Consider the following 144,179-nt stretch of genomic DNA (forward strand, 5'->3'; position numbering starts at 1 on the left):
GACTTGAATACCAACTCCACAGAGAAATCAGTTACTTCAGACAGTCCTTGAGACTTGGGGGTGAGGGGGAGGGGAGCTGCTTTCGTATTACATGCAAGTATTATGCTTCTGTAGTCTAAGAGTAGTGCTTTTGTTTTGTTTTGTTTTGTTTTCATTTGATGAGTTTGAGAAAAAGACTTGACTATGTTATAGGGTATGAGGTATACAGTAAGCTATGAAAATACGTTTGAGAGCACGAGTGGCTCTGCTTTTGGATAGACTGACTTTTGACATTTTAAAATAAGCCGCTTTTGCAATGTTAAGTGTTTCTGAATGTCAGCCTTATTTCTCAGATGGGGCATGCAGGATCTTTATCCTCTGTTTAGAATCTTCATCCTCTATTTAGAATCTTTGAACTGAAGATACATTTTTGTAAGTGTTGATTTCCTAACCTCTGTGGGCTTTCATCGTTGTGGTTGTATCAGGTTGTACTCTGAGAAGTAAATTCTAACTTCTGCCCAATGACCTAGGACAGCAGATCTCAGTCTAATGTCTTTTTACGTGGATATCTAAAATCTGTGAAAATAGTTATTCATCATCATTCTCAACTTTTGCTCCACTGTAAGAATGATGATTCTAGTATTGCCATACCTAAGGAGCTGTTAGAAATATCACGGGTTGTTTAAGCACCTTAAATGGCAAATGTGATGCACTGTTCTTGGAATTCATAAATCTCAGGTCTGTGCTTTTTGCCATCTTGTGGACTCAGAGAGGGCCTTTGCCCATGCTGTTCCTTCTGCTGATAACGCTGTGTGTGTGGCCTTGCTCATCTCTCCCTTCTTCCCTTCTCTGGAGGTTGCCTAAAATCCTGACCTGCATTTAGGCCTGCATCCAAACAGGAACAACTACTGGGATATTGAAACGTGTGCTACGGAGCAGTGCCTTTGTTGTAGCTCACTCTGCCTATGCTGCGAGGCCACCCTGACCTGCGAGCTGGGCTGTCGGCAGAGCCAGCGCCCAGAGCAGCCACTACCATCCCGAGTGTAGCAGTGCCCAGAAAATCAAAGTCAGCTTGTTATCTCGGGAGATCGTAGGTTCAGGACTCAGTGGTTATTATATGTGTGTAGGAAATGTTTCCTAATTATTTTCGGGTGAAGTTGAGGGTGGACGAAGGTTCGCCATGCTGTAAGCGTGGAACTCAACGTGAAGGTTAAGTGTGTATGGGAAGAGTGAAGTTGGGGCAGTTCCCTCTTCGTGGCCTGTATGCCAAGCTCCAGTGATACACCTGGTATAAGAAAAGGTGTATAAGGGGTATTTGAAGATACACCTTCAAATTGTGATTCTTGTGTATGATGTAAATAGAAAGCAAAACGTTACTTTCTCTCATCTAAATGGACTTTATTTACTGTTTTTATTAACTGCACCTACTCCTTCCTGGGCAGCAGCGGGCAGTTTTTGTTCTGAAATGCCTGCCCAGCAATTCCGAGCAGACAGGAGAGGCAAAAGGTTCCTCACCTGCACCTCACCACCTCACAGCACTGTTCCCTGACATTCTGGGAAATCATGTATATTATTCTTAAGCTTTATTCAGCCTTGTATATTATTCTTAAGCTTTTCTTTCTGACTGTGGTTTTTATTTTGTGAGGTAAATCAAACAAGTGGAAGGTGTGGGTAGTGTCAGTAAGGCACGATGTTTATGGCACAGTCTGGGTCCTGTCCTTTGTGCCGTGCGGCTCCAGGAACTGCACCAAAGGGTTGATTTTGTTGATTTTATGCTTCACAGAGTTTATCTTGAAAGGTTCATAATGCTGTTATACAAACCCGTGCCTCCTCTTCTCCTCCCCATTACTGTATGAGATCAGCTCAAAAGAACCTGCCATGCCTATAGTGTGTTCTAACTCTTTTAAAATCGTGTTAGTATTTTTAAAATGTGATTATTTCCTATTGTTTTAATGAACCTTGTGGAGAGGTGTATATATACATTCTTGTCTACATACGAGTAGCACATTCGAGCCTTCATTAATCAAAATGACACTTTCTCCACCCTCAATTGTTTTCACATTTGCACATGAAGTGTGTTCCCAAACTCGGTTCTGCCCGATTGATCTTTTCATTGTTCAATTTTCAGCCCTAGGTGTCTAAAGCTAGCTGGAAAGATACAAAAGTCGACTTCTAATGTGATTTCTTTAATCTCCTGTTGTAGAATTAGTATTCCAAACTATGTAGAAAGACTTTCCAAGTTTGCTTTCTGCATTGAGCTTGGCACAGACACGAAGGACTGCATCCCATCTTACGCTGAAAAACTTACTGCTAACTGCCAAAAAAAGTGTTAGGAGACACTACTGCACTGAGAAAGTGTTTGAGAAGTAAGTCTGTAAAAAATCTGAGGAGAAGAAACCAAAACATTCGTCAAGGCACAGGCTTGCCCCCCTTACAAACATAGCCCGTTCTCGGGCTTCTCTCCCACGTGATAGCCACGGAGTAGCTGTTAGCTGCTGCTCAAATCCAGGAGAAGCGTGGGATTTAAATTCAGTAACTTGACCACTAGGAAAGAAGAGCGAAGACGACATGTTCCAAGATTTCCAGTCATGTGCATGTAAACCAGAGCAAGACTGCCTGAGGGTATGTGCAGCCGCAGAAAGCCCTTCTTAGGCTTAAGGAACTTCAGAACACGCGGAAAAGTCCCGTTCATCCTCTCTTTTCTGTTTAACGTACCGGATGTGTCCCTGGAGGTCTTTAAAAGACGTTTAGAGGTAGAGCTCAGTGATATGGTTTAGTGGAGGACTGGTTAGTGTTAGGTCAGAGGTTGGACTCGATGATCTTGAGGTCTCTTCCAACCTAGATGATTCTGTCTTATCCCACAGGCTCAGGGACAGGTGTGAATGCCAGGCCAGGAGGGGGAACTTGAGTTTGGTCCTGTTCCCTCAGTCGGGTCGGCAGCTGTGTGTGTGAGCCCCAGAGGCATCTCCGTGTCCCCCGGGGAGGGGCACTGCCATTTTCTGACGCTTCTCCTGCCTGTGTGGCTTGTGTGAAGCACCTGCTCATTTTACCCACAGCCTGCACCGAGGGTATCTTGACTGAAGGCTCACAGAATCTGCAGCTCCAATGACTGAGAGCATCTCCTCAGCATTTTTTATGGGGTAGGCATGGGCGTTTCTCCTGCTCAGTTTCTTGAACTTGTTGAAGTCTGAAGACTTCAGTAAATGAAAAATAGTGTAGAAGTATCACTGTGAAAGGTGAGGTAAAATATTCTTGCCCTCTCCATCCCTAGAAGTATAGTGCGTAGACAGAGCACTAGAACTCGAGGGAAAAATACTACGGGGAAAAAAACTAAGTTTTTCACCTCTGTAAGCTTTTACTGCCTCATCCTACGCGAGGCAGCTGTTTTATGCCACCTTTACGGAGCGCTGTAAGGTCTCTGTGAGGTCCATCTGCGCTGCTTCCCTCCCCGGGATTGATCTCGGTTTGGGGCAGGAGGAGAGGCAGCGGCTGCGAGGAGAGCGCCGGGAACGGGCAGCGTCCGTGTGAGGTGAGGGAAGGGAAGGGAAGGGAAAGGAAGGGAAGAGGCGTCGCCTCCCCCGGCGGCTCCCCCGGCCCTTTGGAGTCGCGGCCCGGCGCCGCCATGAGCCCGGCGGCGTCGCCTGTGGCGGGGGGGGGGAGCCCGGCGCGCCCCGGCTGCGCCGCCTCAGGCAGCCGCCGGCCGGGCGGGCGGCGCTCGGGGGCCGGTAGCGGGCGGCCGCCGCCTCCCCGGGCACCGCGCACCGGGCGGGGCTCCCGGGCGGCCCGGCCCGGCCCCGCCGAGCAGCGCCGAACCCCGGCTCCCAGCCCCGGGGCGCCTCCGTGCCGGGGCCGCGGCTCCGGCAGCGCCCGGCCCGGCTGTCCCCGCTCCCCCTCCCCGCCTCCCGGCGGCGCTTCCCCTTTCAGCGCTGCGCCCCGGCGGAGCGGTGCCGGGCTCGCCCTGCCCTGCCCTGCCCTGCCCGGCCGTGCCCCCGCGGTGCCTGGCGGTAAGTTCGGGGCCTCCCGGGGCGGGGATCCGCGGGGATCGGGGCTGCTCCCGGCCGGGCTGCCGGGCGGGGAGGCGCCCTTCCGAAGTGTTCGCCCAGCGCAGCGTTTAGAGAAGGAGATCGCTTCCCCGAGCCGTGGCGGGGATTGCTGCTGGGTGTCGGCAGGGCTCGCTCGGGGCTGTGTGGGCAGCGCAGCGCTCGGACCGATCCCAGACGCGGAGCAGAGCCAGGAGCCAGCCCCGGGTCCGGCCGTGAGGCTGGAGCTGCAACAAAGCCCGGCGCTGCCCGGCGCGCCCCCGCCTCACTCCTGCGAAGTCCCCTCGGAGCCCCGGGGAGGCTGCGGGGCCGCTCCGTGCTGCCGCCGGGTCCCTGCCCCGCTCTGTGCCCGGGGCTCGCGGCTCGCAGCGCTGCGGGACAAAGCGCCCTGCGGCCAGCGGCACCATCCCCTCCGTGCCGGAGCCGGGGCTGGGGTTGTCACGGCGCTCCGCTCGCCTGCGGTGACAGAAGCCGTCTCCTCCTCGGAGAGCCCTTGTCCCCCAGGGAGAAACCAGCCCCGGAGAGGGGCTCTTGGCGCTTGCGGCTGAGCCCTGCCTGGCTGGCGGAGCTGCTCCGAGGGATGCTGCGTTGTTAGTGTTGGCTCTGTAAGTAAAACAGCCCGTCAGGGCCGCGGGTATCTCACTGCTATTACATTGTTCGGGGCTGCTGACAGAATAACGCCAGATGCCGTGCGTTCTCGTAACAACAAGTGGGAAGTTTTATAACTGGCATTGGGAAGAGAAGCGTGGGTTTCTTGCTAGCTAACGTGCCTCGGTGTCCCGCTGCCGGCTGGGGATGACCTTGAGCGACCATCCTGTGCCTCGGTGTCTGCCGGGGCTCTGCCACATCACGAGAGGACACAACTTCACCACTCTGGGTCCTGCCGGGGCCCTGCTGTGGCTCTGCGAGCATGGGGTGGCACCACGGGGCTGGAGAGCCCTGGGCTCACAGCGATCCCACCTCTGGCCCCAGCGTGCTCACTGCGCTTCTGTTTGACTTTGCAAGTGCCATCTAAGCCAGCTTAGAAACGCCGGGCTTTATATTCAACAGGCTTTGAATATGTAAAGCCTTGGGGCTTTGGTATAATCAAGCGATGCTGCCTTTTTGCAAGTAGCCCTTCAGAGTTGTGAGGGTTTTGCCCGTTTGGTTGTGGTGTTTTTTTGTTGTTGCATAGAGGCATCAAAAGGCAACCAAACAAGAAAACTGCAAAGTACTGTTGAAATATCTTGCTTCTTAAAAGAAACGGAGCTGGTGATTTTTGGTTTGGCCAAATTACAGTCACCTTTACGACTCGTGCTTTGTGCAGCACAGGAATTTCTGAGCGATGGGCCGTCTCTCCTGTGACTCCCCATGCAGCAGCTCATTAACTTGTCAGGCTTCGTTGTTGCTGTGTAAACTTCTGTAATGGATTTTCCATGTACCAAGAAAAATCGAGCAAGCTATTTTTGTCTCGTTTTCCTTTACAATCACCATTTGCCCCTTGTTTGTGGATAGGTCACTGTCCTCTTTCTGGGGGGAGGGAAAATACTTTTCCCAGTGGAACTCAGTGCTGTGCTCCAGAGCCATGTGCGATGGTTACTTTGTGTGTGGGGGGTGGTTGCTGTTTTCATTCAGATGTTCAGAGACTTTTCCTCTGGGGAGCCTTTTTGCTTATGCGTTTCAGGCATAATGGCAGCAATTGAAGAGGAAAGCAGAATGTGGTTTTCTAAGACGTTGTTTATTAAAACTACTTGATTAAAGTGATGAGCAGCAGTGTGTTACATACCCAGCTGTCCTACCCTTGTAATTCTTCCTGGCCAAGAACAGAGTGGAAAGAAGCTGGAGGGATGCCTCTACTGGGCTAAAGGTCTGTAAGTCAGGTTGCGTTGTGGCTGCTCACTACAGCTCACTGGCATCCTTTACTCGCAGCTTTTTGTGCTGTGGCAACATGTCTTCAGTGCAAATTTGAGGCTTTCAGAGTGCTTCTGGGCGCTGTACATCCCAGCTTGAATGATGGTAATGTATAGCAGTGTTGCTAGTCACTTCCATTTCTTCCCTCAGCCAGCGAGGATAAACGCGCTCTTAATAGAATATACATGTAAAGGAAATCTAGATGGGTTTTCTTTTTAGCGGGTTCACCAGGATGGAGGTTTGATGTAAATGTTGCTGGACTTCGTAAGGCTTGGCTGAAGGCCAGAGGTGGTGGGGAGGAGCGCTGGCTGGCATCGCAGCGGTGGGCAGGGCTGGCCTTGTGGCTCAAGCTGTGAAGGGCTCCGTGCTGGAGGAGCTCTGTTCAGATTGCTGTGGCTAATTTTGTTTATTCTCACTGGGCTGTGGTGTAATGCAGTGCACAACTCGGGGCTAATGGAAATGTAGGCCACGCGTGTTGTCCTGGGGTCTTAAAGTATTTGTTAAGCTGGTATAGATCCGTTTTCTGTGATGAAAGCGATGCTTAAGGCTGCCCATTGAATAGCTAACCACATTTTTTTTTTAAGTCAAAACTCAATGTAAAGTTGCTCTGTGTAGCTAAATATTTGCTGATAATTCTGTAAATTACTGTTGTTGGACTTGCTGTTTGAAAATAAACATGTGCTGTGGACTGAAACTTGCCAGACCAGATAGCTACCTCACCCACGTGTATTTTTCATGGGATTGTGTACATGCTGGTGAACCTGCATTGCTCCCTGCAACACGCACATCCTTCAGGGATGGCTTTTCCGAAATGCAGTTTAGGTTACTGACAACTCTGGCTAATGTACAGTATGCTATAGGATAAGGTGTTAATGTATCATGCACTTCGTGGAAGAGTTGTTCATGCCTTTAAGCTTTTTTACTTCACTCAGCTTATGTTTTTGTGGGAGTTGTTTGTTTGGAATGTTTTGCTTATCTGCTTTGCAAAGTTGCCTGTGGTTCACTGCTGTAGTTGGTAGACCAGGTCCTGCAGACACACTAGGGTGCACTCGCCTACGTTCTGCATGAATCCAGAGTTTCGTAATAACTAGCAATCGACTGGTGTCATTTACTGTGAGAAAGCTTTTCCAATTACACTGCTCAAGGTACTGCTGAAAGCAGACAGCTGTGTGCATGCCCTGCACGCTCTCCACCGTACCTGGAGTTGAAATGGTAGGTGCTCTTTGAAGTCTGTTTTGAGCTGATGTCCAGCATGATGCCAGGAAATGCCTTTGTTTTGCTTTAGCTATTTGTACTGCTTCATAGCCCACAGTCCTTTAGATTGCATGGTGATAAAATTGCTTTTCTTTTTTTTTTTTTTTTTTAAATTGAAAGCTGACAGATAATCAGTAGTTTCTACAAGCTACCAAGGAAATATCCTTGCCCTTAGGAGTCTTTATTTTAAAGCAAAGTTTAAAGAAAACAGGGATGTCCCAGCAGCTGGAAAACTCCATTAGACAGAGCAAGAAGAAATGCATTTGATGTGGCAGCACTGTGTAACACAGCACGTGACTTCGGGCTAAGAGCTGCTGTTGGAATTTGATTGGCAATATTTGCTTTAAAGCTAATGGCTATACTTTAGCTACCTCTGCCCTACTAAAGACTGGGCCTGCCCATCGACAGGGTTGGGAAGAGGTCAGTTCTTTCCTTCCTTTGGCTGCTTTTGGACCAAAGATGGAGAATTGACAGATTTGTGTTTGTATATATTTGTATATGCGCATAGATATCTATTTATATATATGTGTAATATATATGGGTGTATGTGCCTTTTTTTTTAATTATTATTTTTTAAGGGATGTCATCTTTGCCTCAGAGGTGAGCGCAGTGCACCCTGCCTGTTCTCTTCCTTAGTAAGAGGTTGGGTGCCCAGCCTAAGCATGGGTGCTCAGCTTTGACCCAAATCTGCTCACAATGAAGTCACTTGAATTTGAACTAGTGCTGAGCAACATCTTGTGCAGCTGTATTTCCTTCTCTCTGCTTATTTTGCATATCTTTGGGTCGGACACCGCAGGCAAATCCTGCTCGCTATTGGCAGCAGCTGACGGGTATGACTGTCGCACTACAAAGCGAGGGTGACTTCGCAGCTTTATCTTTGAGGATTTGTCAGCGGCTGAAGTGACAAGTTAGCTCTGGTGTACAGCACAGAACGTGGCAGTGTATGAAATTCATCTCGGAGCTGACTGCAAGTAATTCTTTCAGAGCCATGCAGCAGGTTCTGAAGGTGTTTGCTTTCTTGTGCGTTTCCAAAAGCTAGTTCCAGCTAGCTAACGCCAACTTTCCTGTCTATCACCAAAGTCTTGAATGCACTTGTGTGCTCTCAGGCTGGGTAATCCCTTTCCATGTTAACAATTCCCAGTGAAGATCTCCCCAAAGGGATTTTGGGAGATTCCCCACCTTTATGGTAGGTCCATGTCCTGGGATGTAACCAGGGTCCGGACTGCTCTCGCTCTGTCTTCCGAAACTTCTTTGCAGGGTACCTGCTGAGCTTTCTCAGCAGCTAGGTGCACCAGAAAGCCTGAAACTTTTCTGTCTTATGTCTGTGAAAAAGGGTTGTCATGAGGACATTTGACTTGGACTTTGCTATTGCCATTTCCTTGGCTTTCAGTATGACTGGTTTCTGGCGCTGCTGACATCTGGGTAATATTAATTGCAATAGTCTCGCTTCTAATTCAGAGTGTGCTGATCAGTCACTAAATATTTATATAGTCCTTGTTTTTGAAGTTGCAAGATGAAAAGGGTGTGTTTTCTATCATCTTTCCTATTCAAAAGCAAATAACACATTGAAGCTGCTGATTATTTAAAATGATCAAAATATCAAAAAAAAAGAATTTCCTTTGTACTTGGGTCCGTGCTGACATAACTGTTTCCAGTAGTCTAAAAAATCTCGCGTGTAGCTCATTGATGACTTGTGTAGACTGAGATTCAGGGTTGTAAGCGCAGTGATCATCTGCCGAAGATGTGAGAATGCGCTCAGGAAGGATTTGTTACAACATGTGTCGTATCTTCTCCGTTGAGGTTTAGATATAACAAGATATATTAAACAAGCACCAGCATGAGACCTGGAATACATACTGGTTATTCCTAAGTTTCTTAACATTCATATTAACAGTATTTGAAGCAAAGCGTGTGGGTGGGGAGAAGGAAGGGGAGAGGAGCTGCCTGTGCAACCAGTCTCTGAGCAGCTTTGTGGTGAAGTGTGGCAGGAGGGCAGGGAGAGGAACCATCGACAGCACACGTGCTTGGATGGGCGCCTGGAGAAAAGGCGAGGAGCTCACCTTCAGTAGGTACTGAGCCCAACTATTCATCAGTATGTAAAGATGAAATGGGGAATGAGAAAAGGTCTCAGGGGCAAGGCACACGTGAAATTATCAGTTGCTGTGGGATATTTGTGCGATGCCTGAGCTCCTTCCCGTGAGGCTCAGCAGTGGCGTGGCAGCGTGCCTTCCTTGCCTGCTGGAGCGCTGGGAAGAGAGGAGGTGCCTGAGATTGCTGCCTGGAGTTCATGTCTAGGAGTAGAGTGGTCTTTGATTTTACAGTATTTATTTTTTTTTCCAGCAGGCCATCTACACCATTGATAATTGGCTTTTGTGCCCTTAGACTCTGTAACAAGAATTAACAGTTACTTGCTCGTACTCACCTCCTTCTAGCAAAGTTGAATGAAAGTGCAAGAGAAGAAGAAATCCATACATGCCAGGACATCACAGTTTGACCGCTGGAAGAAAACACCAAAGGGAAATTCAAGCTGAAATGTATTGACACTCCAGGGACGTGAGACTGACTGATCTGGCTCTTACTTCTGTACTCCATTCGCGTTCTGCTAATTGAGGAGGCTGGAGCAGGAAGTCCTAATGAAGGCAACCCATTCCCTTTGCTCCGTTTATTTTTAATTTTATTTTTTCTCATGGTGAAATAGCTTGGAACTCAGTGGACCTATGCCCAAGGTGGGTAAGAAATGTTACTTAGTAGTGAGTGCAGACTGATGTGTAATTATTCGGGAGAAGAAGAGAGACTATTTCTCTTTCCCTGCAGCTAGAAATTGTTGAGATTGATTGACTGTTGGTGTAGCATCCTACAGTGTGCTCTTCCAGTGCGTGGAGGTCTGTCTACTCCTGCTTCTGCAAATGAAGATAGTGAATTAATGCAGAAGTGTGTGTGTGTGTGTGTATATATATATATATGCACATATATATTAATGTTGGGTGTTAGAAAGGGTGGGTGGGAAGTCTGCTGCCTAAGTCTGGCATGTAAATGTAGATGTCTGAATTAGTGATGCAGGAGCCATAGTAGTGAGCGTAGCAAGTAGCTCAGTTTGCCAGGAGCACTGATGGCAGTATAGACAACCTGGGTACTTCCTGTGCAGGCATCCAAACCGTGCAGAGCAGGCTTCTGTTTACACCCATTATGAAAAATGTGGGAGGGATGCTTCCTCTGGATATCCTTACACCAAGCCATGACTGACATCTAATACTACTTTCTTCACAGAGTTCCCACGTAAGTGGCCCTCACAGGGGATGTTCTGCTTGTTCTTTTTTTAAGCTGAATATTTGTATGTGGTGGTTTTTGCTTCCACAGCTGTTTTCTATTTTGTTTCAAAATGCTGCATTAAGAGATAAAGCAGTTTGGCAGGACCTAAACCCCTTTGCATTCCCTCTTGTCCTCAGATATTAGAGCGTTTGGGAGTGCCGGGGTTTAGATTCTGAGTGATGCCCAGTTCAGCTGTAAAGTCCAATTGCATTCAATCTATTAATTTACCACGCTCATGGCTGCACAGTAGAGCAATGCACCTTTAGTCTAGTAGCTTAACGACTGGTGTAGTTTGTCAAATCAACAGAGTACAGGTTCTTTTGGGTTGTCGATGATAAATATACTTTCTGCAAAGCACGTGCAAATACCACGAATATGACTAACACAACCAGCTCCATGTAAGTTAACTCATGAAACAGCTCTATAGAGACAGGTTTCCTGGGGAAGCACTCAGTATAACTGGGGGTTTGGATCTCACCCAAGAGGCATCCCTGTGGGGAAAGCGAGGTTCAGCCCTTCGGCTGATCCCAGAAGTCAGCCGTGTCCTTCTGACTTGTCTGCAGTGCTATCTTCCCTATCATTTTTTCTCTCTTGAGCTGTTTTTATGCTGTTTTCTTACTGCTAGCTGAAGCTTGAGTGACTGTAGTCATATGTATCTTCGTTATTCTTGGTGTAAAATCTTGGTTTTGCTTTAAAGGTTTGGGCTCAGAGAAATGCAGAGCGAATGCTCAGCAAGGGTTGGTCGCATATTGGAGGTGGGTAGCCTTTGGGACGGAGGTTTGTTTGGCATCATAATGAGATTATCATGAGCAAAGTTCACCCAGAGGTCATCTTTTGTTTATCAGTTTGGCTCAGGGCTGGCCAAGCTGCCTATCAGTCCCATAGTACCATAAGGTTCCCCATCCCTCTGGAGATCTCACAGCCTCGCCGTGGGGTCTTTGCTCCACTCCACCCTCCGTGCTACTTCTCTGAGCACACCAAGCTCCCCTGGTGCTGCCAGCACCTAAGGTTGCAGGTTATGTTGCCAAGGGGACTATCATGGAGCACATTCCTTACATATCTGCTGCATCTCACCCTGGAAGTTTCCTCAGCCTTGAACCTTCTCTTCAGATGTGGACATATCGTTAGTCTCAGTAAGTCACCTCCAGCAATTATTCCCCACCAACGTGGTAAGAAACGTGGTGTGCCAGAATCAAAGCTGAGCCTGATGGTCTATTGCAGAAACATAATTGTAAGGGAAAATTCAAGCAGTCGCTGTATGACAGAAAAGATGTGTGGGTTGATGAGCTTAGTAGAACGCAGTTCTTGCACTTAGGTCTCTTATAGTGCAAGAAGATATTTTTTATTGTATGTAATAATTAGCTTTTGAAATGAAGGGGATTATCTTTCAGTTTAATCACTCTGCCTTAATAGCAGGGGAGAAAAATTACTGTTTTGTAAGACTTTCAGCTCTGTTCTCAGTGTTTTCTAAAATGACATTTTAATTGAATTTGATATTTATGGTACTGATAATTGTTGTTCTTGTGGCTTCCTACCTGTTCTTCACCATATACTAAGCAGCTGTATTTTTAAAGATTGTGTTCTGCTCATCCTCCCAAACAAATATTATTTCTTTTTGTGCGTGTGAGGAAATTATTACTTTCATTTTTAATGTCTAGCTCTAACATTCAGCTACACTTCTCTCGTTAACACAAAGCATTATATAGTTGCTTCATATCCAGTACATGAATAGCTTGTACATAAATAACACAAGTAGGTTTAAATTTCATGTCTGTACTTAGCAAAACTAATGGATGGTAATCAGCCTAATGGCTGATGATAGATTGTGCTGTGCCAGCAGGGGAGCTTGCGCCCAGGAAGAGTAACACAAGATCAGGAATGGCTAGAGAATAGTTGGTGAATTTGGTGCTTTTTTAATTCCTTCAATTAACCTGATTAAGCGGCTTAGCTTAAATGAGCAGAACGTGGGGGTTGGAAGTTCTCCCATGTAGTATTTTCCCCCTGCTTTAGGAATTAATTCCTTTAATATTTTGTCTGTAGAAAGTAGGCAGCCCTGGTTGCTTTTGTGGCTTGCACAGGCATGAGATACCCTATGCTTAGTATGAGAGGCACACACAGGCTTATTTTCCTCTGCAATTGGATCTAGGCAGAAGTCATAAATCATAGTGATTTCTGCACAGTGCAGTTGAATGGAGACTGACTACCCTATTTTATTAATATTGAAAGTTCACTCCGCTTACATCACTATTAATTCTTCCTCAGAAAGGAATATGCTGTTTTTTTCCTTTGCCTTTTGCTCAGCTTCAGAGATGTGTTTTGCAAATGCCATCCTCTGGTACCTGAGGCTGGTTTGTTAGGGTATCTGTGGCAGAGCCTCTCCAGAGCGTTGACTGAGCAGATTTTGGACATGGGCTCCTTTGTTCAAGAACGTTTTGTGCTGTGCTCCAGCTATAGCATTGAAGCTGTGTGTTCTCATTGCTCTTGGATGTCTGTGTTGGCTGCAGCTGTGGCAGACTTCAGCAGATATTTTTCCTCCTACACTTGCCAGCCCGTTGCCTGCCTGCTCTTTTGTTCTTCCGACCCCTGTTTCAGGGCAGCGGTTCCCAAGTGAGGGAATTCCAGCAACCATTTTGGGACAATACCTAAGATTTCCAGTTGCGCCACCAGTGTACTTTCCAGGTAACCTGGTGCGTCCTCTTTCCTCCCCAGTCTTTATTTTCTTAGTGTCAGGTAGGGAATTGGGTTGGGGCTGTTAGATGGTAGCACAGGGTTCCACCTCCCTCTGCTTTTCCTGAGGATGTCTTTTCCCTTTCTAGTAAGAGTGGTGGCTATGTCAGAATATGTTGTAGTATCTTCTCAGAGCACAGAGAAGCAGCCTCAGATGGAACCAATTTGTGTATCCTACAGACCCTGAAGATACCAGGGAACCTACCTGTTAGAAACTACTGCAGCATCACTTGGACTAGGACTGACCTGTGGCATCGTGGCAGTCTGGAGCTCAGTGTGGCTAATCTCTCCTCTTTTCAGCTGCTGGCCTAATAAATTGTTGATTTCCTAATTATAGGTCTTTCCATCTACTGCTGGCTTGTTCTCTCAGCAGGAATATGCCCTCAGTTACACTAATATGTGGCCACAGATTATTTTGAACAGTTTTCTGAACGAATTCAAGTATTTTTGCAGTATTAAATGTTGTGATTTCTTACACAGGGTATCATTAAACCCAAGTAGTAGCTTTGGAAATTGGGATCTGTGTTTATATCATGTTTTTCTGAAAAGAATTTCAGAGAAGATATTGACACTATTGTAGCCTTTCTACTCCTCTGTATTATATTGTGCTAACCGAAAGCCTTGACATCGAGTATTGCTAATTACTAGTGAGTCTATATATTTACATCGAACCAGGTCAGGTATCCGATGCCTAAGGAAAGGTTGAGGAGTAAGTGTGGTTCTGTGATCTCTCTTTTCAGTCATGCCAGGTGGGCTGCACTACCTGTAAAAGCCTGTGATGTGGAGTTAGAGGTAAACATCTTAAAATAACACTAAAAAATAGGAAAGATGTCTGGTGGTCTTCATATGCATCAGTGTCTTCCCCTTTCTCTTTGTTGATTATGAGGAGAACATTAAATGAGTCAGTGTGTTGGTTCTGGAGCTGTATGAGATGAATTCCTCTTCTTTCCCTTCTAATTGTGGAGAAGATTGACTTTTTTGTTCATTCAAAAATGGACCTTTACATGCCTTTATTTTATCCCAGTGATGACCTCACCCACATCAGAGAATCCACATTTTGTCAGGGGAATCCCACCTATGGGTCAGGTTAGTACTTACAGCTGGCTTTATCATTTGGAAACAAGTGCTCTTTTAGGAGCTGAAGTGTGCCAGTGCCAGTGGAGAAAAATAGAAGCAGCTTCGTCTGGTCATTGACTGAGATGATGAAGTGTGTGAAGGGAGCTCAAGAAGGCTCCTACAGAGATGTGGGCACAGGGGGCAAAGCTGTAGTTACTAAGAAGGAAAATTCCCAACAGTAACACACAGAGCAGGTCTTTCCCTCTGTTACACCACTGGGATGAGTTTGGTGTAGAATCTTGTCTGAGTGGCTAGTGAAAGCTGGTTGTTTTTTATAAACCCTCTTGTGTAGTTGTAATTATTTTGGGGATAATTCAACTTTTTGTGACTAGTTGAGTACTAATACAAGAGCAGATTAAAGTCCATCAGGAAGGCTGTGTGAGTAAGCAAGCCATTTGGGACTTCCCAGAGCCCTCAGGAGAAGGATGGAAAGGAGAGGGGGACTGTGGAAAGACAAGGATTGTCATGGCAGGGCCCTCTGCCATAAATCTGTGACAGAGATGATATGCAGTGGAATCGAAAATACCCGGTTTTTATTCCCTCTGTTGGCATAGGGAAAGATACCTGTTCATGAGAGAAATTCCTTAGGTAATTAGAAGTATTTGTAAACTCCTGGATTTTAACACTGCATTTAACTTTCATACTGGATAAATCATCTTTGTTGTGAACTGTAACAGTTTGAGAGGTAATGATAAATACAAAAATTCCCAACCACGTTTGATCCCGTGATTCTAGCAGCAGTTTCAGTGCCTGCTCGATGTTTTGGGGCAAGGTATATAACAATTTGTCCTTTGAAAGAGTGCTTGAAACCTAAACTCCTCAGATTTCTAGTACCTAAAAAGATAACCCATTTTTCTTAGCGTGTTGGCCAAGGGCTAGCTTTCCTTTACTGTGAAGTAATTTGTACTGTTTGTACGGTATCCGACACAGCTTTACATTCAGCAGCAGGGTGGTTTTAAAGTGACTTCCAAGTCTGTAGGAGTAGTAAACCACGGTTTGCTTGATAAAAGCAAATTTCAGTTTCGCTGGCATGAATACCTGGGCTGCATGTCAAATGATGCTGGAATAACGTTCATGGTAACAAACTCGGTTCCCTCCTATCTGTGCTGTTCTTGAACGTGATGAAATAAACTGAGTCCAGCTCTGATAAAGTTGAAAGACTAAATTTCTCGGTATTTGTTTGGGAATGTAGGCTGCATTGAGTGTGTTATGGTTCTATAGTTTATTTATTGATTGATTTATTTTTCTGAAGGTAGCCTCATATTTTTAAAGATATTTCTAAATGTCGCTATTATTCTTTGCTATGCTTGAAATCAAGGTGTCTGCATATCGTATTGCAGTCTAGGGTTTCACTGATTTTTCCAAAATTTAAAACTAAAAGTGTGGTGTGGGGTGTTCTGTTTAATTAATTAATTAATATATTGCACCTGTTGCTAGAGTTCAGCTTGTATTTACTGTGCTTTCTCCTTGTATATAGTGCTGCTGAACCAAATTTAGACTGAATGTATTCTCTCCAGAGCAAAACAGAGCCCTGCCTGAATTATTGGAGGACTGGTGTCCAGCAAGTTTCGATGATTGCTTGAAGATTCTCTACAATCATATCAAATGTGTGTTTTCATGCAAAGTTACTGGGGCATCCTCATTTTTGTATAACTTTGGCAAGACTTTTGGAATACGATGCTAATTCTTTTACTTCACTGACAGTACACCTAGACACTGAGTACTGATACCTTTTTATTCCTATTAGAAATTGGATCATTGTAGAGCTTTCTTCCAAATTATTTGCATTTTTTTTCTTTCTTTCCTTCCTTTTCCCCCAGTACATTCAAGTATGAAATATAATCAGCAGTAAAATGGTGCTCAAAAGAAAATTCTCTGCAGAAGGCTACTATGCAGCAGGAACTTAGGTATGAAGGTATTTTGAGAAACGCAGACCTTGCATTTGAGCTTATGGACCAGAGTCTGGTTGGGACTCCTGTAGGTATGCACAAAGCTTATCAAAGCTGATTTATTTCCATCCGTACCTTTATTAGGAAGTCTCGTTTTTAAGTACTTCCCTGTGGTTAGAAATACCTGGAATTGTTGGCACTTGTAGCATGACATTCTTTTAGGATGTGTACTGTTAGGTCAGTAATAAAGCAGTGTAAATGCTACTCAAAGGGACAACTTCTTTCACCATGTCTGTTACTAGCTGGAGGCCCTCTCTGATTTTAACACTGGAAACAGTCTGAGTAATGTGGATGTTTTCTCCTCTGAAAAGCATTACTTGTTTGCAAAGGCAGTGTTTCTTCTTCATCTGGCTCTAGTGAAATGAAAGATCCATAAAGAAAATAACACCCTACTAGCCTCTACAACTGTAAGAGGAGTCTGGCTCCACACACAGGTATTCCCATGTGTCTTCAGGAGTAGCCGGATTCTTGTCTTGGGGGCATCACTGGCACTGCATCTTTAACTCTTTAAATCCTCGTGGCCTTTCCCAGTTTCCCCTGCATTACTAAATGCTCCATTTCCTTAATTAATAGCAAACACAAACAAAGTATTAACCTGTAAAATAGGGAAGCTTTTATGTGTATAAGGCAAATCAGTTTTGTTGCTCAGAGCTCAGGCAGTTTGTTTCTATGTTATTACTTTCTTCTTCATTTCCATTTGTCTGTGCAATTGTTCTTTACTGACAGATGGGCTTTAGCAGAGGCGTGTTTAAAACAAATGAAGTTCACTGCTGTAGCTCAAAGAAATGTGTTGGGATTTTTTGTTTGTTTCTTTGAGAAAATATTTGTTTACGGACTAGGAAGTTGTTTTGTCTCTTTGTTAGAGCTCAAAAGCTCTGTGTAACTGCATTTGTAACCTAACTGGGGAAATACCAAATCAGCATAAATCAGTTCATGTTCTGAACTTCTGATGGTGCTTCCTTAAGATGTGTGAAGTCTGTTTACTTCACTTCTGTTCTTTAAAAGAAGCCACTCTAGAGACTGCAGGACTAATGAAGTGTTGCTTCCTGCTCCCTTCAGGTCTTGTGGCAGACTAGGCTTCAGGTCTGTAGGATGCTTTGCCTGCAATTACAGCTTTTTAGTAAACTCGTTTTCTTCTGTGTTCCTTATAAGATGTGGGCTTGCAGTCCAACCAGATCTTCCACGTGGTTGCTTCCAAGATGAATGTCCTCTCCCCAGCTGGCACGCAGTCATCTCAGAGCCCGCTACTGTTCGTCAGGTCTGGCTGAGGGGAACTGCTGGCTGAAAGAGTTAAGGGGGAAGGGTTAGGAGGGATGCAGATGGTGCAATTGTGTAAGCCTATTTTCCTATTAAACAAAAGAATACGCTTTTGTTTGGGACCAAACTCGTTCTGTGCGCTCATCCCCTCCGTGTCTGTGCGCGCACAATGGCTGCTGCCTTGCAGCCGCAGCCTGGGCCTGACAGTGTTGTGGCTTCCCGAGGCCTCACTCCCCACAGCCCATCCGGCACCGCTGCGGGGGGCAATATCCACGGCTCTCGCCTGTTGTGCTTGGCCAGAGACACAATATGTTTTTGTCACCGGAGTTTGGCAGCTCTGTTGGAAGCATTAAAGCCATCCAGGTCAGGCCAGGAGCAGCCGCTGACGGGCCGCTTCAGCTGGAGCCTCGGCCACGTTTGCCTCTGGGCCACCAGCATCTGACAGGTGTTGTTCGTGTGCTGCTGCTGCAGCTCCTACCAGGATTAAGCAGCAAAAGGCTGCAAAACAAAACAAGCAGACAAAAGTAGTCTGGTCGTTCCAGGAGAATTGCAACTTTTAAGCCATCAGTGAATTTCTTTTAATGAGAGGCACAGAGACTAAGAACTTGGCTTGTCCAGTAACTACAAAACATATGTATAGGCGTTGTGAGGCTGGAGAAATCTCTTTTAGAGTGCTAAGTCTACAGCAGCATTGGGATTAAAAGAGAAGAGCTGCTGTTAGTGGGTATTCTTCCTTAGTCCCATCTTTATCGTGGTGCTGCCCCTCAAAAACCAGCTGTAGGCCTCAGCTTCATCCCAATTTACAGAGACTCACCAGGCTCGGGAAACATTGACACACACACTGACTGACTGGCCCTTGAGCTGAGGGGCTGGGTTTTCACTGGAGCACGTTGTTGTGCTTCCTGCAATTGCAATAAAGTTCTGGTGAAAAGTTGTATTGAGCTAGGGGAGCTCTCGTTTGGCTGACTGTCACATTCTGCCATCCTTGGACCTCCCCTCAGTCTGCGTGGGGAGCAGTTTTGGCTCACCCCCTGTGATCTGTAGCCAGCTACACAACTGGGATGATGCTTTCCAGTGGCCTTCTTCTCATCTCTGACTTCCTAACTTTTCTTCCATTTTGAAGGCCAACTGATTGTACTGCACCTTACAGCGGCAGAAATGCAGGGAATTGGAATGTATTCGGCCACATCCATGGTCATATTTTTTTCTGTTTTGAAACCAGAGCTCATAGGGGCATTGATCCCGTACAAAGCTGTAGAGGTAACATGTAAAATAAATTGCCAAAAATGTGTTAGGATGGTTAAAAGTAGCAATGACTGGAAAGAAATTGAGATATTAAAACTTAATTATTCTTTGGGCTTTAAATCTCTTGTGTTCTGACACTTAATGGTATTACTTATTTACTTGGTGAAGCACAGCTGAGTAGAAATGTAAAGTGGCAAATGATCCTGTATAATGCAAAATGGAGCAGAAAACATAATTCTCAATTTGGTGTTAAGCCTTATTCATGTGTTAATTTGCTTTTTTAATATAAGCCTGACACTTGAACGTTCAGAATGACTACTTCAGCCATTCAGGAGGGAGAGGAAGGTATTTACCATAATGGAAGGGTGGCTGCTGGATGAAAGATGCACGATTTCTTGTCAGGAGGGTGAGGGAGCTGAAAGCTTATGACTTGAATTTAGACGTAAAGTTCAGCTGTGCCCCTTGGGGCAGCTTGAAGTTACTGTGGAAATTCACTCTACTGTTTTGGGCTGCTGCTTAAATAAATGGTTCTGAATTTCAGATTTTTTTTTCCTCCCCCTTTTGCTATGCCAGAGCAAGTGTTTACGTGACTGTCTGATATGCCAGATCAGAGGGCTCATACACCTGAAAATAACCCAGCAATATGAAATAGTAGATTTTACCCACTTAAGCTTTCTGAGGCCGATCTATCTCAAGGGGCATTAGAATGCAGGTGGCTGCAAGACAAAAGGGAAGGAACAAATGGGTAGAGGTGGTGGAAAAGTGGCAGTTTGAACACAAGTGAGCTTATGGTAATCACGGAATCACATGTATTCCTGTTAAATACCCTGAAACAAAAGTATGTTTTCTTTCAGTAATTTTCCAGTGGAATGTTGCAGCTCTAAGTAGGACTTGCATAGCAAAAATAATAATAAAAAATTGCATTGTGTTACTGTATTTGTTTTACAAATTACATTGCTATATTCTGAGAAGTCATTATGCAAAAAACATTTACAGAATAGAACTGTTTTTGTCATCTTTAATGTTTCTTTGGAAAATTAATCTTTGTGTCTAAGACCAGCTTTCAGTACCAGAGAGGCGTGTTCCAGAAACCTGCAGAGATATGGAAGGCTTACAAACAAACCATAACTTCAAAACAGCTCGGCTCCAAAGTACAGTAGATGGAAGTATTTAAAAATATACATTCCACTGTATTCAGAGCTACTCAAGATTCCTTCTGAATTCTTCATGATCTTACTAAACTGCTTCTAACTCTGGCGGTACAGATGGTGTGGTATTTCAGATTATTCTAATTCCAAGCAGCTAAATGCACAGTCTATTTTAACAACAAGCTTATCTTGAGTTTTGAAACAATTACATTTTTGTAACATTACAAAACAAGTCACCCTTTATGGATGAATGTCCTTGGGATTTCCATGATCTGCATTCCTTTTAGGAATTGAAGTTATGACTTACTGCTGCAGTGTTCATCCCACACGTGAAATGCTTGGTAAGTGCGCATGCAGCGCAAAGTTTTATCCGTAGCACACGATTGTATAGGGTATCCAAGCATTTCTGGCTGGCTGCATTCTTGCTGTGTATTCCATTTGACAGAGAAAGCCAACATTGTTCAAGATACACAATAAATCAACATTGTTGGATACCGGGACCTATAGTTGAAACCAAGCTGGCCAATCTTTTTAGGGTGCCAGGAATGTGTTTAGTTCATTGTCGCCCTCAGAACAGTGTTGTCGTGATTTCGTGGCTGTTTGTGCGCTGCAAACATAGGCCCTAGACATTGGGCCTTGTGCCTTTACATTTTCTGTGTGGAGTTGAAAGTCCTTGTTCATAAACGTGTGAAATGCTTTTCACTGACTTGTCCAGCACAACATGGCCTGCATTTCTCTTCTTCCTATCCCTCCAGAAGAGAGGGCAGGACTAGGGTTCGATTCAGAGTGCTCGAACATTTCGGGTGTCTGTTCTGTTCAGGCATCTGGAGAATGAACAATTTTCCTGCCCATTGAGAAGAGGCTTCTGTGGCAACTCCTCCTTGCTGTTCAGGAGTCCTGGCTGGTAGCAAAGCCCATGCCAGCTGGGAAGGTGGCAGCAAGGCCTGGGTGCGTGAGAGGATAAAAAAAACATGACCAGAGTCGATAGCATAAAGCATCAGAACTGTCTGTTTGGATTGCTCATAGACAGAGGGGTCACCTTCTTGGCTTTTTTGGACGGATGATTACAGTATCATTTGTAGGGAATCACCTAGCTTCTTTTCACTTTTTGGTGGTGTCACCTTAGTAGTATTAGCACAAGCCTTAGCATGTTGTTCCTGTAGGTTTGAATTGTTTCTCTGGTATCATTTCTCATCTGTATTTTTCAAGTTTTCTGCGTGTCTGGTTCCTAGTAATCCACAGGGAGACATAACCATGGATGCTGAAAGCTGACTTTGCAGAAAGCATGTTTCTTTTATCAGCAGTTATGTTCTACCGATGCCAACATACTGAATTGCTAAAAATGCACTGTATTTAATTACAATGAAGTGATATCCCAGCAAGCCTTTCTCTGGTAAGTATAATTTGTGTTTTTATTGTGAATAATTTCCCTAAATATTTTGGCAGTCTGCATGAGAACACAGCTAAGCGACGTTGATGCACTTTTCCTGTTTGGAGTTGGCTTGTTCTTGTACAGTACGCTTAATGTAATCATCATACCCTGACAGAGCGTGGCATGAATGTGAAACTGTGAGACAGAAATCATTTAGGTCACACAAATTAGCAGTCTTCTCAGCCAGGGCTTCCCAGTTGCTAAAGGACTGCACTAGTGCCGTTTGTTTTCTCTTTCCATGAAAATAATACTTTTTTTCCACAATATCTTTTGTCACATGGATGACTGATGAAATTTAGTGAAATTTAGTCTCTAAACAGATATGCTGACAGGTTGTGTATATTATGCCAAACTGAAATATTTTCTTTTTTCCTAAGTGCTGTGGTGGTTTGAAAATGCTAGAGGAGTGAAGCTCTGGGAAAGCAGTGTTTTCAAAATCAAAATTGACATTTAATTTGCATTCAGCGCAAAACTATGCAATGAAAATGCATCTTCCTCTACTTTGAGAATACTTATGTCTGTGTATGTTGTTCCTGATACTGATTTTTAACTGCAAGAAGATGCAGGCAAGGACCTAAGTTTCTCTCAGTAAGGTAGTATGAGTGGCAGGAGTTGAATGATGGTGCTGTGCTTCAGCAAGATTTTGTCAGTTTGTGGGATGGTGAGAAGGCTTTATTTATTTTTTTTTTTTGACCAAGCATTTCTGTACATGTGTTGAGTACACCTTAATCTGAAAGGAATAATCTTCCATCCTACTGGTTCACCCACAATTTATACTAATCCTGTGTTGTCTAGCCATTCAGTCCTGCAGAGAAAAAGCCAATTTTGTGCTACCTCTGCCAGAAAAATTGTTAGTAAATCCTCTTCCCCTTTTGAGCTTTGTGCTTGGTTTCCCTAACAAGCTCTGGTGAGCAATAATTGTGTATCTCTGTGGGGAGATGCTGACGGCAGCAGTGAGTAGGGCATTTCCAGGGCTTCTGCACTGGAGGTGTGGAAGGGAAGTAGGGAGGGGATGTTTGTTGCTGGAGGGAGCAGCCAGGCATCCTCCCCGCACTGGAGCACAGAAGACTTCACTCCTCTGACGGCAGCTTCTGACAGGGATGAAGGACAAGGGGATGCTTCTGCTGCCGTTCTTGCTTCAGAGCTGGTCTCTGCCATCTGTTTGGTGTTAAACAGGCAGGATGCAGACAAGGAAAGGGATTAGACGGTCTTGGCTTTGAGACAGGATGGTCCTGCAAGCAACCAAAGGGCCCGTTGTGAGCTGCCAGGAGGACTGTCTGCACGAGTCGCTCCCTGTGGGGCTCAGGTTAATGGTGCATGGGTTGTGAGCAGAAGGCATGCACTGCAAGCCCTCGCTGCCACCTCATAGAAAGAAGTTTTCCCATCAGCTCCCACTAAACACCAGTGATCAGAGCTGTCAGGGAACAGCTACAATGGGGTTACACCTGTGCTGCTGTAATGGTACGAAAGATTAAGTGTTGGCTTTGTTTTTGCGTGTTCTTGCCCTGCGATAGCTGAAGGACACAGCTGTGGTGGTAGTTGGCCTTCTGGCAGAAGCTGCGAGCAGCTACCAGGCATGCACAGCTAGAGTGGGACAGTGTCATATGTTACAGTGGGCGGGAGAAGGTTTTTGATGAAAGGCAGCTTTTGAGCGCTAAGAAGCTGTCTTAGCTTTAAGGCATCAGAAATGGTAAGATTTTACATTATTGTTCAATCCTGTGTCCGTACAAAGCTATTGGGCAAAATGTTGCAGGATGTAATTAAATTGTTTGGTAGTGTCTGTATACAAACAGGCATTCATCTCTCTGGACTAACATTGTAAGATACGGTTTCAAACCAAAATAATTACTGAGCACATCCCAGAGCAAAGACACAATTGTGCTTGTATCAAGGTGCTTATAATGATGCATTTTACTCTTCTGAATTACTGATCTAGTTATTAGCAACCTATTTCTGTTACAGCTTGGGGCATATTAGCAGCAGTGTTTGTCTGTGGCTTGCCAAGTCACTTCCTTTGGTGTTTATTAATCTCTTGGTAGTTTGCCAGGTAAATCTCAGTGCCAAGATCAGTTTCTTATGTGATCAGGAAGTGAAACATGAGGATGCTCTCAGGACTTCCCCGGCCATCTCCCCTCAGCACGCTAACAGGAATGTGGTGATTGTCTTGTGCTTCAGAGATGAAATTTTCAGAGGCACATAGAGCTCAATCTCGTACAGGAATCACTGGGGTTCCCTTTGAACATCTGACATTTTTCCTCTTCATATTCTTCCTTCAAGCTCAAATAATCAAACATATTTTTTACAAGGAACTACCCAGTTACTGATCATTGTCCTCCTAGGAAAATCTGATTATCTGATGGTATTTACTCCCTGTCACTTCCCTGTGTGTTTATTAGTGTCAGTATTTCGTTGCCCCCTGAATAATTAGCGTGGAATAAAGTATTGACCTTGCTTCAGTGGGCCACATTTGCCATCATACCCTGTGAAATGACCTATGAGCGCTTCTGCAGTAGCACAGTGTGAATGTCAGGTTAAATGTAGTTACTGTTTGGACTTTCAGATTCCTTTTACTTGGTTTGGAAAGAAGGAAGGGGTCTTCCAAGCTAATTTCAGGTGGGGTAATTTTCAAGTTGTGGCTCTGTTTCAGTGAGAAGAAGCTCCTGGGAGACATCTGGAATCCTCCTGCAAGCAAGATATGAGGGGTTTGGGTGCTTATGTTTCATTTTGGTTTCAAATTGTTGAAATAGTTTTTTTGATTACTATGTTAATTTGCTAAGTTCCTGTGTCTTTCAGGTGAGCGAATGAGTATGGCTGTAACACCAGCTTCACGTCTTCTGTGTCCAGTTTTAGTGGGCAGGGGGGAAGAGGCTGTATTTCAGCATGCTTTTCTCAGCGCCACAGCTTAGTTCTTAAGTAAACTTGATGTATGCCTACAAGTTAACACAATTTTACAGGAATGTTTACAGTTTTTGCAAGTTACATTGAAAGACTGTTATTTGTATGCCAGCCATGTATGAGAAGGTGCTTGTAGATATTTGTCAACCTTGAAGACTGTACCTTGGAATTTTTCAGTAAGATAATTTAGGTTTTTAATACATGAAGGAAACACTTTCTTTAGTATTAGCCATAGTAAATAATTAAGAGGCTTTGTTCAATTCTAAAACATGGCAGCATGGATGGTAAATTTTACAGGTGTTCTTTTCATAGGCATGTATTTTGTTTTCCTTCCACTGTGAGTACATGTTTCTTGCTCGTATTCTTTCAGCAATGATCTTCGCAGTGAGACAGTAAATCTGGGGTAGAATTTCTTAAAAGAAAACAAACAAAGCTCTGGACCTGTGGCTTACCAAGTACAGTCTTGCAGAACATTTTTTTGCAAGACACTCATACCCCTGCCTGGTTTTGGTGCTTCATGAAAAGCAGCTGTCACTGAGATTGTTCATGCTTTTGCGAATTTGGTGGGTTTTGCTGCTTCTTAAAACACTTCATCGCTCTGGCAGTGAAAAGCATCAGGGGGGCTGCTCAGCCATAGGTGGGCATCCCAGGGCTAGGCACTTCGAAGGCCTGGCTGCAAAGGGTTGTACACAGCTTCAGAAACATCTTTCCTAGGTGCTTTTGACAACTTCCAGCAGAATTACCATGTTGTCTGTGGAAGCACAGAAATTACACATTGCAAAATTATCTGTTCCCGCTAACGTGTCTTATTGTCTTCCAGTCCTTCTGATCAGCCTAACGCTGCAATATAGAAAATGTGGGTTAGCTTGCTCTCCAGTACTATGAGCAATCTGTGCTCTGGCAGCAGCTGCCCATTAGAAATGTCTGCCAGAGAACTGAAATTGCCCTTCTTCATTTGTCCTTCCATGTCTCCTATTCTCTCATTTCCCCTCTTTTTTATCTCTATTATTAAAAAGAAATATATATTTTAAATTACTTAAGGGCAGCGTACACTAAAATAAATGTTTTAGATGTTGCTGTTTTTGCCATTTGCTGTTGGCTGCGTTTCTTCCGCTGGCGGTGTGGACGCTGAAGCCCCGTGTTGCAAGGGTCTAGGGGAGAGAGCTGCTGGGAACGGAGGGAGACGGATCCTGAGAGAGTGAAACAAAAGGTGGCAGTGAAAGTGAAGCTACAGCTGAACGTACAGTTTATTGCTGTTGCTGGGGAATACTGTACGCCTGTTTCAAGACTGCTGCAAACCTGGCCAGACAAAATGGGTGGAAGGGCAGAAGGTGGGGAATGTCTGTATCCGATTATGAATTGGAGGAAATGACTGTCTGTGCTCTGCGCGCTGGTGGGCTCGGAGCACGCCGCCGGCAGGCTGCTTAGCGTTGTAGGGTACCGAACAAAAAGCGGTGAATCGTCAGCTTTTGTGTTTAAAATAACTACCAGGCTTACAAGAAGTTGTTCCTTAAAAATATGTTGTGGGTTTTCTGTTGGCTTTCTTAAACTAACTGGAAACTTTCTGCTTTTTTTCAGGAACGTTTTTTCTCTGAAAACATTGCTGCTAAAAAGCTCCAAACAGGAGAAGTAAATCCAGTCAGCTTGTCAGGTCACTGGCTCAGTGTAAAAGCGCTTTCATGAGGTAACGTTGGGCCAAAGTCAACTTTTCTTTCTCCTTTGTAAATCTGCAGCCAAGCAATGGGCCAGAAAATCTCAGGGAGCATAAAGTCTGTGGATGTGAGGGAGCCCCCTTATAGACCTGTTAAACGAGAGCTGAGAGGCCCGGATTTTTGCAAGCCCGCCCGGCTGGACATGTTGTTGGATATGCCCCCTGCCAAGCTGGAGGTCCAGTACAAACACGCTTGGAACAATGAAGATCGCTCTTTAAATATATTTGTAAAGGAGGACGATAAACTGACTTTTCACAGACACCCAGTGGCCCAAAGCACAGATTGCATCCGGGGCAAAGTCGGCTACACGAGAGGCCTCCACGTCTGGCAGATCCACTGGCCCACGAGGCAGCGGGGCACTCACGCTGTGGTGGGCGTCTCCACGGCCGAAGCTCCGCTGCACTCGGTGGGGTACACGTCGTTGGTCGGTAGCAATAGTGAATCGTGGGGCTGGGATTTGGGACGCAACAAACTCTATCACAACTGTAAAAACCAGCCTGGGGTCACGTATCCAGTCTTTTTGGAACCAGACGAGTCTTTTGTACTTCCAGACTCCTTACTGGTGGTGTTGGATATGGACGAAGGGACGCTCAGCTTCATGGTAGATGGACAGTATCTTGGAGTGGCCTTCAGAGGACTAAAAGGGAAAAAACTTTACCCCATAGTCAGTGCAGTGTGGGGGCACTGTGAAATTACAATGAGATACATCAACGGACTTGACCGTAAGTGTTAACGCGTTTCTTCATTGCGTTGTCTCTCAACTCTTCTCATGTAGGATTTATTTTCTTTATCTTTTCATTGTGAACCGAGTGTACTGGAGGAGGACTCTCCACCGTGAGTAAATTGCAACCTGTAGTTACTGCACACAGCTAACAACAGTATGGATTGTATCAAAATATTTTCTGTTGTGAGAATTTTCTGTTTCAGCCAGCAGAGTGGCAGGAAATCTGTGTGCAAAGAAAGTGAACAGACTGAGGGGAAAAAAAAAATCTTGAGAAATTTCCAGGGTATATTTAACAGTAAAACTCTCGTTTACTTGAGGATGTGTTTTAAATCTATGGTTTTCAAATAGGATTTGTGAATCCTATAAAACTTTATGGTGGTATTGGGAACTCTTGCATGGTGTGTGCAAACAGGCTTGAATTCAGACCAGTGGGCTTGCTTGTCTGCAGGACCCTCAGAAGCAGTGGTGGATCCTCAAGAATCTGGGAACTCAGGTCAGATACTGTTTTCAGCAGTTTTTCTGAAATTGAGCCCTTCTCCTTGGTTCATTTCAGAAGGTGATATTCTTCAGAAACACGGTTCATTGGATAAGCTTTAGCTATTTTTGATATAAGGGGACAAATCAAATGCCTTTGGTAGTAAGGAGCAGCATGTTGCTGCTGTGTCTCTAAAGTAGCCCACCAGAAGATGCTCTGCGGAACTGGGTTTTGTGCAGCTCTTCTCAGTGTTTGGGAAGGAGCGTGCTCTGCCAGAGCCACTTCTGCAGCACAGCGCATGTTGGGCTGTGCCCAGCTGCCCACACACAGCTTCTCTGCTGCTGGGCACTGCGGGCGGCACGGCTGAACAAGGTAGAAGGGAGTGGGACCTTGTTAATGCTGGGTTATCTGATCCACAGGAGGAACTGGGAATGGAAATACAGAGATTTGGCAAAAGCACATGGCTGGACTGAACTTTCTTTGGTTTTTGGACTTTATGAATGGAACTTGTTTGTATAAAAAGGGACTAATAGCAAGCGTGCAACACCTCTGCCTTTCAGTTAGTGATATTTAAAGGAATTTACAATTCCTTTCAATTACGTTGGGATGGTCTATTTTTTTCCCCATCAAATTAATTCTCTGCTCATTAGCCTCGCGTCTGACATACAAAGTAGAAACATAATTAAAGAACTTGACCCTGTTAAAGATTGCTTTTTCATAAGCATCTGTAATAGGCACTGGGGGGAAGAATCTTTATCCACAGAAGCCCCGCAGGTTATTACAGTCAAATGCTAAATAGCTTCTTGAGTGCTTTCATACAAGGGAGTATCAGAGGATCGTAAGTATTTTGCAATCACTCAGACGTTGCAGAGTTGTGTGCTGACTGCTTGCTACAGACTTTTTTTTGGAGGCTGGTGGGGGAGGGATGCTTTTGCAAACTGAGTATTTGTGTGCGAAAGCAGTTTTCATAATGCTGGGAATATCTGCCAAGCTAAGCAACGTACTGCTCGGCTCGCTCCACCACGTCCTCAAAGGGAGGCGTTCTGCCTTCCTGCTGTACCCTCTGCAGGGCTGCTCCAGGGAGCCCCAGAAAGATGAAAAGAAGGGACGAGGATGTGAATGAGTTTGGTAGGAATTATAAAATAAAAGGGGCTAAGTGGGGAAGCATAGCTGTGGTCTGTGAGACGGCTGAGAGAAAAATTCCCATCCGGTCTCTTGTGGGATAGTTTTGCTGGAAAAGGCAGGATGGCTTCCTTAGATGATCCCAGAGGAAGGCAGAACAGTCGTGCTCAGGCATGAACCCATGGCTAGGAGTAAACGTGTAAACTAAGCTTTTATGTCGGCCTGAATGCTGACCTGATCATGTGAAGAGGAAGTGTAAAGGCACTTTGCCGTGAGGCACTTTGACATCCTGGAGTCACGTCATTTGTTATCACATGGTCACTGATCCCTTGCTGTCCTGCAACAAAAACAGCATTCAGGAAAGCAGAGTAGCTTGTCTCGCTGGTGCCCTGAAACAAACACCTTCTCTTCTCCGCCAAAAGCCTTTCTATCCAGCCCAGCATATGTGTGCTTAGAGGTTGTTGGTGGTGCTGCTTGCCCGCTTTTTAACCTTATGGATCCTCAATTTGTCCTGCAAGTATTTCATGCTGCTGATTGCTGCTTTTGGTAGATCTGGCAGTCGCAAGTGAGCTGTTCCTGAAATTGTGCTGTCCGACAGTGACCGTAGCTGGCTGTTTAATGACTGACTGACACTGCTCAGGGCGCACATGGCAGCGTGCGGTGGCTCTGTGTGGTGTCTCACAGAGCACATGGACACCGCGGCTGCAGGGATTTTGAGCGTTTTCAGTGCTTACTAATTAAACAGAAGACCTCTCAATACTTAAAGGCCTCAGGGTTAATTCTTAAAGGTTTTACATGGTTGTAAACTTTGCATTTCACCTTGTTTTCAGAAAGCAATTCAGTGAAAATGTAAGAGATGCTCTGTTTATATGTATTTTAGACTACAGAAGTCCAGAATACAGAATTTTGTCTCATACCTATTGTGTAATTTTGAAGATCTTGATGTAGCATGTTCTGATGGCTGACTGGTAAATAGAAAACATACCTGAGATGCTGCTGCTTCTTGATCAGAGTTTTTCAAAATATTTTATCTAAAGTAAAATATTTCTAATGACTCTAAATCGCTTTTTTTTTTCCTTTTTTAAAAAAATTATTATTTATTTATTTTAGAAGCATAGCTGTAAGAAGTCCTTCATAGCATACCGTAGTGGTTATCGTAGGGTCTCTAGAGAGCTGGTGAGGAATTCTGCTTTTCTTTCTGAACAGTTTGCATGTGTTGGGCATAAGAAATTGTTCAGGAGGTGAGCGATATTACTTCTCCTTCAATAAACATGAAGTGAAAAGAGGTGTACCCAAATCTTATTCAGGATCTTCAGTTTTCAATTTGACCTTTATCCTGCTTTTCTGACAAATTTTGGAGGCAGCCTCCCTTTTTTTGTTGGCTGGCAAGAAGCGTTGGTACCTTCTGAGTGGTGTATGTCACAGGTGGAACAATATTTTTGTATCTGTATGCAACCACTTCTGTGGTAACTTAAATGGGTATCAGATAATATTTTTATTTATTTTGACTGTCAGTACTGCTCCTGTGTGGTAAAACTGCTACTTTCATAAAGAGCATGCCTAACTAAAGAACTGAACATCATTTTTTTTTGTTTATTTGTTTGTTCTAATGAGTGGACAAGTAGAAGTCTTTTATAGCCTGAATGTCTGTAATGTACCTGTTTCTGTGCAGAAACACACTTCCTAAGGAGTCTTACGGGTCTGTGGGGAATCGTCCGAGCCTAAAATAGATTCAGGAGTGGCTTAGTGTTGCAATGAACTCCTTTCTTCAGGCAGTTTTGGGGTGTAGAAGGGAGTGTTGGTTTTGTTTTTAAGATGTTGTGAGCCTGGAGCTGCAGTAAGGAGGCTGCCCCAGGGTAGTCGTCGGTGTTGGCAGCGGCCTTGAGGTGGCCCTGGGACAGAGATGGCTGTGATGCACGGGTAGGGAACAGTGAACAGCAGATTGAGAATGGGTTAGGGGGTGGTGGAAAACTAACAGAGCTGCTGTTTGAGTGGCAGGGGTGGTTGGGCGGCTGTAAAACGCAGAAGGGAAAGCAGAGAAGAGGAGAGGGTTAAGTGCTACGGAGCTAAGTGGTAATTTTTGTGTGTTTGGGGATTGTCTCCTTGATAGTTCCAGCAGTGAAGAATGAGGTCCTGCTGTTTTTTGTTTTTTTTTTTTTAAATCTTCTCAAGGCTGAGGTTCAAGCCAAGAGTTGCACTTGATATGAAACAATAGTATTTGAAAGTCCATCTGAATTACTGATGGGTTTGAACAATATGTGTCATTTAAAAAAGCAGCTTTAAAAGTTCTTATTTAAAGCCTCCCACAAGCTTCAGAAGCTACTTTGAGCATCACATGGAGGCAAGCAGTGACCTTCACGAGACAGTCTTTCACTCCTGTTTGGGAGACCCGGCACTGCAAATGTGTGTCAGGGTTTGGGAGGAAAGGGAGCAGGGCAGGATGGAGAGCTCTCGGTATAACCATGTTCAGTTCTTCCGTGATCTTTTATCCTCTTTTAGCAAATGCTATCAGTATTTATCGTGCTGGTGTTTTCTCAGTATCAATTTTATATCAGATTTCTGACTCATTGCTTATTGCTATAATAAAAAAAGAAGCACAAATGCACAGCAAAGGCAGTCTATGTTGTTTTTCAGATGCTTTTTTCATCAGGGTATGTGTGTGGTTAAAAACCAGCTAGGCTATTTATGTCTGTTGTCTGATGAGGAATCCTGAAGACTATTTATAGCCTGGAACCCAGAAATAGAGAAACGCTTTGTGCACTGCAGATCATGGCCGATACGCTGATACTTGTGTGTTTAATCAGTGGTGGGAGGACAACTGAACAGTGCTGTGCTGGGAAACCTGCTCATTGAGGAAATGAATTGAGCACAGTGGTTTGTTCTGATCCTTAAAACTACCCAACAGAGCAGTGTTTGAGTTCCAGCAGCACATGTTACAGGGCTGGCCCTGCCCTGTTCTGTGCTGGTGCGGAGGAACATGCAGAACGCAGCCTGTCTGCGCTGACAGTGCAGGAGCCACACACACGGAATTGAATTATGCGACTAATAGGTACAAAATTGAGAACTGAATGTCTTCCTAGGTAGAGCGGATGCAGAGAGGCTGCAGGAAGGTTTTCCAGCCATAGCTGCGCAATGCAGAACTGGTGGGAACAAAACTGTGTGATCCCTGGGGCTGAGAGCTGGCAGGGTGGGTGGGGGAGCAGCTCTGTGTGCCCACGGCAGCACAGCGTGCCCGTGGATGCCGTGGAGAAACAGCTGTGGATGTGCATCAGTGCTGGCCTTCTGGCCACATCTCAAAAGACTTCCTGGTGTCACTTCCAGATTTCTTCCTCCTGCAGAGCGCGCTTCCCCTGGCTGCATGGTGCAGGCTGCTGCGGCTGCTGCTTTGGAGGGTGCTCGCTGCTTGGGATATGCCGTGGGATGTGTCCGAATTAGAGGCAGTTTCTCCACGTGATCCAGACAATTTTAAAGAAAGCTTCAGCATGTTTAAATGAGCTTCAAAAGTCTTGAAATTGCACATGGAAGGAAAGAATCCTGACATGTTTATTACAACATATTGAGTAAACTATAAGAGCTGAAGATCTGCATCCCACCCCCCTCCCCCCCCAGTTTGTATATTTCTAATTATAAATCCTTAAACTATTTCTTGTGATTTGGCAAGATTTGGGGCTAATATGCCCAGCCAGCTGTCTGGTCGTAGTGTCTGATGTTCAGCAGAGCCAGGCTTTTGCTCCTAGAATTCTGCCTTTTGAAGTTCCAGAAAGAATAACTCATGTTTAGATTGAAAAGAGACTGTAAGACTTTATAATAGAAACAACAGTATCCTAATAACTTATTTCTTCTCTTCTGTTCAGAATTTAGCCGTCTTGTCTTAAACTGATGTTTTCATAGATCCAAGAATTACATTTATGAGACATTTGGGATACTGGCTGCTTTTTATGCCTAAATCTCTTGCTTCTAAAATTAGGAGTTTTTATTTCAAAACAGTAACTTTGGCTTTCCCTTATATAATAGTATAATTGTTTTGAAGTATGTTACAGCAGACAGCTAATTTTCCTTTGTGTGGTATTTACGGTTCGTTGTGCTGTTTCGGCATGGAAGAATGCTTCTGAAGCTTGATGGCCCACTGCAGCTCTTGTGCTAGACCTCATGTAGCTCTTACACAATCCTGAAAACAAGCCTGATTATCTGGAGTTCAGAGAGATGGAAACATTTACAGCTCAGAAGAGAAGACAACTTGCCTATGAGTGTAATGCCAAGTTACAGAAAACATCAGCGTGTACAAGTGCAGGCGTTGTTAACCTACACGTCCTTGTAGTGATCGGTGCCTGACAAAATGCCAAGGCTTTCTCTAAGCTGTTACTCTCCATTAGCCTGCAGCCTACTGCGTTGCTTTTTAAAAAATATCTCTACCTATTTACATCCCCAGATGAAGCAGAAGTATTATTAAAAGTACGTGCTTCAAACACCTACATCAAAGAGGTGACTTTCTGGCTGCATTTAGTGTCGGTGCGGCCCCCCCCTTGAATATCGTGGGCAGTTCTGGGCTCCACGACATAAAAAGGATGTTGCTGTTGCTGGTGAAGTTGCAGAGGTTTTGGGGCATGGGATTTGTTCAAACCTTGTGCTCCTAGCCTCACAGAAGACCATGACTTAACCCTTGAGTTTTTTCCAGACCTTGGCTTGTGTGTTTCCATTGTGCTTTGTGAAACAGCGGACTATGCATCTCAGCTGAAATAACAATTTTGGAGCTCTGGGCTCTTCTTTCCTATTATTTTAACTCACACTGGTTTGTCTGTAACGGATGACAAATGGCAATTATAAATATGGACTCTTCGCCACAGAGGCCCTTTTATTACAAAGGAATCTAAGTCAGAACTGCAGAATTAACTATCAGGAGAAATATATAGTTTCTCATCAGATGTGCTGGGTTTTCCCCCAGATGGTTTTCAATTAAAAATTTTAAATGAATATGTTCTTTTGTTTAGATAAACCTGTTTGTTTTATATGTTATTTAAATAATTTATTACTCTGGAGGTTGCGGTGGAAATAATGCACTCTGAAGATGCAGTATTGCTAGATCTTAGGGAGAATTTTCCCTGCAGATATGCAATCAGAGGATGAAGTGGTAGTAATTAAGCAGCTAATGCTGTGAAGAAGGAATCTTTAGTTTTCAAGATAATTTAACAGGAAAAAGCATTTTCAGTTCCTGCTTTAGGAATCAGGAGCCTCATTGTTGGGGCTTTTTGTTTTCCTTGGCATACCTACCCCTTTCCCGGGGTTAAGCATGTTTCTTGTCCTCTAATCCTAATTTGTTGATGTTTTCTAATTGACTCTTAGCCTTTTCTCAGCAGCTTGAAACCACTGCATTGTCACTCGAATATGCCACTCTGTTAATTGGCTTTCTGCCCCGGTCGCCTCCTGCCCCGTCCATCTCTCTCTGAGCTCTTCCGGTGTTTTTTGGTCCTCCAGCTTCTTTTGTCCTTTCCCCAGATAAATTTGTTTCTTCTGTTGTTATTGTGCTCCTATTAAGAATTAATTCTTACCTAACTTTGCTGTTGTTCATAACTTCAGGCAGGCTGCTTTATTAATAACTGTGGGCCATCAGGTGCAGCATCACTCTTCCAAAGGATGGAAATGCCAGATCTAAGTGCCTGACTTCAGTTGTGATGGTGAATGGTCTGTGAAATGGTCTGTTGGGGTGAATGTTGAATATTTATATATATTTTTTTACTTGTATAAATTAATTGTAATTATGCAGAAAATCCCTAGATTACCTGAAGTTGGTAGTAAATAATTGATCAATGCATGTAGATGCAAAGACTGTCTCACGCTCCTATTCTTGTAAGATTAGCTGTGTCGTGTTTTATGCAGCTTTGGCCTAGTAAGACCTACAGTGATAGAGACTCCCCAGACAATCTAAGGCACTTATTAGCTTTACAAGTAACAGGGTTTTCTGCTTTGAGGTCTAGTCCAGTCTATTTATTTAGCAGGGAATGCAGTTGTCATTGACCTGAAACATGTGAAGGTGTTGGCATAATTTTAAGTTCAGTAGCTCCCTGACTGCCTGTGCTGTTTCTTCCCATTGTCGCTCATAAATGTAGCATGGCAACTGTCAAATCTTCAAGTTTCAAGGAAAAAAGGAAAATTGTGCTGTATTCACATTTCTGCTGATTTCCCTGTGTATCTGGTTTTTAAGGAATAAGAACCTTGAAGAACAGCAACTGCATCTCTGTTCTCAAAACTGAAGTGAATGTTGTAATCTAAAGATACACTTTGAATATGGTATTTATGACTCTAAAATAGCAATTAAAATTTCAAAGCCTTGCTTAATCCTTTTCTGAATTTGCTGGAGCTGCGATGCTGGAATTGTTCAGCAATGTGAACTGATTCTCACAGGTTTGTATGAGAAGTCGAAAGGATGTTTATTTTCAGATTTGCTCTATCTGTATTGCTGTCAGGCACAGTACAGCATAAATCCAAGCTTCAGTACAAATAATTATGCTGGGCAGTAGATTATCCTTTGATATATTTATTTTGTTGCCAGAAATGTGTGTGCTTTATCAATGGTGACTATGATTTCATATGAATTTCCTCATGAACTATATTTCTCCTTAAAATATTACTTTGTGTACATCTACAGCCTAGGGAGTTTCTTCCCCTCTCTCCTCACAAGCTCCATGTGCAGATGGCTTTATTTTTCTTCTCCTAAAGGCAGTGTAGATGAGGAGAGGCAGACAGCAACCTGATTTCCATCCGGGGTGGTGTTTCACTCTGTGAATGGTGGTAAGGTCTGCTGCAAGTCATCGTTTTGTGTTCCATTTCTCCCAGTACTTTGGCCTTGGGTCTCTTCTCCCCAGTGCTCCGGGGCTGCAAGCAGAGGTGCATCTTGTGGTTTCCAGGGGACAGGGACCTGGCAAAGCCCTGGCAGAGCACGGGCCCTGTGTTCGGGTTCAGTTCGCTGTTGTCTTTTGAAGAAAGATGAAAAGCCCTGCTAGTGGTGACAGGACTGGATCAAAGCTCCCCCTTGCCTTGTTTGATTCGTGTATATGCAGAGAATGTAAATACCTTAGCCTTTCACTTTCAACTGTTTTGGGCCGGGACTGGTTAATCAGATCTGTCTTCAGGCCTGTTACCAAAACAGTGTTCAATTTATTTGAAAAACCTCCAATACAGAAAGTTTGAAATAAGACATTTCAGTCATCAGCACTGAAATTCTGGGTTAAAGCAGGGGAGATGCAACTTCAGAAACTACTGACACAACTGCACTTTACCTACAGAACTGTGAGGGCTCTTTCAGCTTAAACATTATTTTTAAATGTTAGTTGGTGGTGAAATAGAGAAGATAAAATGCTGATGCTCGTTCCAGGATTTTATATGATATTCTGAGTATTGGCCAGTATTCTGGAGGGCTGGTTTTGAGTTACAAATCTTCAGCGTTGGTGCCGCTGGTTCTCTGTTGCAATGGGAGCATTATTCACTAGGAGCATTGGATAAAATGTTTTTGGTAATTCTCATTCGGAGTGGACTTAATAACGAAGCAATTAAGTGAGGCGGGTGTGCAGTGTTACTTTATATCAGCTAGTCAAAGCTATACCTATATTTTCATGCAGACATGCCTAAAAAAACCCCACAAATTCCATAAATTTGTCAAACTCCTGTGATGAATAATGTAAGAATATTTCCATGCCTTATGTGAATATCACTTTCTAGAAGTAATGAATTTCCAGACCTGGCATATCTTCAGGGTGTCTCTTTTCTTAAAGAGGAGATTATTTATTAGCTCTGTGTCTGCCAATTTCTTTGCCTCACTGGATGATTTTCTTCATAGTTTTATGTTTGTTTTCTGAACAACACAAGTTGGTTTGATGTCCAAGGCTACAGATGCATTTCCAGTGTCAGCTTCCTGGAAACAGTTGTGCACGTCCTACCAGTGAATGAAAATATAACTGTGTCTCTAAGCAGCAACCTAGGAATGCTGTATGTATGACAACCTTATCTGTTGAGGGAAGTTAGTTTGCACACAGATTTTAATTTGACATTTTTTGTCCGTATCCCAACAGGCACAGCTCCCATTAAGCACCTAATACAGCAGATTTTACCGAAGACTCTAATAAGACACTAATCCTATTCAGAAGGACTTGACTTGAGTAGTCCTGCAGCCTGGGCATTGATATTATCTAAATGCTCTGTAACCAGTGTTACAGAGCAATTTCTCACTTGTTTGGCTGTATCATTGACTGGCAAACCAAATGATCTTGTTCTACAGAAACAATTTGTATGAAACCAAAATGTATTTCAAGCACAGAAATAGGTAACATTAAAAAAAGGATAATTTTTCTTTGAGGTTCACAGTTATCTTTTCTCAGAACAGGCAATTTTACAGAAGAGCACAGTGCATCTCCTATCCGTATGGATGTTTGTCTGCATGTGTAGTGTGGGCATGAAATTTAAAGAGGATAGTTTCTCGTTTGCAATAAAAAACAACTGTAAATACTTAAAAATCATTACTGGGTATGTCACTGATTTTTCTTTAAAGCCTTCATACAGCATCTTGAAGATAAATTTTTTCCCTTCCTCTGGTTTCAGCAAACTTGACAGCTAAAGTGTATTTAACTAAGACAAGGTGATTAGTTTCTTTCAGATCCCGGTGCTTTTCCTTCTTTCTTGTAGTTATTGCATTTTACTTCTTTTGGCTTTCCCTTAAGCAGAGAGCACGTAACTGCTCTCAAAAAATACATCCCTCTGTCCACTAAAACAAAACAAAGCATAGAGTTATATTAATACCCAGTTCACGCTTCTAAAATCGGAGGGCTTCATGTCCCTGAATTCCAAACCATGCCTATTATGTGAAATATGCTACTTGAAGAGGCTTTTTAAAAGACCTTTCCCTATAGAGGTTTAAATAATTTGAAAGGCTTGGAAATGAAGGATTATTTAAAACAATTATTTTTTTAATAAATACATTTTAGATTTAAAGCTAGTGCAAATTACCGAGGAAATAATGCATTTTCATCGACCAAAGAACTTCTTTCTCAGTCTGCTGCCTCTGGTGAGATGCCTCATCCAGTCGTGGGCACCACAGCCCTGCCTGGTATTCAAACAAACACAGCCCACGGCGTGCCTGGAGAGCAGAGCGCCTCCCTTCAGCTGCTCCTTCAGCCTCGTTTTGTAAACTTGTATATTCCTTGCAGTATTAACTGTCATAGTGCTGAAGCTGCACTTAAAAATGTATAAAAACTTGACACTGATGATACCAAAGACTCCCAGTTTTTCTGAAAGAGCACCACTATTGTTGGCAAGTGCCTTGGGTTAGGCTGGTTGGAACATGTGTTTTGGCTTCTGAAGAAATGGCGATTAATTCCTTGCTTCATCCTGATTTTCTCTGCACTGCAAGGTCTCCTGATCACATATGGACTCGCTGTATGTTTGTTATTTTAACTAAAGTAATTGCTTTAATGTGCTTTGTATGGTTGTAGCCTTGACTGCATTTCTGCTTGATGTGTGCTTGCCATATGTGTAAACAATTTGCTGATTTTAGTGGTATGACCTCTTGGCCTCTGCCTGTATAAACAAATGAAGGCCAAAGTTCAGAGAGATCAGAGGGGGAACTTTAAACATCCTGCAAAACCTGCAGTCCATTAAGTGTACATTAGTATTTGGTTACAGCCGTTCTTTTGTGCTTCCAAGTAATTTGTTCATAGCGCATTTGGGAAAGCAAGATAGCTTCGTCTGATGCATGGGTACTTCTGGGAACGTCTCCCCCTGCTTTGCTTAAAGGAGCTTCGTTGCCCGAGTGCTGTTCAGCAATAGTATTTCTGTTATATTCGGAAATGCTGTTTTGAGTGCAGGGAGCAGTATTTCTGTGGCTCCAGGAGCTGCGGAGTCTGTCCTCAGGCTGAGGATAAGAGGGCTGAAGCCCAAGCCTGGGACTCGCACGTGATTAGAGGCCTCACATAAATTTGCATTTCCATGTACATTTGGTTCTGGCCCTTTGTTTAATTCTGTCTTATTCTAATGATTCTATACCTCTGAAGCCATGGACAGTCAACAATTAATAAAGCAGAAAAACCAGGGAGGTTAGCTTAGGTGGAGCGCTTGGCACTGCTGGTCTGCTGAGCTTTGTGTTGGTCTTCATCAAGTTGTTTCAGGTGGCAGCCCATCTTCAGGGCTGGTGAAGGCATTTCTAACTTGGTCTGCTCTCTTCAGACACCCAGCATGTAGCTCTGATGGCCTGGCATTTGTTGAACATGGTTGTGAGTATTAGAAGTAGTTGTGCAAAGGGCAAAAATAATCCAAAGCATTAACTATTCGTGAAATTTAGCTGTTCTGACACTCACATTTTTGCCTGATGATGTTGTAATACACTTTGATTGCCTTTACTAGGAGGTTGCTTTGGATTATTCTTTTAAGAGACAGTAAAGAAGACTGCATTGCTGTGTCAGCATCAAAAGTCTTAAACTTCCCAGCTTGGGAAACTCTCAGATCCTGCTAGCAAATTGAAAATATTTTGCTAATGAGTCACAAAGTTCTTTCAGTTTCTTAATTTCCATTCGGTTTCTCTATCCTGGAGTTCCAAAGGTGGTTTTGGTTGATTTTCTTTCCTGTGCCTAACTTTACACTGTAGGTTTGTAGAATAAATAATGCTGTATGAATAAGTAGAACGGAAAGAGGGCTTTCAAAATCTAGTTTTTTTGTTTTTGTTTTTGTTTTTTCTGAAGGTACTTTTGGGTACTTCTGTAGCCTCTGGACAGCAGTGCTACCAGCTTAGTTAGAGATGTAAGTACAGATACTCCCTTTGATGTGGGACTTTACCATCTTTAGATTCCTTGAAAGATGTCAGCTTTGTCAAGTGATGCAACTTCATTGGTGTTACATTAAGAAACCAGCTTTCAGTGGCTTTTCCTGAGTCAGAAGTAATGCTAACATGCTTTGCTTTTCATTTAGAGGTTTGGATGTTAAAGCTGGGGAGACAGGCAGTTGGAAGAGGGCCTGTAGTGTGCAAAGAGTGAACAATAACACAAGACACAGATGAGCCACGTGCTTCAAAGAAATGTGTGTCAAGGTAGAGAAAGTGACAAGTGCCAGCAAGATCTAGGAAGAGATACTTGAATGAGGAAACGTGAAGCAGGCACTGGTGCTTTAAAGAAAGAGAGAAGATGGAAAAGTACGGCGTGGATAAAAAGAGCAAAGATGGCAAGATTTTGATGGAAGAAGTCAAAATGCAGCCTTGATGCAGCCAAACAGCACCCGGAAAAGAAAGTCAGACTAGGGCTATGCAGGTTCTGAACAGCCCTGCTTTACTTCACTTTCTTCGTCAGTTTTTCTGTCAGGAGCTCATATTGCAACCCCAGCTTTATGGGAGGGAGTGGAAATTCACCTGGGTTCTCCTGGTGTTAGCACAGGCTTGCTGGGCTTTCCTGACCACCGAGAGCTGCTTGGTTTTGTGAGTGGAACTAAGCCTGTAAAAGTCAAAGGACTGGACAAATGTTTGCCGTGGTTTTCAGTACACACTTCTCAGGAATCTCTGCGATGCTGTTGGCATGTAGCTGGGTCTTTTGTCATTCATGTCTTTACAACTCCATTTTTCAGTTAGAGTAGGAATGAATGAACTATTAATATCTCTGGATCTGAGAGGATGAATTAACCCTGCAGATTTTTCTGACTTGAAATATTCTTATTTTATGACAAGCTTTTATTTCTAAAGTTCTTTTTTATTAATTTTCTGAAGACTTACTAAAATTTAAAACCTGTTTTTTTCTGTGTTACACATTTTCTGTCCTCAAAAAGAATTTTATGAGTTTCCGTGTTCACCACGTTCACCAGTAAGAAGTTTAAGAGTTTTTATAATTTCATTGACAGAGAGGAATGCAGAAGCTAAACTGTCCGTGACACAAACATTTCCAAAATCCGGCATGTAACTTGATGTACTTCAAACACAGGAGATAAGATGCCTCTTACCATCATCCAGGGCAGCACTTCTGAAATGAAACCCTTCTGAATTGTGATACGAACAATGCCTGCACATATGTGCAAACAGTTCCCTCAGAACACAATTTTTTTCTAAGTCACTTTTGCAAAGGAACGTTCAGGTTTCCTCTGGCCCATTTTTTCCCCAACAGCTTTACATGCTTAATATGGGTAAATATATGTGCTGTAATCGTAAAATGTTAACCAAAACAAGTTTGCTTTTAAAGCAGACTGGCGATGAAACACATGCAAACATTTGGCTTTGTACCAAGTAGGGCTGTGCCCTGTCGGAGTTTCTCTGGTTGGGAAGCAGCAGCAGTTGAGCCTTTCCTTCTCATCCATTTACTGCTTCTCTGGTGTTCGGCCACACAGTGCGGTATGGAGATGCGAGATCTGAGAACTCACCTGGTTGTGAGGGTATGTTGGAGATGGTGCTCACATGAGCAGTTAGTGCCTGAATGAAAGCTCACAGCTAAAAGGAGTTGTAGGAGAAATGTCTAGAGACTGCCTGTTTCCAAAACAGCCTAAAAAAGCGTGTCTGTTTTTGTTGGGGGGAAGGTTTTCTGCCTAGAGAGACCTCCCCTGCAACGTTTTGCTGCTGTCGCCAGAGCTTTGTTACTGATGAGTACACAGGTGCATCTGTGGGCCATCATTCTGCATACAGGGCTGGTTTCTGAGCAGGAGAACCCCAGCACTCATGGAGGAGGAGTTTTCAGCAACCCGCCTGAACGTGCTGACCATCGAATCCCAGAGCTGCTGGCAGCTTCTCATCAGAGGGGTGGCTGCAACCACTGCTGGTTTCTGTTCCCCAGATTGCCCTGTTGACAGAAACCTACTTCAAACGTCAACATCAGAAAGGAGTGCTTGAGTTATGAAACATGAAGGGACATAAAATCTAAATGTCACTTTTAACATAGTTTACTAAATGACTTGTTCCCCATAATTCTGAATTACTGCAGGTTTTGTTTAACAGAAATTCATACTAAGTGTACCAGTTCTAATTTATAAGTTGTCTTAATAAACTACTATATTAAGCATGTTACATTACGTAGGGAAAAGTTTTGCTTTTCCAGGTAGTAAGTAACAAAATACTGTCTCTGGTAAAGGGGGCAGTTTTCTTTCATACAATCTGAAGAGAACAGGTATTTGCTGGTCTGCCCTATTGTATGTTTAGTCGCCCTTATAAACAGAATAAGCTATAGATTCAATCCCCACTATTTTTTAATGTCTGGATACATTCTCTCTTCAGTACCCAACTGCCTTTTCGGTATTGAATTTTTGCAAAAGAGATCAGGCTTTTAAATTGGAGCTTTTGGGTAACTCTACATGGTTAATATTTGAAGAAATATAAGGACGTGGGTATTTGAGGCGAGCTGATCTGCACATACAGCAGGTGAAAATGGCAATCAAAGGTTCTCTTTGGGAAGAGACAATACAGCCGATGATGAAGAAAACCATATACATTTCTATAACCAATACGAGAACACACATTAAGTGGATAAAAACTTTTTTTGCAAGCTTTTAGGATTAGGATTTCAAGCCAAAGAAGCAGATGGTACGTGCATTTCCCAATGCTAATCTGACAGTAATGTCCTGATCCTCTGTGGAGCTAGCTCAGTAGTGCTGCATGCTTGTCTGATGTCCACAGGCTGCTGGTAAAGGCTATCTCCCTGTGCAAAAGGGCTATCTCCCTGTGCAAAGGCTTCTCTGTTGTTCTGGCTTGTGCTGCACTAGCAGCCCCGCTAGCAAGCAGGTATGGCTAGTGCTGTCTCCCAGGTTTGTCTGTAGTGAGCATTATAGAGTACAGGGCTTGCGGGAGGAAGGGAGAGAGAGGGCTGTGTTGTCTGTTACTGAGTGGGGGGTTATGAGTCGATATCTGTGCTTTCATTTTTATTTTTATTTTTCTCCTTCGTGTGTGGATGGTACTATCTCTGTTCCTACCGATTTGAAAAATGGTCTCTGTTCAGCTGATTCAGCCAATTGTTTTGCAGAAGCACTGCTGAAAAATAGGCTTTGTGTGTATGTGAAAGAGAGACAGACTTTGAAGAATTTGGGGTAAGCCAAATGAGTCACAAAAACGCAGATATTTTTTGAATGCATTTAATTTTGAATTCATTCTGGGGATGGATAAGCTTTGTAATTTCTGTTTCTTACGAAAAGAGTTTTTTCTTTTTCTGTCAAGAAGTCATTACTTGTGTTTAGTGTTGAAAATCACAATAAAACCAATTTCGTTGTTAAGCACTCACTTAACTGTGCAGATGAAGAAGAAGCCAAAGAGGGAAGGATTTTCAGCCCAAAGGTGGGGGAGGCACTGACTGAATGCCCTGCTGGACCTTCCTCCTGCCAGCACTGAGAGGTGGCTGTTTGGCTTCCCTCTCGCTGTCAAAGTTGGTCTCAGTCACAGGATTTCTTAAGGGCTCTTTGACTTTGTTTGGCAGAGCCTGCATAGCTTGCTTTTCTTCTGCTTTGCTCAGAGTGCAATAAATCAGCAAGGAAATGGAGCATTTTTATATAAGGCCTGATGTTTGCTGTTACACAATATTTTCAAAGAATGAGATGTTCTGGGTTAAGCAGGATCAGGTCTGTGATTTTTCTAGATCTTTACCTGTTATTTTTTTTTTTTTTTTTGTTAGGTATTGACTTCCACATTTGGCTACATTATAATTTTACAAATAAACCTCTGCAAACAAAACCAAAGTGTCCATACCCCGTATGGGCCATCCATGACGAATGACTATATATGTATAAAATTAATTTTTACCCATTTTAGGGCTTATCATGAAATTCTCATAAAACACGTTCAACTCTTTGAGAAAGTAAGCAACTGCTTCATGAGGCACACAGCTGTGTGGTGCAGGCAGCAGGCTCTAAAGAGGTTACTATCTTTTTTGTTAGGTAATTGTAGTAGGGAATTCAGGGCCCTCTAGGGCACTTCTGCTATCCGTCTCCTGTTGTTTCCTGCCTCACAGGAAAAGAGACAAACAGTAAATGATTTCTGGTTTTAATTAGCTTGACAAAGATGCGTGCCCTGAAGTGCACTGGAAGGTGCACTCGTTAAGTGTGGTGTCCCTGCAGGCATTTCCTGGGTGTCCCTTACAGCTGCTTGTACCCAGAGATTTGCTGCTCAGCGGGCTGTGAGGGCATGCATGCCTCTTTTTTGACTCAGCCTTGCACTAAAATGACATCTCGGGGGTGGTCGGTGCTGCCTGCTGGGGGCTGTTGCTCTGTTTTTGCGCCGGGGCAGCCCTGCCAAAGCCCCCGGTGTGCTGCTGCAGGGGCTGGGGTCCCCTCGCTGCGCCCCTCGCTGCTCCGAGGCCACCAGCCCGAGCCCCCGACCTTGGTGCAGCTACAGGAAAGCAGCGAGAGTGTGGCCCAGAGCTCTAATCCGCTTTGCAGGGAGACAGCAGCTGGTTGGCCCTGAAAGCGGTGTTACATCGACCTTCTTCTGGCTCTTTGGAGACCAGGGGGTTATTTTTATGGCGTATTTACTGCTAAAATTTGTATTCAAATGATAGTTTTGAGCAAAAATAACTGACGGCCTGTTATTTAGGCTGGTCACACAGAGGGCCTTCTCAGCCGCTGCGCATTTGGGAGCCCATAAAACTGGAACTTCATCGTGGAGTGGTGACTGCAGCACTTCTGCTGGGAGCTCTGTGCTTGGAGCACAGACATTTCCATGTTACTAACATTACGTTGAGGCCTCAGACCTACTTCTGCAATGCTTTTCAATTTATCCAGATGTTCCAGTTGAGAAAATAAGTATATTTTCAATTATCTAGTTAGCATTGTGAACAACAGATTCCATTACAGAGGACAGTTTATGTAGTTTTTGTCTCTCATTGAATCAGGCAGGAGATTTAGTGTTCAGATTAAGGTTAAATTAAAAATTTAAGGATTTGTGTTTCTGTTATTAGAAACTGTAATAAAGACTAGAATTATTAGGCAAGAGAATATATATGATGATAATTGCAGTAGTTTCATGGAGGAGAGTTAATGTGATGCTTTTCAGAGCTCTCTGAAGGTGGCGATGTGTGTGGGAATGGTGGCAGCCCTCTAAGGTTTGAACATCCAGATAATTCAGAGAACCTTATGAAAGGTTGCCTTCCAAAAGACTTGTACACCATTAAAGTTGGGGAACTTGATTCTTTAGAAAATTGTTAAAAAGACAGGAAACAAAAGATAGAAGCAAATGGTTGGACTTTAAGATGGAAGATTATTAGTAGGATCTCTGCTGTGATCATTCTGCTCACTACCTTAATAATGAACTATAAAAGAATGTGAAGTAATAATTTATATAAAAATTTTCAAGGTAAACTGATCTAAATTTGACTCCAAGAAGAGTTGTAAGAGTCCTGCAGCATAGTCCTGCAGCATTTATTAGGATAATAAAGTTATAGGTGAAATTAAGTCAGTGATGTTATGTGCCCAGCAATGCGTAGTGAAGGAAATCAACGTGTTTGTACATCGTATGTACAAGAGCTCATGAGCATAATGAACCACTGCCACCTGGGAAGAGATCCTGGGGGCACTGCACGTAATATTATGGAAATACCAGTAATGGGGAGTGATCCAAAGGGTGAACATGTTATCGTGAACTGGAACAAACCAGGAAGCTTGGTTATATTATTCTGGCCAGCTTATATCTTGAGTATTACCTGCTCTTGTGGCTCTTCCCTGTCCTTCTCTTCCCCTTCAACGCAACTGTCAAAATATTTAAATAAATTGTAAGCTAAATAAATACTAAAAACTTAATAGGCTGGATAAGAAGGAAAGAATGGCTTCTGCACAGGGAAAGAATAAATAAAAACCTGTAAAAGCATCTGTGTTGGGTCTGATCAAAGGTCTACGCATGCTCAATGTAAAGTAATTGCAATTAACAGTTGGCTAAGGGACAGTGTGAGAACTGGTGAGCATATGGGATATTGCAGCCCATAACCTCTAACCACGCTGATTTCAGTGACTTACTTAGCCACATATATATTTGTTTAGTAACTCTCGATAGTAAATTTCCTAAACTCCCCAGTCTCTTTTAGTAGAGCTGTGTAAGGTTTTTGCATCCAGAGCACGTTGTGGCAGTTTACAAACGTGTTATGTGACAAACCACCTCCTTTGGTTTGTCTTGGCTACACTCTTTAGTCTCTAAAAGAAATTCTTGCAGGGAATATAAAAAAAAAATAATAATAATAAAAATCTATGCATTCATAAATGGTATAGGAAGAAAAGACTGTGGAAGATCTTTTGTCGAAATCTGAAAACCGAGGTGTTCAAATGCAATATCAGGTGCCTTATTTAAAAAGTAAATTTAATACATTGAAAAAGTCTGTCATATAAACCACTGCAATAAGATTACGTGAAAACAAAAGGTATAAATGGGTTTAAAAGGGGATTACTGGGGAGCCATTAGTGTTGGATGAGCATGTCTGTCCAGTTGCATCTTTAACAACAGGAAACCTTTACATTGCTGATGGTCAGAAAATGGAAAACAACATAATTTTAAGTGAACTGTAATAAAATTATCTGCTAATAAAAAGTTGAAATTTCATATGGTGCTTTCTTACACCACTTTAAAATAAATATGTGATTTAGCTACATTTACTAAAATTAAAATGCTGGAACGTAACGGAGGGAAGTTGTGGCTCAACACGTAATGATCTCTGATAGCAGCAAGCTCATATTTAGTACTGTACTTGTATTTACTAAAATGTCAAGTAATTTTAAAGAGCACTGAAGCTCTTCTGTGAGTTACAGAAGGGATTACAGGATTGGTTTGTCTGGTCATATAAGGTGAATTCCATTCCTATTTTGCCTCTATGAATAAGATTAAAGCAAAGTATGGGAATACTAATGTTAGAATTATTTGATATTTTGTTACTCACATGTGTTTCCCATTACCAACTAAATGCTTAAAATAGTTCCAGGAGACTAAAAACACATTTTTGTCAGTTTATAAAATACTTTCAGCAACTTGAAATGGAAATAGCTTAAAAATGGATTATTGTAGTTAAGCCTAAAAACTGCCCTCGTTAAAGATTAGACCATGACAAAGTTCCTGCTGTTGCTCGATAGTGGAGTTAATTCCACCTTTTTCTTGAGCTGAATATGGGTATCTATTCAAATGCAGATAACCTTTAAACCTAAAAGTAAGCTGCGTGTGTTGTTTGCAGGTATCCTTAGAGCCAGTTAATGCTTCATTCAGAACTGTTCATCACAAATACAAATGTACTGTAAATACAAAACCTCCTTTTTGAGGAAAAACAGCAACTATTTTGCATTCTGTACCTCTACAGAAAGCAGATAGAGCCCAGGCTGAGAAGGAAATGTACCATTTAGAATGAAGTACCGTACTAGAGCTGACCTAAAATCCAGCTGTTACTCAAACTGACCGCCAGTGCATCAGAAAATACTTCCTCCTGACAGATTTTCTATCTGATTAAAGACAACTTTATGAAAGGTATGTTATCAGGTTAGCACTGATCAAGTAACTATTTGGTGCACTATCAAAAATAGAAGTTACATTCTCAAAATGGGTAAAAAGTGAGTTTGCTGATACGTGCTCTTGAAATGGTTTCCTTTGTACGTGGGTTTGTCCAAGCTCCCAGCAAACTTGCCCTTGTATTTATGTTGCCATGTATTTATATCCTATACTTTTGGTAAATGATAGTAGCCCGCTCTGTCATATTTCTTCATATATTTGGAGAACAGTGCTCTGTAATACGTCCTTTTAACACTACGCAGTATGTGACAAAAGCTGCCCCTGACCTTGTGTTGTGCACTATGAATGTGAGCACCAGTGCAAGTTTGGTGTTAGTGGGCTGGCTGTGGAATACAATTGCTGCAAGCAGGCAGGAAGGGATCAGGATACCTTTTTGGCAGTCAGTGAGGTTGATGCAAATCTGTTGCAAATATTCACTTCCCCCAGAACATCGATAAAAAATACATCACCAAGATAGTGGCCCAGATAAGCTGCCAATGAACAACACTGCTGCTTTATAAAGAGGTGGATTATAAGAAGAAAAAGGCATGCATTTTCTACTTTGTTTTCTTTCTAACCCTGAGGAGTTTATTGGAAAAGATAGTTATTAGACAAAAAAAATATTAGTTACAGATACATTGAATCATTGAACAACCTTGGAGTAGTTCAATTGCAGATTGACTCATCTGCCAGCAAACTTAATCTATTTGACGTGCATTGATCCAGTCCGTGGAAGAAGGTCACGTTCTCATTATTCCCTGACTTGGAGTGCAACATCACAGACTGCCCGGCTTTGGCAAGGTCTTACGTCAGGTAACCCAAGTTGTCTGCTAGCCCAGAATGCCACCACCACCACCTCCTGCCTTGTTTCTTCCATGGTGTATCCTTCAGTAGTACCAGGTGGCCAACAAGCTGATGTTTTCTGCAAACCTCATGGGGCTATTTAGTGTAGGGCAATTGCACAGGAGTGGAGGGAAGGTCAGCAGTTGACCTATTTATAGAAAAAAAAGAAAAAAAAAAAAAAGACATTAAGGCATTTAATTTTCCTCTAAAATCGATTTCTTTTAGTGACACATGAAAGTTGTGTGCATTTTTAATGTTTAATTTTCTGTGAGAGAATAAGTGAACCAGGGCTGTTTTGTCATTGGTATGTAGCGGTAAGTTCTGAAACAAATCAAATTGGCTCTTAAATTCATTGCGTGGAAAAAACTGCTGTAGCTTCTGTGCAATGCTTTAAAACCATACTGGAAGGTTGCTATTTTATTTTATTTTATTTTATTTTATTTTATTTTATTTTATTTTATTTTATTTTATTTTATTTTATTTTATTTTATTTTATTTTATTTTATTTTTTAAATACAGTATTCTGTTCACTTTCAGCTCTAGCACTTTTTCTGCTTCCAAGATGCAGATGCAGTGGGCAGCCCTCTTAATTGCTGTAAATCAGTGTGAGGCCTCTGAATCGAGTGTACTAAGCCAGCCTTTATGCTAGGTGAGAATTTGGCCAGCTGTCTGTCTGACTGGTTTTTCTGTTAGCTCACGTTCGTGTAGTGTTGCACAGGCTAGGGCATAAAGATAAATTCTGCTTGGTATCTGTTTCACCCTTGTGGCTTTTCCACTCCTTTAGTTAAGCTCATAAATCTTAGCTTTCACTATTAAGATCTATTTTGGAGCTAACTGTGTTCTTCTAAAGGGAATTACCTGAACTCAGTAGTTCTTTATTTTATTATCTTTGTCTCATAAATGCTCTTTTCTTTCAAGTGTTATTTAAAATACAGGACAGAACTTGACAATGCTGTTTGCACAGTCCTCCCGCTACGCTCCGAGCCCCTGCTTTATTAAGAGAAATCAACGTCTTCAAACTTTGCAGCTTAACAGCACCGTGGTGATGTTCCAGCTTTGAAATGTTTAATGTTCTTTTCTGACATCAAGGTCCCAGTAAGGTGCTAAAAAAACTGAGGAAGGGAATTTGTAACCTGTTGTGCATAGCAAAGGACTTGGATACGGAAAATGTTTTCCTTTTGGATGTTAATGTTTTGCATTTATTGTCTGTCTTTTTAGAAATCATGTCATTAGTAGTCTGGGTTGATTAGCCAAGGATTGATGAGGGTTGAATCTGACCAAGACAGTCACCTGCAGCCAGCCCAGGTCACCTTAGCACAGCAGAGGTGCGGTATGATGATATTGCTCTTTTTTCCTATTTGCCCCCATTCAGCCCTCATTTGTGCGATGTGTACTTTGGGGTCACTTTTGGTATTCCAGCCATTCTAGTTTATGGTTTTTAGACTTCACGAGAGCATGTGAAACCTCACAGGATAGTTCTTATCTAGAAAGCTCTTGTCCTAAAGTCTGTAGGTGGTGTAATGTGGAATATTTTACTGAACTTGTTGTGAATCCTGGGCTGAAAAGAGAAGAGGGTAGCTTGATAGGATAAGCAGTATTGTGTATAGGATGGTTTGGAGGATAGGCTTATTAAATTTGATTTTATTAAGGAGAGATTATTTGATCTTTAGGTTGGGATTGACTTGTATTCAAATAAACATCAGCACATTTTTAAATGTTTTGTAAGAAAGATGGAAAAGGGCCGTGAGAGTTTGTTGTGTAGGAATTCATTTTATCAGATGTGTACATTTGTGTACTTTTAATTTCTGAAGCGTTTGTTTGTTGCATAAGCTCTTAGTGCAAAGTTTTATTTGCTGTTAAGTTTTATTACAAAAATCTTTTTACTAGAGTACAACTGTATTAGGAACATACCCTCTATTATTTCACTTCCTCCTTGACATTGCTTTATTACAAAGGAACGTTTTGTGGGGAAAATGGTTCCGTCTGTCTTGCTTCAGGGAGCTGCGATTACTGCGGAGTTAAATGGCCATGTGCTGCTCTAAGGCTTCTAAGGCAAGGGGAAAAAGGTTGGCGCTTTTTTAAGCTGGAGAGCTTGTGTTGGGATGAGGCCAAACCAAACACCAGTACCTCTTTGGTTTATGATTTGCATCTTTTCAGCTGCTGGGTTCCTTGGTTGCAGTGATAGTTGGGCGTCTTGCTGCTCAGGGTCCGCCTGCAAGCAGAACTGCTCCCGTTATTGTGTACAGCAACGACGTGGGGCACATCTGGGGAGAGAAAAAATTTCTGGTCTTTGACTTCTTAAAGAGAAATTTTACTGTGTATTCCTGGAGATGAGTGATTATCGTTTTCCATAAGAGGAAATTTTGTAAATACGTGGGTGTGCTGTCACATTTTCCCAGTACAGTTTAAATGTATGCTTTCAATATAAGATTTTACAACTGTGCTTGAATTCAGTATACCAATGCAATTGGTATACCGAAAGCCTCCTTTGAAACTTACTGAAACTTAGAGAAATGAGTATTTTTCTTAAAACCACTTTTTTATATTTGTTTGCTTGATTTTGTTTAGAAATGTTTAGAAACATTTTTAATCAGAAAATTCCACATCAACTCCTGAATCAGGCTTTCCTGTGTGTGTGTACATCTACCTGTCTGCATTGATTTAAATGAATAAACCAGGAAATTCTGAAGCTTGGAAGAGCGACCTTCTGTCTTGCCTGTCGGAGAGGAGGCTGCATGGTTCACTGCTCCTCGCTCCCTCAGCTAGGAACTGCACCACGGCTGGGAGCTGGTATTCAGGAGAAAGCTGACGATAAAGAGCTCTTTCAGTTAGCATGCACGGGCCCCAGAAGGATCCCCTGGTTAGAAGGAAAATATGAACTGGAGGTAAGTTGCAAGTTTTAATAGTGAGGGTAATTTATAATCCTTTGGAAGGCTTCACCAGGAGACATAAATTCCCTTAGCTGCAGGGCTTTTTTTCATTTGGGTTCAGCTGCTGTAATACAGATGTATTCCATTTATTGGATCTGATGGTGGGATTGCAGGGTGACATGGTATGGCTGTCACTCGGCAGGGTTACTGCTGGCTGGTTTTGATCCTGCTGGCTGAACGTGAGAAGCTGAGATTCATTCAGTCTTAACCAAAACGCTGGTTTAGTTTTGTGCCCCTACAATCAGGGGTGCTCTGCTCCTGGTTTTCCAAAAGCACCGCTGAGTGCCTTTGGAAATGCCACCCGTAGTCCCGTGTCTGGTTCTGTAGCTGGGGCAGCAGAGGGCATCACTGGTTGCCACTGGGAGCAGGCTTGTGGCTTTGACAGGCACCGTGCTCCCTCTCAGGGAAGGAAGAGGCTGGCTTTCCCTCTGCCCTCGGGAGCAGCGAGGCATCCTCTAGTCTTTCCCTTCACGTAAGATCTGGAAGCTGAATGTTTTCAGGAACCTGGATGACACAGTAACCTTTAGTACTACATGGCCAACTGGATAACGCACAGATGTGACAGTTTCTTGGTCTGCATAGCCTCCGAGGCCCTTGAATAATGCATGGCTGGCTGGCTGGCAGCAGCTTAACAGACTCCTTGTCAAGACGAGGGGCTGGCTGCTCTGAGCGGGCTCCTCTCCGAGAGAGGCACCGCAGGGTTCTTTTCTTTTGGCCATTACATATCCTGTACTTACCAACATTTCTTTCAGACGGCAGCTAATGGGATTATGGATATTTTATGTCATCTCCACATCAATAATGCAGTATGGGCCACATGAGCAATTGATTCTTTTTGTTTGGGGAGGGAAGTGGAAAGGTATCTTAACTCTAGGCAGTAAGAGATTGCTTTTAGGAACTCTAGCTTTGATGTGAGTTCGAGTCGTGACCTTAAGTTGCACCTGGAAGCAAGGAGGCTAATAGCAAAATTTTGTAACTGCTTTGGGTTACTCCTAAATGATAGCCATGCAATGAAATCAGTATTCCCTGGAGCAAAGGCAAGTTGTGCTATGGCGGCAGGTTACTGCATAGGAGCATAGTGGTTGTATTGCTGAGCTCAGTATCAGAATTTTATTGTGTTCAAAACCACAATTTTTGTGTTTGCTTTTTCCTTTGTTGTTGTTTTTTCTCCACGGGGTAGCTTGTGATAAATGTTGATTCTTGCTTGTGCTATTTCTGTGCGTGTTCCCCTTCAGTCAGAGAAAATCAGCACTTTTGTTTGCTGGTGCCAAGTTTGCTGTGTCCTCAGAGAGGATCAGTGGAGTTGTCCCAGCTGCCTTCTGGAGGGAGGAGTCATGTTCTGCCTGCCTGTGCACTGCAGGTGGCAAGGTAATACCCTGAGTTAGCAGGAGTGATCCAGGTCAGGAGCATCTTAAAGAGCGGCTGGTGGTTCCCCAGCGCTGCAGAAAGCTCTGGGAACATTTGCATGTTGCAGATAAGCAAGAAGAACCTGCTTGGTTTTGTTTACCCTGGGTGATAAATGTTGAAATAACATTATTGACACGTTTATTTCTGTAATTGGATTTTTAAAAAAAACACTATAAATGTATATTCAAGTATTTGTAGCAAACTTGTGTTTGGGGAGATGATGTATCAAGAACTGTTTTTTTTTTTTTTTTTAAATGTAATTACAATTTTATTTATTTTTTTTTATGAGAAAAGGATCTTTAAATGAAGCTTTTGCTCATCTGTGCGGTACTGGAGGCTTTACGTTTGACATGCAGTATTCCTCTGTAGCAAAATCTTCAAAAGTGTTATTACAGTTTTTGCTAATCCATAGTTTTAACAGAGAGTGCTTTGCGTGTTGATATTCCTAACATAAATTGCATAGTCATCTTTATATAAAGGATAATGATTTATAGGCATGGTCTTCCCCTAAAATTGCTAAAGGGAAGCCTTTGGGCACTTGGTCTCTTCAATTTACGCAATATTAAAAGAAACACACCTTCATTTTCTTAAATCTCTTTTCTTAAGACTCGAGATTAAACCTTTTTTTTTTTTTTCCTTGACACTTCAGTTCCTTACACTCTGAAGGAAAATAATGTTTGTGAAAGCTTCTTTTATTTTATGCTTCCAGGCTGACTCTGGCAATTTTTATTGTTCAGATCTGTACCAATCAGGCTGTAAGGTTCCCACAGCTGATGAGAGATGAGTGTGGCTGTGCCCAGCAGAACACAAGGCCAAGGGATAATTAGTTGGAAAAAAAAATCAAGCATGTTGTTCCTACCCAGCAGGTCATTGTGGAGCATATAAAAAAGGAAAAGACAGCTAATTTTGTGTAAACTCCTGTTTTGTTGATGCAAGAGATGTTCCAGGTAGCGTTTCCTGATTAAATACCTTGCTTCTCTCTTTGTTGTATAAGGCAAGGTGATGAAGTTAGGAGAGAATTCTTTTACATGTTGTTTTCTAGTGGTTTCTGAGTAATTCCTTGAACTGTCAATTGAGGAACTAAGAAATGAGGAAAACCATTCTGGTGCTGAAAAAAACACACGTATATTATTCATTTCAAGAGAGGTTTTTTTGGTAGGCTAAATCTTTTGTCTTGATGGAATAGCTTAGCAGCTCTATTTTGACTTCAGACAAAGGCTTAAACCATAAGCAAGCGAACTTTATGACTGAAGAACAATGTGATCAATACTCATGCAGCGGATGCCTTTTATAGAGCACACAATACTGTATTTTCTTTTATTCCATCCGATAGATTCTAGTTCCATATTGGGCTTCAAACCACTCTGGTGCTTCCTCGTATTGCTCAAGAAGAATCATACAGAAACAGCTTCGGTGTTTACCCAGAAACTATTCATCCAGTTGTTACAGGCACTGGTACAGTACAGAAAGCAAACTTCAGTGTCCTTGTGTTCAGTTTGGCTAAGGCAAGTCTGGGTAAGTGAGAAAAGCTGAGAGTGGCGATGCCATGGTTGTGTGTTGAGCACCAGTCCTAGTTTAGTAAATCATTTCTATTTAGCAAATTTCCAAATGTGTGCCTAAGTTCCTTTGAAGTCAATGGCATGTAGGCAATAAATGTACTTGAGGGCCAGGCACCAGAAAGTCTCAATCTATACAAAAGAGAGCAATTTCCCAGTGGCAGAAATTGGTTATGTGCACATCTTACCAAGGCAGCTGATTCATTAGTACCGACTAAGCTTATGAAAGATTTACTCTTCTGTTAGTACATAGTACATTAAAATAATCAGCTGTGATTATAGAACAGCTCATTTGGTTTAAAAAACAAATAAACAAACAAAAGAAATCCCCCACAGACTCTTTTCAGTCTTTCATCAAATAGTATTTTGCTCATGTTGACAGAAATGAAAGGCAGGCGTGCTATGAATACACTTACTCTTTTAAATTTGTCATTGATAATAAAAGCTCACATCCTTCCCCACTGACACGAAGAGCACTGCAGACTAGCTGAGTTAGCAGTTTGGCTCTGTCACTCTGTCTGTGCTACCAGCCCATCAGTTTTTCACTTCATTCAGCTGGCAAATCTGCAGCATCCAGATAGCTGACGTAAAAAGTCTGGTTTTGATAGTACTTTTGTTCCTACTGACACTTCATCCTGCTATGATATGTATATGTTTCTGATCATTGATTTTCAATTTCTTGTACTCTGTTTAACTTGGCTGACAAGGAGAAGTGTGCTTGTTACGTTGGGTTATTTGCCTTTGCAAGCACACTGTGGTATTATTACATTTACTTAAATACGTGTTTATTGATGGGCTTGCGTACACTGAAATCTTAAATGATCTGGGATTTTTTTTTTATCATCACATACACTGGTAGGGACTTATGTCCCGATGTATTTTAAACGCTGAGCACAGTCCTTGTAGGCTCACCTCTCCTTGTGAGTGGTTTTCTGCTGCAGAAGGGAGCAGGCGCAGGCTGGATGGCTACCCTGCTCCCTCGGACTGTCACCATGGCTCTGTGCTGCTTTTAGTGATTTCAGCTGAAGGGGAAAAAAGGATGAGTCATCCATCAGCTTATTCTAAGACAGTGTAGACAGTTGTAAATATATCCTGTCTGGAGATTTGGTTCCAGTAATCAGCACAAAATAACCATTGACATCACAAAGCGTAACTTGCAGCCCTTCTTGCTGAAAAAAAAACCTTGGGGGGAGAGAAAGGGATTAATGTTGCTGAAAGAGCAAAGCAAAACGTTTGTTGTTTACAATGTGCATTTTTTTGTGGTGGTGTTCATTGCCTTCCGCATCAGTGGAAACAATTAACTCGCAGACTATTGCTCTGGGGCTAATATCTTCCAGTTTAATACAGCTTACTTAAAAATAATAATTTAAAAATCCTAAAACAGCACAAAATCTGAACAGAGTACAGACTCTCAGAGTACAGGCGCTTCTGTGCCTGGGGATAAACTTGTGGCATGGGAAACGAGTTTCTCACAACACATTTCATTGCTGTAGACAACTTGAGGTGAAATCTTGCATTTAGCTTGCAGACAAATTCGAGAAGAATGTGGCTGCAATGGATGCGTATTTAATTTTCCTGAGTACGGCCTTTGTATTTCTGTTGATAAATGCTTACAAATTACATGTCTCCATTTAAACTTTGAAATAAATGGAAGTGTGTGAAGTGAAACAGTTTGCCCTGCATATCTTGCGTTTGTTTATTTGTGCTGAAATCTTCAAAGGCGTTAAAGCAGTAAAGTTGCCTCCAAAAGCAGACCAGGAAACGTTACCAAAAGTAAGGAATAGCCTGAAGGTTTGATGTTGTTTTCTGCATGGTTGCACAACAGCCAACAAATGCATGTGGAAGGGTGAATGAGGAAGAGATGATAACACTGTCAGTATACCCATGGCCAGCTGTAGTTTTCCTTCAGAATAGGATTTTAGCACTTTGGGTGTTGACTAAAGCTCTTTTTTCTTTCTAAACCTGTTAGTATGGTTGGCCTCACTCCATAATAACCCTGTCCAAAACAGCAGTTAACAATGATATATTTTCTTTTATCCAATATTTTGAATTTCGTAATCTGTTTAATATGTTCACAGTGTAAATTAGAGATGTTGAATTTGAAAAAGGCTAATTTGTAATGCCTCATGCAAATCAACTCTTTAGCAAAAAGCCCCGGGGAGCACATGTATACTTTGTTTGCACGTCTTTATCAAATGAACCCGTAGGTTGGAAGCTTTCATGGTGCAGAACAGAAGAGGCAGGTTGCCTCTCTGCCTGGCATATGGAAATGAGATTTAAGAAATAATTCAAACAGTGATGTCTAGATTTGCTGCTTTGAAATGGAAATTGGTTGCAAAACAAAGATGTTGCTTTTACATGGGTCTGTGATAGTCTTGCTAGTGCTGCTGCAGGAGGCAGGGATGAAATGTGAGGCATTAAAATAACAAATCCGCCAGCCCCTTGTTTTTTCCTTTCAGCCTACTTGTACCTAGTCCATGCTCAAAGCGTAGTTAAGTCTGTCAAAAACTTCTCAAATAAACATGAAGTCTGCGACTCTGCTAAACAAATGTTTAAAACGTTCACAACAAACGCAGGCACAGCAGGACCCACGCAGGCAGGTCCGGAGGTGGGTAGCTTAAAACCCTGCCTGATGTGTGGCTCACAAGGCTGCCATGCCTTTAAAAGCCCCTGAATGTGGTGAAAAGAGACAAATGGTTGGGGACTCTGGCTCAGGCCCCGCGTGCTGAACACGAGTCAAGGCAGGCAGGAAACTGAGGATCCTGGAGTGGGGTTTGGAGATGATGAATGCCACGGGAATAGTGGGTGTCTGTGTGGGAGCATATGTGAGTTACCTGGTGCTGCTGCACATACGGGTATGTGCTCCCATGTTCACTTCTAAATTTTTTGAACCTAGTGTTGTAAAAGGTAATTTTAGGTATTGTAGTGGTGTGGTGGGATGTGTGACACAGCCCTGTGTGAAGCGGGAGCAGCTCTGGAGTGCCCCTGAGGGAAGTGCTGGTGCTGGGGATGCACGAGGGGTGACTGCAGCCAGCAGGACGAGTTACACGAGTAGTGCCATTAATAAAGAGCAGCAGGACTCGAACCTGCCAGAACATCAGTCCTCTGGCATACAGAAAGTGCAGATAATGAAAAGTTTCCTGCTTGGACTCGTAACAGTATTTTTCAGGCATTAAAATAGCGAGAGGAGGGTGCTGGCTGTGTGTGGTCTCAGGAAATAGAGTCGCAAGTTTAATCTTGAAAGATGTGGGTTAATTGCTGAATCATCCTCTCAAGGATCCCTTGCACTTGAATGTAGCTGAAAAGAAATGAATGTACTCTTTGGTGCAGTATGCCATAAGCACGGTATCTTTCTCTAATAGCTGAGAATTTAACATGAATTTTGCTATTTGCCCCTTACAATTTATTTAGAAGTTTATAAAGAAGCAGCACTGACCAGTTGGTTGTTGGAATTAGCGTGTGAGAAATGAATGCCGTTTCCCAGAGGGGATTCTTGCCTGGCACGTTGAAGTTTATTCTCTCTGCAGCTACCTATTTTTTTTCTGTCGACCTGAAAGGCTGCCAGCGTCTCTGCTGATTCAGAACAAGCTGACAGTGTTCTCACTCGCTGCTGCAGAGATAGCTGTGTCTTTGGTAACTGTCCTGAATGAATTAATGCAATGTTTATGGGTTGGAGTCAGTGAAGCCAGTGTAGAATAATTTTGGGAGAGCCATAGTCGCTTTTCATGTAAAAGGAGACAAATGAAATGCCCGACCCCCGCCCGAAACAGCCAAGCAAGACTTCAGTGAATCTGTAGGCAACAGAAAGTGTATTTCATGTGCTTGTAATTAGGAAATTTCAGTGGGGCACGTGGCAAATGTTACTGCTGGGAAAGGTCATAACTGGATGGCAATCAAGAGCTCAGTGGTGTGTGTGTTTCCAGTAACCCGTGCATCAGCCGGAGCTGCGGGCACCGTGTTACCGTGGCCTGTGCGTTTCGCTTGGCTGCTGACAGCCAGTAGTCCTGTATCAATACCCACTTCTATTCTGGAAACAGCTTTAATGTGCATGAGAATATGCAACAAGTTATTTCAAACAATTATATGAAATTTGAGATATTCCATTATTCTTTTTCTGGACTGAGATGAGTGATTTACACTGCTGTGGTCTACTTGTTTTAAAAACCCACGTATGAGTTACAGTCAGAAGCACAGCAAAACATGTGTGGTTTTGTTTCCTGGTGGTTTAGTTCGGGAGGTAATCCTGCTCTCCTGGATGTCAGCAGGATGCAGAGCAATTGCCATAGATATGTTTCAAAGCTGCTTTCGTTAATTACTCCACCAGCTCTGGGCCTGGCATTTCTTCTTCCTTGGGAACACATTGCCCTTTTGCTTAACATTTGCAACCCCTGGATCTGTTAGGTTCAGCTGATGTGTTGTAGGTCGCCTTGTAGGAGTACCAGGGGCCAGGGATATCCTCTAGCTCCCCGGGGTGTTGCTGTAGCTGTGGATAGCCATCATCCTTCCGAAATCCCAGGAAATGCATTGAGAAACTTGGAATCGTATCACCTGCAAATGTGCAAATTTATCTTTTTTCAATTTATATCAATCCCTTAGAGTTAATGTAAATCTCATATATGGATTTACAAGATATTTCTTGAAACATGTTTCTTTCTGCTTTTTTTTTTCTTCTTTATTAAAAACCAGGCTAGCACTGCAACACTTTTATTGATACCTGTTTGCATTTAATTGTTGTGGGCTTTGAAATTTATGACTAGACAGTCTGTTTTAAACTGGTTGGTATTTAATTTGTGCTATCAGTGTGCAGTCATGTATACAACACAGCTGGTATGTATTTATGTTGGATTTGGATCTTCCAGTGTTGCGAAATGATGTTTGCTTCAGCAGCAGAGCTGTGCCCTACAAAGTGAGTTTGCACAGTCACATGCTACGGAGTGATAGACTTCCTGCAAAATTTGCATCTTGCTTTTTTCTATTCAAATGTATCACACCAGATTTATCAATGTAGTCTGATAGCAATTCAGGATGCCTTTGTGGCAAGTTTGGAGAAACAAGCAAAGGCAGCAACATGCAACAGGTGAAGACGCGGGTGCAGTCTGTGCAGACAAGACTGGTTTGTGGGCAGCGATGTGTTTTGTAACTAGCTCCACCCAGAGTAGTTGCAATCTCAGGTGGTGGACGCCCACTGCTGCATGACTGCTTTTTTTGTCTTAAAGTCCTGGGAATAAGAGAGTGAGCAGCAGGAATCCAATCCAGGTCGCACTTGTATCTGTGGACGAACAGTCCTCAGCAAGATGGGCTCAGAGAATAAATCTGTGGCGTTTTTTTCCGAGTTAGCACCTGTTCCTGTTCCTGGAAGCGATAAGCCTGGAGCAGCTGCTGCTTAGGACCAGCAGCGTCAGCTCTCTGGGCCCTGCTGCTAGTGCCGCGTGTTTCAGACCCGGTGCGTGGACTCGCTGATCTGCTTCCCGTGATAAACACAAGTGGCACTTGCGCTGCGTGGACTGACAAATGGCAGGGTACAGAAGGCTCCTTGGGGCAGCTCAGCAGAAGTTCCTGGGCCCCCTTCAAGAGGCAACATCGGCTGTCAGCAAGTGGCACCTGCCCTCGGCCCCCGCGGGGTTTTCCTGGTCTGGGCTCTGCCTGCTTCTGCCTTTCCCTTCCGACCTCTCGAGAGGACCACAGATATGTGTTTTGGAGTGAATAAATGTATAGATTTCTTTCTTGAATTTGATTATTAAAACATCACAGAATAGAAAATGGCCAGCATGCAAAAGGCTGCCAGTTTGGCTGGGTTTCTCAGGAGTCAGAACTTTGCCACCTGCAGGAAGCTATACTTACAGGATGCTACCTTTAAAGCCACAGATGACATAAGGGGGGGGTCTGTGTTTTGCTTTTGGTTTTGTTGTGAATGGTGCTTTCTGTGTGTTTTTTTTTTTTTTTGAGGGGAGGGTATTTTTTAAAAAATCTGGATATCCCTATAATATATGACAAATCACATACTTTATCTACATTTATCAGAGTGTTTCTTGGAAGTTGGGAGGGAGAAAAGAGGAGAACAAGCATGGACTGTTACATGATGATGAGCTGTAGCACACAACCGTCTCTTCAGATGAACAAGCATCTACCCTTGCCTCTTTTTTTTTTTTTTTTTTCCTGTTTAAAATACAAAAGGCAATTCTTTAAATTCTTTTTGTTTCTGGCTTTTGGGGGGAGGGGAGGATGGATGACACTAAGATATTGTTTGTGAAGCTCAAGCGAGTGTGGAAAATCCCCTGGCAGGTGCTTGTATTGGACTGCTGGGCAGTGCCTGCAGAGCGCTTAGCTGCGGGGCCAGGCACTGAGCATTGCCAGCCCCAATGAGCTGATAAATCCTGGTAGCCCAGTGGAAGGTGGGTCAGCTTTCCGAGTTTGTGAAGACAATGAATATGTTTATGGCATAAAATGTAATTACAGTATTTTCAGGGATTTAATACCAGTTGTATGAGTTTTCTTATTACGCCTCATTTATTTGTTGGGTTTTATTTGGAAGCTGTCAAAAGAAATCTTGCTAGGTTGTGCAGCATGGCAAATTGGTTTTTCGGAGCACAATTTAAAATTGATGCATGTCTAAATTCCCTGCATTGCTTTGAAAATGGGATTATCTGCAATCTGTTCAGTGGTTTGGTTACCAAGTGTCAGGCACCTTAAATAAAAATGCATAAATGCTGTTTAGGTAGATAAGGAATACGCAGCCGCAACAGAAGTAAACACACTTCACCCGTGATGTCAACTGTCCTTTTCTCCTGGTTATGTTTCTTGCAACGAGCTTGACGTGCAGATGTTGTAGGGCTCGGAGGAGGATTGCGTGTTGGCGACGTTGGCCATCGAGGCGCTTTGCGTGCAGCAGAGCTGCCAGCTCGCTGGTGCTGAATCACCAGTTCCTGTACCTGGAGGGGAGCTGGGACATTTTTTGGAATTGCTGAAAAAAACAATGCAGGGTAAAGTGCCAGAAGCTCTCGGGTACTGTTGTTGCTGAAGCAGCCGAGTGCAGGTCTCTTTCTTTCTCAGCTTCCCTTGGTGTGTCTGCAGGGCAGTCGGTGCTCGGGGCACTGGCTGGGGCTCTGTGGGGTCGGGCTCTCCGGATGCTTTGCGCACCAAGTGCTGGGGTTGTTGGTCATTACAGAAGCCAAAGGGGGAAAAATTCTTATTCTTCCCTTGTTGCCTTGACTGTTACAATGTGTGTCTTGTTAAGATGGAGCATGGCATGTGTGTTGATAATGGTATATACAATACTTCTCTTTTTAGCAGTACAAGTGGTTTTCTGCCATTATTTAGCAAAAGCTAATATTTATAACCAGACTTCGGGAATGAATGTTGTGATTATTCCACGCTGAACTATTTTCTTCCACACTGTAACTTCACTGAAGCCAGCTCAGATGACTCCTGTTTTTGTAAAACATGAGCCAAAATGTATCCCCGAAGATGTGTTGTGTCCTAACAGAGCAAAGTGCTCTACAATTTGTAATCATCTCTACCATTAATAATACTTCTTGAAGACTGTTTTCTGTGGGGGTTCTTTCATCCAACATCAGTGATTACTCTGAAGCATAAGCAGGATGTATACTGTTGAAATAAATACATCATTTCTTCAGTCTAAATTGGATGGAAATCCTTGCGTGGAAGTTGGGTGAACCTCAGTGTTTCTGTAATTAGGGATGTAACATATTTGTCAGTTTTTCAGGATGAAGCATACATCACAGTGGCATCAGTCCTAAACAGTGATTGAAACAACAAACTTTGGAATGTGCGTAGATGAGTAATTATAGGCAATGCTCAGATTACATCAGGAAAAAATAAGATTCATAGTTCAGAAAGTGGAGTACTTCTGGTCAGAACCAATAGGAAAGACTCTGTTGTTTCAGTGTGTGGAAAAAGATCTAGCATCACCTTCATCTTGAGACTTCCAAAAGAAATGGTTGTCTGTGAAAACCCTTTTGAAGAGTTGGCAATGCTGTGGGAGGAAGGAGAAACCTAATGTCCATTCTTATGTTATCAACATGTATATATATTTTTTAAAAGGAATAAGGGGACATTTCCAGTGTCTGGGTTGCTGTTGAAATTTTATTCAAGATTTCTAAATGCTCATGGAGGTGATACATAGACAAATGTACGAGACTTTCAAAAAACACCTTTGAACAGAAATTCAGTCTCATGGAAGTGATCTGTGCATCTCACCCTGTGAGACATGCCCAGCACACCCTGCCTTCAGTGTGGCCTTGACAGAGAGGACTTTTCTTGTTGGAAAGGTTAAGGGGGTGGGTGTACCTCCCCAGCCTGAGAAGCAATGGAAAGATGAGGCCACTTTTCATACAGCTGTTTTGTGGGTATCCTGGGTCTATGTTTGCAGAGGATGAGCCTTTTTCAGTGTCTGCTGTCAGGAAATTCAGGGGAGTTCTGCTGACTTCAGTAGCAGCAGATGGAGCCCCGCCGTGTTCCTAACAGCTGTGGCACCCATTGCTGCCTCGCTTCTCAGTCTGGCGGCATCTGGTGAGCATCTGCATGCGTTGGGTTGGAGCCACAACAATGAGGCTTTTGTTGCAGTGAGTATTTTGGAAGAGGAGGATGCTGTGTGAAAGTTAGTTTTGGGTAATAGGTCATTACTGTTAGCATGCTTCCCATCATCCTTTGGTTGGTGCTGTTGATGCAGCGGTACGTTGCCTGGTGAGGAAAATGTGAGCAATTTTTTCAAAATGGAAATTAAAAGGTTTCCCGGAGCTGTTTGTGTTATTGAGTTCTCCTCTCTGAATTGGAGAAATACAGGTGATGCAGTGAAACTCTTTCTGCCTTTGATCTCTGGTAGCTTATGATTCAAATAATGGTTTTTGCTTTCAGTTAGCTAACTTCGTCTGCTCCTGCAGCCAGGTTTGGAGATATTTGCTGATTAAATTATTTAGTAGTAATAGGTCTGAAGCACTCACATGAATTTACAAGAATAATAAGTCAAATGCTATTCCAGCTGGGAAATAATATGTGGAACTGATGATTTATAGTAACATGAGCTATTACAGCTTTCACAGAACTGGAGGAGGGGAGGTAGTCTGGAAATACAAAGTCTCCATGCCAGGGTTATTGCTTGTTGTTGTTAATGTTTATATACTGGCGGTATTACCAGGTCCCGTAACTGTGCTGTGCAGTCAGATTCATTCCTTCTGCTTAGCCAGAAGAGTGGAGCATCTGTAGGTATCAGAAGGCAAGACACAAAAGAAATCCATTAGAAGCCTGCATGTGTTTGCTGCCAGCTGGTTGTTGATTGCAGACAGGACCCAAAACTGTGACCTGTGATGGTACCTGCTTTTTTGTTCTGTTAGGTGGGCAATTTATTTATTTATTTATTTCACCCAGATCTTACAGTGGAAGGCACGTACACTGTAAGGCATGCAAATAAACCATGAGGGCGATCAGGGAACATCTGCACCAGCAGGTCATGCTGCTGTCCCCTGTCCTCCGTCAGTGGTTCTGTGCCCACCTGATCCCCTAGTCCAGTGCTCAGTTACAGATGTTTTTGCATGCCTGTCAAAACTTACTCAACATGAATTCAGCTGCTAAGCAGTCAGTACAATTTCTCCATCTAAATGTGATTAACAAAGTTGGAAAAGACAAAGAAATAGTGTTTTTATGATGAAGGTTGAGCAAATTCTACCAGAAGTTGAGAAGGTATGGTGAGTGATAACACTTCATAATGCATTTATTCACAATTTCCTGAATGTTAACAGATGTTTTTGTTTTGTTTTGCTTTTAAAAAAGGGAGTGACTGGGCAGGCAGTGTGAGGACTATTTTGCTTGATCTTGGGGTTGCTCCCTGCCATCACATGAGACCCTTGGGAGGAAAGGATTGATGATTCCTTCCTAGAAAGCAGCTCTGTGTGCTTGGCCAAGGGGGATTTTTGGAAGGATTTTTCTAGGGAGAGACAAGGCCAGAAGCGAGCCTGAGCGCAGCAGGACTTGAACGGCTGTCGGGAGGAGCAGGAAGCTGACACACGGCCAAGGGTCTGCGTCCCTGAAGGGGTGGAAGAAAGTTTCTCCATGGATGTGCCGGGCTTAATTCGTCCTGACCCAGAGAATGGCTGGGTTGATGATCTCAAAGCAAGCCAGAAGAAAAGGACCTGCACTGCCAGGCCTTGGCAGGAGGGAAAGAAGCTTCTTTACAGGCCTTTTAACTTCAGTTCTGGGGAGTGCCTCACCCTCATAGTAAAGAATTTCTTCCTTTTACCTACTCTAAATCTACCCTCTTTTTAGTTTAAAGCCATTACCCCTCGTCTTATTACTACTCTCCCTGACACAGAGTCCCTCCCCAGCTCTCCTGCAGCCCCCTTTAGGCACTGGCAGGCCTTGGTGTCATTTTACCTATGAGCTGAATTCCTTTATTTATTATCATTTTGTTCCAGTTTGTTGTGATGAAACAAGGCGTTGAGATTTTCTGTGGTATTTTGGGGGTGCTTGCTTTAGGGAAAAGGTTCGGGAAGATTTTTCCCAGCATACTTGCGGAGTTGCACAGCCTCTTCTGGGGATGACAGCCCCTATTTGAATAACTGACCAAGGGTTTTGCCCACTTAGTTTTGCAATTAATGTTTCTAACAAAGCAAGTATTTCTGGGTTCTGTCTGAAAAATGCCTGGATGAAATTCTAATACTGTTAAGCTCCATGGGAGTTAACTTGGGACCACGAATTGTCCCCTTGTTTGGTCATTCATTTGTTTTTATAAAACTTTTTTCTTTTTCACACGCTGACTATTTTATTGTGTTCTCATGCTACCCAGGATTTTGGGTAGTGCAAATGCTTCTTTTTTTTTTTTTTTTTTTTTTTTTTCTTTTTCCCTGTGATAAATTGAAGAACATTCCAGTATTTCTTTTTTTTCTAAATAGTAGTGTAAGATAAACTTTCTACATGAGCTAGTCCTTTATATTGCCACTCTGTTTAAAATCCACTCCTTTAATACTGCAGTGGTTTGGAGTAGAACAGGTGTCCAAGAGAAGAAAATAAAATCAGATTTCAGCAGGAAAATATGAGAGCCACTAAGTTTTACCCCGAGGTAAAGATGACAGCAGCGGTTGATTTTACCTTCTTCTTTGTCTCCATTATCTACTCTCAAGGACCGTGCTAACACATTATTTATCATGTGATAGCAGTGTCACTTGTTGCAGCAAGGTTGATGGAGCATGCTTACCAGCTGGAGGGTTGCTGGGAGGAATCCCACACTGCCCCTTTCCAAGCAATTGACACTGTACTTCCAGAAAAAATAAATATATATATATAATAAAAAAGGTTTTAAAAGTATTTCGCAATAAGCAACAAACAAAATTTAGGAATGACTAGTGTTCACACTTCTGTTTTTATGACAATAGTGATTTTTTTGGGGAAAGCTGCTAATGAGGAACCAGTTACTGTTTTCAGTCCTCCAAAACTAGATAATTTTTCAAAGTTTCAAAATATTTGGGTATTAGGTATTACTCAGATAATATTCTTTCCTAACTGATCCTTAGTCTCCAAGTATTAAGGAATTTTTTAAAAGCTAGAATCCAATAGGGAAAATAATGGTTTTGTAAGTACCACCCACATCAGCAGCCTTTTGTTTCTTATTTAAACTCAGTTGGTTTCATACATTGAGTAATACATGAGAGATAAAGGATTTACTCCAGATTATGTGAGATCTGCAGAACAGGCGTTGTGTATGTAACAAATCGGTTGGCTTAGCTGGGCTATGGTTGACTATTGCAGAAGAAATTGCAAGTGTGGTGTTTGACTGAGGTCACACTCACTAATGAATTTGAAAGCTCAAAGTAGAGGTTTGTCATCGGATTTAGCATTTGTGTCCTCCAGAGAGGAGGGCAGGGATTTGTGAAGGCAAAGTAGGCTGCACAGGGAAATGGGAAGGAGATCTGAAAGGTCTGTGGCGGTGCCGTGGTGAGGCAGTAATTCATCCGTCTGGCCGTCAGCAACGAGAGGATTTGGGGGGAAAACTCTTGGCTGAAATGATGTATAGCAGCTGTTAAGTGCAGCTTTTCTGAACGTGTACAGAATAATAGAAACATTTTACTTGAGAACTAACTCTTTGCTTTTATATCTTGGTTAAACTTCTGCTCCAGCAGCTCTGTGTGGATCCACTAAGGGCATCAGTGGCGTCCTCTGGCCGGCCGCCGTGCTGTGCAGGCCCTTCACTACCTGCAGCACTGTCAGTTCAGTAAGGGAAAGGCCAGATAGATTGCTTGTGAACGGTGAAACTGCAAATCTCACTGGTTTTGCCATGAGGTTCTGGAGGCTAAAACCATGACCCAGCCTGGGATGCAGCACACTGGGGTGGCTGTGGGCTGCCTTATGCCTTGTTGGCTTGTAAGCGCAGTGTGGGGTGGCTGGTGGGACTGGAGCTGCTGGTACAGGCAGTGCCCTGGCAGCCTTCACAGGAAGGAGGACGGAGATGTTGCATGTAGAAAAACAAACAGGCAGAGGCTTGGGCAGTCTCAGGGAGGCTTAGGTATTTTCCTCATCTGGCTGAAAGGAATCGTGCTCATGGTTTGGAGTTTTTAAGGAACGAGAGAAATCAGTCAGAATGTAGTTGCAGAGTACAATAAATACTACTGTTGACTAACAAACCAAGCAAGGGCTGAGAGCAGTTTTTCCCCTGCAACTATGTTGTGTAAATCTCAGAAAGCAGGGAGGTTCCTTTTGTGGTGGACTGTTGTAGGGGCAAGAAATACCCCGGGCTGTAGGATCACGCCTAGTGGAGGGCAGGAGGGGACAGCAGTGCCAGCATGCAGGAGGTGCTGGGAGGGAGAATCGCATCCTTGGCAATGCTCTTTCCATTGCAGAATACAGATCAGTGCTGTATCCTGTTTTTCTGTCAGGTACCCACCATGGGGACAGACCAGCAGCTGTTTGGGTACAGAAGGGCATGGCTGAACTGGGGAGGAAGGGTGAGCTTGTGCCCTGCCTAAGGCTGTATAGACAGGGGTATTCAGAAAGTGGAGGAGGGGCATGCATAACCAAAGCAGAAAATGGGCACAGAAGGAAAGAATCAATAGTTCATTAGATTGGTAGAGTGGAAGAAGGAGAAAAAGGATCAATAGTTCATCAGATCTGGAGACTCAGCTTGTGAGATGTGGTGGTTTAACACACAAGCATTTTACTGGAGTCATTGTTCATGTTCCGTATTTCAACTAGTGCACATCATGTAACAGCTGATATCAGTATAAGGAATATAGGAATAAAAGTATAGTATAAAAGAATAAAGGAAAAGTAGAAATTGAGGGTAGAAAGCTTGCAAATCCTATTTTAGGGGAAGGCTACCTAGCCCTTAAAGAGATCCTGTGGACAAACATGAAATAATTCAGAGAGGTTCTCCTTCCCTCCCTCACCACTGGTGTCTTCCCCATGAATAGCATTGCTCAAAATTGTGAAGTTTTCAATTAGGATTTTAGTGAATGTGAGTTTTGTCTGCAAGATTTGGCTTTGTGGTTTTAATAGTTTACAACCCAGGTGAAAAGTAAATACTGTATTATAACAGACAGATTTCAGACCTGGGTGTGAAAGTTTCTGCAAAATGAGCTCACTTATTTAACACGTGTGGGCTAGAAGTAGTGCAGTCATGCAGTTTCCGTGATTACGCTGTAGAGAAATAATAGCTATTAGAAATAAATACACCATAAAGGTGTATTTTTAGAAAGAAGGTTGCAAACATGCAATATTAGTTTGGCCTAGCACTTCTTGGTAGACTTAAATAGTTTAATTGAAAGGGTCTACTTTTAATACAAAGTAGCTATTTTCTATGTTCTTATTAATTCAAAAGATCGTGTATTAGCCAACATTAAATGGTAAAGGTTTCATTAGGGTCCATGAAAGCATGCAGTACAGTATCTATAGCCATCTGATAGGAACACAAGAATTCTTTCTTCCATTCAGGAATATCAGTTGGCTTAAGTATTTCCCGGTGTTCCCCTGGGCGTGGGGGAGAGCAGCCCAGTGCTGTGTGTTAGCAGCAACAGGAGCTCCCACGGTGTCTGCAAGCCACCCCTTTGCCTACGTGGGGCTCTGTGAGAAATGCAGCAGTTAACCTGCCAGTTGCTTTCAGATAAAATAGTGCAGCCTTCTTAATGGCTACAGATGGGGAGAGCTTCAGATGGGGAGTTCCCTGTAGCACTGAAAGCTGATGAGCGTGCTCCTGTCCTCCGTGCATGAATAATGCATGACCTTGCCAGCTTCAGCAAGATACCAGTTAATTCTTCTGACCTGCAAGGGTTTTTTTTTTCCTTCTAATTATTACTTATCTGCCGTCCTGTTTGAAGGGAAAGAGTTAACCACAAGTCTACAAATGCCTGTGAATATAGGAGACAATTACATTGTATAGGTAAAGCTGGTGAATGTAGTAGACAATTACATTATATAGGTAAAGCAGATCCACTTTTGAAATTCTTCTGCAGATTTGTCTTCCTAGACTTAATAGTCTCTTTTGTGCCATGGGCATTGTTGGTGTACTAATATTCCTAATATTCGGATAATTTTGTCTTTAGAGCTACTGTGTGCCCCTCACACCCCCTGTATTCCCTGTCTTAGGAAGAGAGTTGCTATTTAGAGTGGTTTTTCTTTTTGTGTCTTTCCATGCCCCTTCTGAGGCTAAAGAAAAAAATAATAATTGCATGTTGTATGTTTGATATCATTCCTGAGTGGGTCCAAAGCTAGTGTTGAAACACTGATGTACCCTTCCTTGGATGGCAAAGGAACAGAGGCTTGCATTTCTGTCTTTGTTTTTCCTGATTGAATATCCTTTTGAATGTTTTAATTAAAGCTTAAATCTGTTCTTCTCCACTTTATCCTGCACAGCTGTGGAGAGATTTTTGGCATGCTGTTAATTTTAGCAAGATATTCGCTTGACTTTGAGTAGGTAAGGCAAAATTTGAGAATGGCTGCGATTGACAGTGCACCTGCTTAAACAGACTGCTCTTTATAATCTGTAATTCAAATGTTTGTTTTAAAAGAAAATACTTTGCTTGGCAGGCTATATGAAGTGTGTGATGATAGCTGAGTAAGCCTAAGCCTATCTAGAAAGCAGGAGGTAGAACCGGGTCGTGACACCTTGTGCTTTTTCTCAAGGTGCTATATTCAACAATTTTTCAGCTAGTTAACTTGATTTGCTGACCCCCATAAAGAATAACTGAACCCTAACACAATGATTTTTGATTCATCATGACAAGCTGTCGCTGGACTGGAGAATCGGGAACATTAAAATTCTTTTGTAGTATCTAGTGACATTTACGTACAGTCTTAAAATAGTTGAGAATAGGTGAGATATATTGCTATGATAACATGCTAACAGCTCAGTGCTGGATCTTAGTTTTTATTCATTATATACTATATTGCAGCCATTTATCATTATTACTATTATTGGCAGGCACGAGATGAAGGGCTGGCTTCTCGTCTGGTGTGGAACAGTGTAACTTTGGCTTGATCATGCTGTTGCAACAAAAGCTTAGGCAATAAAACTAAGAATTTCACGCCATGTAGTCAGACTCTCTCTCTTGCATCTAGTCTGTCTGAATAGTTCTCAGGCTAATAAATTGTTCTACTTGCATTGCTGCTGCCATCCCTTCTGCTGCCACGTTTGCACGTTTGTTACATCCAGGATCAAATCACTCTCTTCCACTGTTTGCTCTCAAGTCGAGAGGTATTTATAGACATTGCTCATGCAGAAAGACCACGTAACATCAGGAGCACACGCTGGTTTTTAGTAAGAGCACCGGATGGGATGAATAGACATTAGGGATGCTGTACTAACAAACTGTCCCATGTATTAGATTCTAAATGTGATATTGCAGGTTGGCCATAATTCAGTCACTTTCTAATATTCATCACTATTATGCTAAAAGCATGTAAATAGCAATAAATTACGGCATCAACTAATTTAATAGTTCATAGGTGGTCATTCCTTGGAAATTCCACTTTAGTAAGGCAATGTCGTAGGTGAAATCAGAAAGGGGTGCCATTTACGTTATTTTGTACTGCAGGAAGAACATCGGAGACAGACGTTTGGTGGTGGCAGAAGCAATAATTTAGGCTGACAAAATTATGTGTTGTTTGTTGTGCCTATGGTAATCAACATTTTTTCAAGGAAAGTAGTGTTGTTAGAAAAGATTAGAAATCCACAGGTGCTGCATGCTATATGCTGTATATCTGGTTTAAATTTTTTATAGTTCTACCAATTGTTTAAAATTATTGTGCATAAATTACTTACATTTCTTGTTCTTCTCCCTGACAATGTTCCAATGAATTTTGTAAAGACTAATTACTGTGGTCCCGGCTAGAGATGCTTTTTTACATCAGTGTTCATTCACAACTTGCTAGATGCCTGCAGCTACAAATCAGTCATTTGAGCAACCCTGGGAAGTGTTTTGTCATTTATTTTTCACATTATACATCCCATCTGGTAATAGAAGAAGCTAATAGTTACAAGCACATTATCAACTTGAAATCAAGCCATTTCTGAACCACTGTAATTACCAGTTCCTTCAGCCACTACAGTTGACTCTGAGCATGCACACGTGTGTTGCTCTGTGCCTACACAAGACAGGGGCTTTTTCGTCTTCGTTCTTTGCTGCATAAAAGACTTCCAGACGGAGAAAAAGTCTAATAGTGGCCTTCCTACATCTGGGTAGCGCAGTGCCATTTTCTCATCCTGCCAGCTGCAGTCTGTAGATGCAGTCTCGTGTGCACTGCTGATGGTGCTGCTTGGTGGGATGGCAGCGTCAGTTTGCAGTCCCAGAGAGCAGGCAAAAATGGTTTAAGCATCCAGTTATTTAAATGGCCTTTGAGCAGAAGCCAACAAACAGCATACTGCAGAAATGCAGAGCAACTCTTTTCTGTAGGTGGGATAAAGCTTAGGCGGCTCATTCAGTTAATAATATGGCTCAAGCAGTCAAATTTCTATACTCTGATTTGGGAGGTTATTCCATAGCTCGTTTCTGATACTCATCCTAAACTACTTTTATTTCTGAAGTTGTATGGCTTTCTAAGCAGTTGCTCTTTACACGGTTACTGCCTTTGATTATTACCTGGCCCATCCTCTCCCCGCTACTGCTTTCATTCTAACAAGTCCTGTAGTGTGAGTTCTTCTAATCTGTTCTTCCAAGCTAAATTCAGTCAATCTTAAATCAGGCTTAAATGTTGAATTAGTGCATCAGAATGTTAGAAACATTAGAATTGCACTAATGCAGTCTGCTCAGTTACTATATAGTCTAATTGAATGATTCTGTAATAGGAAAATTGATTAAGTATTTAAATCGCATCAGATCTGAGAAATTGAAGTGTGCTTTTCATTAACTTTTGCTACAAGCTGGAAGGAGCTGAAGGTGTGATTGAGCATTTGCCTTTGACACGTGCCCCTTAATTCGCTGCTGAAAGACACTTGCTGGGTCCATCCCCTTGCCGCGTTCTGCTGCCCATTTTCAGAATAAGCCATCTGTTGTGTTCTGAGTGTATTTCACAGTCAGTTTTGTTCAAGTGTGCTGAAAGCTGCTGAAGGAAGAGCTTTTTTTCAGGCTCGTAAGTATGACTAAATGGAATGACTGACGTCCAGGTCTCCTTGAGACCGAGGAGTTCAGTCATGGAACCAGGCTGGGCGCATCCTAGCCGGAGCTCCGATACCATTCCTGCCAAGAAGAGCCACTGTGATTCTTTCCAACTTGTCATGATAAACTAAACCGAGAAGAGAGTATTCATCATGAATAATTAATATGACAGGCATTTTTGCTACTAACTTAACACTACAAATTTTGCCAGCAATACTCAGGCTAACTCTTGGTGTTGGCAAGTGAGTAACCTCATCCCTGGGCTTATTTGCAGCAACTGCAGACACTGAGGTGAGCCTTCGTTATTTTAATCTAATCTACTTCAGAAAAATGTTCCCAAGTCCCCTTACTTTTTTCATACATTTTTTTTTTTTCCCACTTGTGATTCAAAGACAGGGATGCTGACAGAGCGACGAAGAATTGTTGGTATGTAATTTAGGACAAGGTTCCACTGGCTCTTTAAAAGGCAAAATGTGAATAGGGTGAGCAGTGACTGGTAAGCAGGGCGAGTTGCCAAATGGTGCCCACACTCCGTCGGTGCAGAACGAGGCCGTTCGGCAGCACGGTCACTGCGGTCATCGCACCTGTGGGCAGCAGCGTGTGTCGTATGCCATCCATCTGAGCAGCCTCACAGGGTGAACATCCTAAACTCTGCAGCTCTTCCAGAGGCAATCAGAGGTTCCAGTTCATTCGTCCAGCTTAGATATCCGAGCACATTCCTGTGTATTCTTGAGACGTAAAGAAGCATTTGGGTCTCAATCACTCATTTTTGTCTGTAAAAGAAATAAACAAGCGTGTGGTCTTAATGCATCAAGTGCCTCCCTCCCCTTTCTTCCCGAGTGGCACAGCTGGCTCCTTTTCAGAACTTCTTTCCCTGGTGCTGTTTTTTAACTGCACAAACTTTGTTTCATGTTGAAGGCTCTGCAAATGCTCACTCTGTTAATACCTTCAGAGATTTTCTCACTGTGTGAAAGCTGCTGGAATGGAAGCCAGTCTGGCAGAAAGGTCACCTCCTCTTAATGAGTTGCTTTTTGCTTTCCTTTCTCAGAAATAGCAATAGGAAAACCTAAAATTCTTTGGATATTGGACTTTAATGTATGTGCTTTGGAAAGGAAATGATTTTTTTTTTTTCCAGTGAGGAAGGCAGATAATGATGATGCATTTTCAAATGTTCCTAGCAGAGGTCTGCTCAGAGCTATACATTCTGCTGTCAGTATCTGTTAGACTATATTGCTGTACCGCAGTATGCATTTTCTGCAAAAATCCCCCTAAAATTGAAACAACAAGATCTTTTTTTTTTCTTTTTAAATGTGTCTTTGTGAAGCAAAAATTGTATTAAAGCAAAAACATAGTGTGTGCGTGAGGGGGTTGGGGGGTATAAAGACCAGTACAGCTTTCTTGTTGCCATTTCTCTGTCCTTCACTGTTGCAGTTTGGCACTAGAGGAGCCCTGCAGAGCCCCTGTGAGGCGGAGCAGCCTTGCTTCCTTTGCAAGCGGCGGTGACTTGCCTGTACCACACAGGTTGCCAGTGCCAGAGGGAAATGATGGCTCTGTCTAGACTCGAGTGGCCTCAGGAGCATGCGATGGGCAGGTCAGCCAAGGTCCTCGCAGAACTCTGTGAGGGTACTGTGTTCGGGACACAACTCTGGACATACTTCGTATCTGTTGAGTTTATTATGGTAATACATAAACGTGGCCTTTCATCCACACAGGGATTTCCCAGCTAATCAAACCCATGTCGCAATATTTGGCTGGGGTCTACCAGGTTCTGTTGTGTCATGTCCAGCACTGTCCCTTCATTCTCAGTGTGGGCCGTAGCAGGACGAACACTGCAGTCGTATCAGCCTTGTGAGATGGATCTCTGCTGCTTTAGCAGTGACGCCTGCATCTAAATAGGTAAAATAAAATCATTTCAATTCCTGGGCCCTCCAAGATTCTCTTACATGAGACATGGCAAAGACATAGCGCAGCTGATGTAGGGCTCCTCCAAAATCCCGAACAGAGTGCCCTGAGGGACTTGTCAAATCTAAGTGCAAAACAAGTGTGCAGTTGAGACGTGGCTGCTTGTTGCCCTGCAGCGGGACGGACACGGGCTGGCTCGCTGTGTGCGTGGTGCTTGCACGGTTACGCTGACCTGAGCGATTTGATCAACATCGTGTAGGAAACACGTCAGAAGCAGCAGCGTGACCTTTGTGATTGCCATGTTTTCACATCTGCTGTGCTTCAGTATTCACAAAGCCTCCAGATTCCCAAAAAGCACTGTGGTTCTTTTAATAGTGTTGAATTTTTTTTTTATTATTATTTTTTTTAGTGTTTTGTAGGCACTGGCTAACCAATCCTGCTAAGTGTTTACACTAGTTTGTTGACTTTCTACCCCAGTGTTGAATTTATTAGTTAGATGCATAGTTTCAAGTTGATGACACTTTATTTTGTTCTCCTTACAGATGTGAGCAATAACTTCTCAGTGCTCTTTCATTATCCATGTCATTTCCAAAGATAGGTATCTAAAAGTTTGCTGAAGTGTCAACAAAGCAGTCTCTGGATCAGAGTGAGCATGGCTCTGCCCTGTGTCTTTCATGTTATTTCCCTGATTTCTGTCACCACTTAGAGGAGACTGAAATGCCCCTGGATGTGTAAGTCACCCCTGGGTGGTACTGGAACCAGTCCATTCGTGGCTGTTGGCCAGAGCTGCTCTGTTTGAGTCTCGGCTGTAGTGGTTATGAACTTGGCATTATGAACGGGGCCTGTGTCCTGAGCTCAACCTCTGCAGAAACTTCCGCTAGCGATGCAGCCTTGCCATCGTGCTTAAACTGCTCCTTCGTTTCTATAACGTCTTTCTATAAATACTTCAAAGGCATTTTAATGCATTATTCTTAGCCTACAGTGACCTTCCTGGAACAAAAGGTTTGATTAAGAGTTGTTTATGCGGAAATATTCACAAACCGAAATTGGAGGATGCGTGCATAGGAGAAGCTCTTGAAGGACAATGAGCACACTTGCTGTCTTGTACTGGCGCTCCAGCATTTTTAAAGGCACTGCCTGTTGTATGGCCATAGGTCAGCTCTTCTTATATTCAAATAAAAAAAAAATAATTTTGATGTTATTTGACAAGCCATTTTGCAGCCAAGTGAAATAATCCTTGTATAGCATTTTGATGTATCCCACAAAGCTTGGTTCAGTCCTCGTGATATTTATTCTGTTTCAGATACAGCAGTTTTCCAAAATAAGGGCTAATTTAACTTCCTGTTACCATGGCTTTCAACCCCTCTAACAAATAATTAATATAGAAAAAGCAACATGTAATTTGCTTCTGCAGATAACCCACACCATTTAATTTTTAAAAGGCCAGTAATACTTGATGGTTCACCACTTAGGAACATATCTTAAATGTTCAGAGTCCATGGTATTTCCCCAGAGTGATTTATAATGCAGCAAGAAATGGAAAGCTTAAGAAAGGGGAGGAGGGTTTGGATGGGAACACTTAAAATTTCTTGGCAGAAGCTTACTGCTAGGGAAGCTTTGGTGTCTTGTTTTTTTGTTTGATTGTTTTGGTTTGTTTTGGTTTTGATTTGGTTTGTGTTTTTCCCCTTTCCTTTTGGGAATGAGAGATTTCAAGGAGGAAATGGCTGATCTGAGTTCCTGAGAGTGCTTTCTGAAGGCAAGTTGAGAGACCAACCGCATTTACATCACAGACCACATCCCTGTGAAAAATGTAGCGTGCACTCTTAACCTGCTGGACTCGGCTGATGATCCTGGGAGCAGAGCCACAGCTGCTGAACAAAGGCAGCTGGCACCGCAGCCCGGCCGCCGCTCCCTCATCCGCACTGCAGAAAGCTCCTAGCTGAGCCGTAATAAATTGCCTTTTTCCGCTGGAGAGAATGGAGTCACATAGGTGCAACCATAAACCTACCTTCTTCGTACTGAAAGCGAAGATTAAAGGCCTACATAAACTATAAAAGTATTCTGGCATGGCATGAACAAAGTGCTGTTTTGTTCTTATTGGATGAAAATTTTAGCAAATGGTAGATGCTAAGGTGGCATCATAGTTGTTACACTTCCCAAAAATGCCAAATTTCCAGCATAATGGGTGTTAGTTTCTTTTGAGGAGAGTTCCCAAAACCTTGTTTAATGCTGTGGCACATAGAGCTTTGCTGAGACTCCGCAGGATTAAGACCACACACTGCACTGTGCCTGCGGGGCGACCTGCACAAAGCAAGGGGTGGCTTTTGGGGATCCCCAAAAGAGTCAGAGGCATCGGAGAGTTTAGGTTTGCTTACTTTTTTGTATTCTGTGTCATTCCTTCAACTTCCCTTCTTTATTGGCTCTAGATTACTTCTTGTGTACACATGTAATTAGATTGGACATCAATGGTAACATTTTCAGTGATGGTCTGTAAATTTATTACAGATGCTTAATATGTATGGCAATGGATTTAGCTGTAGAGTAGCAGTGTGTTTGTAGCCCTTGTTGTAACTGTTGTGTGCCTTATGTGCCACTTTGCACAAGACGCATGCATAGAAAAATGGGAAAATCAATAGTGTGGCAGATACGGCTGACTTTGAACCCCAAATAAATTTGGTGTTGTTCTTTTGGGACTTTTTACGTGACAATCTTTGGCACTCAGCTTTTTCTAGGAGAGGCAGTGGAAAACAAATGCAGAAAGTGAGAACTTTGGCTTGAAGTGGGGTTTCAGGAATGAGGCAACCAGCAGCTACTGGGAAGGACAGCGCTGGGAGGCAGGGGTCTGTGGGGAGCTGGCTGCACCCACAGGCATTGGGAACTGACTGAGGACAGAAATGTGTGCGGGCTCATTCTCAAGTCCTTTTCTCTGATGGCTTGTTAAATGCCTTACTGCCCCTTTCCTTCCCCCTCCTGTGCATTTGTTTCAGGAGGAACCTTGAGCCCCTGGCTTGGTCGGAACTTCTGTGGGCAGCGGCGGGGTTTGGCTCGGGTAGCCCGGGGAGGAGCTGCGTCACTGCTGGCCGGGGGTACACCCAAACCTGAAACGAGGAAAACGCCCACACAGAGCTGTGTCTTCAGTGTGAACAATTGGGAGCATCCTGCTATTACAGAGCAGAGAACTTTAAAGGAAGATGAAGTGTTAGTCAAATAACTTTTAGAAATGGTATGTGCTGAAACAAATTTTCAGAGCAAGCTTTTAAAGAAGATGTGATAGACACCAGAAGATGGCAACTGTATGTGAAGACAACTTTGGTCTGTTCTATGTTTGTTGTTTCATGACTAACAGACAGCTGAACCTTTTCAATTTCCTGGATTTGTGTGGTGTTTTTTTTTTTTTATTATTATTATTTTTATTATTTGGGAATGTGTTCTCATTTCAGGACTTCTTGGAAGTGGTTTTATAACTAATAAAATTCTGTAACCAGGGTATCTCCATAAAGCACTTCCCAAAAGGAAGCTATTTCATTGAAGAGAGATTTCCTTCAGGAATCCTAAATAGCGTTAATGCAAGGCAATTTTTGTGAGACATCCATCTTTGAATGGACCGAGCTGAATCTTTCATCGGAACTGGACAAAATCCCTGAGGAAAAATGCACATGAAATGAATTGAGCCCTACATATTTGAAAGCAAGGATTCGGTTCTGCTGTGACTGCTGAGCACAGAAGTGGAACAGATGGTTTTGGAACAGGCCAAATTGTGTGACCTTTTCTGTCAATAGTAATTGCTAAATCCATGTGGATCATCCCAAGCATGAATGTGATGAAATAAGAAATACTATGCACAACTAGCTTTTTAAAGATGTGATGCATCTAAGAAACAAGTAGATGAAGCCTTTTTTTTTTTTTGTCTTCACATTGTGCTCTGTTATGAAGGTCTTCAAGCAATTGTGCAAATTTCTTTCTGTGAAGTTTGCTTTTGCACAAGTGTACAGCTTCTTGTTTAAGGCTGCACGGCGGAGAGAGTTGTCCAAATGCTTTAAACAGTTGTCACTTGGCTTTGATGTTTTAAAGGGAGGAGTGTCCTGGAAGCCCAGTCTTAATTGGTGTTACCAAACAAGTAAAAGGCAGTGATGAATAATGGATAGTCCTGCTTTTGTCTTTAGAAGCAACATCAATAAGGCAAATCATACGGAAACATTGCCTGTTTTGATTCAGCTGGGAAGTTACCTCAGAGACTGTGACATGCATATTTCAATCCGTACCAGGATCCCAAACGGACAAACCCCAGAATTCTGATCGGGCAACAACACGTATCAGCACTTAGGGAGATGGTTATAAGTGGGTCAGGTTACCCTGTGCTCCTAAGTTGTCTTGCCTCTAGGTTTCTGTGGGCTTAGGGGTTTTGATTGTAGTTGAAAAGGACTACAAACAAGCACAAGGTCTTGATCTCTCCTCCCGGAGAAGGGAATAGAAGCATAACCAACGTATGGTCACTCACCAGCACAGTGGGTTTAGAGAACAGGTTAAATTGAACACTTCCCAGGAAGTGTGGTCTGGGAGGCTGCACCTACTCCTGAAGAGAATGATTTTGGAAAGCTGTGTGTAACTTTTTACTCAGTTTATGTGATTCACTTAATTAGTTTAGAAATATCTGTGACATCACAACGGCAAGGGCATATTCTTATGTCTGAGGGGGTCAGTGTTTATCTCAAAACTGTGAGGACCTAGGGGGAAAAAAGTATATGCATTTCATCTTACGGGAAGACTGACAGCAGAAAGGACTTGGCAACAGGGGAGAAGGCCAAATATCTGTGGATAGGGGACCCCATTTAGCAGTATTTACCCTGGCAAAATTCCCTCTGGCTTTGCTGACAATGCTGATGGAGTGAAAAAGGCTGAGTCGACACAAAGCAGCAGGAATTCAGTGGGAAGCATTCTTTTGGGCTGTGTGTAATTCTGAATGTGTTTTTAATATTTTGGGGTTTTGTACTCTGGATTAAGTACTGAGTTAAAGAATTTGTTTTGAGAATTTAGCATTTCATCTGTTGCACCATCATTGTACAGATTTTAGAACAAAAAAAAAAAGCAAAATATACCACTATGCCTGATGTACCCGGAGGCATAAGGGTATTTCACTATTAAACCCCTGTTTCCTGAATGACACTGTTTGCTATGTGAACAGGAGCACAGAAGAAAGGGAAGGAGACGGCTGATAAGAGGAAAAAATAAGACAGAGTTAAATGGCTTCTTAGGTGAGGAAATTTGGTTGTAAAAACAGTTACGGTGGAATGAACATATACATTAATGAATGTATACCTAAACATATGTATATATGGTTAAACATGCAACAGGTGTAAATGAGACTGACATTTTTCTCACTTTTTTTTTTTAAATCACATGAAGAAAAAGGTGAAAATTAGTGTTCAGAATTTGAGGCTGGTAGTAAAGGGACCTATGTCCAGAACATAATGGGAAGTAAGCATAATAAAACATACCGGAAATTAAGCAGCAAAGTGATATTTCACTAATCAAACACACCCACCCACTCTTCCCATTTAGTTGCATGTGTGAAATTTTAGATCAAGTTGTGATTTTGAAAATTTTCTATCCCAAACTGTAAATAAATATTGAAGAAAAAGATGACCAGAAAACAACAACAATAAAAGGCCATCCCTTCGTTTGGGCTGGAAATAGCTTTTTTGTCTTCACTAAGGTCTGCTCCTTGCCTGACAGTGTGATGAATGAAATCCTGCACTCAGGTATCCAAACATTGGCTTACACAAACAGACTTACTCTTGAAAACCTTAACCTTCACATTTGCCAATTCCCAGATAAGAAAATGTATGCTCTTGTAGCTAAAACCATGGTGAAATTAGTTGATATTTTTGTACTGAGAAATTACAATACCGAATATTAGATTTTTTTTTTCCCATGCTGTTAATCAAAGCACTTTCCTTAGCATATGTAGCTTAATTCCAGCACATAAAAAATAAATAAACAATATATGTAGGAAGGAGAGGGTTTTTCAGATGTTTCTCTGGTGTTCATCTCTGCTTATGTTCTTGGAAATGTACGTGTATACATGTATATGTCATACATATAAATATATACTGTATATATGCACATGCACACAGAGTGGTAAGCTGAGTGCCTCAAACTACTTCTTAAACCTCTTTTGGAAGCTGTGAAAACACCAACATAGAAATTATTTTAAGAATTCTAGTAGATGCGCTATTTCTTTCCTTCTATTTTTGTATTTGTTAGAGGGATGATGGCATGCTCCTTCCCACAGAAATGAGAGGTGTGCAAGTACATAAAGAGGTGTGTGAATTGCTCACTTGGCTTTGTTGTTCCCAGATGCGAAGCTTTTCTTAATTGCCAGCCTTACAAATTGACTTTGGGATCTGAAAATCTAGATAAATCTTTGTTCATTATAGCTTCTCTGCAGGCCAAATGATGCTCACCTGTGCAACTGCATCAGCCAGATGGCAGCGAGGGGTGGAGGGAGCTGGAAAAGGCCGTTTGCAGATGAAGCGTATTTGGTGATGAATCAGTAAGAAGCAATAAAGTCAGGCCCTTTGTGCTGGTTTATAGTTGCTTCCAGAGTGCAGCCACGCCGCTCGGTCGGTCAGCAGTACTTGTTTTTCTCCTCATTTTGTCTGACATCAATTATGTCCTGTGCAGATGGTGATCATAAAACCATGGGTGGATAACAAAGCACGGGGACAGAAGGACAGGACCAAATGTGAAGCTGGGAGGTGTGTGTGGAGGAGATGACCCAAACAGAAGTCAGTGTTCACATTTTTGCTGTCCTTCTGTTTGCGTCTTAATTCTCTTGAACAGCAAGTCAACACTACCAGGGGAAGAGGCCTTATGTGGAGCTTGAGAGGTCCAAAGAAACTGTGTGAGCTGGACCTGGTGACCTGGAGGAGGATGGGAAAGGGAAAGGGGCTGTGGCTGGTATGCTGCTCACCCATCCCTTTACCCTCAGCACATTTTGTGCTGGTTCTTAAAAGGCTCCAGGTGTGATAACAACCTAGAGCAGTTGTAGGAATGCATAATATGGAAATCAGCTCTTCACACTCTTATTTCTCACAAAGTGATCATTTTTAATACTAGTGCTGTAGGCAGTGGCACAGCAGTGTGAAATTTCAGGCAGAGCTTTCCCAGGGTTGGAGCATGGTAACAGGACCTTGTGAGGAGGAGAGCTAAGCAACAGTGAGTAAAGGCAGCCCTGTGTGCTCCACCTGGTCTGTGAGAGCATGTTTGTCTTCAGGATGAATGCTTTAGAAATGTCTTCAGAGATCGTCAGCTGTGTTTGCATACAAAGAGCAATGACAAATCCTAAATTTGGTATGAAAATCATTCAGATTGTCTCTAGTACCCATTTCGTGCCGAAGAAGATTATTGTACTTAAGGAAAAAAAATCAATTTCAAGAAATGGAAATATAAATGGTATTGAAATAACAGGATCAAATTGATATATTGAGCCTAATTTGCAACTTAATTACTCCAGATTTATTTTAATATAATTCTATTAATATCAAAACTAGTGTAACAAAGTGGCAAATCAGGTCTGTTGTTTGTGGATCTCCCCTAGAGATCATTAGCATGTATACAGCTGCATTAAAATTTAAACAATACACTGCTGATACAAATCCTTTTCACTTGGTTTGAGGAAACCTGCATACGTTCGAGCCTCTGGGTAACTGAAATTGAAGCAGTTGAGAAGATGTCATGTAACAATGGTACAAGGAGTGTAGTCAAATTTCATTGTCTCTGAACAGCTCAGCAGTGTGTGTAAATTTAAGCAGGATAGTCATCCATTCTGTCACCCTGTTAATTATGGCAGAACTGTGAAGAAAGTGGCAATGCAAAACTTAACAGTGTTGAATATTAGAATATTCTAATCAGTGTGATCAGGTTTCTCATCAAGAAATCTTGTCTTCTTCTGTAATACTGTTAGGGCAGGAACGTGCCAGTGAATTGAGGGATAGGCAAAGATTTGCTCAAAAACTGTCATTTTTTTTCCAAGAGCATTAAAACTTGTTTACAACCATAAAGGTTGCTGTAGGTGGGTACTTGTGCAGGGGTATTTTATATGCTCATTTATGAATAACTTTTCATGAAGAGCTAAAAATGCAAGACGTTTTCAGAATGTTTCAGTCATCGCGTTGTGTATTATTTGCACTGTGTGAATTCCTGTTGCAGGAGTTGTCTGCAGTGGTTCATCCTTGAAACCTGAACTTTCCTTCAACTTTCTCAGTTATTACTTTGCCTATAAATCTGTCCATAACCCCCTGAACAACATTGTCTTTGAACTCCAGTGCATCTACTCGGTGAAATTCTCATCCAAGCTTTAATCTTCTCGCACCTCAATATGTTTTAAGTTCCATCTTTATGGCCTGGCATACACAAGCTGAATTTAATGGTGATAAATGCGCTTCTTGAGAGTAAAAGCTATAAAGTGTGCATTAGAGATTAATCTAAGCCAAATCCTCATTCCCAATGTGCTAAACTTGTGTGAGCTTGAACTGGGAGGCGCTGAGGAGCCCATGCTTGTAGCTTAGGCTCATCTCTAGTATCAAGTGCTTCTTTTTGCTGTTGTCGGTTTTAAAACAGAGCGTATTTATGTTAGATGTCTTCTCTACTAGAAAATATTTAGATCATCACTGGAGTTAACTGTCTCAATTTACCTTCATATTGTGTTTGGGAGCAAAGTGAAGGGTTGTTTTATGGAAGTATTTGAGAGCAGGAGAAGAACAAACAAATCAAGATCAGAAAGCAAATCTTTTCCATCCTTACTATTTATGTTTTCCTGATACCCACAGGGAATGAAATCATAGATGCGCTTCCTCTTTCAGAAGAGAAGTGGCCGTGGTGTTCTCTCTCTTTCTCTTTTTCTCAGAGCATGCAAATCTATCGAGCTGTAACAAAAACAGCTTATTACAGGGCTTTGCTCCATTCATTTGCTAGTAAAATTCATTATTATCTGGATCTATTTTGCAGCTTCTGAATAACAGTGCAGCGCTAATAATCCGTAAGTTGGATGAATAGTGTGTTAAAATGTTTTCAAATACAAATCAGAGCTGTGATTTTTATTACTGTAAATGGAATTATTATAATGCACATGGGCATTTAAATTAGCTTCCCTAATTCAGAAAATTGAGCTTTTCAGGAGAGTTTCCACTTTGTTGTGACAGTGCATCTGTTTGTAGATTTGGTCCAGGTTTGGCCCCAGGGCCAGACTTGGTATTGCCCCATGCTGTCAGCGTGCTTCATCTAGAGCTTTTTTAAGGTGGATGGTAGGCCCACCTGGAGGTGAAGAACTGTGCTGAACTGCTGTTCAGACAGACGCTGAAGTCATGATGATGAGCTAAAAAGGCCCTCAAGGCATGGCTGAACACTTGTTTTTGAAGCAGTGTAATAATACTGAAAATTCGGATGAAGATCCAGCAGCTCCCTGGATGTGTCTGCTCCAGAAGAGCTCACAGAGCCCAGTGCTGCCAGTCTGGCGTCTCACCGGGTCGCGAGGGAGATGGCAGCAGCCCAGTTCTGCTGGAGCTGCTGTGGCCTGCCCTGGCAGCTAGTGCTGGTAACCCACAGGCTGTCTCGCACCTCTCTCCTTACATCTGCAAGGTGTTTGTGTTGGTGTAGAGTATTTTGGGTTGTCGCAGACCTGCCAGCGTTGTTGTGTTGGAGCCGTCATTTTTACATCCACCAAGTGGGCAGCAAGCCTCTTGGGAGCAGTCCCACAGCAAATTGCTTTACCTCAGCTTGCTGTCCTGTCTTTAGCTCCCACTGCTCCCAGTTCAGGCTGAGAAGGAGATCAGTCCCTGGGCCAAGGCATTTGTTCTTCTTTGTTGTAGGGGGAGGGAAAGGGAGGATAAAGGAGCACCAGCTCTGATTAGGGAGTTCCCTGTGGTGACGGACAGGTACGTGCCTGGGCCCTCTCGGCCTCGCAGGGCTCGCCTCAGGAGCTGCAGTGTAAAGTCCTGCTGCAAACTTCCTGTGGAATCTCTGGACAAGGCATTTACCCACTGTTTATCGCTGTCCTTTCATTAGTAAAATAAATATTGTGTTAACAGACTGCTTTCTACTTGCAGGGACCAACCCTAGGTTAGTTCTTGTAGAGTTCATTGAGCTCCCTAAAAGAGGGGTGCTGCAGAGCGTAGCTGTGCCTCTCAGCACACAGCCCTCCTACAACTGCTGACAGGCAAATTTCTTTCCTAGGGAAAGCACTCCTGTAAACTACATGCTTCAGGCATCTGTTTAAGACTACTGAATTGAAATTGTTACGAATAATTTTTGAGCTTGGATTTAGGCATGTGCTGTGGTGCTTTCTGAGGTGGGACCCATCGTCTCATCTTCCTCAAAGCAGATTACAAATAGCGAAACCTGAAAAAGAAATTGCAAGGAGGTTCACACTTGTGCTCAAATGACACATTCTTCATCAAACCTCGAAAAGCGGCCACTAGTTTGGGGGAATTTTGTTTGGTTCATTTTCATTATGTTCTGCTTTTCAACTCTTTTCCTCTCAAGAAAGCACAGCTGGAGAGGATTAACTGAAAACAAATGATACTGCAGAATATCTGCTTGTTCATTGCTGCTCTTTCAGCTTACTTCTGCTAATTGATGCCTGATTGAAACTCTAAGCAGTGTGCAACTGTGTCTTACGCTTCCATGCCAAAGGTATCTGTAAACCAATTCCCCCACCCCACATAAGACAAGGGGGGCAGAAGTGTAACCGCAAGTCATTTCTCTCTTCATACTTCTATACCTTCCTTGCCCCCTTCAATATACTGAATTTCAAGTGCCAGGTTTTTGGAGGTTAGCTGAGATACAGGGGTTGTTGATGTTATTTTTGTATATTTACTTCTTTTTGCCCAGTCTGCTAAAAGCAAGGTGCTGATGTGGTGCTACATAAGGCTTTATTTGTCCTAGAAGACAACTGCTGGAGATGCTGCTTATCAGCCTTGACTGATAACAAAATCTCACCATCTGCTGCCCGTTAGGCTGTCAAAGAAGGAGCGCGATAGCTTGCAGCTGTACGTGGGAGCGCTGCGGGGGGCGAGGTGCGGGCGGCGGGGCTCAGGAGGCTGTCACTGTCCCCAGCCGTCTGCTGGACCCCCTGCTCTCGGGCAGGCCCTTGGGGGAACATGAGAAAGGTGACAATGCTCCCTGGTGCTCCCTCTGCACCAGCAGAGCCCTGGGGAGGGGTTGTTGTCCCAGCCCACCTGCGCCGTAAGGAAAAGGCAATGTTCCACGTGCACAGCTCGCAGGGGTAGGCTGCAGAGCTTATAGGCATCTGTGGGAAAAACTGATAAGCGATTTCTTCAATCCTGTTATGCTTTGACTGAATTTTCATTGCTGTTAGGAGATTTATTAGTATTTTTTATGACCGGTCACAGCCTGTGTTCTTTAAAATATTATTTGCAATTTCCTTTCTCTAGAATGTGCCATTTAAGGAACATAAGTCAAATTTTCCATCGGTTGCATCAGGGAAGTTATAAATATGTCAAAGGGGGTGTATTTATGTATCGTATTATGTGGGAGAAAGAATTTGGCCTGTACTGTGTAAAATTAAAACAATAATTAAGCTCTGGCAGGAAGGTTGGAAGGCAAAGTGCTGGCTTATATATATTTGTATGTTTATTGTACGTGATAATTAAAGAGTAGTTATAAATTCTCATATACTCTAATTCCCCCTAATGGAAATACTTAGGTCACGTTACCCCTTGGCAGGTGTTTTCGTATTTGGAGGAAGAGGGAAAAATCAAGAAAAAGATTAAAAAAGAGTGCTTTGTTCTAAAGTATGGTGGGCACGCCGGTGCCCTGATGGGGCAGAGGGTTGTCCCTCAGAACGGGCAGGCAGCAGGAAAGAACTTCAGGGCTGGGATCGGAGCGGTGCTCAATTCCTGGTGGAAAGAAGAGGGCAGGAGTGGGATGCCAGCAGCATCCACCAAGTACGTAAAACAGAATTTACAGAAAACATGATGCCTAAATTAAGGTATGAACGGAGGCATCCTGTATTTCCTCGGTTTCCAAGATTCTTCTGTGCATCAGGCTTTCGCACAGAGGCTGTTTTCTTTCTCTGTCCGTGAGGTGGTGTGTCTGCACCGGTTCCTCTTGCAAAGTGACATGTATTTGGGAACTAGCACGATGATGCAGCGGTTGCCTCATTACTGAGAGTTGTTCACTCATGGCACTACCGCTAACACTGCGAAGTTAGGTCTAGGGAGATGCCATCTGCTCATTTCGTGATGTGTGATTGCGTCTGTCTTGTCACACTGCGCTTTTTCTTTCTTCTTAGCCTTTTAAAGCTGCCTATCAGAGTTGGAAACTAACGTGAATTGCTGAGTATAAATGCTTTTTATTAGTATTTTAAGACCAAAAATATCAAAATATAAGTAATTTAGTGTCATTGGTAGACATCAAAATAAGCTTTAAATAAATTCTTTGTAATTCTTTCTAATTTGTTGTGGCAATGATTCTCAGCAAACCTTACTTCATTTTTCAACCAGCTTTATTTTTGCTTTTCTTAAGGCTATTTTTATTTTATAAAATAAAAGTGTTCTTCACAGATCAATGAAAGCCACGAACGTTACGGGTTGGCTTAGCTTTAAAAATTTGTTTCAAAAATGATTATTGTCATTTGGCAAATAACTGTCCTGTGCTAAAAGCTCCTCTCTTGTACAAGCATTATGTAATGTCACAGTTAATAGCATTTAACGTTATTGGATGCGAAATGACTTCAGTATCTCGGCTATAAAAGCCTGTTTACAGAGACGAGGCATTCTTGTTGGAGTGCCAGATTGTTAAGTAGCTACAAGTTGCCAAAACTCAATGAACTTCCAGCCGGTAATGATGTGCGAATTGCTATCAGGGCTGCGGATTTATTGGCAAAATGCTCGGGAGCGCTGCTGGTTCATAGCCCCAGCCGGGGCTTTACCCTTGTCCTTAAACCATCAGCGAGGCCGCTGGGACAGTACGGCCAGGAGCAGCTGCACCTCGCGCACGGCTCCTCGCAGCAGAGGGCTCAGGGGGATCGTGGCCCTGCCCGAGCAAATGTCCAGTTATTTATTGATTTATTTGTTTATTTTAGATGGGCCTTCTTTGTAAGCTGGCGGTACAAAACAGGGAGGTACAGGAGCTAACCTCTGCCACGCGAACTGAGTGGTGTTACTTTCTCACCATTCTGTTTTCCTGTTAAAAAAACAGTTTTCTGTCATGTCGCAGCCGTGAGAAGCTACCTTTGGGTAAAGAGGTTTCATAATAAACCTTAAAGGAGAAGATTCCTGCAAACCCGTTCAGAGACGTGACGGGAGCCTGGAAGGAGGCCGCGGCCCGGCCGTCCGCAGCTGAGCTCTGCTGGAGCCCGAGAGGAAACGTCGGGCTTCCTGTGCACGGCTCGCGGCTGCGCTGCAATATCTCACTCCAAATTTCTTAGCCTGGTTGGGCATTCAGTACAAAGAGCCATTCTTGAGAATCCTGTTTTTTTTTTTTTTTTTTTTTTCTTCGATTTTGTATTTCAGCTTAGTGATTGATTCCTTTTTTTCCTAATGGACAGAGTGTTACTGGAGTCCACATAACTTCAGTGAAATGAATGGGTGTGTGCTTTTCGGGGGATTGAGTCCCTCCAATTCCCTTCTGTTGTGGGCTATTCCGAAAATACAACATTTCTTTAGACAAAGGATGAAATATAATGAAAAGTGGGTGTAGTAAATACTGTGATATTCTGATTTATTGTTTTCTGCTCTTGCTATGGACATCAACCAGTTAATATCCCTGTATTAATATATATATATATCCTAGGTAAAAAGTTAGTGTTGTAGAAGAAATATGTCTTTTCAGTAGCCAAATTTACAGGTGGCAAGGTGGGTATTCTGAAGCCACGTGGCTATCTTTTTCGTGTTACAATATCCTCTTCTCACTTTCTCTGCTGAGTGTTTGGGAGGCACAAGGTTCTCGGGTGTGCCTTAGGCGTGGTGTGCAGCAGGGCATGCTCAAGATGGTTGAATTTTTCCTTTCTAGAAGGATGGAGTTTCTCATGATGGTTTTTGTTCCTGACTGAATTTCCATGAAAACAAAAAGCATTTCTGGTATTTGCATGTGAGTGAAAGAGGCAGTTGCACGCTGGTGTGCCTTTGCCCTGCCAATTTCCAAGGTGGGGGACCTGGTGGCACCCTTCTAGCCCAGGGTGCTGGAGCAGGGTCCCCAGCTGTGAGCGGGCCCTCCCAGTGCCAGGCAGGGCTTCAGCCGGAGCTGGAAGGGGTCAAAGACAGCTGTGCACAGTCCTTACACACAGCTTCTCCTGCCCTCTCCCCATATTAATACAAATGGCACCACCTGGAACTTGCCCAGTTTTCAGAACCTAACTCGTGCTTCTTCAAACCCAAGCTTTCTTCCAAATGATCCTCATTTGTAAAATATGTAATAAAAATGTGAGATGGGAGAGTGCTTGCACTGAGGCACATAGCAAATGTTTAACGATCTTCTGTTGAGATAGGCTGCCTGAAAATTTTCAGTCTTTAATCTTAAAAAGCTTTACGGTTATATAAACTTTTTTAAAACCTAAGATTTCTTTTTCTGAATTTAATTTTTGATCATTTAAGACTATTCACAGCTGCAAGAAGTTTTTTATTTACAATATGATCGTTACAATTTTTTCTTGAGTTCTTACAGCCAGCACCCCAGAAAATTGAACATCTATTTAATATTGTAGGACAAGCCTGTAATAGTTTTTGTGTGTATGTGTGTGGGTATGTTTTTTATTTTTATTTTTCCCAGTTTGGAGTGCTCTTGAATAGAAAGGAGAATAAAAGGAATAGAGTTAAATTTTCAGGCTGCAAAACCACATTCAGTGTTTGCAATTGAGCAGCTGTTGCAAACACTTCGGGACATTTTCTTTAGCATTTGAACATTCCCTGTAGAAGTGAGAAAAGAGACGTTCACTTAGCATTTCAAACATGAAAAATATTTTAACCTTTCCTTAAATTGTGCTTTAAAGTTTAGAATTAACTCTGTCTGGCTGCACAGATGGCTACGTTTTGCATTTTCCTTTGTCTAGGAGAAAAGGAGACCATGTGATCAGTTAATGGCTTAAAACAGTTAGTCTTTATTTTATACATTCTTTATGAGACCTCAGGGATTCGGGGAAGATACTTGGAAAGTTGTTGTTTATGGTGTAAAACCTGTGATATGTGTTGTACTCTGTGTCCTGGAAATCATGAGCTATTTTTGCTCCTACTTATTAATCCCGGTTAATGAATTTTACAGCTTCATCCCTTAAGAATTAACATTCATCATTCTGGTATGTAAAAATTAAAACTCAGATCACCAGTGTATAGAAGTTTCTACTTTGTTACTGGAACGTGTGGACTCTTTATTTTTTATTTTTTTTTTAACTTCTAGTAACCAAATTCTACATGAACTAGAAGTGGATTTTAAGGAGTGTTTTTAAAGATAAATACGCTTTTTAGTCTTTCAGCATACCACAGAATGCTTTGTAAGCTTTTTCCCTGGACAATTTTGGGAAACAGCTTAATGAACTGTGGACTCTACAAATCAAATGTGGTGCTGGCATAAGTGACAGAAAATCCATGAAGTTAGTGGTGTGTCAATTTTAGTATATAAAACCAAATCTGGTATTTTGTGCCTTGTAATGATTTTTTTTTTTCAAGTAGATTTTAAAATTATAACAGCTGAAGGATTGGTAGATTAACATATAGATGTGCAGATCTACATATGTGGCGCATACAAGAACTCCTGACAAATCCCATGGGAGCTGAAGAATTTTGAGGGCTTGTTAAAAACAAGTTTATAGAATGCTCTTGCTGTAAATATAGGCACGTGATAGATTTTTTTTTTCCTCCCATTTGGAAGTATTAATATGGTTTTAAAGGCTGCTACTGTTTTTATCCTATAAAGATAAAAAGTTTCCTGTAGTCTTTTCTTTTTAGCTCTTACCCTTGTAAAGCAACACGTGCAACCAGACGCATCTGGTTGAAGTTGCTCTGGAAGAGGGGCATAACTGGGTAGAAACGTTACAGCTTTATTCCCGTTCCTGCTGCAAAATGACTTCCATTGCAACCCCCACAATCAGAGAGGTCATTCACGTTACTGTCAGACGGAAATGCTGCCATGTCCCTGCAGTTCCACGAGATGTGCAGATCAGGAGAGGAGATCGGGGCTAGATGGATCGAGGTGCTGTGATCACTGTTCGGGCCTCCAAGCTGAAGTGCTATCTACCAGGCATTTCTGGCAGATACTTAACTCATTTCTATTAAATAAGAGCAGATACAGATGTTGGGTTTCGTGTTTTGGGAGTGTTTGTTTCTGTCTGAGAACACACACAAAGTGGCTTCCAGTCAGCTGAATCCTCCTCATTTATTCATGGGGTAAAGGTTGCATTTCCTCGAGTTTTTTTGATGGTGTTTCATTTATTTTTTTGCTTCCAATGACCTTCCTAGAAAGAAAGGCTAAGCGAGTGTCACAGGAAACCTAGTGTTTGCTGAGAAGTTTGGTTACCCTTGAGTACCATTGCCAGTTCCTAAGGCACAGAAGGAGCTGGTATGCAAGGTCGGGAGTTGCCAGCTTAGTTCATGTTAACACAACGTGAAGAATGGGCTGTTACTGTGTAGAAGCTCTTTGTCTTGTTACAAATCTGGAAATGTAATAACTTGTTAAGCTGCAACCTTAGAAGTCTGAAGCGTGGTTCTGAGTTATTATTTTAAGCCTTACAGATAAGGAAGTTCTGATGGGTGAAATGGGTGAAATCCAAGCACAGAACTCAGTCTTTGCTTCTCCTGAGCATCTTAGTTGCCTCATGATTGTCAGGTTTTCCCAATGCTATTATCTTTTTGACTGCTTAATACAACACAGAATCTATGTTAATAAAACACTGAGACTAATTGAAGATGCTGAAAAAATATTTTATTTTTTTTTCCTGCAGCGGAACCCCTGCCTTTAATGGACTTGTGCCGAAGATCAATTCGTTTTGCTCTTGGCAGAGACCGCCTGCATGACATAGAAATTCTACCTTTGCCTCTGTCTCTGAAAAATTATTTACAGTATCAATAAGATGTCTAGAACCCTCTGGCCTCACATTGGACTACATCAATGCAAATGGCAGAAAATTGTTTACAGCAAAATATAAATCTTCGTGATGGACACTCAAGTGTTATTTAATTTTTAATATATATATTTTTTCTGAATCAGTGGAAGCAGATCACTGCGGGGGACTACTAAAGAATGTGAAAACATTGATTTGATCAAGATTCATGTATTATCTGTTGCCTGTTGTGTTTACAGTCATGAAAGCCATTATCTTCAGCTGTCATGTATTGGTTTTTCATTGATGTCTCTGATAAATGCCAAGAGAAAATCTGACCTGCAAGATCTCCTGTCATGCAGAACAGAGCATTCTTCAATAATATATATTTTTCTTTGTCTCTCCTAAACCCCAGCCCAATAGATATAATAAGTTAGCAAAGAAAAAAACAGTAACTTTTGGAAAATGCTTAAATCATACCTTAAATCCCCAGAGCTGTGAAGAGCTTTGAGTGCTCTGCACTCAATATAATCAGGCCTACAATATCTGAAAGTTCTGACATTCAACAACAAAAAAAAAATCTAGGCAGATTGTCTAGAAGAGTCTGTGATTTAAAAACATGAGAGGAAAAACTGGTATATGTGTCTGAAAGATCAGCTTTTGGACGTGGTAAGTGAAATGAAGTCTGTTGTTTTCAAAACCAAATCTAGTCCCTCCAAAGTTTTGCAGTTTCTAGCAAAGTGCTAACTAGCCCAAGAATTTAGGATATTTGTATTTTAGAAAGCTTGTCACTTTTTTATTTGAATAAATTTATAATTTTTATGTGGTATGAACTCTAAATACTTGGTTCTCTTTTAAATGTATGTGTGGCTATAATGTTTATTTATCTGTTTAGAGTCTGTGGAGTTCTCATTTAACTGTTACCCATCTTGGGGTTACTGATTTTTTTTTTTTTTTCCCCATCTCCACCTGAAATGTATTAATTTTTCAGGCTCATCCTGTTTTTAAGATGCTGCTTTCTATTTGCATTTCTTACATGTTTCAAGTTATCTGCCCGATCAGTTATCTAGTTTTTAAACTGGAAGTTGTTGTTACGGCAGGATGTCAAATGTTTAGACTGAGCTGCCTTCAGCATATTTTAATGTGAATTTACTGATGAACGAGGAGAAAATTTCTAATAAAGTCTACTGTCCAAAATAAAACTTGTCTCCTTTGATGAAGTGTTAAATAACATAAACTTCAACTCTGTATGCAGTGCTGGTTCCTCCTGCAGCTTTGTAAATGTTTCTGTCCAGCACAATTTTGGAATTGCTGTTTTGGGTTCACGTGTGAGTGAAGACCATCACATCGCAGGCAGTGTCGTGTCCCACTCCCTCTGAGTACACTTGTACTGAAGACTTGTGCTTTTAACACTTTTCTGGCCGGATTCCTCTAAGCAGCACCTCCGCTTAGTGCTAAATTGCACTTTGAGACTCCATGACCGAGGTAAGTTGACATTCGACCCGCACGCATGGGTGATGCAGGCACATACGCTGCCAGATGCCGATGGTTGCCCTTCTCTCAGTCACCTCAATGAGCAGAATTAACAGATTCCATCAGAAAAGAGAAACGAGGTTAAAAAGCTAGAGCAACATAAGCAAGAGTGGGAGCAGCAAGGGCAAGGTAATGTAGGGATGTCAAGAAAGAAATAACAAGGATTTGCCTCTCTGGGCTTAATGATGCAAGTCGATGCATGTTTCAGCACCAACTTATTTTTGGAAATGTTTCATGTAGGGTGAGGGGTGCGTGCTGTATTCCATACTTTAGTCTTACAAAGGGAAAGAAGTTACAGCTGTGGTCTAGATTTCTTACTTTTGCCATTTGCTTTGTTTAATTTGAACCTTTTGTCTTGCTAGGTACAGAGGAGGAAGGAGGTATAACAACGTACCCAAAATGAAAGGTAGAGCTGTATCAGGTGATCTTTCATAAACCAGGCAAGCAGCTGTTCAGGAATGGCTTCGTAGTCCTGGTATACCTTAATTTTTCTCCTCTGAAATCTATTTTAGGTAAGCATTTCCCAAAATTAGTGTCACGGTGTCTCTGCCTAGACTTCATGTTCCTTTGAATAACAGCAGTGACACACACCGCTGTTGAAGTGTTGTCTTCCCCTTTGTTCTTTAATTGACCCAGGCTAACAGCTTTTTAATGTGACAGTGAGGTGGGAACTGGTACCACGAGACACCGAATGGTGCCTCTCTATGTTAATTAACCCAGTTATTTTACAGTAGGATTGAAATTGCAGTTGGTGCCTGTGATGGTGACTCCTCTATACCACATGTCCTTATTTTAACTTCCAAATGTTTTTTCCCTAACATAACTGTCACTCAGGAGTACTAGCTTCATTCTTTTCCTGTCCCCTGGGCGTGCTGTTGTGATTCTGTGGATGGTAGGTACACCCTTTCACGTAGGCGTAGGGCCCTGTTTTGAGGGGCCGAAGTCTTTTTGGTTTAGTCTTCTTGGTCAACAGAAAACTTCTGAAGGAGGATATACTATGGAAAATAATAACGATACTTCAGTGTTCGTGCTAAACACCCCTTTGCAAATACATTCTTTTCCAAGAAGGCTGTAGGGAAGCCAGAGTGCCTGTCTGCATTGCTAAGACTGAGCCAAGCAGAGAGGCTAAGCAAGCAGTTGGCATACCTGCCCACAGAAAGCACCAGGGAAGCACGTGCTCTCTGCCTCGTGGAATTCCAGCCTGGGTGGTGTGTTTCCAGGCTCCATTCTTAAGGCTCACGTTACTGGAATGCAAACAGTGTTTACTGTCTGCTTCAGGTGTGACCTGAGCAATAATTTATAAGGTGATGATGCATTGCCTTTCACCCTGAACAGAGGTCATACACTAAATTACAATGCAGTTGGAACTTCTGTCTCTCTGTCCTGGAAGGCTGAGTGTGCCTACCAGGAAGTCCACCCTCCGGCATACCGAACAGAGAGGATGATTGCTTATTGTAATGCTGTGCTACTTCCAGATTTGCTGTAAGAGCTCTCTTGTAGCTGTGTATTTGGATTTCCAACTGCTTTTGGCTTCCATTACACAAAGAAACATAGGCAGTAGGTGCATGGTTTTTTAGCTTTTACGTCCTGTCTGTGCAAGAGGAATATAGCTTTCTGAGACATGATGTGGAAGTGTTCCCATGGCTGATATGCCAAGACTAACAGAAACTATTTAGAGCAAAGCACATGAATCTTTATTGTGGAATTTAAAGAAAAAGGGCATGTGTATGGGAGGTGTAACCAAATCGTGTCCTTTGTGATGGGTACGTGATAATTAGTGTGTTGTAATAGGAAGAATTTCACCTGCTGTTGGGCTTTGGGTCTTTTGTAGAGCCCCTTCATAGTTCTGAAGTATCGATAGTGAAGAATTCTTTACCTTAAAGCTGTGGTTGAGATTGTGGATACCTTCGTCAGCTTCTCTTCATTATTTTCCAAGCATTGCCTTTCTTTATCAGTTTACAACCGTTGTGGGGAAGGGGAATGAAATTATCCACCTTGAGATGTTGCTTTTGTGATCGCAGTTCACAAGGGCTGTAATCTCAGTGATGTTTTGTAGCACTTGACTTTTAGATTTACGAAAGTTGTAACTTCATAATACCTGAATTTGGGGTGCAATTTGAGAAGCTGTTGTCCTTTCGTATAGCAACTGAATGTTGCTACCACTAGCCCGACAACGTCAGGACTGTGAAGGATTTATTTGTACTTCAGATTGGACCAAGCAGAATATACTGAAATGTCTGTGTTCTCATCCAGAGGTAATCTAATACCATCTGTAGAAAAATCATAAAGCTTAATTTAAGACTTTACATGTGGTGTTTCTAGTGTTCCACATTTTTATCTCAACGGATTGACTCAAACTGTTCCCGTTGAGGTAGGATCTGACTTTGCAATAGCTTCTCAGTGTTCACTTGAAGCTGGGAAAAACTGTTACAGAAGCAGATTTCTATGAATCATTTGGGTGTTTCTGTTAGTTAGAAAAGAGCAGCGCGCCAGAAATGCTATAAAATTCCCTTCTCATCCCCTTTACAGTTGGTATTATTAAACTCTAACCATATGTTCTCACATCACTCAGCGGCAATCACTGTGCAGCAAGCTCTGTATCAGATCCAGCAGCACTCAGTCAGGTACAGTTCCCACTGACATCGGCGGGGAGATCTGCCTGAGTCAGCACTGCTGATTTCGGTTCCCATGTAAAGATCTCCAAACATTTCCAATACATTGTATTGAGTGATACTTTATTATATGTAAGCAATGTCAAGCCAGATGGTTTCTGCAGAAGTTTTTCTAATTTGGCAAAACATGCTGGCAAGTGCAGTTAGGTGAATGTTGTGAGAAAGTTGAACAAAAAAATGTGTCTTATTGAGGCTGAGAGCGATACTCAAAGGGGAAGCTAGACTGTTTGGCTCCTTGATGGTGACTTTCAAAAGCATGTTAGTTTATAAACCTCACAGTGGTTTTAATTCTGCATGCTTAAAGGAATTTAGGGTCTTTATTCATTCCTGTTTATCTCATGTGGGAATGTCTGGTGATCATGAAGTGGAAATCCTATAAAAAACAAACAAAACCTTCTTCCTTAGGAAATGTTCTTTATAGATATAGAGTCATGAGAAATATACAACACACATTGGCCAAAATGAACCCCCTCACATTTCCCTTTTTTCTTCAGGTTGCAATTTTCCTTCAGAGAAGTTCTTCAAAGAACTGCAGCATTTTTTTTGCAGGAATGTTTAAAATAAGCTGTTTTGAAGCTTCTACAAAGCAGAATGCCATCCAACTGAAGGTACATTAGAGCAAAGTTGAATGTACTATGGTATGCTAACTGCATATCATTCATGGGAATTAATAGGATATGGATCCTGCTGAGCTAAATATTCTATTAGGACTTGCTTAGAAATGGAACAAAGCAAAACCACGCTCCTCCACGTAATCAAGCTACCTGGGTAAAGCACAGCCTGGCATCAGATGCTGTGGCTATTAAAATGTTTGCCAAGTTCTGCTGCCTACTTGCACAAATAAACCCCCATTGGAAAAAGCCCTTTAAAAAAGGAAAGGATGTTTTGAGTATTGAATTGGCTTCCAGAACACCTAAGTTGAAATCCCAGTTCTGCCAGAAACTGTTATGTTGGTGACTTGCTGATTTTTTTTTTTCATTGTTTCCTCATGTACATCCAAAACAGTTGTCATTTTTCTTCCAATTTTATAGCTCATGTCTCTGTAGTTACACATAAATACACAAGGGAACACTACCAGTACAAAATCTGCAATTTACACACCTTTTTACATGCCTGTTCAAGGCCAGGTTGGATGGGGCTTTGGGCAACCTGGTCTGGTGGGAGGTGTCCCTGCTCATGGCAGGCGGGTTGGAACTAGGTGATCTTTAAGGAATCATAGAATCAAACGATTCTATGATTCTATTAATTTCCTGCATTTTGTTTACCTGTTACATGCAACTTTTATTGGGTCTTTAACTTGGGTCTTCTACTTCACTCTGGGAGAACCATTATGGGTGCTTTCAATTCCAGTGAGCTTAGTTTAATTTGTCTTCTCAGAAGGATCAGCAGTGCTTCAAAAAGAATTTGTTTTAGCTTGAAATTCTTTGCACTGTCACAAGAGTATTTCAGAATAAATATGAATTTTAATAATAATTGCTTATTGTTGTGTTTAAAATGATACTCTTTAGTACCTCTCACATCTTTAACTCTCCCCCATTAATGAATATTATTCAGAGCTTCATTGTCAGTGACCACTCAGACATTAAAAAAAAAAAAAAAAAGGAAAGAAAAGAAAAACCTCCATAGTTGCAATTCAGAAATTTCCTCTTGTGTGAGATCCATGACCTCCAACTTCCTGCTGGAAAACAGAGGTCTGGAGAGCCTGATGTCTTACATTACTTGGTATTCCCATCACCCACAGAAGTGGAAACGAGAGTTGTTAGTTGTCAAATAAGGGGTGATAAATAGACACCAATGAGAGAAACCTTTCCTAGGATGTTGTGTCTTTTGTATTGGAAGCTGAAATGAGTGATGTTTTATTTTTTTTTTCCCCCAATAAAGCTTCTTCTCTTTGGAAGATCTCCTAAGTATGTATTTTGCAACCACGTGTGGCTCTTTGAGCATAAGAAGATGCTCCTAACCATTTCAAAATACTAGTCTTCTGGATCAAGGAACTTTTCAACTTGCAAAAAGGAAGGACACACAAGAGGCCTTGCCCTCTTCTTATTTCTTATTCCTTAATTGTTTTTTAATTAAGGATTTAAAAGTTTCTGTTTCCTTTCTACTTCTGGAATTTTCTTATTGAACCTATATGTTGTTGAATCCAGGGGAAGAAGTAATGTCTGTTATGAGATCTTGAATTGCAAAAGAACAGACAAACTTTCAGGTACTTTTTTCATGCTTCTTATTATCTACTGAAGTATAAACACCAGTTTTCAAAGTTAAATTCAGATAAAGAACTGTTTAAACTTGATTATACTCTTCATTACAGTGCAGGAAACAAGAAATGATTCTGCTACACAGCAATTTTAGAAACAATATATTTATTGATCCTGTGCCATTTTATAATTTTTGATATTCCTAAACCTTCAGCAGTTCCTCAGCTTTTGTGAGAAAACACACCATTCCCCTCTCTAATAGGAACTAATGACTTTGCAAGTTTCTACTTCTTAGCATTATTTGCCTCCCTCAGTTGCAGGCACAATCTTCTTTGATGGTGTATTTTGTTAACTTGCAAAAGTTAAGCTTGAATCACTAGTTTCAAGTTATGTTTTACTGTGAGGATCGAAGCTTCAGCCTGCATGTCCTGAAAGCTGGTCTGTGTTTTTTTTTTTTTTTTTAGACTATAGCATTAGCCCCATTAAAGATACTATCTCTGCCTGTAAATCCACTCCTACTTATATCTTGCAGTGATCACGCCTGCATTTACTAGGCAGATGTCATATATTTAATCAAGATCTTACCCTTTCATAATTTTCCTGTTGAAAGGAAACAAAGATAAATGAGTTCTGGGAATTTCACTTTTCTGTCATTTGCACAGGGCTCCTTTCTGAGTGTTGCCATAGAACTTCATATACTTTGCTCTCAGAGAAAAACATGGTAGGTGCTTGCTGTAAATTTCTATTCTAGAGTAAAAAAAAGAAGAAAAAAGATGTCCAACACTTTTTTTTTTTTTTTTAATAGGAAAATAAGTAGTCAAAGCACAATTGCTCTCATTCTGTTCTTACCAACGAGGAAGCTGATAGTGAAGTTACAATTTGAGTGCAGTAGTTCTATTTTCCATTCTACCAGTCTTCCAAGGTGAATGCTTCTACATTACTTGTCACACAGCTCCCTGTCTTACCCACTGTTCGTGCTAAAGCACCATCTAAAGTCTTGGGCCTCACTTGACCTGCATAGGCCAACACCATCCATGTTAGACTATGCTTCTTGGCAGAAATTAGTCTGCAATGGAACTGGGAGCCTTCTGCTTACAGGTCCTCATGGCTAAAGCTAATTTATAACTCCCTGAACTCTCCGGAAACTGTTGCAGGATTTCACCTGAGAAGTACTTCTAGATTTATGGTTATTTCAGTAGAATATGCAGTACTGAAAGCAGCCTTTGCATGAGTTTTCTAAAAAAAGTTGTTCCTTATTTTGGATAACACAAAAGAAGTAAAGAGATAGATAAAACAAACTAAAACCTAAGGGTATTTCTAGACCTTACTTTCCTTCCCAGCATAAGTCATGAACAGTTGTTTTTCTTATTTGTTGTTTTGTTTTGTTTGTTTTCATTTGCTTGTTTTCAGTTTAAGCTGGAGTGTTTGAGTTGTCCTGATATCTGCATATCAAAGCTTTTATTTCAAACTGCAAAGCTTTTCTTTTAGTCAGCATCCAGCTTTTAGTCAGAAACTGTATCTCCTGGTTCAAAAACATGCCCTTATTGTTCCTCTCTCTTACACTGTCAGTTTCTGGAATTTAAACATTAATTCACATTTATTATTATTATTATTATTTTATTATTATTAATTCTTGAGAAACTCCCTTTGCTCTAATCCTCTTCTGCAAGAAATCAGGATAAAATTGTTGCCTCCAGGCTTACATGGAGGTGCTACTCCCTCTATTAGCTAAAGAGTTGTGGGATGGCAGGAAGAAAGCCAGGAGAATGCAAATAAGCCAGAATTTACAATTTATGGAGATGGGTTCTTCAAGTCAAAACCTTTGTATATCTTGGCAGGCTAAGTTGGATCAAAAGTCCAATTTCACCCTTAATAGGAATTGCTAAGCAATACTGAGAAACACAGCTCCAGCACACGTCTCTGAGTTCTGTCAAACTCGAAGCAGATTTTCAGATGTCAGTGGTTCCTAATTCAAGAAATTCTAGGCAAATGAAGCAGCTCTTGGCCACCTGTGGCTCTCCCAAGGTCTCTGTGCCAGATGTTTGCTCTGTCTCTGGAGCACAAGCAGAGCAAGGAGGTCTCAGAGCATTGTTATCTGCAATACACATTAAGCAATGCAAAGAAAAAATGTGGGTTTTTGGCAAGCTGTTAAAAGCTGTGCTGCCTGCCCTTGCTGATGAAGGGAGGGATGTTGATGGAAGATTTTCTTGAGAACACTTTTTTTTTCCACAGTGCTCATATGGAAACAGGAAAAAAATAATCAGACGTTAAGTCTAGAAAACACTGTTAGCTCATTTAGTATAATAGTTTTTATAACAAAGGTCATAACATTGCACTTTAGCAACTCAAAACCCTTCCGTTTGACTATGATGCTTAGTTGGAAGACAATAAACGTTTTCTCATTCATCGTTTCTTATTATATGTTGTTCCAATTGCACATAACAACAACAATTACTGCTGAGAAATTAAGACTTCTTTTCCTCAACCTAAAATGATCTACCTTGAGCTGATAGCCACTGGTGGTTCTTGTAACTTCTTTGTTTGGAATTAAAGAACAAGGTAGCACTCAGTTTTGTCTTTTCAAGTTTTGCAGTGCACGTGCATTGTAAGCAAGTCACAACTCAATCATCTGTTGCTGAGCTAATCTCATTCGAAGGAAGTAACTCCATCTTTTAAGAAGGCACAGGCTCATCTCCTGCCTACATGCCAGACACTGCTTCCTCTTAAAGCTGGTTTTGCAGTCAGTGGTCTACAGACAGATTAAAAATAATTAAAAAAAAAAATAATTATCTCACCCTGTTCCCCACTTCATTATTTATGTGAGGAACACAGTATCCTTGCTTTTTTCCTTGTTTCCTTTTCTATCGCATTGCTTTGCAAACCGATATTTTAGCTGTATGTCTGTTGTGACCCTTATGTTGTAGCTGCTACTTCCTGAAATAGGCTCTCCCGTCTTAATTAAAACCTGATGTGTTGTTCTTTGATATCTGACTTTGTTTGGCTTTTACATCAGCATTGAGTTTGCACATGTCTAATTCTTCAAGTGATCTAATTTTTTTCTGTGCAACTGACTGTTTCTCCCTTGTTATCTATCACCCCATCAGTCCTTTTGTAACCTAAAAATTTGACAAACTGTGATTTGATAGTTGCAATCAAATCACCAAGGATGCTTCAAATAACACCAAAGTTCACTGGAAATACTTTTCCGTAATGGCCACCTGTGGACGGCCTCTTCAGGGGGCTGTCAGCCAGCTGGTGCTTAGCCACTCAATATGCACACTGCTGAGGGTGCCGCCATTTTCTAAAATAAGGCATCATGTATGAGGTAAACTGTTCATCAAATTATAAACAGTGCCTTTGCTTTAGCAGCTTAAAACAAAGTGCGAACTTATATATGAGAGAGATTGGTAAGACTGGCAAAAAAGTGCTTGTTCATGAAGAAAACCAAAGGAGAGAAGGTGATGGGGGAAAGAAGAGCTTTCTTACTAAGTAGAAGTATAGAAAAATCTCCTGTTGACCCTGACCCAACGATCTAATGCAGTCATTAGGATGATCTCTGGAAAATATTGAGCTGCAAATGGTTCTTTGAGGCTAAGTGGCAGTTTTAAAATTTTGTTTTCCTAGCAGTTTGTTTTTCACAAATTTTCATTTCAGTCATGATCTTGCTGTCAATGTGCACTTTTCAGTGTTGTCTAGTACATTGATTTATTTCTATTGGAGTATGCGTTTTCTGACTGAAACAGTAAGGCATTGTCAATTCACATCCATTTGATGATATTTCATGAGTATCTTTACGAGTACTACACCAGAAAGCTATCTTGGCCAGTACTGCATTTAGAGATGTTTATATGCAGTCACTAATTGCCAGGAATTACGTGAAAAATAGCCTGTTGGAACCATCTGGGGCCTACTGCCTCCCAAACCCTGCCCAGGCCTTGTCTCGGGAAAGCCATACTTGGATGCTTCCTAACAAGTAACTAACAATCTTAGGAGGCGTTAGTGGTAGGGAGGCCCTGTAGTTATGGCCATAGGGCCAGTAAGTTTAACATTGTGGCAAGGGGAAAGCAGGTTATATAGAATCAATGTGTTGATACTCAAATTTAGGGAAGGGAATTTGATGAATTATGGGTGTTGTATGTACCATTTTCACCAGTGACCTGCAGAAGAGAGTTAACTAATGTGACCACCTGTGCTCAGATGCTATCAAGCTTTTTCAAAATATCTAAATGCCTCTGGCCCCCCACAACACTGGGATAAAAAGCAGAAGGGAAGATTTGGCATGGGTAATCATAAAGAAATTGATCTATGCTAAACTCAAAAGGTTGGGAGGGCACATGGAGTTTCTGGGCCACTGACTATCAGGATGAGGCAACCTGAGGTGGCCTCTGTCAGTGCTGGGGAGCAGCGGGCTCTCCAGAGGCAGGAAAGCTGTCACTGTTGAACCGCAGGGAGGAAGGAAGGGCAGGATTTGCTCCAGGTGTGTCTGCATGTGGGGATGGGGAAAGCAGCCCAAACGGGGCCTGAATCTTCCAGAACACACTGAGGGGATCTCCCTGAAGTGCCAGATGGCCAGGGAGGGAAATTTTCGCAGCTTTTAAGGTAGAAAAAAAATACAGATACTCCTGCAGATCGGCTGGGCTTTTTGTCAGGCCCTGTGAGGGAAAGGCTGCCCTTCAAGCTTGAAAGGCTGCTGCGGGGGGTTACAGATACCCCTGTAACTCTGTTGGAGACATTTGGCCTCCCCAGGAAAGTGTGTGAGTCCTCCCTGAACCCCAGGGAGGGTTTGGCTGAGCAGTGGATCACGCAGTATAAACCACATTCAAGTTTGGGGTATAATTTGTTCCCTTGGTCTGGTCACACTCCTCAGACAGAAGTCAACTTCTCAGGACAAATTCAAAGGGCGATCTGTATCCCTCAGCACAGACCAGGCATAGTTTTCATCTGTCCTTTTCCACAGCTGTTTTAAATTTCTCTAATCAGCTTCTTAATGTCTTAATTGCATTATGAAGAAGTGGGAAACTGGATGATTGCTTTGGAATACTTCATTTAATTGCTGTGTTTTTGTGGAGTGTCCATAGGATCCAACCCATACTGTGGCCAGTGGCATCGTCTTCAAAGTTTTTTTTCCTGAGTGAGACCATGAATTGCTGTTAAATAATCCTAAATTTACTCAGAATGATCCATTTTAGTGTATAATACCTGAAGAGATCATGGACCGAGGTAGTGTGGCAGGAGGCCACGAGCCTCTCAGAGGGAGGCCGGCGCTGTTGGCGCGCAGCGCCAGCTGTCGGCCATTTTGGTAATCTGCCGGCGCCCCCTCAGGCAGACTGACAAATGCTGGGGTTTTTCTTCTTATGGCGTACTTTTCTAATTTCCCTGCAGAGGCTGAGCTAAGACAATTGTGTGGTATTAATTTTTGCCTAAGTGCATTGATATTGTGTATTTGGCTTCATTTTTTACAACACACTGTACATAAATTACTGCGTCATGGTTCATGTCCTGTTATGTCTGTTGTATTCAGAGTAAAGAACATCAAAGAGGGACAGGCAGCATATATTCAACACTTTTTGCACAGAAAGTTTGTGAATGCAGAGCCGCTTGTCTTGGAAGACTGCCTTCTGGTGCTCGGTAGCTTGTGGCCTACTTGATTGCAACTTCTCTACCTGGGTGTTTCAGGCTTCTCATAATTCAGAACAGTAGGAAAGATTAGAAAAAATGTGGTTATTCAACGATTTTACTTTCCCAGGTTTTCTATCATAAATTACTCAAAGAGCCTGTAGCTGCTGCTGAAAAGGGCAATCCCATCTTTTCCTCATACCCAGGAATGATTGCGCACCGCTTTCCTTGGTGACTAGCAGTTTTGTGGCCATGCAGGCATCAGAAGGAAGAAAAAAAATAACTTTCAGCTGTATCAGCAACTTTATCTGGCTTGCCACGTACCAACAATTTCTAGTGGTGACACAAAAAAGGGCAGGGACGTATAGATGTGAGTGTGGGTTCAGATGCATTTAAGTTGCACATAAGCCCACATCTTAAGCAGCAGCATAAAAGGAGGAAGGATTATTCTTTCATGTAGAAATACTGTATCTTGAAAGAGACTTCTGTTTTGCTTTTGTCTTTCTAGCCTGTGGATTTTTGCACCCAGCCATTTGTTACCACTTTTCTGTGTACAATGTGCTGCAACTTCTTCCCTGCTTTCAGATTTTACTTTTTTTTTTTTTTTTTAATTAGCTATTTGCAAACAAGACATATTTTCTGTTTCCACATTCAATTTTTAAAAGTTCCTGTTGTGCTGTTTTAGCCGATAATCCTCAATACAGTGTAGTATTTAACGAGCAGAGGGAAGTGTGCAAACTGAAGAACTGGGACCTCGTATTTGAATTCCTTTTTGGTAACACTAATATTTCATCCCAATGTGTTTTTGTGTTCTTCCTGATTTCGGTTGATCACAGAAGGTTTGTGGATAGGTGTTACTACATTATGAATGGTAGTCCATTATGTCTATTTTGGGCTCTCATTAGTGCAATTTATATTAGTTATAAAATTATATTATACTATGTCATAATTATATTAAATTAACATTATATACATAATCACATATTAATATATTAACATGTAACATAAAACAAATTCATATAAATATATTAACATATCCATATTTGTATTAATAGTATAACATAAAATTAATATTAATATATAAATATCGACACATTACATTGATATTATATTAATATTAAAATATTTTTATATATTATATCACCTTAATGCAACTACTTAATCTGTTAGCTTTGAAGTTTGAAGGTTGAAGTTTTCACTTACTTTTTTGACTTGTGTATCTGTAGTTTGGTCTGTGTTTGTGGTATTTAATAGAGGTAATTAATAGTTCTCTATGTCGTTTTTTTTTGTCTGTTTTTGCAGCATTATTGGAAAGCTCAAAAAACCCCCACACTTAAGGTTACTATTTGGGGCAATTATTTTACTATAGCTGTATATAACAAACACAATATGTGTTGCTGATATTCCTCAGTTCCAGAGCTTTCTTCAAGAAGGTTTTATTTAGTTAGTTATTTTTATATATTCACTTGGTGTATTGAAAGCTGGTGGTGGTGGTGGTTTTTTTTTTCCCCCACAATATCCATCTTACTGACACATTGATTTATGGTCCTTCAGTTTTTCAGGCAAAGTCCTATATAATCTAACAGACAGCCACAAACTTTCTATGAATTTTCTTAAAGAAGCTAAAGGTTTTCTAACCTTCTCTTAAACGTGGTATGTATTTAAGATACAGATGCAGATTCCTTACTAAATCCTTTGTATATGAAATACTGTAAACAGCTAACATGGCCTGGACACAGAACGGTACCTCAGCACGTGTTCTCTGATAAAACACGTCTTTTGAAATGGGGATATTTGGTTGGAACGCTCATGTAGTTTCTGTGACATTATGAATTCAGCAAAAGACTGCATGGATTTTCACTTTGTTTTTGCCATTGTTTTCCTTACACTGCCACTCAGTGGTCAGTAATATGTCATCTGGAGATTCCAGCTTCTGATAGCTGAAAAATTGCTATCCCAAATGTTCAGCTCTTTGTTTTGGGAGTTCTTATTTCTTGATAGGATCATACTAAAACTAAGTCTCAGTGTTCAGAGTAAGCCTTGCTCCATTGCCAGATAAAAGCTTGTTTAACCACAAAGCCTTCAAGCAATGTGACTGAATCTGGTGCCAAGAACTTGCTGTTCGGCCATAGGGAAACAAGACTGTATTCCCATTTAGAGAAATGAGAACTGTGAAAGAGCAAATAGGTTTGCTTCGTTTTTTAGTTCTCCTCTTATTAATGTTATGTATGAATCTTGAAATCTCATCCAAATTAGATAATTAGATTCATCTGCTCAAAGACCAAGTTAAAAATGGGAACATGTAGAGGACAATTCATCCTAGCCTTAAGTCATTGCAGTGAAATGAAATATAAAGGTTTCTGGGAGGTGTAAAATGAAACATTTTTCATATCCAAAAATTTAGTCATGCAGTTTAGAATTGTGATGTTTTGAAATTTAAAAATTCTAATTACAGCTATATTACATCAATATTCTAATTAATCAAATACATTTGAATGCAAAATATTATTTTATAGATAATCTAAGTATTCCAATGTTAATGTTTTCCTAATTATTTTAATTTTTGGATTAAATACATTGCAAAATGGTGAATGGTTTTGATCAGTAGCCATCCAGAATATTTTGGTCCGCTTTGTTTTCCAGAACTATTTCATCTTCCATATTCATTTGATATGTAGTGGAGACTTTACAGGATGTTGCAGAACAGAAGTAGCAATTGAGTTTTAAGGGAAAAATCACAGACGAGGCACTGTTCATCATATTTTTGGCATGAGTGATGAGACTAGTGGGACCTGTCTGTGGTCCATTTTTGAGCTGAAGATACCTGTGCGTTCTCTAGTACTTTTCTATGAACATTTCTTCAGGCTCTAAACTCTTTGAAGCAGATGCATTTTGTCATTAAAATTCCCGTTCTTTGGTTATCTGCATCTCATGAAATCATTTTCCAGTCTCTGATCGAATAATAGTGGTCATGTTTTACAGCATGTAAATCATTAGCTAGATAACTTGGAAGTCAAATGCATGCTGTTAAAAGATGTTTCTGCAATTAAGGTTGCTTGTGGAAATAATCTGCAGGAGATTTATCAGGCTGGCATAACAGTAGGGCATATAGCATGCATAGTCACCAATGAGTTGTGCCTGGATTTTCTCTGTGTCTTTCAATTAGGAAAGGTTATAGATGCTTATATAAAGTTTAAGCCCATGGTGGTAATGCAGAAATGTCAAAACTGTTCTCTCTGGAGCTAAAGGAGCAGTTTGAATGCTTCCATCTCACTAGACGTCTTTCACTGGCTACATATTACTGATGGAGTTTGGAAGCTAGGGATGCAGAAGGCTCAGTAAGCAGATATCCAGGGGTGAAAACAGGAGGTAGCCTTCTGACCGAGTCTCAGCAGCTAGATGCATCCAAGGCAAGAAAAATAGCACAAAATTAAAGTGTATGTAAGAGGAGAGAGATGTTTGAGAAAGTAAAAGTGATGGACATGAAGAACAGCAATCAGTCTCTGACCTGGAAGAGAATGCAATTTGTTGTAGAAAAAAAAAAAAAAAAAAAAAAAAGAACGAACATATTTGATTTGTTCACAGAACTATCAGTAGCAAGAAAGATAAAGGGAAGATGAGAATACAGTTTATTGAATTATACTGGTCAGAGATGCAGAGAAAGGACAGAGAAGGCAGCACTTTGCGGTGGTGTGTGCTTCTCAGAACTGCTTTTGGCTGCTTCATGACAGGAAGGACGCAATCTGTGGGAGGCTGCGTTGTTCAGCAGTTAGGATGAAATCCAGTCCCAAGACATCAAGTTAAAGGAATGTTTAAAAGAAATGCTACTTTTTTTTTTTTTATCTCCTGCTAGACAATATCCTTCAGGGATACACTGGACGTTTATGTTATAGAAGCAGAGGATGAAGCAGGTGGAAGCAGATGGTTTGTGGTGGTTACCAATAGAAATGTGAGAGAAGAAATGTGAGAGCCAGAAATAAATTGGAAGCTTGGACTACGCATTTCTATGCTGAAATAGATGAACATAATAAGGCTGCAATTCAGCAAAGCTTTTCAAAACCATCTTCAAATCCAGCCTTGTTCAGCAACAGTGTAATTTTTCAAAAATGCCAACCTGCAAGTGAACAACATTTGGTCTGATAAATTAATTTGAGTGCCCTTGAAAATCTCACACCGTAACGTGGAAGTACTGACTGAGGAAGGCATCCTAGTGAGGGCCATCTTTCAACAAGGGGTTATGTCCATTTCTGAATTGGGGCTGTTAATGTTACCTCTGTGACAAATTGGTGTTCACAAAGCTTAACAACATGTTTAAATTTAAAAAACCAATTAAATGTTTGCTTGAATTAGGGCCTTGCTTAGCAAAAGGAAACAGCTGAAGCAAGTATGAATTCATTGAAAACATCTAGAGAGTGTTTTGGGAGCAATGACTGAAAATCAGGAAGATGAGCTTAAACTAAAAAGGATTGATTTAAAATCTTGAAAATGTGTGCTAATTCAGGCTTTTTTCTTTACCTTTTCTCTTGTGTCATGAGCAGCTATAGAAAAAAAAAAAAAAAAGAAAAATCAGCTGAGTTTTGCACCTATGAAATAGAAAATACACAGGTCCTGAGGACGGTGAGCGTTGTGCAGCTGTCCTTGGAAAACAAGCTTCTTGAGGCCAGAATAACCAACAGGGTAACAGAGTGGTGGTGTCAGTGTCTTAGAATCCTGGTGGTGCTCTTCATTTAAAGCTTTCTTGCCTACTAATCATCCAAATCAGTACAAGCTATCTTCTCTCAAAGTTTAGGCTTTCACAGTTCATGAAAATATGAAGTTAGTCAAGCAAAATAATTCTGTCACCACTCTGTAACAAATCTTTAAGGTTTATTGAATGCATTTGAAAATACTCCAGAAGAACAGCTGCATAGGATTAATCATTTTCAGGGCAAAAGCTAAATTTTCCAGACGTTTGCATGGACTTCGCAGTCTCTCGGAAGAAAAGCCTGTTCCCATTAAAAAGCTGAAACAAACAAATCGGCAATTAATTTTAACAAATTTGTTGTCTCAACTAAGCAATCAACTAACAAGAGGCTTTGGCAATGAGCAGATGAGTTAGGAGCCTTTTGAGTACGGGCTTTTACTGAATTCCAGCCCCCAAACCGTACCTTCTAATGGACGTTCGGTCCTGCTGTGAAGCCTGGCTGGGCTCGGTCCCTGCTCTTTGCATGGCAGTCAGCACCCCAGAGCCTACCCAGCTGGTTGGCTTTGTTGTACATGGTGGTGAAGTGAGGTGAGGACTGAAGGGCTCCCTGCAAGGGCCTGGAACGTAGTTCTGTGGGGTTGTGGAAGGAGCATACGTTGTTACTGCTTACCTTACATCGACTGCATGAATTTAACAGATGTCTGCTGTCTCCAGGGTTACCAACTGCGTATTTCTAAGTTCATACACATGCCAAAAATAACAGAAGTAGTAATTTGTTTTTATTTCATCTGCTTTTGTTTTCTTTAAGCAAAGGGAAGCAAATAAAGAGTTTGTGACAGGAGGAAATAATCTGTTTGCAAAAATTCCATGGCCCAAATTGCCTTCTGGTTTACTACGTTCAGTCCAGGATGAGAGCTTCCTACTAGTCCCTTCCCCAGCTCTAGCTGTATCACTCTGGGACAATAGGGATGCTGAAGTCTGTGGGGCAAGAGCTGCCATGCTCTTGCATGAAACAGCAACCTTGCTTTATGGAAGTGTTTTTCAGCAAGTTAGTGATTTCTCTCCATGCATTAACATCAGTTATATTTTCCATTTCAAATCTAGAAAATTAATTACTTTTTCTCATTGTAAGAGTTCTGATCTTGAGTGTGCCATTGTGAGCAACTCCAGAACTAAATAGGGTGAGATCTGAATGAGAACCCAAACTCTTCTGGTACCATAGGTCTGGAACGTTTTCATCTAGACTTTTTTAGATAGCTGATTTCTGGAGATGCACAGAGGTCACCACCTGGCAAGCTAATCTACGGAATTTTGCAACAATAAAAGTGAACAGCTTCTGATTACCTGAGAAATAGAGATCACAAACGTAAATCAAACTTTTCTGACATTTGAGCTTTCTACCTACATGAATTATAATGTTTATTTCACAGAAGCCTATGGAATAGGATATATTTATAAAGGCTGTCTGGTGATGCACACTGATTTTTTAACAGGCATAAGCCAGCAGTTTGGAGAATGCCAGAAGGAGCAAGCATTCAGCAGAACATACTTTACTTGCACCTTCTCTTTAGAAAGCTGAATTCCAAGTATCTGATAAGCCCAAAAGCATGATGGCTCCCATTAAGAACCTTTACGAATTTTTAAGAACTTTTGATAGACAACCCCTTTTTGGTATTCGCAGTAAATAAGTAGCTAAGGTGCCTAAGAGGTAACACAAACCACTTTTGCCAATACATTTAGCCAGACAGTACAGTGCAAGTAAACTAGCAAGGACAAGACGCGGTGGTTAGCAGCTGGTGACCTGGTCTGTTATTCTGTACTGCAGCTTGGAGGATATTCAGACTGGAAATGGCATTTCTTGTGATGCAGGTCAAAACCCTTGAATTACATTCTGTATTCTTAATTATTAATAATCAGATGTGATGTACTCTTCCGGCTTATTTCAAACTTAAGGAAAAGGAAGGATCCTTGAGTAAGAAAGTAGTGTGTGAGCATTGCTCAAGCAGGCTGGCTAGACTTTTCCAACCGGAGTGAATCCAAGAACAGCAAGAGATCGCATTAGAATAATTGAAGGTCCTGCGTGCCATTCGAGTGATTCTGGCATTCAGTAACCGCAGTGCACCTGGCGCCAGACAGTGTCTACATGTTCAGAGTATTTCTCTGGATAAGAATGATCCAGCTGTCAAATGATGAGTCTGGAGAACTAAAAGATGAGCATGATACAGATGTACAAAACTCTCCTGTCAGATTGTGTTTCTGAAAGAGCAAAGTTCAAAAGGAATTCATTAAAGGAAAAAAAAAAAAAAAAAAAAAAAAAGAGAGAAAAGAAAACCACTATTTTTTCATGACAAACATAAACAAAATCATGGCAGGGGATAAGTCAAATACTAAGCAGGAGACAAAGGCATATCTTTAGGAGTGAAGAACTGAGCTAAAACAGGGTTGCATGGAACTGCACACAAACACGTAAATTATTAAAATCTGTTGCTGCTATTACTCAGATGCTCAGTAGGAAGAATTAAAACTTGCCTGCAAGGAACTAGGCTGGAATTCTTAACCCTACTGCTGCTGTTTTTAGGCTGTGCTCAGTGCTTATGCCTTATATGTCTGGAAAAGGAATAGTATTTTTGCTGTTACATGGAATTTACTTCTAAGGGAAGTGCGTTAAATCAGTGACAGCAATTATAACAATATAATTATATTTTTTTAAATAGTCATTCAATCCAGTGAAGAGCGATGTTCTGCTGTCCAGCATCATAGCCCTTTGTAGCCTGAATCCCTGAATCTTGCATAATAGTATCCCACTATTTTATCCTCTGCAGCCCACCATCAAAATGGTGCCAACAGAGAGTAAGGCTCTTTCCTTACTCTCCAAGGAGTGACAAATGCTAATGTTCATTCTGATGTAGTGGTTTTTCTTTGGTACAACTGAAAGTACTTTTCATGGTAGTTACATACGCGTTATGTGGTTGGGGATATTGTGGCTGGTTGGCTTCCCCAAGGCCAACGCAAGAATGAACAATCTCTTGATAGCTAGCTATTTCCGTGCTGTACTTCTCGCTGAGTAGGGTGCACATCTCTGAGTGTGACAGGGGCGTTTCAGGAAGAACTGAGCACACTGAAGTTCTAAAACACAGTTTTACAGCAATAGCAAGAAGACAAGAGAAGGCTGAGGACTATAACAGAATGTATGTGATAGGCAGATTCAAATTAATTTTCATTCCCTGCTTATCATTTATTCAAATAAAATCTTTGGCAACTAAAATAAGTGAGAGCTGGAGGCACTGCATTTAGAAAATGAGGTGAATTTCATCTAAAAGAGCACAGAACAAAATATTCTTTAAAGACTAATTTATGTGGAAAGCAGATATGCAAACTTTGCATTGATTTTAAATTTTAATACATACTAATAAGTTTGAAATGTTCATGACTCACTGAGAGATTGCCTTAAATAATTTAGACTAGTGTTTGCTATGGCTGTGCCAACCAGAAAATAAATAGACACACAATTTGATGCAGATGTAGTAACCTTTGTCTGGCTATAAGTCTATTTACATTCACAATTTTGAGTTGTGTTGTTCATAGTATGCCTGTAGAATATTCAATACAAGGAGAGAAATAGTAGTGGCTGTATGAAATGCCAGATTTTTGTGTTAACCTTTCATAGGTGGAATATATATCTATGTGAATTTTTATATAATGCATTATATATCAATATTTTCTTTATTTATCTCTTTATGTTATTCAGTTTCTTTACAAACCACACCTGGTTTTGCTTTGTTTGATTGTGGCGATGGTTCTTATTTATTTATTTATTTATTTATTTATTTATTTATTTATTTATTTATTTGTGTGAAAACCTGCAGAAGCCATTTGCCTTGTGAGTTTGGAGTGCTACCTATTTGTGATAAATTGAAACTATGAATATCCCCACTGGTATGATCAACAAGAGCCTTGCTTTAATTCTTCCTAAATGAAGGCATCTACTCATACCAGTCCTCTAGACTTCCCTTTAACCAATGGAAAGAGAAAGTTAGACCGAATTATGATTTCTCTCACATACCCTAGATAACTGTTTTAACGTATGAATAGTAGATTATTTTGCATTATCTTACCCATGCTATTGGGCCATGTAGCAAAATGGTAACTGGCTCTTACAACAGCCTGTAGCTGCCAATAGAAGAGTGTCTGAGTAGGCCTGAGAGCCCACTTAGAACCACATTATTGGTTCTTTAACATGCTAAGAGGTATTTTCCCTGGTTTATTTCAGTTTGTCTGAAATCAATATACTTGGTTTACTCTTCTCTGATTATTGCAAATTAATTTAAAATGTCATTAAATAAATAAGTATGAGAGTTTCCATACAGAAAGTAACAGCTTCCATTTCTTTTTGCTATAGTATCCAAGTGATAGTACTGGGAGCTTTTGAATAACTGAGTTAAATGTCTGTCTTGTGTTAGGGGAGAATGTGTTGCCTATGCTTTTGTAATGTGTTTTCCTTTTTCTGTTCTCAAAAATACCTTTGTAGTTAAGTGAGTAATAAGATTAAAATACGTTGCAGGATAGTTCCACTGAGCAGTTCGTATATCTAGATCCTATGGTTAGCTGTGCACTTCTGACCTCCGAATTATGCATTTAAATATTTGATTGCAGTCTAAGATTGAGCCTTTGCAATTTTAAGGATTTCTGCTCTGTCATTTAAGTTAACAGGAATTTCTTCCCATCTTGTGTGACACCTGGACGCGTGTTTAGAACACAGATGTTAGGAGCTAAATGTACTTACTTTGCTTGCTGCTGCAAATCTCTGGAATGACAAAGCAAGTTTCTAATACAGAATCCCTGTTTTCTGAAGGGTTTTATTTTCAGAAAGATGACTGACTGTTGGAAGGTAAAGCTAGATTCATGATAGCCAGCTTCAATCTCTTGCTTTCCCAAAGGCCTTCAATGTGACCTTGAGTGAAGTGCGTCATCTCAGGTGTCCAAAGGTACATCTGAGCACGTGAACAAATAAGGATCGTGTCATGTTCTACTTTATTTCATTGCCTTTCCCATTTATTTCAAGGAAAGGTTACGAACATAAATCAAGTAAAGGTATTGTGGTGCTCAGATATTACTGGAAAGGGAGTTACAAAAGAAAGCAAAATTATAAGTCCTTTCTTCACAGCCCTAGACACAATCCTCACCAATCTCCCTCACAGTGTCATTGTGTGTAGCTAGTCTCTAATGCAGAGCAGTCTGCTTTATTATTTAAAATTCAGGGATGCTTTTCAACTATAGCAGTATCACGAGCCATGCAAACTGTTATCAACATTAGCAAAATGCCACTTTCGTCACATCCCGCCATCCCCCCCCCCAAAAAAAAAGAAAAAAAAAAAAAAAGAAAAAAAAAAGAAAAGGCCCCAAACCCAAGCATTGGCTATTAGCAACAACCTGCCCACCTGCCAATGTATTTAGTGCATAATCTGCACAAATGGAGATTTGTGCTCTATACAATGGAGACATCCTGGGAATACCTATAAAGGGCTCAGTACAAATGTCATCTCACTGCTTTTCAATGTGATGGTAAACCACTGTAGAGATGACAATCCAAGAAAATGTTATCCTTTGCCAAAGCTGTCAAGTGGAAGCTAGGTATTTGTTATTGAATGAGAGGTGATGTGCTTATTTTTTTGTACCAAATTTCCAAGTAAATTCTATGCATGAATTTGAATGGTAGCCCAGATGTTACCTCAAGCAAGTGAGCTAACTTCTATGTCAAAGAAAGTCATAAATCAAACAAGTGTAAAAGTGCAAGAGCTCCTGAGAAATGCTATGCAACTGGTACTGCCAGTACACAATGGAGTAGCTGTACAGTAGGCATTGTTCAGTATGAATATTTTCTGATACTAGAAAATGAAAGTTTACTTCGAAGTGAATATTTAAATTTATAAAGTAAAACTCTCCCTATTGAAATTTACAGTCAACAATCTGGTTGTTGGGTTCCATTTTATCCCTTTACAACCACATATAAAAACAGTTACCAGCCCCATCCTTCATAAAGCTGAGCATGAAACACTAATGAAAAACAAGGTAAAGAACTGTTTTCTACAGACCTGCTAATGACAAGGAATAGAGTAGTACAAGAAAAAAAAGGGAAACCAACAAGAGTTGGAGGAGGCAGAAAATACTGTTTTGTTTTTTAAATTATTGTTTCTCTTTCTTTATCTCTTCCATTTCCCTGTCATTACTGGTTCCACGTAACGTGGTAACTGGTTATCTGAGGGTATCTGAGAGTCATACTCATGACGTTTTGATAAAGTGTTAATTTCCATAGTAATGTCCTCCATTTTTCTTTCCATATTCCAGAATTAGCTTTGGCATTCTCTGGAGGTACTTCAGAAGTGTGAAGGTTGGAAATGAGTCAGTCATGCATTAGTCACATTTTATACTTTTAAGTAAAGCAGTGGTGGACTGGGCTCCAGGTTCCAGTGCTACAGGTAATTCTCTTAACACATATAACTAAATCACAGTAGGGTAGTATGGTTGCATGAGAACAGAAAGTGAAGTCCCTTAAGTGCCTGAGATCTCCAGTGTATTTGCAGGAAATAACAAAAAAATTAGCTGGGCTAAAATTTTATTTTTTTTAATAAATGGAAGTGAGAAGTTAGTTAAAACATGATTTTTGTATCTTATATTACATGATATACATTATATTTTTTCATAGTCATAAATACGGACAAGTTAGAAGACTATAAATACTGTTCTTTGATTAGTGTTATCTCATCATCTCTACCATCGGTATTGCTTCTTTGCTCATGCCAGTCTCTGCTGCTGTCGAAATAATAAGCTGCACATTTCAATCATTCTGGATCACACTGGTGTTCTGTAGGCTCAAGCTATTATGAAACAAAGTGGAATTCTTGTCTGTAATGGGCTTCCGTACAGCTGAACTTTCTCTGTCGAGTTCATCTTTCATCTGCTGCTCATATTTACAACTATTGCCTGAGAGGACTGAATTGCTTGCTGTCTGATTTGTTTTTGCCCTTTTATGACACAGATGAGTTCACAGCTGTGTGACTTACCTTTGATTTTCCAAATGGCAAGCATAACACTTCAATTTGTAATAAGGTATAATGGGTGTGAAGTTTGGTGAAAATGAATGCAATAGCAGCTGCTATTTGGTACAAATATTTAGTTTCAAAGCAATACACAGGTTTTGAACCACTTCTGTCTAGCATTATGTTCCAAATATACAATAGAGACATCCTGGGAATACCTATAAAGGGCTCAGTACAAATGTCATCTCACCACCCAACCTGCAGTGCCAATGGGGAAAAGGTGTTGTTGTATTTGTACACTTCAAGGTTGTGGTCATGAAGTTTCTATATGAGAATATATTCCATGACAGTCCTGGGTGAATAGCTAAAAACATGACTAAGGCTAGTTGTAATAGTAAATACTAAGCTCCTTTCTATTCAATTGTAAGTTCTTAAGTCCTTTCTTCCTTTAAAACATTTATGCAACAAGTTGCTGTTGCCCTTACAAAACTTTTTTTTTTTTTTTTTTTAATTAATCTTTCATATTTTATTTAAAAAGCCAAGGAACAGCTTTAGCACAGATGCATGCATCTTGTTAGAAACAAAATCAATACATCAGAGTAAATGGTTTTACTGAGAAATTTAATCTACAAAATAATAAGTTTGTCCAATTGTATTGTCTGATAGCGTGATGTATTTCTGTGAAAAGGAGGAAATGCTAATGAACAGGTATGTTTTCTCATGAGAGTGAAGGAACACAGTGTAACTGTTGCCTTGTCAGAGCAGTATAGATAAAAAGAATGACTACCACAAACTCTTGTTTTTATCCTTCTGGAATGGACGTGGTGGACCATCCTACTCCATAGCATGGTTAACATCGAGTTATGCTTTGAGGTTTCAGAATCCGGGAAAGTGTGAATACTGGAGATATGTCTCGAAGCCAGAAGAAGCAAATTCCACGAATCTCTTCCATAAGAGATCTCAGAATCCAGGAACCCTCTCAGACTTTCCATATTCCCAGTCTGCATTTGTTGTGTATTTTCAGATGTGATACCTTTAACAGCTACAAATTCTTAGCATTAAAAAAAAAAAAAGTAAAAAAGTAAAAAAAAAAAAAAAATCTAGTAAATAGTGAGAATATTGTTTCATAAGGATTAGTTTGCGTGCCTTGATTGTCTTAAGATAGGGCGGTTAAGTTGTGGAGATCCCTGCCCATCTCAGCTGGTATGGAAAGATGTGATTTACCCCGTGTTGTTCCCTTAGTCATTCCCCATCACTACTGTGTTTTGTGTCATTGTATATGTATGATTTCTTGGACTTTGTTGTCCAAAGAAGGACTTTTCACAGCCAGCTGAGGTTGTACTTCATTGAAAGGAGATTCTTTTGTCAAGCTTTGCTGGGGATAGTACTTTCCTCTACTTACCTCAGGTGCAGACCATGGATTCAGCAGTTTCCAAAGAGATGTTCTTTTTATTTCAGTGCTTGAATGTAATTTCTTCTCATTTTTCTTTAATGTTGTAGCCTAAAAGAGCTCTCTAACAAGAGTTGATGAAATTCTCCTTGATTCCTATTGCTTTAATAATCTAATGTGCCACTGTGATTTCCAGTATTATTCCTTTGGGCTTACTACCATATTAGCCTAATTCTCCACCATGAAGCTTTCTTTCAACTATGATTTTAACTATATGTTGTTCTGAGTTCGTTTTAAAAATATTTAGTCATTACAGTGGCGTAGTGGCCACTGTGGCTCATTGACTCCAGCTTGTTTCAGGATCAGAAAGCCCTGATTTGAAGATAAGAAATACCCTTTCAAGAAGATGAGAATTAAATCCAATTGCACAAAAGAGATTAGAAAAGCAGTAAAATGTGCATACTCGTGCTACCTTGATTTAGCTAAATCTAAGAATAATAGGTTTCTGGCTGGTTTAACTTCCCCTTAACTAATAAAACAAAGACAATAAAAGATAACAGAATAACATCTGTCTTGAACTTGGCTGCTCTGTAGCAAAAGCTTGCAGTGAACTACAGAGAAGGAAGAGATATGTGTGAACTGCTGACCTAGATAATTGTTATTAAAGACTAATAATGTTTGGAGATAGAATAACTAAATAAGGAGAGAGGGAGAAATTGTGTAACTCCCTTGACATGATAATGTAAAGATTTCCTAATGGTTTCCACCACAACTCAAAATTCCAGACAGCTGGAATTTTGCCATATTCCATATTGCCATATTCCATATTTCCCTGTCAAACAGCAAAGCCTCCATTTAGGATGCTTCCAAAGTAACTTTTCAGGTTTATAGAAGGGTAGAAGAGATTGTGCTGTAAAGCCACCAATTTCCCTTTCTTAACTCTCAGTGGTAATTCCACCTCTCCTAGGGGGATGCACTCAATCTTAGATAGTATTTCTTTAGTGTTTCTACTTCCACTCAGATTTTTAACAGATGTCTAGAAGTTCAACTACTCTGAAGGGTAAATAAGACTATGACTTTGTTAGCTGGTTGGACTTGTTATGCATTCCATACAGAAGTGGAAAAAACAACCAACCAAACAAACGAAAAAACCACCAACCAACCCAACCAAACAAAAATTTAAACAATTTTTTAATGCTGACAACCATGTCAAGAAGAGCTTAGCTAGCAACAAGAGAAGGAATGGTGTATATGAACTCCTTGGGGGCCTGTAAGGAAACAAACAGAAAAATTTTGAAGAAAAATAACTTTGCTATGTTGTTTGTCAGTTCTGTTGTGCAATGTCGAAGAACGTGAGGGAGTGGGGAGATGTTGGATTAAGATAGGCTTCTGAGGTAAGTAGCAGAGTTGACTATAGTCTTCCGTTAATCCCTCCATATGGGCCATTGTCACTGGGAAGGTCACATCCCTGACATCTTGTACCCCTCTTACCTCAAGCAGGCAGCAAGACATCCAATTTGGGAAAGAGTACTGGACAGCAGAAGCAATGGGATGAGTTTTCTGTACAACTCATAAGGTTGGAAAAAGAAGAAAAAAATCAGAGAACATGGCTAACAAAATTGTTTATTCCAACACTAAAGTTTTATTGCAGTCTTTACAAGTCAAGCAAACACCCAATTACAGTCATAGTTGAATTAGTATTTCAGAAGCTACTCTGATAGTTCATCTGAATCATTGAGAACCACTGTTAGTTCATGTGGGTGTTTGGTAAAAGTGAAATGATCTTTCAGACTCACTGATGCTTAAAGGAATCATTACTTATCAAGATTTATATTTATTTATATTTCTAGATCATAGTGTCCATAATGTTTCTCTGGCTGGTTTGATCTATTGACCTAGGATGGAAGGAGAAAGCATTATTCTGGGTTGTTTCTATGCAACATTATTTTCTCCTGTCTTTGAGTTGACTAGTTCTAGGACTGCACTGTTTTATTCTGAAGCTGTTGTAAATTACACATTTCACAGTTTGTTCTAAAGTCCCTGCATCATTTACTAGATTTATCACCACTTCTGATTTATACCAGTATAAATGAAATGAGAGTCAAGCTTCTGACCACATCTTTTCCTTTTCATTTGAAGAAGGTGCTGCTGGGAAAACCGTACTCTTTCCAGAGTTCTCAAATGTTCTGAATCCAATCAGTTTACCTTCATGCATAAAAGTTCTCTCTACCTTTTACATGCACACTTTTAGTACTGTCAAATAAAGTATTAAAACATTAGAGGAAGGCAAAAACTGTTTTTGTAGAGCAGTTCTGTATCTGTAGTCCTGGCTTGACTTTGTCTTCTTACGAAAGAGGTCAAAACAAATTAAATAGGATTGCATGTTCTGTGTTACTTTAGCACTTTCTTTATATATAGAGAGATATATATTATTTTTCTACTGGTTTAATTAAAAAAAAAAAAAAAAAAAAAAAAGAAAGGAAAAGATCTCAGAGTGTAATTCAATGTTTATCCTAAGTCAGGTTGTTAAAATAAATAATCAGCATTTTCCTAAAATTAACATGTATTATTAAAATCTTGTATGAATAATGTGGCCTAGAGGGGATTATCAGCATTGCAAAAACATTTTGTAACAGCTGTGTTTGACATCATAGTGTCTTGATACGGGCTACTGCAATATTATTTTGAAGCTTTGTCTCCACATTTACTTTTGTGGGTAGGGTCACAGGGTGGCAGCAGGGATTCTGTCTGGAACTCATTTGGAAAATGAATTCTATGATCAATCCTGAGACATGTAATCTGGTCAGGAAGCTCTGATGCAGGGGAGGGTGGAAAGGAAAAATATTCTGACGCCTTTGGTGAATACTGGCTATTGTTGAAAGGATCCAAAATGAACTTCAAATAGAATGCAACAAGTAAAGATTTTTCAGAACAGGTTCACGTGACCTGAAAACAATCACTGTATTTTCATCAGGGGAAAAAATAATAAATAAATAAAACTAAACTAATATGTGTATATATATATATATATATATATATATATATATATATATATATCTCAAAACTTCACTATAAAAAATGTCAGTTTTACAGAAATAGCAATGAAACTCAGAAGTACTGTATTCTGGAAAGGTTCTTCTTCTGCAGCCTTCTATTTCAGAAAACTCCCGTAATTTACACAGCTTGAGTTCGGTGATTAAAAACTGATCCTCTTTTTCTGTCATTCTTTAGAAAGGTGAAGGAGCTTTTTCCATATGCCGAATGGGAAGCAGGTCTGACTGGGATGTAACACGCCATCTTCTAAAGTAACAAGCATTTTATCCCCCTAGAGTCTCCCTGGAGGTACTTTGTTGCATCAACATTAGTCCATACAATTTCTCATCCAAGGTATAATGGGAGAATATAATATGTAATTAACTAATAAAATATAATTAATCAGCAAAATCACTTTTGTAGTCTTGAGAAGGAGATTTCCTTCCCACTACCTCACTGTTCAGTTTTCCAACCTCTATTTATTTAGCAAAATGCCCTACCACCTGGGAATTTCGGTGAAGGAACAGGTTGCATATGTATAAGAGAGCGAGTTCACTCCAGTCACAACCAATTAATCCCTGCTAAATAATTTAGTGCCTTCAGAGGGAATAAGAAATTCTGTGGGAGATGAAGCTCTTTCAGCAGTGCCTCAGTTCTTGCAGGGAGCAGAATTTAACATTTTCTGTGGGAAGGTCACCTGCTCTATTTCCCCAAGTGCATATATCAGCTGGTTTTGAAGATCACACATTACTAATTGCTAGTGATTGTCCTCCTTGCAGAAGTAGGTATTAGATAGAGCTTGTTCTTCAGTTTGATCTAATTACTCTATGTTCATTTTATGTCCTACTTACCAGTATGTTAACTTGCAGCACTGATTCATTAAAGGCATAATTGATCATTATATTTATTTAACTACTAAGTTATTTTCCATAGTGAATGAATATACTTAGCAGGTGTTGGCAAAAAATTTGTTAATCTGATTAAAAATGACACACATTTGAGGCTTATGGGCTTATTAGGAATCCATAATGGGTTGAGAAATAAGCTTTTTTAAAGCATCATATTGTTAACATTGACCACGCAGTATTTTTCCTGCAGTGTAACTTTCTCTTTATCAAATGGAAATGTGAGAAATGAACATATCCATGAATCAGGGGCTACTGATCCAGGCAAGCTACAACTGATTTCTTTATAGCAAAGATAAGAAAAAAATGTTTTATTATTTTATTTAAGCATTTCATGTAGACTATTTACTTCTGTGTTTAAATTATAGGAATTGCATTTTCCCTTTTTGTTTCTCATGGAGTATCAGATTCTACATTCACTCGCCATGAAAAAAGGGTTGTTTAATAATATTTAGTACTTTATACAGACCTATAATATTTATACTTAGTTAAATAAAAGCCTTAAATACCTGTATCTGTAGGAATAGAATATGCATACTGTGTATGATTACAGTCACTATTTTGATGTATAATATGAAAAAAATGTAGTAACTTCATAACACTGGAGCTTCATACAATAAAAAAAAAAAAGGAAGTAAGGAACTTAATTTTGTCCTGCAGCTTACACTTTAATGACTGTGTGGTGAGTTTCTTTTACTGAGGAAAAAAAAGCAAGGACTGAGAATCGGGTGCCATTGTTCCTCAAGGCCTGCAACGCTCATTTTATTTGGTTCCAGTGCTGCAGCGGTAGTATGTTTTAAAGAAAAATTTGCCTAGGGTTTTCTCATCAGAAAGCACCATCTAGTGTTAGTTATTTAAAAAAATAAAATAAAATAAAATAAAATAAAATAAAATAAGAAAATATAAAGAATGAAAAAAAAAAGCCAACAAACAAACACAAAACACTCTGGATTTCACTGTAAAATAAATGAAAATAATGACACTGGCTAAATGAGTTGCAGTGTTGCTTCATGGGACTAGATAACATCAACATTTTATTGGCACTCAAGAGTAATAAGTTCACTCTAGGGTCATCCCAAAATGTTTTGAATCACATCTCACCCACATGTATTTTTGACGTCTTGCATTACAACATTGATTGGGTTGTTGAGTAGAAATATTTACTTGTTACCTAGAAGCTTGTAGAACGGTTTATTCATTTAGTAAAATGGAGTAGTTCATATGGAGTATGAGTTAAATGACTTCATTCACCAGACAGGATTCTTTAGTAAAATCTGGATTTTGTTTTCTAAGTATGCTTGTTATTGTGATGGTCACAGCCGTTTTATTTATTTATTTATTTTATTTCTAGTTTATGCGTTTTATTGTTTAGACTTGAATCTAAACCCACTCACCTGTCTGCGGCACTCAGCAGTGACTGTGTTTGCACCAAGCCTCTAGGGTAGCTTGGCTTCTTTGGCAACAGCAAACCTCAGCTGATTAATCTCCCTAGCTTGTGTGATTCAGATGCAAGTTTAGGTTTAGACGAAAATGAACAGTAGGGACATAGAAAGGGGATGCTTCCTTCTTTTCAGCTCCTTGTCTTCAGCCTAGGACTCTGCAGAACAGGATGCCTGGTCTCTCTCCTGCCCCGGGGAGCATTTTGTATGTATCCCCATAAAGCATCTCATGCAGGATGTAAGAGTTTCAGCAAACACTGTTGAGAAAGAGTTGCCATCGTGTTCCATCTAGCCCTGGGGGTGAAAGCTCGTCAGCATGTTTTAGCTAGTAGGGAAACCAGACAACTTTCTGCTGAAAGGACCACAAATTGGGTGAATGTTTCTCAAAGGCACAAAGAACCCAGACTCATCTTACTAGAAGCTCTAAATTGCTAATATAAAAAACATGTATTGTGGCTGCTGTAAGGAAAATGTCTTAGACATGCTATAGCAAACATGACATGAAGTTATCTGCTTTGGAAAAATTATAGAGTTAAATTTGAGGTTTAGCTGGAAGAAGAACGGAGGAGTATTTAAGCTGCCAGACATGTTTTGAATGTGTAATGTTCAATATGAAGTGGAATTTTAATTTTTAGGCCCCGGAGACTAAACACATACATAGTAATAGTTATCAATAATCTAATCTAAAACCCATTGGAGTCTAGGAAACGTTTTCAGTGACTCTGCTGAGAATTTTATATCTGTCCAAAATTAATCTGATTAATAAACCGTGTTCTGAAGAAATCAAAGGCTCATAAATAAAGCGCTGCCTAATAGCTAGGGCAGCCTTAGCAGAATTCCTCAGCAGAATTTTTATCTTTTAAAGTTAAAATGAAGTCTAAAATTTTAGAGAACCAAAGAGTTGTTTTTCATATGTGGAAAGATTTCAGCTCCAGAGAAAAAGGATGAAATAAACTGATTGATGCCCTATGGAATCCGAACAAAATAAAAGAATCCCAACAGAACAAACAAGGGCTAGGAAGAGATGAAATATAATGGTTTGACAACCAGAGGCAAGAGAGATGATGTAGAAAATATTTGAATCATGGGGAAAACTCTGTATAATGACATAAGTTTGGAATTTAATGAGTACAGAGAAATTCAAATTTACTGGAGACACTAGTGCTAGATTAATTGCTATTGTTAACTTTACTGTGATAGTTATTGCTTTTATAACATATTTTTTACTCTGGAGCTGAAAAACTTCAGATTCATTTAGCATGTAATAAACTGGTTGAAAAAATATGTGAAAGCAAGTTGTATTGGTTTAGACCAAAACAAAATTGAACTATAACATTGAAATGTAATGGTTTAGATTTTTTATTTTTATTTTTGAACATGAAATATTATCTTTTAGGGAAGAGGAGAAAATGGAACATCTTGTTATTTATCCAGATAAGGGCATCTATTACTAACCCATGGTTTATTAAATTGAAAGATTCCTTAACTATCTAGTTTTTGGGGCAGTCCCTGAAACATTAAACTTGAGCAATACAACATGACCATGTTTTTAAACTTGGTGAGTTGACCCCATATCTCCCAATACAAAATAGCTTTCTTAACCCTACATGTTCATGAATCAAAAGGTTGTATCAGGATCATAGATGTGTTTTTAATTTTGTTTGTTTTCAAGGTAGCAGAAAGTCCTTCAAAAATATGAGCTTCATGTATTTAGAACTCAGAAGATACCTGAAATGCCTGCTCCCCAAACTGTTAATATATTGAAGACAACTTCGTGATCTTTGTAGCTGGATTTGTTATTGGAATATTGTGAGTAAGTAATGTGTGCAAGGGGAAAAAGAAAAAAGAGTCTATTACACCATGTTTTCTGCTTGCTTGCAAGCCCATTCTTATTTTTTATTGCAAGGCTGCAGTTGAATTTTATATATGTATACATGCACGTACGTACACTGCTCTACTACATATGTGTATATATATACACACACACATACATACACATATATTTGTGTATATATGTAGGTATATAATGATTATCAATATTCTTTGACGTTTTGACCCGTTAAATTTTCCAAGAGAAATGGAATACTGAGTTTAGGATCTAGGACTATTGAGAGTGACTATATTTTTTTCCTGACATTTTTCAGTCCTCCTAGAGATAGTTCATGGACCCACAGACACTTGGGATCCCGATTGTGACCTACTGGTTTAAATACAAATGCATGTGGTTCCGTGGTATGATCACCAGATGGCAATAGAATGACGCTGGAAACTTTTCCCTCCGTGTGCTCTTCTGCTTTTAATTCGGTATACTGAAAAAGTGAAGGTCAGTAAGACTGCTTTGTCCATGTTGTCTGAAATGTTGGTTCGTAGGAATAGCTATTCCACACAACGAAGTATGATTTTTCTATTGAGGAAGGCCAGAGATTTCATAGATAATAGGTTTTGAGAGTTGAATTAGAAATTGTCTCAGGTGACTCTTTGTTTAAACCTGAAGATGCAAAAATAAAATTCGTAAAGCATCAGTAGCTGCATTAATATTAGTGGGAGACTGCAGACTTTTGCTGCTAGCCATAGTGTCAGGAAAACATGAAACCATGTCAGCAAGTCCACTCTGCTCATGGGAGCGCAGTGAAGATATGCCTGGTCTGGTACTGTCCTGGCCACGCGAGGTAAATAGCACAGCGTGCACAAGGACACCTGAGCAGCTGTGAAAGCAGCAGATGTTAGTCTAGGAGTGTCACTAATGTCACTAGAACATTTCTGGTTTCAGCATTAGCTAAGCAGATTGGGTTCATCTCACAGGTCCTGCTGCATAGTATGCATGGATTTTTGTGTGTGTGTGTGTGTGCGCTTATGCTAGGGGAGCCTGGTGACTCTAGCAGCTTTCTGAAAGAATTAGATTCATCTTCAGTCAACAAGATGCTTTCTGCCAGTGAAAGTCTGAAAAAGCCAAAGTGACACTTGCTAAATTTTTCTCACCATCCAGTTGAAAAATAATTTTATTTTTCAGTGCTGGTCTTCTAATTTTTGTCTTGCAAGAGATATTTCCTGGTTGTGTTACTTAAAGAAATGCAGGAGAGTTTGGCAACCTCATTTAATTTTTGCTACAGCTAAAATGATTTTTCCCCCACAAATCTCAAGCTGAAAGTGAAGAAATATGTTTTTCAGCGTATCAAAATATATTGCAGCTGCAAGCTTTAATCAAAACTAGGGTAAAGATTAGCCTATTATTGTATTTAATATTGAAAAAGTAATCAGAGAGCTCCAAGGTGCATGAGCTAAAAGAGCAGAATGAAGGTTTCAACCATGCTGAACTTCAACCATGAATTAATACAATAGTTTTTGACACATGTAATCATACATTGATGTGTGTGTTTGTATACATAGAAATAGATGCACTGGTACACATCTCAATGTAGAGAGAAGTGATATATTAATAACTAACGTGAAAAAGCCTGCAAGGTGTTCATATAAAACTAGTAGCAACTGTTAATTGATAACATCTTTTCAAAGGAGACATCTGGGTGCAGTAGAAAGTTACCTTGAGTCTATAACAGCATTTAAGATCTCTGATTTGTTTAACAGATGGCAGACAGAAAGCTATGTGAATAAGAGTGAATCAAAATGCCTAGTATCCCATTTGTTTCCTCTAATAATCTGGAAGACCTTGGTAGAGGTCTGAAAGCTCATTTGGTTGCAGTGAGGCTAGGTGATATATTCCCTAATGTACAATAGAGAAGACATTTTTCAGCCTGCCACAACAGTAACATTAAGAAGGAAATAACTAGGCAAACTCTGAATTTGGACACTGGTGTATATTTGATGTACAAAACTCTGCTTTCCTGAAAGCTCTTCTGGCCTAAACTCAAGCTGTAGGGACTTGAATCTCTCATGCTAGGTATACTGCTTCTTATCTGCATGGTGAGATAGGGAGAAAGTGAAATTCTTTTCCTTTCTTTCCATTTATACTAAATTTTTTACGCAGAGGATGGAAGCACCTGATTTACAGTGAAGCATTCCTTTTTGAAGTTTTAGTTTTCATACTAAACAGTCATTTTTAGTGCAAAAGGAATGAGACGAACTAAAGGAAGAGAATCCCTTACCTTTTTATAAATCAAGTGTTCCTTGCTAGTTCTGCATGGAAACTAATTACATTCATTGTTTTTTATTTTATTTTTTTCCATTTGGCTGTAATGGATTTGACATCAAGGCACTTAGACTGAATAGGGAGAAGAAGGAGGGTCAGATTTGCTGCTCAGTTCTCTATTTCCATTTTGATTTCTCTCTGTTTTTACTCTTTCTAGTACAGGCAATTCTTGGTCTGTGGATTGATTATTGTCAAAGGCCTAATGTTTTCTGAACCCACTGTTACTAGACACATCTATTATCCTTGTGGCAGTCTGAGAAATGTATGTTCTGGATTGTTGGTAATCTTTATTAAATGTGATAAACTGACTTCAATTTGAGAGCAGAAAAGGAATCCCATTTTTATGGAGTCATTCCATGGCTAGTGCTACTGTATGAACAATTAGAAAAGTTTTGCAGAGGTTTAGGAAACTCCTTTTAACTTTAAAAATGAGGAGGTAAATCTTCACTTTGGCCACAGAAGGGCTATTCTCTCCATGCTCTCCTCAACAGATTTCCAGATTCAGGGCTCTCATCAATGCCTCCTCTCATCTTCCTCCATCTTCATTGTATATAGTCTGAATGCAGAGAGTTATTTTTGACCTCATCTTTATTTTTATTCTCTGTTTCTTATTCTGACCATTATTCTTATTAATGCTTATTCTGCATTAACTTGTCCACAGTTCCGGGCGATCTCATGGACTTGCTACGTGACAATAAAGGACACTGGAACAGAAGAGTCATAGCAAATAAGACAATTCAATATAAAACCTAACATAAAGAAATAGAGGTGGACATCATTTCATGTAACAGCTTTACATACAGTGTTCCTTCAGATCTACCTTCTCTCTGGTCTACTTTTGAATTTGTTTGACCCGTGCTGTACCAATACAGTCTGATAGAGATGTACAAGCTAACATGCCTAGAAAAGCAAGCTACCCAAAGCATTCTAGATCAGACGACTCTAATTTTGACTTTGTCAAATGAAGTCCTTAAAATCTGAATTTGCAAGGTCCTCTTTTCATTTAGAAAGCTACAATGGCATTATTCTGTCAATATGAAGATCTGAAAAACTTCTGTAGGCATTTGCTGCTCAGGTCGTGGTCATCTTCAAAAAATAAGTATTACTTTCATTGTACAGATGGTAGTGTGAAACAGCTTTCCTAAGGTTGCATTATTAACTGCAAAGCTGGGCCAGAATGTTACATACCTAATGCAAATAGCTTTTCATTTGCATAATAGCTGTTCATTTCTCACAGCATGTCTGCTATTTTAAGCATTTCCAATGATACCAGGAACTTGACATTAGAATTAAGAAGGTATTTAAGTACCCAAAAAATCAGTTTGCCATGTTTGCTTGTTTTTCTCTGCCATTCTGTGTGGCTCTGTGTTTTGGCACAAAAAGTCTTAATTTTATAACAACTGAACCCCAGATCATGATGACTCAGTATTTCTAAACTACCACAACACAGGTCTCTGTGATCCGCTCAGCCTCGTTATTTCAAGTAAAATAGTTTTAAGTAAAAATTTCTTATTATTTCTTAAAATTTCTTATTATCTCTTAAAAATTTTCTGTTTTTTTTTTTTTTTTTTTTTTTTAAATAAAGTATCTAAAAGGAAATGTTTTAAATTATATAAAACATTCAGAATATTTTTTACTTAGTCTTCAATGAAAAAAAATCCAAAAAATAAACCATATTTATTTTCTCAAAGTCCTTGAAGAGAGCATTATTACTGCTTATCCAGTTAACAAAAGTAATATATACATATATATATAAATATATATGTACATATATAAGTTTAAGGGAATTATATTACCTGAGCATATGTTTAGTGTTCAAAGTAGGTAATGACAGATACATAAAAAATGTGAAAATTCTAATTACTTGTCTCTGAAGTAGCACAGTTTACCAGACAAATAAGTGAAAGGAGATTAACCTTTTTCTAGGTTTTCCTCAACATTTTTCTTGTTGATTCCTGTATTTGCACTTAGAATATGTTAGTTAACAGTCCAGAGTTGGACTTCTCAAAATAAATGTGTTTCCTTATACAACAGCAAAGTAATATCTTCACTGGGAAAAAAATACGATTAACATTTCCTTCAAGGAGCCACCTTGATGAGTGGCTTTAAGAGCCTTAACTAAGTCAAGGCAGGAGCATTCACCTGTGCAGGAGTGTTACAGTAACACAGACACTGGGAGTGTTGGCCTCAGTTGAGACTGAAAAAGCAAGAAGCCTTTCTGTTGTTGATGAGGAAGGTGAATTGTGGTGAAAGTTATGAATTTAGGCTGCACTGCTTTCTTAGATGTAGAAAAAAAGTAGAGCAAGGTGGGCAGGTGCCTTTCAGTGGGGCGTAAGGTGTTTGTTAGCCCCCTGCAAAGTTGGGTGTGATAAGACGTGCAACAGAGCTTTTATAGGGGATTTCCCCTTAAGGAGCATGGGCCAATGTCTCCCATGCAAGGAGGGATGGCTGAGGATGTACCCTTTGATCCTCAGCAGTGCCTGAAGTGTCACTGTGAAATGCAGCCTTATGTTAGCTCTGCACTTCAGAGACACACTTTGAATTTTCTGCTAGAGGCGAAAGTCATAGCAGATATTCCTTGTGGAACTGTATATTTCTCTTTTTATCTTGTTTTCACGTCTTAGCATGCCAAGGAGCTCCAATTGTTTAGTTCTTTAAAAATCAGCCATTAGAGCTTTTACTTGTCATCCCTCCCGCTCCCCAAGCTGTTAGTCACAAACACGTTGATTTCCCAACACTAAGTCTGAGCTACTTTACACATTTCTGCCAAACTCAGCTAAAAATGGAGCATATTTAGAGCCTTGTGCAGGGAAATAGGCATCATTACCAACTAGAATAGATCAAAAAAGGCCTGAGAAGATCTCTCTGCATGTGTTTGCATTAAAATCTGAAGATGTTAGAATTATGCATGATCACCACCATAGAATCACATGGAGTGTGCATGTGTATCTTAACCGTGTTAAGGAGATCAACGTAACCAAACACTTCTGGATGACTGAAGGTAGAAGGGCTACTCGAGCTGTTGTGACTTGCATGTTTTAAGCTTTCAGCCCTGAGTTTTCTACGTGTCTCTGTTATCCCAAAGTATTTTTGATAAATGAAGTACACATGGACCGGATGTTTTCATTGGGACTGATTTTTATTTTTGTCAGGTGTTGTTCCTTCCGGAGGCTTAGTGGTCCATTATCTACCATCTCTTGGGAACTCTAAGGCATTTTGAAAGCAAATAACAAATGCTTCAATTTTTGAGTCAAACATTTTTATGGAGAGTGTTAAATTTCTGATAACCTGCAACATTATCAGTTTTCAGGTGTTGTTATTATGATGATCATTCTTATTGCCTGACATGATCAGTGGCATCACACCACACATAACAATTTGCAGTTTTCGTTGATGAAATATTTGCTTGTTAGCTTTTTGTTGTTGTTGTTGACCAGGATTACTGTGGAGGAGAAGAAAAAAATCCCATAATGAATTCTATACTTTGTAGCCAATACCTTTTATGTGTACCAAAGGATTTATTGTGCAGTTAGATGAAAACTAGTTGGAAAGAATGAGTGAGAAGAGTATATTAAGGAATAGAGGGTAAGGATATTGTATCCCAGAGCTAAATTTACAACGTAAACCCAATACTGTACATTGATAGCACCTATGAGTAATGCATGTGCCAGAGAAAATTATATTGCAATATGCCTTGATTACCATCTGCTCGATTTTAATTAATTTCCTTAATTGGAGAACAATGCATTTTCTAATTACACATGAAAACACTGCTAGCAATAGCAGAGTCTTTATCTACTGCACAAACTCTCCTGGTAGACCCACTCCCTGCCTAATTTATACAGGCCTCGTCTCAGTGAACACGGGCTGTTCAGCAGACTCTTGACAATTACTCAAACTAATCACATGTGAAGCAACATTCCAAACTTGTAATTTAGGTGCAATAAAATTCTAACTGTGAATAACTCATCTCATACAGATACCGGGGTGAAATGTCCACCGGAAATGTAATTAGAAAGCAATACAGTGGGAGCTGGAATCAAATTTAAAGTGAAACGTACCATCTGAATAAATGCATTGGAGATAATGGCTTTGACCACAAGGATGAAAATTAGTTAGCTTACTTTAGACAAAAAAAGGTAATGCAATATAAAATTAACTTAGCAGGTAAATAATCAAATACTTAAGCCACAAAATCAAGACATCAGTCCTAGGGGACAAATTTATTCTGTTTATAGTTCTATTGCGATCTAGCTTAGTTACATCCCAAATAAAATTGGCTCAGTGATTTAAACTAGAATTTCTTCACATTACTGTCCCTCTCTTCTGCAGTCTAATGAAATAAATCCAAGGTATGTCTATCTTGCAGCTTAATCTTCTCTGGGATATATTCCATCGCAGTTCAGTAAGGTACCCTTTCATAGATTTCCATTTCTCTGGCTGAGGTTCAAGAGAGTCCTAAATAAGATCAAGGAGGCTTGGTTCTTATCTGACTTATCACCTGCTTCATTTCTGCAAGATTAATTCTATGCCAGCTATTTGTCTTTTCATAAAATGGGATCACATTTAGCTTTATTACTCGAACCTGTCTTCAAGGGCAAACTGTAAAAAATGGACAGTGCCTGGTCTGGTTAGAGGAGGCAGTGGTTCAAAGACAAAGAATTGCAAGGGTTTCCTTTTTATCTTGGAGGAAAGTACTTTGCAAAATACTGCCATTATGAAGATATGCTATCTAGTTACTTGTTCTGACACATCCTCTATATGGTCTTTGAGATCAAATTTGTTAAAAGACACATTTCTGGAATTCTGAAAATAAAGGGGAGGGAGGGAGGGGAGAAAGAATTTGAATTAAGCTGAACAATATCTGTATTTTTACATCAGGCTTTGCCTCAAGTCAAAAGAGTTGTACTGCTAGGGGCCATGGAGTCTTTCTGCTTTAATACTGTGATGAGATCAACAAAACTTGCACAGGGTAGGGTTAACTTAGGTAAGAAATAGGGGAAAATAAGTCTAGTTGCAGCATATGCAAGTGCTGAAAGAAGTATCAGACGAGAAAAGTCAGGAAAATAGGCAGAGGGCAACTAAAAAGGGCTTACTTTCTAAGGAGAGTCTGAACAAGGAATGTGGGAGGAACATTTAAAGACCAAACCTGGTGAATGATTACCACACACCAAGAGCAGAGGAGAGGGAAAGACTGAATGACTTTGTTCTGCAGTTGTGTCCCTGGCTGAGGTGGGAGTTGGGAAAGCTGACCTGTTGTAAACCATGTAAAGTTTAAACAGCAAAGCAGATACTTAAGTGTCTTCCTTCCTTCCTTCCTTCCTTCCTTCCTTCCTTCCTTCCTTCCTTCCTTCCTTCCTTCCTTCCTTCCTTCCTTCCTTCCTTCCTTCCTTCCTTCCTTCCTTCCTTCCTTCCTTCCTTCCTTCCTTCCTTCCTACGTATGTTATTTAAAGAAAAAAAAAAAAGAAGAAAGAAAGAAACAACACAACAATAGAAAGCATAACAAAAAATCCAGAGCAGTCTTAAGATCATGATCTACTGTGCTTGGGTACAATGTGTTTGGAGGCCTTCCATATAATTCCTGTGCAAGTTTAAATTTCTCCACAAGTATTCTCTTGTCTCCATTTCATGAGATCTGTTCATGTGTTTTTAAGTTTGACCAAAGTTTTGCCAAAGAAAAGTAATGCTTGGTTTGACTCTTGATGTGCTTTTTGTATTACTTTCAAACTATAAAACATTTCATTAATCTGCTCAGCATCTGCTTGCCAATGACACCAATCACGTGAGTGCCACTCATTTTAGAAACTTAAATGGAGGTCTTCAAATGTGTCAAAATGTTTTCAGTAGCTCAGTATCAGGAAATCTACAACAGTATATGCAATTGATCATCAGAAAAAAATATGCTGAAGTAAAAACCATCTTGTGGTCTATTCTTTCAAGTCTCAGGTCAATGCCATAGTCACAGCCAAACCTTGTGTGATAGGATACCCACCCTTCTGCTAGTACACAGACTAGGCGATAGTAATGTCTTATTTATATAGCTGTACCTAATTTTGGCATTTTAAGGGAGATATAAATGCTTTGGCACATATGGTAGCACTTCCCAGTAGAGAAATTTCAGTCAACATAAATATCTTACTTGAATATGCAAATATGAAAATGAGGCTATTGGAAAACTATATAGCTTTGATATATTTCACACTTCTGAGAAGACAGTAGCTAGTTAATTAACATGCAATAACTTTCAGTAAATATGTAATAGTACATCTAGTTGCAGTGTTTGTTGCACATCATTAAAATCAAATAGATCAACAGGCAAGTTTTTCAGTTTCTTAGCTGCATAGCAAGCTATGAATCTGAAATGTGGCATCCCTAAATGTGTTTCATCAGTCATTAACATGTTTATTTTAAAATCCTAATCACCTTCCAAACTTCGGAATAAATCCTTTTTAAAGACACTAGACTGGGTTTACTTCATATTTCTGCTGGTTTCATTACTCAGAACAATGAAGTTGTGTAAAGTCACTTTGAACATTATACTACAGCTGCGTAGTAAAGTATGGCCAGGGTTCTCTTTGGGGGTGCTTGCAAAGGGTGTACTTTAAGGCTTACTGACAAATAATCACACCTTTTTATGTGAACTGTTTCATTTTTAGTTAGTGACTAGAAACTGCAGGTTTCTGACAGCTGTTACCCAGCCTCCTTATTCTCCTTCTATCCCGTAAATGTTCTGTTTTGACTCTGTTGTTCACGTAAATAATGGCGACAATTTTCTGAAGTCTGAGACCTAATTCCACATTAGAAATACTCATAATGGTCAAGCAACAATAACCCCTTTAGGTAATTCTTCTGTTTCTGAAGTACAGAAACAACTCAGGATACAGAATGTTATTATCCTAGTTGTGATCATGTGCCTCAAGCACCACCAAGAACTAGGAAGATACTCCAACTCTCTCCTCTCCTCTATTGACTGTGAAGATTGCTGTTCAAATGTGTCACAGTTTTCAGGAAGGCTTCACTGGGACACTGTTAGCTGGTACAAATGTTTCAGTCAGAAAATATCACACTTCATTTGACTGCTACTGATAATGTAACTTCCAATTAATGGATAACATTTAAACGCAAACTCCCTGCAACCTTCTGCGTCGCTCTGTCCCTGCCCGAGCACACGCTCTCGCAGACTCATGCCTTCTGTACTGGGGCATCGCAGCAGGTGCAGGCTGTGCGTGGGATTCCTGCCTCCCATGCTGCCTGTGCTTTGCCACTCTCTTGGTCTGTACATGAACACTGAGGTTTCACCAGGTCTGTTGTGAGAAAGAGTGTCGAAGCTCTGTTACTCTTTCTCCCTTATGGGCTCTGCACATCCCGAACCTACATGGCACAGCTGAGTGAGTGCCGGGTGAGAGGTGACATGGTGTCTGGCACACCAGGAGTCAGAGACTCGCTTTCTCCTTCATTGGTGTAATATCCTATACTTGTAGGAACATTGATATAATATGCTATACTTGTAGGAACAGGAGGAAAGTATTTAACCTGTCTAGCTTGCTTAGCCTACATTTCTCAGCAGAATCCTTTCTGCTTACTACTGAGGCAATTCTACGCTATTGAGAAGTGCCAAGCCTGAATATCCACATCTGGAAAGCAGCTTTCATGAGAATGCAGGTGAAACTCAATGGATGATTTACGCAGTCCATGATCAGAGTGCTATTCTGAGACACTCTTAAACTTGTTATCAGTGTATTGCAAAGGCTTATTTGATAATACTTTCAAATTAGAGCATTCTATACCAAACTATAAATAAAACTGGGGCAGAAGGCTACGTTTTTTATACACTTACACTTCTTAATTACACTTTTTATAGCAGTAGCAGTATTCTTCAGAAAAATAGGAATAATTGATCTTAAAGGAATAGAAGTGTGTTTAAGGTGGTCCAAGTTAACACACTGGATGTTGGCATTATCTCTGCTTCCATTCCACTATTTTTTTTAAATTTAGAAATGTGACCAGTGATCATGCTGTATCTGACAAATGGTCAAGTTCTTGCTATACCATGAATAAATACTCAAACTGAGATTGGACACTTTTTTTTTGAGCTGAAGAAAGAGGTAGACAACACCATCCAACAATGCTGCTGTGTATCATATAGAAAATTGTTTTAGTTTCTTCCCAGAAAAATGACATAGATATGCTTGGGGTACCAATGCAATGTAACATCAGGGAAATAATTTATTTAACAGCTGTGCCTATGATTAAATCCCTGTGAGAACATTTGAGGGCTGTCCTTTCCCTTAGGATGTTTTTGACAGCGTTTGATGGAGTATACAATTTTCTTCCCTTCAGGTGACGATTGTCTTGATGCATTTTTGACAAGATCCTGCTACTCTTTTGCTAATGACTTGCAGGAATACAGTTAGGTGGTATTACAGCAGGAGGTTATTGCTAACTGACTTAGCTGGGTGGTCCTGAAGCAACAGTCTGTAAGTAAGAGCACTGTTGTTTAGAACCATAATACCTTTGATGATCTGTGGGCTTTGGTGAGAGATTTTTTATTTTGTCAGACGGACTTGTGCAATTACCAATGCCATGCTAACTTTCACAGCAAAATTATAAGTAAATATCTCTACACTTTTTTTTTTTTTTGGATACATGCATATAAAGCCTGCCAGTAATGATGACATACCAGTGCATCTTCAGGAGAACTGGTCTCATGAGATTTAAACTGAAGACAATAATTACAGAGTAGCTATATTTTAAATAGGATAATTCTAAATCACTTTCTAGCAGATTTTCAAGAGTGGTTTTGCAACGTTCAGAATACTGTCTATTCGCTTTTTTCTCTGATAGTGCCTTGGGTTTCGTTTCTAAGGTCAGTGTCTTTCAAAGCTTTGCTGCCAAACTATTAAACTTTCTGACTCATTTCTCTCTGAAGGAACAAAAGATAAAATTCAAGGGTAGACTGTAGAAGGGCTAAATTTCCAGAGAGCAAAGAGTAATGATGAATTGCCTGTAAAATGACACTTGTACTCCTGCACCCTTCCCTCAGCAATTTCACTCAACTGTCTGGAGGTTACTTCAGTTTCCTGAAACTATCCTAATATCAAAAAAGAGGAAACTTTTCCAGCCTGGAGGCGTATGATATTTCATGAAAACAACAGAAGAAAATGGATTGACATGATTAGCTATTTTTTATATCCAGCAAGAATTTGCCAAGAAGATTCAGAATGTTATTGATGATCAATTAATCTTTTATTTTTGAAAGCCTAGGATGGGAAAAATCTCTCTAGGGTTGATTTGCAGGAACATATAGGCAGTAAATCCTCTTTTAGATGCCAGTATTTAGATGTCACTAGCATTCACAAAAATCTCTACTCAGCTCTTAACTGACGATGGAGGCAGCTCTCTCAGCAGTGAAGCTTTAGCTTGTGAAGGCCTTATAAATATTATTCTGCTGAATGTGTGTGAAATTAATTGATGATGCTGCCATAGTCCGTATCTGAGTCCTGGCAGTATTCACCAACAATATGTTGTATCTGTATCCAGAGGCTCTTTATCCTGGTGGTGCAATTTCTGCCTCATGCACAGTAACTCATCTGGAAAACAGATGAGAGCAGTCCTGCCTGTGAAGTGGGGATTTACACGTGGATCTTCTGCTTCTGACAATTTCTAATTTCTGTTGCAGTGTGTTCTGGAAATAAACCCAGTTCTCTGTCCTTCCCCTGCCTCTTCTTCTAATTTATGTATAAATTTAAACATTCCTTAGAGCCTGCTTCCAGCTGAATTAATCACCAAATGTAAAGTTGTTCTCACTTTGCCACTAGCCTCAAACATGTTTAAGAAAGACAGATATAATTTGGGTGGGACAAACCTGTCACATCTCTGCTTTTGACAAAGAAATTTAGAGATGCAGATAATCATTTACTGTCCATCTTCTATTGAGCCAATTTAGTTGGACTTGGATTTAAGGGCTCATTGGGTTTTGTTAGAAGAAGACAGATTATCCCTTAAAAGCAAAGCTTCATGAAAACAGAAGTACGTTGTAATTGCATGGCAAAACATGGAAGATGTTTCCAATTCACTTATCTTGAACAAGCCCATTTTTAATGTTTTTGACAACATTTTGTGGAAGTCTTGCATTATGAAAATCATTTAATAACAAGGATTTCAATACTAAAAACTTTCTAAATGATTTACAGAAAGTTGTATAATATTGTGGAAAGTGTAGTAAATCTTTTAAAATTATGCAGTTTTCATCTTGAGAAAAATCTGAATTTATATATAAAATATTTTGGTTAGGTCTAAGGAACTGATACTAACAATGTATGTCCATGGGTTATGATGGGGCATCCTTGTGCTTTCAGAGTACGGCAAGGTTTCATCAGCTACTCAAAATAATACAGTGGCTAGGATATGAACCTCATATCCATAATTCAGGGAAAGAGTCCTAAGACTTGTATCTGGTATTAGGGCTGGGAGTCAAATACTTTTACAGCTATAAACTAATTATATTTTTCATGTATGAAAGTTGCAATGCTGTGAAGGAGAAGGTAAGGATGTCTAACCTGAAGGCTAACACTGTTGGTAAAATATTTTACTCAATGTAAATTTAAGCCAAATATTAGGCTTTATGTATCTCTTTAATGTTTCATGTTTTATTACAAAAATTATGCATTTCCTTTATGAGAAGTGCAGATGGCAGTGTTGAATAAATTACTGGGACTGTGTCTTTGCAGAAAAAGTGACAATTTTAGCTTATTTGAAGGATACTGTAAAGCTGAGTGACTGTCTCTCTTATTATTCAACCAGGTCAGTGACCACCTCATGGTATTACCTTAAATGATTAAGAGGGCGAAGCTTCTGCTAATACTAAAGAACAGCAAGGATTTTATACTTTGTGTAAATTGAGCACGACTGAAGTGTTTGCCAAGTTGTTAATCAAAGTAAAAGGCTGTGTTTTGAATCTAGCTTTTTAGTTAATCTAAAATGGTGTCGTTCTGTGGAATACATTGAAATTACGCAAATTACCTCCACTGGGAATTTGTTTATTGGATTTCTTCCTAGAATGGAAATCTCTTTTAAACAGAATTATTTTTTAATAGTTATTACTTGACCTTAAAACCATTAAAGGAACTGGGTAGCTTCCCGTATATTTAAAAGTAGGGGCTGATACTGCAGCCCTGGGTGCTATGGATGCGAGGCTGTAGTAAACTGCATATAAAAGTACCAGTCCCTCTATATGATGGTCTCACTAGCTGTGGCTGCCAAGGGCCCTGCACAATTATAGGATGAATCCTGCTGAGTTCGTGCTCTGAGTCAAAGGTTGTTATCAGTGCTGTCAAGGAACTGGATGATTTTTTTGAGCTATGAATTAGGGAGCCTGGTTTCTTCTGGATTTGTGCATTGTAGCTGACTGTCATGTTAAAGAAACCCTGACTGAAGTCTATACCAAAGTAAAGATAGACATGAAGAGCTTTATTTTGTGTGGGTTCTCTGGCATATAGCATGGTATATTTTTATCTTCTATCATGTGGTTGAATTTCGGGGAAATCAGCCAATGGCTGACGCAGGCTGACAGGTTTTTGTGCACACAGTAGGAAAGACCCAATTTCCAAAGAAGGAAATGGTGTGTGTGGGTGAGGAGAGATGTCTGGAGTATGAGAGGGATCAAAACTGAAACACCTCTGGTACACTGAGCGGCTTTTGCTACAGGCGTAACTTTCAGAGGTATGAGAAGTCTGGATAAGACAGACCATGATTACAACAAGCATCCCCACAGAAGCGATGGCTTCCCTTCAGCTGGTTTAGGATTCCCATCTCTATCACCACCAGATACAGTTTCTAATTCTGTGGAAGATCCTCCCCTTGTGTGTTTTGTTGCCATATCACAGGCATGCAGGCAAGAGGCGGGTAAACGAGTCAGTAGGGAATGCCACATGTCTGTTACCATCACCTCTCTTCTGATCTCTAAGCACCTTCTTCTGTATGACTGAGATGCCCGAGATAATAGAAAATTGAAAGAATTGAATAACTTTTTCAACATAAACAAAACAATATATTTTCCTTTAATTTTATTTTCAAAGTTGGCTGAAACAATTATGCTAAGGTGTTCCCAAAATATTAATTTTGAAGTGGAGCCAAAAATTATCTGTCAAATTAATGAAGGAAAGTACTGTTCAACTTTTAACATAAACAACATCATTTGCATGTTTAAGAAACGAGTCTAAGCATTTGCAAAAGAAAAACTATCAGTTAAAGGAAAACACGCATATACTTCAGAGACATCACATCCTAAACATCCTAAACTGCCATAGATCAAGGGTTTTACCCTGTGAAATCCACAGTTAAACTGGAAGTATGTTAATGCTAGCAGAAGTACAGTACTCTAGATTCTGTTCTTCATTTCATTTCTTTCTCACTTCTGAGCCTATTATTCTTATCTGAAGAATCTGAGTTGTGCTAGAGTGCCTTATCCTCAGATGAAGTCAAGGAAAAGCACATAATTCCACCTCTTTGTCAGGATGTGCTAAGTTCAGCACAGTCACTTCACACTCCCAAGAAAAAGACAAAGAAAACAAGAAGAAACAGTGAAAATGTCTTTCAGTTATGAAAATGAGTGTTTCGGGTTTAGTTGTGTAATGAAAGGTGAGCAGACAGGACAAGAAAAGGATGAATGTTTTCTGTTTACACGAGGCACTACTGGTAAAACATAAGCCTTTGGATTATTTACCTGTGTCCTGCGGAGCACTTGTCTGGGGAGATATGCACAGATCAAAGCACTGTGATTTTTGCATGCAATGTTTTCTCAGAAAAAGTTTTTTGTTTTCCTTTATAATTGCATATGTTGAATAACACAGTCGTTAACATGCTGGGTCACCAGCAAACGCCATCACTGTCACTATCACAGTTAGATAAAAAGCAAAAGGCTTTATTCAAGTCTACAGAAAAGCTTCTTTACTCTGCTCTGGTGTTTTAAAGTTGCAGTAAATATTCTTCAAGTTTCTTGACACCAGTGGGATGGAATAACAAGACCTTACTGTATATGAGAATCTGGCATATAGCATCCCCTAAAATACTTACACCTAGGGACAAGTCACATTATGCAGAGCAAGAAAATAGAATCTAATAGGGGTCAGTATTTTTTGTTTGTCTCTATAACGATGACCTTTACCTTCATCTTTAATCTAGATGACTCCTTGTTCTCTCAACTCCTCAGAGTCATTTTTGGCCTTTTTTTTTTTTTTTTCTTTTTTTTTTCTTCTTCCCCAAGGCATAGTAATAGAAAGAAAGCTGTAGGCTGGCTGTGAAAAATCAGTCAGTTCAGAGGTTGCTCGCTGTGTAAGTGGGAGCTTGTCTGAGGGAAGGGTATGCATGCATAAGCTGACAAATGGGCAGATGAAACTGGCAGCTATGCCCTTAAAAGTATGCTAGAAAAGTTGCACATGTTCAAGGAGATACTCTGGGAACTATGAGTGTGTACTGCTTTGTTCATTCCTGGAAATTAAAATGGAGAAGAAGATGCTACGAGCAGCTTGATATGGTTATGATTTGTGATATGCTGCAGGACTTAAAATCACTTGTGACTGTGACCTTAAGTACTAATGAGTAAATGCTTCCCTTGGTTACACCTGTGCTGCTCCAGGGACTCCATGGACCTGTTACCCAAACTGGAACAAAGCAGTTAAAATTCACTGCTGTCACTGAACCACTGATCACACAGTAATTGTTTTTGGAGGAAAAAATGCAAGATAAAGGTACTTTTGTGTTGTTTGTAATGTTGTTTTACTCTCTACTTTTCTTCTTTTTAAATGAAAGAAAAGATAGGTTTAGATTAGTTATAAGGAAGAAATTCTTTCCTATGAGGGCAGTGAGGCCCTGGCCCAGGCTGCCCAGAGCAGCTCTGGCAGTGCCCAAGCCCAGGCTGGACGGGGCTGGGGGCAGCCTGGGCTGGTGGGATGGGGGCCCTGATTACACAGGTGAATTCACCCTTGGGCATAGCTGAAGTTGGCTGACATTGCTGCTTGGTCTCTGCAAAACGAATAAAATGGTTTCTGGTGCTAAATGTCCAAAACTCTTGGTCCATTTCTGGCATTATTTGTAACTACTCTGGTAGCAGTAAGGTTGTTGTAATATGTTAGTAAGTAACAAGGTAGTAATGAGACTGTCATATTTAATTAGATATGAATTAGTATGGTGAGTGAAGAGCTATTCCTGGCACTGGAAGCAGCTGCTCCAGAGCTGGACAGAAGCACAGCAGTAGGCAGGAGCTGCTGTTGCTCTTTGCTGTTCTGCTGATAAAAGAGGAACTTGGATCCCAATATTGCCAGTCTGGCACTTTTTGCAGGAATGAACAAAACAAACTTGGCACAGGGAACATGCCATATTGAAAGGAGTTTGTTGTATTATGCATTTTACAGAGCTGGGGTTGTGGCTGATAAGGAAGTCACTTGCTGAGTTAGTGCACTGTGTACCTGTGCTATTACCACTCAGTCCACTTGATCTGCTATATCCCCTTATCAGATAATTCCCCACTGAATCGAGTATATTTTCTGTCAACTCCTGGCTTTAAGATAATGAATCAAAGTTGCTTGCAGTTAAAGTAATCATGATGAAATCAAATGGTTTGATGGGCTGTGTAATTTTTTGATAGATGTATTATTTATGAAGTAAAATGCTCCTGTTTGGGGCACCCTGGCTGATTCCATCATGTGGGTGCCAAGGGGACTCTCGTTTTCCCCAGGCAGCACAAAACTGAGCTGCCTGAAGTTACGGACTCCCATCTACTCTGGACATTGCTATCCATTTACATTTGTGTGTTACTCTTTGATTAATGCTGCAGGACTTGAAGCCATTTCTGAGAAAAAACAAACAAACAAACAAACAAAAAAAGTATGTAGAAAGAGAAATTCTAGGACTGCATTGCTGACAACAGTGTGTTCAAATTTTGATAAAGAAGCAGTGCTGTATTTCCTGACTCTAGCAGCTTCACTGCCTTTGCAGTTCTAGCTAAAGCAGTCTTAGCATAGGAAAATTTTAACCACAAGTGTGTCTGACAAGCAGAGTGCTGCAACAGAAATGTCCCGAGGTTTATTTCAATACTGAATTCTGCAGCTGTAGTAGCATCGAGTGCAGGTGCAGAGCATGTAACAGCTGTATTCATGTGTGCTAGTGCACAGATGCTGTAAGCACATTGCGTGAGCCAGAGTATGAATTCTCCTGAGTGCTGGAAGCAGCAGCAGTGTCTCTTATACAGCTTCCTTTATAAGATCTTGTTAGCAAAGGGTTTGTTCAGGTGCAGAAATCTTCCAAGGGCACAGTCAAAGGAAAGAATACAAAGAGAGTCAGTCGGGTAGCATGGGATAAGTCACTGCGATCGAAACCCCTGATCCCCAGGCAATGGCACAAAGGTGCACTTCAGAGGCAAGATAGGCTTTCTACAGGAAAGATGGAATGTATCAATTTTGTACATCCCCAAAAAGACAGCTAAAGGAATTCAGCTCATTTCTCTCAAGAAAAGCTCTTACAAATTGTGAAATGCTAAATGAGTACTACTCATAAGAACCTTAGGGGACTCTGCTGTTAAGCTACTTTTGGAGGTGTCTTCTTGCTAGTAGCACTAATGTTTTGATAGTAGTATTGGAAATCTCATGCCCCCTTGGGTTCCCAATTAAGTTTTTAATATTTCTGATCTGAACTCTCGCATTTTAGAAAGTACTTGAAGTTTTCTTTCTTGTTAGCTTGGAAAGTCCTTAAATTATGCTTTAGAAGTCAAGGTGGATCTTTACATACAGAAAAGTGCCAGTCCTCAAGGATTTGTCTCTAGAAACACAGGACAACAGAGAGGCTGACATAGCTTTGAAAATCTGTGAAAATACTGAGAGTCTTTTAATGATATACAGTAGATTGAATGGGACTAGTTAATAGTTATAATAATAATAGTTATAAATTATTATTAACTATTAATTCAAAGTTCTTTTTAGTTCTCTATATTTCTAAAAGTTCTTTCAAAATGTAGTTAGCAGATGGGATTCTCAAAGCTGCTCCAGAACGCTCAGTGCTCAGTTTTCATTAGCAAAAAAAGTCTCACATCTGCAGTCTGCTTTTCAGATATATATATATATATATATATATTTTTTTTTTTTTTCCCACAGCTGGAGATTGAAAAATAATTTTTCAGAAAATACACTAGAAAGCTACGAAAACTCTCATAAGATTTTACAATGCTAGACCAAAGATTATGATAACTGACCAGAAATGTTAAAGACTAAGGCACTAGAATAAAATTAACAAGATTTTTGGTATGTCTTGAAGTTTTTATAGTAATATTTGCTCATTGACATGGATTGTTACGAAGAGTAAAATACAGACCCACCTTCTCTTCCATGCTTATTTGACTTCTATTTCCGTCTCACTTTGGGAGATGGTGCATTTCAACTGGTTTCACATATAATTTTGAGTTTAGATGACAGAAGGAAACATATTTTACAAGTAAGAGTAATAGAGGTATTCAGATGCTCTGAATGAGCAGTAGTGCTGAAAACTTAACAATACAAAAATCTCATCTTTTTAAACTCTTAGGGAAGAAATAATCCTGGTCACTTTCTATTCCTTGCAATAACCGCTCTTCTCTCATTTTTTATTTCAACGTGATTTCCATGTTGAAGAATCATGTATTTGGATCAGTGTCTGACACAAAAGACTACTGCAGTTGGAAGTTTTAGAAGATTGTAAATTTCGTTGAGTAACTATTTGTCTTCCCAAGGAAAAAATATCCTGTTTGATTTAAAAATTTAGCTTCAGACTTATTTTTACTCTGTCTGCAGAATAAGAATACTGTTTTTCTTTCAGTCATGAAATAAGTTTCCCATAGATGAATTACTAGATCGGTATTGCCTAGAAATGATCAGATATCATCCTTACAAAGTTCCTGTTGAGTAGAAGTTGATTACTTTTGAATTGAATCCATTTCATTTTATAGCTAGAACATTTCGAATACATGTTAATTCGGATATATCAAATGAGCCATTGGTTTCTGTGAATGTGTTAAAATAAAAATGTATTCAAGAAACAAAATGCCTTATGTCTCCCTTTCTCTGTCATAATGTCTGCAATTTCCTAATATTTTATCTTTTTTTTCCCCCCCCCCAGCATTTTTTCCAAAGCTACTACAGATAATGCTGGTAATAAAGGCCAGCATCTTTTAGTACCTCTAAGTGCCTCTGATGTTAGTTTCACATACTAAAACTGTGTAATTTAGGTTCAGAGTGTACTAAGTTACCTTTCCACATTCCTATCACTTAAACATTTTCCTGACTAAAAGATAAATTAATCTGGTAATTAGTGCTTAGCTTAATACAATTGCTTCTGGTATTTGGACTAAAATATTAAATTGATCTCAACTGGAAACCACAGCAGACATGAAGCTGAAATTAGTGCCAGTACACAGAAGTTGATACAAGGACAGATGAGCTCCTTGCAAAGAACTACTACTAGGACCAGTCTGCAGATGGAGTGAAAGTGCTCTGTCCCTAGCAGGTGTGGTGGTAAAAGTAGCATGACTTTAGGGAATGAGGACAGTGTGTAGTTACACAGAAGTAGTTCAGCTGTTTCAGTTGTTCTTTTCAATATTTCAGAAAGGAGGCAGTGTGTGCCTAGTTTGCTAGATGGGTAGTCCTGGAGTCAAAATCTTTGGTATGTTTTGTGACATGATTGATACTAGGATTATTATTATTATTTTTTTTTTTTTTGCCATTGTTACATTGTACGTACCACCAGTTTTCTGATGGCATCTAGAGAAGGTAAATACTTCAGTGGTAGGATGTTCTTTCATTTGTTTTTTGAAACTTTTGCTGATGATCTCTCTCTATATAAATGGGAGCGAAGAAGGAGGAGAAAGTACATTTGTTTTTGTTTCTAATATCTGCTAGAAGTTTCATGAAAGTAGGTACCTGCTTCTGGAGTCCTCACTCTTGCATTGCTCTGTGTTTCAGTGGTCTTATAACGTGTCTTGTTATCTCAGTTGTGAAACATTCCATTTTCTGCTGTCAAACAGTGCAGGGGAGAGGGAGCATGGGGCTGTGGTCAGCTCATAGTGCTTCAAGTCTGCCACTCCTTCCTCCTTTCCCCTGCTCCAGGACTGGTCCTTCCCACACATTGCAGTCTTTCAGGACAACCCATCTCCTGCGTGGGCTCTCCCTGTGGGTACTTGCAACCTCTGCCAGACCTGGTTCAGCCCCTCAAGGACCTCCCGGAGGCTGCCTCTGTGTTTTGCAATTGATGACCGGCACGGCACCCTGCAGTTTGGAGGTGCAGTGCATTGTGCTGCTTTATCCTGTCTGGTTTCCCGGAAATTAAATCCTTTGACCACCTACTGAAGTTTAGGCTTGTGAGATGTCCTCCTGCACCCACGGTTGTTTTCCAACCCACTGCAGACAGGATGGAAGCAGACGTTATCTCCTCAGAAGATAGCTGAACAGCCAGTCAGCCCCAGTAACAGAAATGGCAACATTCCCCTCTGGAAGAAGAATTTTCCCTCTTTTGGGGGAGAAGTCTTGAAGTGTTGGCTTGGTGCTTGGAGCACAGGGGAAGCACCCAGAACAGACACTCCGGTTCTTCGGTGCCTGCTGTGAGGCTTTAAGGGTTATTGGGTCCCACTTGCTAAGAAGAATGATGTGCTACAAATCATGGACACATAACCCAGCAAGCTGAAGAGAGAATGCAGTACAACTGAAAACCTGTACCTCAGCATATAAAATACCTTTTTTTATCCTGAGTTCTGGATTAATTTATATGTTCACAGGACAGTACAGGGTAAGGAAAAGGAGTTCTCTAAGCCTTTTGCAAAAAGTAAGGAGTTGTCCTTACTAAATAAGGAGTTAATGTCAGTTATGCATTAAGTTAATTTTTACAGTATACTAGACATTCACTTTTGGCACAGTAATATTAGAAACACCAGTGTTGCTTACACATCGAAAAGGAAATAACAATTTCCTTGAAATTAAGTTTTAGCATATTTTTTATGATCAATAAAGTAATGCAATTAGATTTCCTGTATACGCTTAAGCTTTATACCTTTTTAGCATACGACGGCCCTCTTTAGATTTTAATTATCTTTGTCTTCAATGCAATTAGTCACAGTGGTGGTTTACTACAAGAGATAGGATGGACTGTTTGGTAGAGTGCATAACTACATTATTTCCTGGGGAAAATATAGAGCAAATATTTTATATGTTCAAAAATCTAAGACTGACAAAATTTAGGCAGGGAATTTAGTGCATATTGATCAAATTTGTAAGAAATACTTAGAAAGAGAGAGTGGCAATACAGTTGATGTTTGATCTTATGATGTAAAGCTGAACAGAGAATTGCAGTATTTAGAAGTATAATTGTTTTTTGGGGAATAGTTCAGCCAAAGAGATACCTGAGGGATTCTGTGGAATAAGAAGAAAAAATGCTGAGAAAGAAGAACTACTGTACCCTGTTTTTATGTTGTCATTATATCTAGTATTTCACATTCTTTGGCATTTTTGC

At 40.7% G+C, this 144,179-nt stretch overlaps 1 protein-coding gene across 1 annotated transcript; it reads left to right on the forward strand.

Moving 5' to 3' along the window:
* Positions 1 to 25,972: 25,972 nt before the first annotated feature.
* Positions 25,973 to 90,083, forward strand: SPSB4 (splA/ryanodine receptor domain and SOCS box containing 4). Its single transcript, XM_084291779.1, has 2 exons — positions 25,973 to 26,675; positions 89,903 to 90,083. Exons 1-2 carry the CDS (start codon positions 25,982 to 25,984, stop codon positions 90,028 to 90,030), a joined length of 822 nt encoding a protein of 273 aa, XP_084147905.1. The 5' UTR covers positions 25,973 to 25,981; the 3' UTR covers positions 90,031 to 90,083.
* Positions 90,084 to 144,179: the final 54,096 nt, after the last annotated feature.

Source organism: Netta rufina, assembly GCF_964035555.1.
Source record: "Netta rufina genome assembly, chromosome: 9".
Taxonomy (NCBI): domain Eukaryota; kingdom Metazoa; phylum Chordata; class Aves; order Anseriformes; family Anatidae; genus Netta; species Netta rufina.

Coding starts and splice junctions, on each gene's coding strand:
- SPSB4 (XM_084291779.1), top strand. CDS start 25,982: ATGGGCCAGAAAATCTCAGGGAGCATAAAGTCTGTGGATGTGAGGGAG. Junction 26,676..89,902: donor ATACATCAACGGACTTGACC/GTAAGTGTTAAC, acceptor TTTTTCCTGCAG/CGGAACCCCTGCCTTTAATG.